Source organism: Amblyraja radiata, chromosome 1 (assembly GCF_010909765.2).
Source record: "Amblyraja radiata isolate CabotCenter1 chromosome 1, sAmbRad1.1.pri, whole genome shotgun sequence".
Classification (NCBI taxonomy): domain Eukaryota; kingdom Metazoa; phylum Chordata; class Chondrichthyes; order Rajiformes; family Rajidae; genus Amblyraja; species Amblyraja radiata.
This window is the reverse complement of record NC_045956.1, coordinates 39,883,426-40,027,604: the sequence shown is the minus strand read 5'-3', so window position 1 is coordinate 40,027,604 and position 144,179 is coordinate 39,883,426. Positions and strand designations below refer to the sequence as shown.

The 144,179-nt window shown below is 42.1% G+C and overlaps 1 protein-coding gene across 4 annotated transcripts; it reads right to left on the bottom strand.

The window, feature by feature from the left end:
* Positions 1 to 44,605: 44,605 nt before the first annotated feature.
* On the bottom strand, positions 44,606 to 114,671 carry pcdh10 (protocadherin 10). Of its 4 annotated transcripts, XM_033020742.1 has the most exons (6): positions 111,573 to 114,670; positions 110,767 to 110,825; positions 110,544 to 110,650; positions 91,027 to 91,326; positions 86,567 to 87,549; positions 44,606 to 47,020 (listed from the first exon to the last, which is right to left on the bottom strand). In XM_033020742.1, exons 1-5 carry the CDS (start codon positions 114,051 to 114,053, stop codon positions 87,473 to 87,475), a joined length of 3,024 nt encoding a protein of 1,007 aa, XP_032876633.1. In that variant the 5' UTR covers positions 114,054 to 114,670; the 3' UTR covers positions 44,606 to 47,020; positions 86,567 to 87,472. The 4 variants fall into 4 exon arrangements, with proteins under 4 accessions (XP_032876633.1, XP_032876643.1, XP_032876661.1 ...); XM_033020752.1 differs by lacking the exon at positions 86,567 to 87,549 and having other exon boundaries at positions 111,573 to 114,669; XM_033020770.1 differs by lacking the exons at positions 86,567 to 87,549; positions 91,027 to 91,326 and having other exon boundaries at positions 111,573 to 114,671.
* Between the last annotated feature and the right edge of the window lie 29,508 nt (positions 114,672 to 144,179).

Sequence of the window (144,179 nt, the reverse complement as noted above, 5' to 3'; positions counted from 1 at the left end):
TGTGTGTGTGAGTGTATGTGTGTGCACTCTGCTTGAAATGCTGTGAAATTGGATTTGCTGCCCTGCACTCCGCTTGGAGTGCTGTGAGGTTGGACTTGCTGCTTGCACTCTGCTTGGAGTGCTGTGAGGTTGGACTTGTGGCCTGCACTCCATTTCAAGTGCTGTGAGATTGGATTTACAGGCCTGCACTGAATTTTGACTTTTGAGGTAAATTCTCAGATTTTCTTTGTTAAAATTTGACCGTTCAATCTCTCTATATTAAAATTGTCTTTTTTTTAAAAATATCGACAGCAAAGAGACATAAAGAGGCAGTGAGCAGCAGAACACAACAATGGACACAACAAGAAAGAACTCAATAAATCTCATCTTTAACATTTAAATTGTTGCTGTATTTTAAGAGTAATTCACATTTTCAACTTTAATAAATCCTTTTTACACTTGCCGTGCCTGCGTGTTCTTCATCACAATGAGAACCTAATAGGCACGAATGGCTGTGCTGTCGGAGAGCCACTAACAGCGCATAAGGCCGAGGTTGAGGGGAGATGGACTGAATGCGTGGGGGAGCGGGGAATGTCAAGGAGCAGAGTGCGGGGGTGAAGGGAGGAGGGGTGACTGAGTGAACTGCCACCACACCAGCCATGAGTAACTGGACTGCCAGCCCACCAGCCATGTGTAAGTGAACTGCCAGCCCACCAGCTGTAAGTGATAGAAGTGCCAGCCCACCAGCCATGACTTAGTGAACTGCCAGCCCAACAGCCATGACTCACTGAACTGCAAGTCCAAGAATCCATTCAGTCCACAATGTCAATACTAGCCCTCTGGAAACCAGTCCCTTCAGCGCACAACACCCATACTAGCGTTCCAGGGATCCACGCAAGGATAGACTTTCCTCCTTCATTGCTGTGATCTGTAAAAAAATATGAAAATGTCTAAAATTGATTGTCCACCCTCTCTCCCTTCTCTATCACACAGTCTGTCACTGGTTTTCGGCAGAATTTCAGGCAGGTTCTGAGTTGCCAGCCCACCAGGCCTGAGTTACTGAGCTGCCAGCCTGCCATGCCTGAATGACTGAGCTGCCTGGCCTGAGTGACTGAGGTGCCTGGCCGGAGTGACTGGGCTGCCAGGCCTGAGTGACTGAGCTGCCAGGCCTGAATGACTGAGCCGCCAGGCCTGAGTGACTGAGCCGCCTGTCCTGAGTGACTGAGCCTCCTGGCCTGAGTGACTGAGCCGCCTGGCCTGAGTGACTGAGCTGCCAGGCCTGAGTGACTGAGCTGCCTGGCCTGAGTGACTGAGCCGCCTGGCCTGAGTGACTGAGCCGCCTGGCCCCAGTGACTGAGCCGCCTGGCCTGAGTGACTGAGCCTCCTGGCCTGAGTGACTGAGCCGCCTGTCCTGAGTGACTGAGCCTCCTAGCTTGAGTGACTGAACCGCCTGGCCCCAGTGACTGAGCCGCCTGGCCTGAGTGACTGAGCTGCCTGGCCTGAGTGACTGAGCTGCCAACCCTCCCGTGTGAAGCTGGGACCCAACGGGTCCCACTTAGTCTAGTTTCATGTTAGAATCCATTGGAGTTCAACTGCACAACCTGGGGATAGCTGAGGAAATTGCTCTTTGACATAGGACTAATTATCAACACTTTACCAGACAAAGTCAATTTCACACAGATTATCAGCATTTTTACCATCATATCAATGGCTGAATGAAGGTGATCCTCTTGGAATTGGTGCTTTGCAGCATTCTTCTTTGAATTGATTCTCTGCACTATAACCCCAACTAAGAAAAATGGCAGAAATCTTTGGGAAGAGCTGGAATTACGTTTTCCTGATATTTGCGAAAATGAAAGTAGGTATGGAGGTTACCAACCGCAACAAATTATAAGAGTGTCTGCCAAAGATGTTATATCGTATGCAATGTTCTTTGCAGAATTTTCACATCTTACATTGTTCCCTGAAAACTGCAGCCAGTTCCATCTCACAGACACATTGGCCTAAGTCGAAAATATCTGAACACAAGGACACCAGCTGGGAAATTTAACTCATTTCATTATCATTGTAGTTCTAGGCCTGTGACTACCAACAGAAGAATGAGAGTACTTAAAGAAATGGATACAATCTGTCACTGGAAATCACAAGTAAATGCATGCTGCCTTATAGTCAAGTGTAACCCTGCACGCAGTAGAATGTGATATATTTCTCAATCAGAATGGATGACAGTTTGGGGCTGTTCCCTCTCGATCACCACACTCAAAATTCTTTTCCCAGCAAAGTAAGAGAACAATTTAGAACATCTTGTATTATAAGGATTTCACTTCACTTAATTGAACCAAAAAATAATACACGCAGTAATAACTAGCTTTCACGTGTAAGCAGTATTAACAGCCTACAGTACTGTTTTTGTCAATGTAAATATACAGTATGCTTGGGTTAAAGTCAATCTAAGTATTCTACTTTGCTCATCATCAGTAATTGGAAGACAGAGAGTAGGTAACGTATCCAGGAAGCATATTCTTCACTCTGTTCTCCCAGCTCATCTCTTGCAAGACATTCTTGCCATAGTGGGAGTACAGAGAAGGTTCACCAGACTGATTCCTGGGATATCAGGACTTTCATATGAAGAAAGACTGGATAGACTTGGCTTGTACTCGCTAGAATTTAGAAGATTGAGGGGGGATCTTATAGAAACTTACAAAATTCTTAAGGGGTTGGACAGGCTAGATGCAGGAAGATTATTCCCGATGTTGGGAAGTCCAGAACAAGGGGGTCACAGTTTAAGGATAAGGGGGAAGTCTTTTAACATTTTTCACACAGAGAGTGGTGAGTCTCTGGAATTCTCTGCCACAGAAAGTAGTTGAGGCCAGTTCATTGGCTATATTTAAGAGGGAGTTAGATGTGGCCCTTGTGGCTAAGGGGATCAGGGGGTATGGAGAGAAGGCAGGTACGGGATACTGAGTTGGATGACCAGCCATGATCATATTGAATGGCGGTGCAGGCTCGAAGGGCCGAATGGCCTACTCCTGCACCTATTTTCTATGTTTCTATGTTATTCATCACAAAAGAGGCTTAGCTGATGATAATGACACTGAGAAATGATGTGTTTTGCATTGACTCACTGATTGCCTATTTCTGAGAATCTTACAATTGATATATTACGGGGCGTGGGGGAGAGAACAAAGGAGGACCCAATGCGGGATACTTTGTAACTTTGTCAGCGCCGTTTCTGTGGTGACGATTGCATACATTGGCTATGCAAGCAAAGAATTTCACTGTAACTTGTCACATGTGACAATAAACTATTCCATTCCATTCCTTACTTGTTGGAATTGATAACAGCTTTGTTGATTAAATCCAATTGATTTTTATAGAAAAAATGCATTCAAATATAAAAACCGCAATACTCCTGTAGGATATCTATCTATTTATTATATATTAAAACTGTGTGTGTGTGTGTGTGTGTGTGTGTGTGTGTGTGTGTGTGTGTGTGTGTGTGTGTGTGTGTGTGTGTGTGTGTGTGTGTGTGTGTTTCTGGCTGGGGTGTATTTGTTGGGTGCCAGATTCGGCCTTTGATTCCATGCTACTCCCAGCACTCCGTCATGAAACTCTGTCATTGTTTTCCATGTCGCTAGCTCATTCACTTTTACATCCGAGTTTGCTCTCCTCAAAACATTTTTTCTTTTATGTACCCATTTTTTAATAAAATCCTACACCCCCCCCCCCCACTCACTCATTTTGTCGCCTCCTGCTGGCCACGACCATAACGGCTGCTGACGCCCGCCTTGCTCCAAAAACGGCGACATTTTGTTGAGGGCGCTGATGGTCGTTTGGTTGACGCGTGCTCCGCTGCCCGATCGCTTGCTCCTCTCCTCCCCTCCTCCCTAATCTACACTCCCCTTCTTCCTCTCCCCCCCCCCCCCCCCCCCACTCGAGGCCTGAAATCCTGCAGGCTGGAGCCTCCCCCGTCCCTCCTGCTGCCAGTAGCGTCGCTCGCAAGGCCTTTGAAAATAACACGCTCTCACTAGAGAGCGACTGATTATTGCGCTCAAAACCAGCCCTCACCTCTGACGACGCGCAACCCCACTCCTCAAATTCTCCCCACTCCCTCTCGCCCATGCCGCTCCCTCTCTGCCCCTCATGCTCCCTCTCCCCCTTCTCTCCCCCTCCTTCCCACCATTCATCTCCCCCTCACCCCCCCTCCTCTCCCATGTCTCTCCCCCCCTCTCTCTCTCCCCATCCACCCTCCCCTCCGCTCCCTCCTCATGGACTTCTCTCCACCACCGACCACTTCCTCTCCTACCTCCTCCCCCTCCCCATTCTGCCCCCCTGTCTCCCCTTTCTCCCCCCTTTCTCCCTTCTCCCCCCCCCCCCCCTTCTCTCGATCGGCTAGCACCATCCTCGCTCGGCTCCGGGAGCAGAGCCTGGGCCTGGAGCAGAGCCTGGAGCTGTATTGAGGCGCCCAAACCCGGGGTTTGGGATAGGGCCATGACCGGGCCAAAAGAAGCCTCCCACGCCTGCCAGCAGTCTCTCTGTCTCTGCACTCTCTCTGTCTCTGCCCTCTCTGTCTCTCTCTCTGTCTCTCTCTCCATCTTTCTGTCTCTCTGTCTCACTCTCTCTGTGTGTCTCTCTCTCTCCCCCTCTCTGCCCCTCTCTCTGCTGCCCCCCTCCCCCCCCAATAAAACAGACCTGGAATTGGAAATGGCTGAGGCTGAGGCTCACTCTGAGGCCGACGCTGCTGGGCGGCCGTACCCCTCTCCTCCCTCGCTTCTCTCCCCTCCCCCCCACCCACCCCTTCGCTCTTCCCATCCATACCCCCCTCTCACCCCATACCCTCCTCCCCCTCCCTTTCCCCAACTCTCACCCTCCTGTCCCCCCCACCTCTCCCCCTCCCTTCCCCCACCTCTTCCCCTCTCTGTCCTCCCCTCCCCCCTCCCTCTCCCCCTCACCCCCTCCCTCTCCCTCTCCGACCCTCTCCCTCCCTCTCCCCCTCCCTCTCTCCCCTTCCCTCTCCCTCCCCCCCCCCTCCCCCCCCCCCTCCCTCCCTCCCCCCCTCCCTCCTCCATCCCCCTCCCTCCATCTCCCTCTCCCCTCCCTCTCTCCCCCCTCCCTCTCTCTCCCCCCTCCCTTCCTCTCTCTCCCACCTCCCTCCCTCTCTCCCCCCCTCCCTCCCCTCTCCGCCCCCCCTCTACCGCACATTCCAGGAACAGACCCAATGGCTCTGCACTTGGTCTAGTATACTTTTAAAACTGTGTGTGTGTGTGTGTGTGTGTGTGTGTGTGTGTGTGTGTGTGTGTGTGTGTGTGTGTGTGTTTGTGTGTGTGGATGTGTGTGTGTCATTATGCATGTGAAACGAATTTCCTTGAAAACCAGACGCAAAAACGCGGGGATTTTCGGTAGGGATTTAACTTAAAATTTCATAAATGCACTCCTCTCTACATTTGGTCAATTATTTCCCCAGATTTTGAATAAAATTGTTCACAAAACATAAAAAAAAATTAAAATCAAACCGCTGCATGAGTCAGTGCCACCTCACAGATGTCCAATCACAATGGATCTAATTTACATATATGACATCACAATGGGACAGGTGTGGGAGATCTCTCCTCCTCCCTCCCTCCCTTTCACAATGCCTTTGCTCTTGGCCAACTGGCCCCGCCCAGTCCTGCCCCCACCCCCAGCATGCCTGGTGGCCCCACCCACTGACCTCACAATGACTTTGCACCAGGCTCAACTGGCCACGCCCGGCCCTGCCCCCACAGCCTGCCTGGTGGCCCCGCCCCGCCCCGCCCCCCCAGCCTGTCTGGTGGCCCCAACCCCCGAGCTGCCAGGTTGTAGATTCCATTGGTTTTCATTGAATTTAATTTAATTATTTTTCACTTAACATCACTAATACTTAACATTAACTTTTAATTTCATAGTTAAAAAGCTTAGATCGGACCCGCTGTGTGTGTGTGGAGGGGGAGAGGGGAGGTGGGGGTTGGTTAGAGGGGGGGAGGGGGGAATTGGTTAAAGGGAGGGGGGAGGTGGTTAGAGGGGGGGTGGTTAGTGTGTGTGTGTGATGTGGCAGGCTCCTCCCCTGAATTCCATAGAGCTGCCGACAGCTTTCGTGCATGAGACGCGCACGCTTCATTTCCAGAACATTCTGAACGCGTGACGCACTGTTGCATTTCCCTCTCTCTGTCTGTCCCCCTCTCTCTCCCCCATCGCTCTCTCCCCCCCCCCTCTCTCTCCCCCCTCTCTCTCTCCTCTCCCCAACCTCCCTGTCCTCCCCCACCCTCCCTGCCCTAAACCCCCTTCCCCCTCCCCTCCACCCCTCCCCTAGCCCCTTCGCTCCATCCCATCCCCCCCCTCCCTCTCCCCTCCCTCCTCCCCCTCCCTTCCCCCCCACCTCTCCCCCTCCCTTCCCCTCCCTCTCCCCCTTACCCTTCCCCCCTCAGCCCCCCTCGCTCCCTCTCTCTCCTCCCCTCTCCCTGTTCTCCCATCTCTCTCACCCCTCCTCCCCCCCTCACCCAACCTCCCTCTCCTCCTCCCCTCAACCCCCCTCTCCCTCTGTCTCTTGCCCTTCTGTCTCTGCCCCTTTCTCTCTGTCTCTCCCCATTCTCTCTCTGCCCTCACGCTCTACCCCCCCCCCCCTCCCTCTCTAGATGTGCCTGCGAGTTGGGGGCTATGCATCACTGGATAGGGCGGTTATGGGGTAAAAGGAGCAAATTAATAATATTAATATAATATCAAGGGGGGTAGTTATCCTGTGTGTGGGGGGGTAGTTAGTGTGTGTGACGCCGCATGCCACCCCCCCCCCCACCCCACCTCCTCCCCCGCAACCACACTTTGGGGGAACAGACCCAACGGGTTTGCACTTGGTCTAGTATTTAATGAAGCCATCATCTACCTAAAGGCTCTCTTTATTTATTTTGTCTTTGTTACATTGGTCTGGATCATTTAAGAAGGAACTGCAGATGCTGGAAAAATCGAAGGTAGACAAAAATGCTGGAGAAACTCAGCAGGTGAGGCAGCATCTATGGAGAGAAGGAATAGGCGATGATTCAGGCCGAAACCCTTTGTCATAATATCCCATTACTGCACATACTTTTTTGTAGCAGTATGGCTTCCAGTGCCTTGGAGGTTTCACTGTTACAGCCATTTCTGACAAGGAGCAAGCTATGATGGGTGATCTAACCTCAGGCAGTGAACCCTTCCCTTGGACCACCCTGACAGCCTGTTACATTATATATTACATTGTCTGCATTGACTTTTCAATTGTCTAAATAAGTGTACATTAATCAGAGATATATAGAGACAATTGGAATACATACAAATACAAATATAAGTAAAATTATTTTTAAAGAATTAAAAATATATATAAATTCAATGAGAAATACCTACAATGTATGCAAAACATTTGTAAAATTAAATTAAATAAGGTATAATCATGTAAAATTGAATTTTAAAAGAATACCTCAATGGAGACACAAGTAAGTGCAGATGTTGGAATTTTGCATAAAACACAAAGTGCTGGAGTATCTCAACAGGTCAGGCAGCATCATTAGAGGACAAGGAAAGGTGACATTATGGGTTCGAAGAAGGGTCCTGATCCAAAACTTCGGCTATCCATGTCCTCCTGAGATGCTGCCTGACCCGCTGATTTACTCCAGCACCTTATGTCTGACTTTATTGACCATTTTAAAGACTGATCCCATTCAAATGAATAGGATTGCATTAGAAACACAAGCAGTGCTGAGGGGTCGGATACATAATATGCCCAGGCTCTCAATACAGTACCTTGTGAGACTATTCCTTGACCTAGTGCTGACAGAAAAATAATGAAAATGCTGTAACGAGCACTGAGTTTCTATAACGCACAATCCAGCCCAATGCTTCTATTACTACTTTCATTATATTAAACAAATCAAAATAAATACTTCTTTGACCTAAATAAAATAATTCAAAAATAAATATTCAACTGATAGCTTAGCTTCATAGTGAGGATTATGTATTAGATATTTTCCAAATTTATTTACGTAATCTTAAATTGTTATTAACTAACATTTGTTCAACTCAACAAAAGTATCTTCTCCAACATTGAACTGAATCAGTTTTCCTGATGTTACATATACTGTAATACAATTACTTAGCTCTAACACCTTTGACATGTATCTATTTTATAAATAACACAGGGCTATTCCAACGCCACTACTTATTTATCTGCATTTTAACAACATCTAATCACACCACATAAGATTTAGTATTACCTATGACCACAAAACAGAAAGTAACATTCCTCACTGCCATTAATCCATTTCATTAGATAAAAGGTTTCAGTTTGTAGCTTAATGGTAATAGTGGATAATGCATCAAATCAGAGACATTATTTCACTTAACAAATGGAAAACAAACCATTGGACCTTTTAACTTCAGTTTCTGTTAATATTTATATTCTTCCTTCAGAGGTAAAACCTTCACCTTCAAAGTTTCCTCCTTGCTGCTCTTTGTTCAATACTAGATAAACACGCTGGGTGCAATTTTGTTTTGATGAGACATTAAAAATTAAGAGACAGCAAATTTGTCACTATTTTTTCACAGTCAATGGTTAAAAGAAAGAAATACAATTGAGTAAACCTGAAGCCATACTTGAGAGCATACATAACCTTAAATAAGCAAAGCAAAGAGCCTGTCACCTACCAAATTATCCACTTCCCTTTGGGGATTCCGCTGTGGTGGATGTTTATGTTAATTTTTATTTTATGTGGCTGTGTGTCTTGTTGCTTATTACGTAGTATGGCTGTATGGTACGCAAATTCCACCTTAATTGGTAAATGTGCCAATTAAATTGAATCTTGAACCTGGAATCTTCAGACACCTCCTGCCGATCAGTAGAGGAGTATGTGATTCTAATATTAACTGTTTCAGAAACCAAAAAGCAGTAGTGGAAGCAAAATTCTTTGATCTGAAGAAACTAAGAAGATTTTTAATTTTGCTAAGACTTACAATTGATCTTCATCTCAACTGATGTAAAGTTATCGCACAGTCCCTTTTCTACACAATCGATGAATAGCAGTGAGGAGCATAGTTGCTATACTTAGACTAATGTTGATGGTAAATCCGAATGATAAGAATCAAATCATTTGTTCTCTCCAGATAACAAATCAGAGATCAACTTGGAGCCTTCTCAGTCTTGGGCAATGCATTTAAACGGCATACTCTTAGAGATGTTGTTTACTTTAATTTTCTTTATTTTTGGTGATATTTTTACATCTTGAGAGAAGACAAGGGCATTATTTACTGCTGATCTATAATTACACAACAAAGTATTGGGGAACCACCTATGTACAAAAAGGATGGGTTGCACCTGTAAAAAAAGGATGGGTTGCACTTGAACCCGAGGGATTTGAGTATAGGAGCAGGGAGGTTCTACTGCAGTTGTACAGGGTCTTGGTGAGACCACACCTGGAGTATTGCGTACAGTTTTGGTCTCCAAATCTGAGGAAGGACATTATTGCCATAGAGGGAGTGCAGAGAAGGTTCACCAGACTGATTCCTGGGATGTCAGGACTGTCTTATGAAGAAAGACTGGATAGACTTGGTTTATACTCTCTAGAATTTAGGAGATTGAGAGGGGATCTTATAGAAACTTACAAAATTCTTAAGGGGTTGGACAGGCTAGATGCAGGAAGATTGCTCCCGATGTTGGGGAAGTCCAGGACAAGGGGTCACAGCTTAAGGATAAGGGGGAAATCCTTTAAAACCGAGATGAGAAGAACTTTTTTCACACAGAGAGTGGTGAATCTCTGGAACTCTCTGCCACAGAGGGTAGTCGAGGCCAGTTCATTGGCTATATTTAAGAGGGAGTTAGATGTGGCCCTTGTGGCTAAGGGGATCAGAGGGTATGGAGAGAAGGCAGGTACGGGATACTGAGTTGGATGATCAGCCATGATCATATTGAATGGCGGTGCAGGCTCGAAGGGCCGAATGGCCTACCCTTGCACCTAATTTCTATGTTTCTATTTTTCTATATCCTGGCGGGGAGATTTGCAAAGGCTACTGGGGAGACTTTAAACTAGAACGGTTGGGGGGAGGGACTCAAATAGAGAAAGCTAGTAGACAGTGTGTGAGGCAGGAGGCAGAGAAGGGAAGCACTCAGACCCAACATGTAGGGGGGAAAGATGAAAACAATGATAAACAGAGAATAAGAGGTGGTGGGGTTCTTAAATGTGTGAGCAGAGAGACAGAGGGGTGTAAAATGGGGCTAGAAGCAATAGGTAGCAAGGTGAAAAGTAAAAGTGGCAGGCAGACAAATCCAGGGAAAAAATCAAAAACGGCCACTTTTCAACATAATTGTATAAGGGGTAAGAGCGTTGTAAAAACAAGCCTGAAGGCTTTGTGTCTCAAGGCAAGGAGCATTCATAATAAGGTGGATGAGTTGAATGTGCAGATAGCTATTAATGATTATGATATAGTTGGGATCACGGAGACATGGCTCCAGGGTGACCAAGGCTGGGAGCTGAACATCCAGGGATATTCAATATTCAGGAGGGATAGACAGAAAGGAAAAGGAGGTGGGGTAGCATTGCTGGTTAGAGAGGAGATTAACGCAATGGAAAGGAAGGACATTAGCTTGGAGGATGTGGAATCGATATGGGTAGAGCTGCGAAACACTAAGGGGCAGAAAACGCGAGTGGGTGTTGTGTACAGGCCACCTAATAGTAGTAGTGAAGTTGGGGATGGCATCAAACAGGAAATTAGAAATGTGTGCAACAAAGGTAAAACAGTTATAATGGGTGACTTCAATCTACATATAGATTGGGTGAATCAAATTGGCAGGGGTGCTGAGGAAGAGGATTTCTTGGAATGTATGCGGGATTGTTTGTAAACCAACAAGAGGAAACAACGAGAGAGCAGGCTATTCTAGACTGGGTATTGAGTAATGAGGAAGGGTTAGTTAGCAGTCTTGTTGTGCGTGCCCCCTTGGGCAAGAGTGACCATAATATGGTTGAGTTATTCATTAGGATGGAGAGTGACATTGTTAATTCAGAAACAATGGTTCTGAACTTAAAGAAAGGTTATTTTGAGGGTATGAGACGTGAATTGGCCAAGATTGACAGGCAATTAATTCTTAAAGGGTTGACGGTGGATATACAATGGAACCATATAACCATATAACCATATAACAATTACAGCACGGAAACAGGCCATCTCGACCCTTCTAGTCCGTGCCGAACACATAATCTCCTCTAGTCCCATATACCTGCGCTCAGACCATAACCCTCCATTCCTTTCCCATCCATATAACTATCCAATTTATTTTTAAATGATAAAAACGAACCTGCCTCCACCACCTTCCCTGGAAGCTCATTCCACACAGCTACCACTCTCTGAGTAAAGAAGTTCCCCCTCATGTTACCCCTAAACTTCAGTCCCTTAATTCTCAAGTCATGTCCCCTTGTTTGAATCTTCCCTATTCTCAGTGGGAAAAGCTTTTCCACGTCAACTCTGTCTATCCCTCTCATCATTTTAAAAACCTCTATCAAGTCCCCCCTTAACCTTCTGCGCTCCAAAGAATAAAGCCCTAACTTGTTCAACCTTTCTCTGTAACTTAGTTGCTGAAACCCAGGCAACATTCTAGTAAATCTCCTCTGTACTCTCTCTATTTTGTGACATCCTTCCTATAATTAGGCGACCAAAATTGTACACCATACTCCAGAATTGGCCTCACCAATGCCTTGTACAATTTTAACATTACATCCCAACTTCTATACTCAATGCTCTGATTTATAAAGGCCAGCACACCAAAAGCTTTCTTTACCACCCTATCTACATGAGATTCCACTTTCAGGGAATTGTGCACAGTTATTCCCAGATCCATCTGTTCACCTACATTCTTCAATTCCCTACCATTTACCATGTAAGTCCTATTTTGATTTGTCCTGCCAAGATGTAGCACCTCACACTTATCAGCATTAAACTCCATCTGCCATCTTTCAGCCCACTCTTCCAACTGGCATAAATCTCTCTGTAGACTTTGAAACTCTACTTCATTACCCGCAACCCCACCTATCTTAGTATCATCTGCATACTTACTAATCCAATTTACCACGCCATCGTCCAGATCATTGATGTACATGACAAACAACAGTGGACCCAACACAGATCCCTGTGGCACCCCACTCGTCACTGGCCTCCAACCTGACAAACAACCATCCACCATTACTCTCTGGCATCTCCCATTCAGCCACTGTTGAATCCATCTTGCTACTCCACCATTAATACCCAACCATTGGACCTTCTTAACCAACCTTCCATGAGGAACCTTGTCAAACTGAATTCCATATACACAACATCTACTGCTTTACCCTCATCAATTTCCCGAGTAACATCTTCAAAAAATTCAAATTGATCAGTTAAACATGACCTTCCAGGCACAAATCCATGTTGACTGTTCCTAATCAGACCCTGTTTATCCAGATGCTTATATATATTATCTCTAAGTATTCTTTCCATAAATTTGCCCACCACTGACGTCAAACTAACAGGTCTATAATTGCTAGGTTTACTCTTAGAAGGCATTTAAAGACTGCATGGATGAACTACAACAATTGTTCATCCCAGTTTGGCAAAGGAATAAATCAGGGAAGGTAGTGCATCCGTGGATAACAAGGGAAATCAGGGATAGTATCAAAGCAAAAGATGAAGCGAACAAATTAGCCAGAAAAAGCAGCCTACCAGAGGACTGGGAGAAATTCAGAGACCAGCAGAGGAGGACAAAGGGCTTAATTAGGAAAGGGAAAATAGATTATGAAAGAAAACTGGCAGGGAACATAAAAACTGACTGCAAAAGTTTTATAGATATGTGAAGAGAAAGAGATTAGTTAAAACAAATGTAGGTCCCTTGCAGTCAGAAACAGGTGAATTGTCATGGGGAACAAGGATATGGCGGACCAATTGAATAACTACTTTGGTTCCGTCTTCACTAAGGAAGACATAAATAATCTGCCGGAAACGGCAGTGGTCAAAGCAGATGGAGGAACTGAGTGAAATCCAGGTTAGCCGGGAAGTGGTGTTAGGTAAATTGAATGGATTAGAGGCTGATAAATCCCCAGGGCCAGATAGGCTGCATCCCAGAGTACTTAAGGAAGTAGCTCCAGAAATAGGGGATGCATTAGTGATAATTTTTCAAAACTCTTTAGATTCTGGAGTAGTTCCTGAGGATTGGAGGGTAGCTAATGTAACCTCACTTTTTAAAAAGGGAGGGAGAGAGAAAACGGGGAATTACAGACCAGTTAGTCTAACATCGGTAGTGGGGAAACTGCTAGAGTCAGTTATTAAAGATGGGATAGCAGCACATCTGGAAAGTGGTGAAATAATTGGACAAAGTCAGCATGGATTTACAAAAGGTAAATCATGTCTGACGAATCTTATAGAATTTTTCGAGGATGTAACTAGTAGAGTGGATAGGGGAGAACCAGTGGATATGTTATATCTGGACTTTCAGAAGGCTTTCGACAAGGTCCCACATAAGAGATTAGTATACAAACTTAAAGCACACGGTATTGGGGGTTCAGTATTGATGTGGATAGAGAACTGGCTGGCAAACAGGAAGCAAAGAGTAGGAGTAAACGGGTCATTTTCACAATGGCAGGCAGTGACTAGTGGGGTGCCGCAAGGCTCAGTGCTGGGACCCCAGCTATTTACAATATATATTAATGATTTGGACGAGGGAATTGAATGCAACATCTTCAAGTTTGCGGATGACACTAAGCTGGGGGGCAGTGTTAGCTGTGAGGAGGATGCTAGGAGGCTGCAAGGTGACTTGGATAGGTTGGGTGAGTGGGCAAATGTATGGCAGATGCAGTATAATGTGGATAAATGTGAGGTTATCCACTTTGGTGGCAAAAACAGGAAAGCAGAGTATTATCTAAATGGTGGCCGATTAGGAAAAGGGGAGATGCAACGAGACCTGGGTGTCATGGTACACCAATCATTGAAAGTAGGCATGCAGGTGCAGCAGGCAGTGAAGTTAGCAAATGGGATGTTAGCATTCATAGCAAAAGGATTTGAGTATAGGAGCAGGGAGGCTCTACTGCAGTGCGACCACACCTGGAGTATTGCATACAGTTTTGGTCTCCAAATCTGTGGAAGGACATTATTGCCATAGAGGGAGTGCAAAGAAGGTTCACCAGACTGATTCCTGGGATGTAAGGACATATGAAGAAAGACTGGATAGATCGGCTTGTACTCGCTAGAATTTAGGAGATTGAGGGGGGATCTTATAGAAACTTACAAAATTCTTAAGGGGTTGGACAGGCTAGATGCAGGAAGGTTGTTCCCGATGTTGGGGAAGTCCAGGACAAGGGGTCACAGCTTCAGGATAGAGGGGAAATCCTTTAAGACGGAGATGAGAAAAACATTTTTCACACAGAGAGTGGTGAATCTCTGGAACTCTCTGCCACAGAAGGTAGTTGAGGCCAGTTCATTGGCTATATTTATCGGGAGTTAGATGTGGCCATTGTGAATAAAGGGATCAGGGGGTATGGAGAGAAGGCAGGTACGGGACACTGTGTTGGATGATCAGCCATGATCATCCACATGTTTGAATGGTGCACTGACTGGCTGACATTTTACAATTTCGGTGTACATGGTTCATGTTACAATGACAATAAAGAAACTATTCTATTCTATTCTATTCTATTCTATTCTATATCATATTGAATGGCGGTGCAGGCTCAAAGGGCCGAATGGCCTACTCCTGCACCTATTTTCTATGTTTCTATGTGAAGCACTGCAATCCCATGCATTTAAAATAATCATACAATTTTGTTAGGTAGGAAGGGATAGCACTTTGAACCAACAAAATGAGGAACTGGTGATAAAATTCCAAGTCAAGACAGCGTGTAATTTGGAAAGGAACTTAATGATGTGTCTGCTGCCTACAATATATCTTTCTAGATGACCGAGGTCATACGCTTGTACCATCATTAAGAGATGAGTGAAAGGATCATGTTGCAATGTGATAACATGTCACGATTCCTAAATTTGTGGGCTGGACTAATGTGCATTAAGTTGATCAGGTCGGGTGAAGAACAGTGGTAGGAAGCTTGGGTGAAGCGTAAACACTAACATGTATCTTTTGGATTGAGTGACTTGCTTCTGAGCTATAAATATTTCATCACTGTAATGCATTCCCAAAAGAGAGAAACACTGATCCTCCAGATGACTTTAAAACCATGGTGGGAATAGACACAACACTGCAACAAGGTGTGATCAGCAAGGAAGGAGCTGAGAAGGTTAAATCTACCAGGATCCACCTCTTGGCAAAAGGCTTGGAGAATTGCCAAATCATAACAAACATCCTCCTTTGTCAGTCTGACAAACACAAAGTCCACAGCTTACCGACACAGCCCTGCCCACCATCACGAAGTGACTCTTAAGGGCCTGTCCCACTTACGTGTCCTTGGCACGCAAATTACGCGACCTCATGGTCGCGTTGAGGCGCACGGGCATCGTAAGACCGCGCGGGGCCGGTCCCACTGAGAATCGCGGAGGGGTATGTAGTTGTGCGCGACATCGCGCGGGGCTCCGAAATTTTTGTGGCAAACAAAATCTTTGTGCGCCAACAGCCTGTCGCGTAACTGACAACCAAAGTGGGACAGGCCCAAGACCCTGGCACGATGCAACGTCTCACCTTCAACAGCAGCAGAAGCAGGCAAACGATCGCCGAGCTCGGCCTGGGGCTCACGGCCGATGCGGTCCGGATCTGCCCCCACTTCTACTCCCAGAGCGGGGCCAGGAGAGGAGCTGTTCTGCTGGCGGGGAGGATTTGAAGAACTTTTCGGAAGGATTTGTTTAGCGGGGAGAAACAAAAGCAGTCAGACTTTGCAGTTCAGAGCTTTGTCGATCTGCAGAGACTTTCTTTGTTCAAAGATTCCTCTAATTAGTGAGGATTTGTCCGTGTATCTGGAAAGTCGTAGGAGCGCCCTGTGGTTGGCGGGAGGCCAAGTTACACTTGTACAAGTCAGAGCTGAGTCTGGGTTTGTGTCAGTAACATCGGAAAGCTCCCTCCTACACCGACTTGCCCGGTCCAGGTGTGCTGGGTAAGAACGGCAACAGTGCCTTGGATTTCGTTGAAGCCGGGGAGGCGCTGGAGACCTGGGGAAGAAGCCTCCGGAAGCTCCATTTTTAACGAAGGGGAGGATTGACACGGACATTCCTATCTTATCAGAAGGAGACTGCTTCTGTTGCTTGCCAAGAAAGCCTTCACAGGACTATTTAACTGCTGCAAAAGAGTGGAGGTGCAGCAACAGCAGAAAGACTGCTTGGATTATAAAGTACTGATACTTTGTGTGTTGTGCCACGCCCTAAAGATGGCGGCCCCTCAGAGTTATGCAGCTGTCGCACGGTCGACAGTCTCGGAGACTGAGGGTCCACGAGTTGATGGGGCGCACAAATGGTGTAAAAATGTACATGCAGAGCAACCTGCCCTTCAAGGCCTTTCTATATGCGCTGGGTGAGACTGTTAGCAAGAAAGCCATAGTCTCGGGCGCGGTGGTCAGTGGGAAGGTTGTTGTTCTACTAAAGACTGAACAGGCGGTGGCTCCGGCTCTGGAAAGGGGGGTAACAGCAGGCGGGAATTTCGCCGTGGTGGACCCATGGGGGGGGTCCCGTTTTGCCGGTCATTCTGTCCAACGTTCCCACTTTTGTTCCGGATGCGCTCCTGATCCCACATGTAAGGAAGCTGGGGGAGGTGCGGTCAGGGCTCACCAAACTGTTGTACAGGTTTGACGATCCTGAGATGCAACATATATATACGTTCAAGCGTCGCGTGTATATACAGTTGGCACAGGGGACGGACACGGAGGGGAGTTTTGAGGTGGAGATGGATGATTTCTCCTATCGCGTGTTCTGGATCGCGGGCCAAGTGCGTTGTCACGCTTGCAAAAAGGTGGGGCATTTTTGCAGAATTGTCCCAGGACCCGGGCTGCCAGTTCCACCACGATGGCACGGGAAAGCACTACTCGTCCATCTGGGGCTGCTGGTTTTACCACGGTGGCCCGTGAAGGCTTTACTCCCCTACCCCCAACCCCTATCCCCCCACCACCCCCATGTCCCGTACCTGTGGCGGTGGATGTCGGAGAAGTGGGTGGGGTGGATGGGAAGGTTTGGGAGCATCAGAGGGGGAGGAAAGTCAAGAAAAAGAAGAAACATCTCCAGGCGGGTCCCCTAGAAGATGATCACCTCCAAGCGGGACCCCTGGCAGCAGATAATTTTGTGCTCGCCTCTGAGATAGATGGTAGTGCGGAGGTAGAGGCTTCTGAAATGGAGCTCACCGTACCACCGCACGCCAGTGGTTGGAAGAGGAGGAAGCATGGGTCCTCCGATACAGAGAAGGGCCCTGAAGGTCAGGGGCAACCTGAAGGGGAGCCTTCCCCCTCTGTTAAGGTGGAGAACCCAGGGCACGCTTCCTCTGAGGGGGAGGATGCCTCTGTAGGTCAGGGACCACCTGAGAGTGTCGATATATTACTCTTGGGGGCTGTTCCCCCAGAGAACGCGTCTGCTAGCTTACTCGATGACCAGGGGTAGCCTGAAGGGGAGGACTTGGGTGAGGGGGTGGGTCCCCAACATGAGCTCCCTGTTGAGGCTACAAGCCCAGTTGAGGGGTGTGATGCCCCACTGGTTGAGGGAGCAGGGGAGACTCCAGTAACATCGGCCCCTGAGGGCTACACTGGGGCGATTCACCTGGTGGAGGGGGACGGGGACTCTCTGGGTGACGGTGCAGGGGCGGGTACCCTGGGTGAGGAGGAGGGTAAGATTGTTTCGGATCGTGTCCTTCGGTCGGACTCCAGACAGGCCCGCTTACAGCAAGGCCGGAGACTTGGTCCGACTTCACTTAGCAATGTTATAAAATTTTGAGATTTTAAAAATCAAGTCTGTAATTTATCCCATCAGATAAAGCATAAAAATAAGTTTAATTTGACATCTAATTCACTTTCATATCTCAAGTATTTAAAAAGTTATGGCCATTTTCATACTCGGAAATGAGCATCTTGTTCCCTATTGATTTTCTATGGACATAACAAAAAAGTTGTGATCGTGAACAGTCAAAAGCCCATAACTTTCTTAAAAATTAAGAGAACTGAATGAAATTTTCAGTTATCATAGATTGAAGCATTCTGAAACAAATATAAAATAATCTTACTTGGATGACCTGAAATTAAAGCATATAATTAGTTAGTTACCTAATTGTAGCTAATTTCAGACTTCAATTACTAGATCTAAACATCTATCCATTTCTTAATAAATGATTAACATTTTTAAATAGCCTAAATGTCCAAATAATATTCACAAATAATTCACAATAAAACATGATTTTAAAATCTCATTTACATTAATTTATAGGCCAAATGGAAGGAATTTAGTGTTCAATTGCTGTAAATAAATGCCCATTTAAATCAGCTTTCTAGTGGGTCCCTGTGGAACGCGCTGGTTTAGAACGTTCACATTGCGGTAGATTTGTGCCTCAAATGCCGAGAAAAATACTGCGCGATATAATGGGGCCAAATTGAGCTACTCGCAATATTAAACTTTGTATAAAGGGATCTTTAGAAGCCCTTTTTAATGTAAAAATATACAACCTAACTTCTGCTATTTTCTTTATGAGACTCTGCGGTTGCTGGCGGTCGCGGGTTTAAAGATTGATTTTTAAACTACTATAACTATTATTCAAGGCCTTTAAACCTAATAATAGCTTTTGCGACGGGGTCTATCAGCGATTTTTCGTTAATAATTAACTAGGCTGAACATTTTCGATTGGAACAGCTTAGAGAAAATCGCGTTTTAAACCCGCCCCCTCTAAACGGCGCCAAAATCGCGCACAATCTCAGCAGCAGATCTTCAACGACGCTTCAGGTAGGCTTTGCAACATACCTACTTCACTGTTCCCAATCCGGTTACAGAGGGCGGTGGGAGTGTGCAGGAGACTGGCCAATTGTCAGATAGCTTGCCGCAGTCAGAGGCACTGGTACCTGCCCCTGTCACTGATCCTGGGGGTGGGATGGTGACAGAGGAGGGACTGTGTGATGTGGCTGAAATGCCCACCTCACAGGGAGGGGTGAGCGAGGCGGCTGAGAGTAGTAACCTTCCAGACTCGGACTCGGACATTGAGTGCGAGGAGGAGGGGTACGCGGAGTCCATCGACAGTGAGTTGACGGACTGCTCCACCCGCGGCCCCGTGTCTCGACTTGTCGAAGTCTGGGAACTTTGGAAGTTCTTAAAGGACACTAGAGGGCGTAGCAACAAGGTGGATTTGGCTGTCGACCGCTGGTCGGACCTGAGTGCGCCCATGCAGTCCATTTATGCCATCCTTCAGAAGAAGCGGAATGAGACGGGGCTAATAAGAAATGAGAGCCGCCAGTTCCAAGAGCTTTTTAAGGCCCTAAAGAGAGGGCAGAAGGTTAGGGGCGGCTCCAATCCTTCACCGGGGGCGGGTAAAAGATCTAGTGTACTTTCAAAATGAAGCTCACTATAGCCAGCCTGAATATCAATGGGGGCAGGGGGTCTCTCCGTAGGTTTCACCATCTCTCAGTGCTCAGGGATGGGAGGTATGCAGTGAGCTTCCTGCAGGAAACACACACTGTGGCTAGTGATGAACCCACCTGGCTCCTGGAGTGGGAAGGGGGGTCTACATGTGTCATCTCAGCTCTAATTCGAGTGGAGTGGCCTTCCTGTTGGCCCCGTCTTTCCAGCCAGAGATCTTCAAAGTGCAGGACATTGTACCAGGCCGTTTGCTGTATCTGGCCGTGCACTTGGATGGCGTGCCATGACACTTCATTAATGTGTACGCCCCCAAGATCGGCATAATGCAGACGCGCTTAACAAGGGAAGTGACCACATTGTTGAATGCTATCGACCGTGGGGAGTGTGTTTTCCTTGGGGGAGATTTTAATTGTGCCCACGAGGCAAGAGATCGCTCTGGCGTTCAGCGTGACCCGGGTGCAGTAAAGACTTTAAGGGAGATGGTGGACTCTTTTGAGCTGGTAGATGCTTGGCGGAATTTCTATCCTGACTCTATCACCTTCTCGTACAGGTTTGAGGGTGGTGGTTCCCGTATTGATCATTTATACGTGTCCAAGGCCTATGTCTCCTGTGTTTCGGTGGCCTCCATGCAGCCGGCACCATGCTCGGGCCATTGCCTGGTGCGAGTGGATTTTATCCCGATGCGCACACGGGCTGGGTCCGCGTACTTGCATTTTAATAGCCAGCTGTTGGAGGATCGCCGATTCCAGGATTCATTCAGGCAGTTCTGGGCGAAGTGGAGAGAAAGGCAGGGGTGTTTCCTTTCCCTAAGGCAGTGGTGGGACGTGGGGAAGGCCTACGTCCGTCTGTTTTGCCAGGACTATGCGAGGGGGTCGACCAAGGGGCGGGACTCCGAGATCGGACGGCTTGAGAGAGAGTTGCTCGACTCGGAGGCACGTCTGGATCAGACTGGTGGGGCTTCGTGTGAGTGGGAGGAATACCAGGAGAAGAAGGGAGCACTGAGGCACTTGCAGCTTAGGAGGTCCTGGGGTGCGTATGTGAGGTCGCGAGTCCAGATCTTGCATGATCTGGACCGCGACTCCCCCTTTTCCTTTTCTCTGGAGAAGGGGCGAGGAGCCCGCAGGCAGCTTGTTGAGTTGCTTGCAGATGATGGCTCCTCTGTCACAGATCCAGAGAGCATTGGTGCCTCGGTTCGGTCTTTCTACAGGACTCTGTTCTTGGCTGGCATATCGAGTGAGGAGGCGCAAGAGGTCCTGTGGGAGGGCTTACCCGCTGTGTGCAATGATGTGGCTGAACACCTGGATGATCCCCTAACTCTGGAGGAGTTGACTGGTGCCCTGCACCAGCTCAGGAGGGGCAAGTCCCCAGGGCTGGATGGGCTGACTGTGGAGTACCTCAGAGCCTTCTGGGATGTCCTGGGGGGTGACTATATGAAGGTCCTGGGGGGGGAGCCTGGCGACCGGGGAGATGCCTTTCTCGTGGCGCAGGTCAGTCGTTGTCCTGCTGCCCAAGAAGGGCGATCTCCGCCTTTTGAAGAACTGGTGCCCGGTCTCTCTCCTCAGCAAGGACTATAAAGTTTTTGCACGGGCATTGGCGAATCGCCTGGGTCCCGTGCTGTCCCAGGTGATCCACCCTGACCAATCGTACACAGTCCCGGGCCGGTCCATCCAGGACAATATCCATCTGGTCCGGGACCTGATCCATCTGTCCCAGGGGGCCGGTCAGTCGGTCGCCTTTCTCTCCCTCGACCAGGAGAAGGCGTTCGACAGGGTGGAGCATGATTACCTTCTGGGGACTCTGCAGGCGTTCGGATTTGGACTGCACTTTGTGGCCTGGGTCCGACTTTTATACACTGCTGCAGAATGCCTTGTAAGGTCAACGGCTCTTTGTTGGCCCCCATTCCCTTTGGGAGGGGGGTTCGGCAGGGATGTTGTAAAATGGCGGCGCACCTGAATGCAGCGGCTTTGCTCTCCCCCGTGTGGATGTTTTTGTTTTTGTCTGTTTTGTCCGTTTGTCTGTGGACCTGCGACTCGACATACAACCGGCAGGACCTTCTAAGGATTGGGACGTTGTGTAGCGAACTAGAGTTCGTAAGAAGCTCCCACAACGACTATATCCCACCAGAAATCACCCGCCCAGCGGAGTCCGAGTGGATCACCATACCGAACGGACGGTGCAGGAGGCGGCGCAGACAGAGGCGGCAGAAGCGCGGTTGTCGAGCCGGCATTCACACTAGGCTAAAGGAAGCTCCTTACAGACCAGCGCTACCCAGCGCTACCCCGCTCAGCAACAAGATGGACGAGCTGGAGCTGATCAATGAGGAAAACACAACTGTGCAAACCTGCTCGATTATGGTGGTAACTGAGACCTGGCTTTACGCTGGGATCCCGGACGAGGCCATCAGTCTGGTAGGTCGCACAGCACACCGGGCCGACAGGAGCAGTGACTCCGGTAAGAGCAGAGGAGGGGGGCTATGTATTTACTCCTATGACAAATGGTGCACAAATGTAAACGTTGTGGAGAGACATTGTTCACCAGACATGGAGTTTATTACATTGAAATGTCGACCCTTCTACCTGCCGCAGGAGTTCACAGCTGTCGTTATTCTGGCTGTTTATATTCCACCAAGCGCCAACGTCAAGCTAGCACTGAACACCCTGCTAGCATCAATCAACAAATTACAGACTGCGCACCCTGATGGGATTTTCATCGTGGCTGGAGACTTCAATCAGGCTAATCTAAAAACTGTCCTCCCTAAATTCCACCAGCATGTCACGTGTCCGACGAGAGGTCAAAATACACTGGATCACGTGTACAGCAACATTAAGGATGGATACAAAGCCTCCTCTCTCCCTCACCTCGGCCAGTCTGACCATCTATCACTCTTTCTCACCCCGGCATACAGACCTCTCATTATGAGAACCAAGCCCAGTATGTGAAACATAAAGACTTGGCCCGAGGGTGCTGCCGCCCAAATTCAGGACTGTTTTGAGCGCACCGAGTGGGATCTGTTTGCAAACCAGAACATACAAGAATACACATCCACAGTCATGTTCTATATACAGAACTGTATCAACAACGTCACTGTCGACAGGGAGGTCAGGTGCTATCCAAACAACAAACCATGGATGACCAGGGAGGTCAGGTGCTATCCAAACAACAAACCATGGATGACCAGGGATGTCAGGTGCTATCCAAATAACAAACCATGGATGACCAGGGATGTCAGGAAACTGCTGAGGGAACGCAACTCAGCCTTTAGATCTGGCAGTGATGAACTGTACAGCTCTGCCAGATCTAAACTAAAGAGAGCCATTAAAGAGGCAAAGACAGCCTATGGAAGAAGGTTAGAGGGGTATTTTAACGAGAGGGACCCTCGACGTGTCTGGCAGGGCATTCAGCAACTCACAAACTACAAGGGCAAGGGGGGGGCGATCATCAGCAGCAGTAACAACTCGTTAGCTGAGGAGCTCAACCACTTTTTCGCCCGTTTTGAGCTGAATGAGGCGGAGCCTGCACCTGCAGCCGCACCCAGGACCTCAAATGGCAAATGAACTATGTCACTCTCGTGAAGAAGTCACATCAGCGGCTGTATTTCCTGAGGTCTCTGCGGAGAGCAAACGTCTCACAGCCGCTGCTGCTGTCCTTCTACCGATGCGCCGTGGAAAGTATCCTCTCCTATGGAATCCTGGTGTGGTTTGCTAGCTGCATTGTGGCTGAGAGGAGGGCGCTGCAGAAAGTTATAAAAACTGCACAGAGATTACAAACGCTCAACTGCCCTCCTTGGATGATATATATAGGGCCCGACGCTTGCGCCGGGCCACAAACATCAAGCAGGACACATCCCACCCTGCCAACCACCTTTTCACTCTGCTACCCTCTGGGAGGCGATTCAGGTCTCTGAAGGCTCGCACCGGTAGACTAAAAAATAGTTTCTACCCATGTGCGATAAAAGAGCTTCATTCCAACAGAGAATATGGGGGAAGGAAAAGGTAATTCCAAGAAATGCAACATTCTTTTAAAATTATTTTTAAATACTTATTTATTATTTTTACTAATAAGTGTACATATGTGTCAATGGTTGTCGTGTTTGTATTTTTTAACCGGAGGAGATGAATTGGAATTTCGTTGCACAGTATTGTGCAATGACAATAAACGTATTCAGCATGTCCCATGTCCGGCCAGCTGTATTCCATCTGTGTCGAGCCTTCTCCGGAGGCGGCTTTACCGGGGCCGGGGCTGGAGGTGGTTCTCTCGGCCTATGCCGATTATGTCATTTTGATGTTCACCGACCCTGTTGACCTGCGGAGGATGCGTGAGTGCCAGCAGGTTTTCTCAGCTGCTTCCTCCGCCAAGATCAACTGGGGTAAGTGTTCTGGTCTCTTGGTGGGTGGGTGGCAGGTGGACTCCCTGCCGGAGGAGATGGCAGGTTTTGCATGGAGTACCACGCACCTCCTCTATCTGGGGGTCTACCTGAGTCCCGCTGAGGGGGGTTGGCCGGCGAACTGGCAGGAGCTGGAGGCGAAAGTGGTCGCCCGGCTGGGACGTTGGTCAGGCCTACTTGGTGTGCTCTCTTACCAGGGCAGGGCTGTAGTTATAAACCAGCTGGTGGCCTCTCTGCTATGGTACCGGTTGGCCACTATGGTCCCGTCCTCTTATTTTATAACCATGTTACAGAGGAGATTGGTCAACTTCTTCTGGGGTGAGGGGAACCACTGGGTCTCTGCTGGGGTTCTGAGTCCCCTGTTGGAGGAGGGCGGTCAGGCGCTGGTCTGTATTCGTACCCAGGTGGCGGCTCTCCGACTCAGGACCCTGCGGAGGTACGTCTACTCGGACTACCCTCCTAAATGGCACGTGCTGGCGACGTACTTTTTCCGTCAGGGGCGCTGCCTTCAGGAGGGCTCACGGCTCCCGGTAGCGGGCATGAGTCGACGCGCTAGGCGGGAGTTGCCTGGCTTTTACCGTGACCTCCTGAAGGCCAGGAATTTGGTCACCTTCAGCCAGGGCCCTGCTCCTCAGGGGGAGGGGGGTGTCGTGGCTGTGATGGTGGGTGTCGAGGAGAGGCGTGTGCATGGAGCGATTCCGGACGAGCTTACCCCCGCTCAGTCGGAATTGTTCGTAGGGCCCATGGCCTGGGTCTCTCCCTGCGAGCCGGCCCCATGCAACATGAGCCGCCTTTCCGAGATGCCCGGCGGAGTTCTGTGACGCGGAGAGGCACGTACTGTGCAGGCTGCTCTTGCACACTCTCCACTTCCTCGCCCTCGTCTTCCATCCAGACACACCCTGGCGGTCCGTGTTACCACCTGACGAGGGGTGCGGTCCCCAGTGGAGGTCTCTCTACAAGGGAGTCCTCCCCCTTTACATCGGGGACCTGGGGTGGAGAGTTTTGCACAAAGCCGTGGCCTGTAATAGGTACTTGAGCCGGTTCACGTACTCTTTCCCTGCTTGTCATTTCTGCGGTGAGGAAGAGACCATGTTCCATGTGTACATAGAGTGTGAGAGGTTGCAGCCCCTGTTCGAGTATCTGAAAGGGCTGCTCCTCAAGTTTTGGCTACATTTTAGTCCAACGCTATTAATTTATGGGCACCCGGTACAGAGGGGGGAGGGTCGGGAGGGAGGAGGGGGTCTCCCTGTCGGTCTGCTCCTGGGCCTGGCCAAGATGGCCATTCGCGGGTCCAGGCAGCGGGCAGTTGATGGCCGCACAGCGGTCGGCTGCCTGCCCCTTTTCCGGGGTTACGTCCGTGCCCGCATGTCCCTAGAGAGGGAACATGCGGTGTCCACGGGGACTGTGGAGGCCTTCTGTGAACGCTGGTCACCGCTGGAGGTTGAATATATTGTAGATAAAAATGTTAATATTTTAATTTGCTAATTAAGTGTTTTTTAAATTGTTTGAGCGTTCTACCTTCCCTTGTAAATTGTACATTTGTTTAAAAATCTAATAAAAAAAACATTTACGGGGAAAAAAAAAAAAAAAAAAGAGCGGGGCCAAGAAAATTGAAGATAGACACAAAATGCAGGAGTAATTCAGCAGGACCGACAGCATCTCTGGAGAGAAGCAATGGGTGACGTTTCGGGTCAAGACCCTTCTTTTCAGACTGAAGAAGATTCTCGACACGAAACATCAGCCATTCCTTCTCTCCAGAGATGCTGCCGGTCCCGCTGAGTTACTCCTGCATTTAGTGTCCATCTTCAAATGATGTCACGTGTGTGCGTACGCATGAAATCACTCTTCTCAGTGGGACCGGCCCCCCGCAGCCATAGGATGCCCGAGCGCCTCAACGCGACCACGAGGTTGCGTAATTTGTGTGCAAAGGACACGTAAGTGGGACAGGCCCTTTAGGTTCTCTGCCATGACGAACCAGAACCTGTTTGCTGAGAGCCATAGATCACAGAAACAGACCCTTCCCACCAACATGCCCATGCTGACCAAGATTCTCCATCTATGCTAGTCCCACCTACCCGTTTGACCCATATCCCACAAATCCTTTTTTTATTCTTGTAACGGTTTAAATGTCTTTTAAATGTTGTTATAATACTTGCCTCAACTACCTCCTCTGGCAGCTCATTCCTTGCACCCACTACCATCTACGTGAAAACGTTTCATACATTCAGATTCCTGTTAAATCTTTCCCCTCACCTTAAACCTATGTCCTCTGGCTCTTGATTCCCCTACTCAGCTATTATATTATTTAACAGGATCAACATAAAATTGGGGTTGAAAATTATTGACATACTCCAATTGCTTAACTCATCCACAGTCAATGGTTAAAAAAAAAGGGAGACAGTAGATCTAGAGTTTAAAATATGCACCAAATGTGACCAAGGTTCCCTACCATCTTTATGTATGCATGAAGTTAACCACATGAGTCAAATAGAAAGCTGTAGGCTTTGGCCTTATCAAGTGATTTATATTTACTAATAATAAACAAACAGACACAGTGCCTATTCTCATTTTCTATGTTGTGTTTTGTTTTGTGTGTGTGTGTGTGCCAGGACCTGCTGCATGGAGCAAAATGGTTATTTGCATATTATGGCTCCTTCTGGACACATTACTAATTGGCCTAGAATAAAACCCAAGGAGGGAAGCCACGCACAGTAGGCAGGGATTCAATTAAATGCCGTTTTACTACCTCACCTGTACCAAAAGCATAAACCAGGAAATCACTGTGAGGAAAGGACTCCTGTGAAATTACTGCCTTTGTTATTTTTAAAAGCAATTGGTTAATTAATAATTTCTGTTAAATAAGCAAACAAGAATATGATGCGAACAGATTAAGCATTTATAAAATAACCTTGTAATTTTGAGCATCTGGCTGTTCTGTGCCAACAAGCGAATTTTCCATTTGTTGTGCCTAATTTGGCTATGTATAAAAAGAACAACTCTCACTATTGCAGTGAAAAGTGGTTTATCCGCTAAATATAGAATGAAACAAATCGAAACAATTGAACCCGTTGATTGAAATGTGATATCTTGAGAAGCTTAGTTATTTTCAGCAAGATTAAATGTTGTTTTCCAGTCCACCTTTTTGGCCACAGGTGATCAAATATTGAAACTGGTGTGAAATATATTGTTTTCATATTTCTTTATGACATAGGTAGAGACCATTCAGCCTATTTAGTTTATGTAAGTCTTCAGAACAATCCCATCAATCGAAGATAAACATAAAATACTGGAGTAACTTAGCGGGGACAGGCAGCATCTCTGGATAGAAGGAATGGGTGAGACCTTTCTTCAGACTGAGTCTGGGGAGGGGGAGATACTGAGATAACGAAGTGTAAGGTGTGAAGGGACATCGTGGATGGTGATCAAGGAAAATGTAGAATAGATAATTGTTAGCTAGGAGAAGGTAACAACAAAGCAAACAGATAAAATTTAAACGAGGACAGTCAGACTAGTCAGAGAATTGGGAAGAGGGGAGGGATTGGGAGAGAGGGGTGGGGAGAGAGGGAAGGCAAGGGTTATTTCATCCCACCAATCCCTTTCCTCCACTTATTTTCCTGCAACTTATTTTCTCCCATATGTCCATCAGCACGTTTTCCACAAATTCACCCTCACTAGCAGCAACTTAAAGTAGTTAATAAAACTTGCCATGAAGAAAAACATTTCAGAGATGCCTGTGCAGAATGTCTCATCATCAGCCCAAATATAATGGAGATGGAGGAATAGAAAATATCATCATGGCTGTTCTACCCCAAGGCCTCAACTCCTCTTCTGTGCCAATTCTGTATAGCCCTAATTTATCTGATCTTTCAAAATATTATTGATCTCTTTAAATACCTGCAATGCACTTGCCTCCAGAGTAAAAACATTCAGAGATTCATACCCTCAGCGAAAATGAATGACCTCCATTTTGATTTAAGTATAAGAGCAGAGAGGTTTTACTGCAGTTGTACAGGGTCTTGGTGAGACCACACCTGGAGTATTGCGTACAGTTTTGATCTCCTAATCTGAGGAAAGAAATTCTTTCCATAGAGGGAGTACAGAGAAGGTTCACCAGACTGATTTCTGGGATGGCAGGACTTTCATATGAAGAAAGACTGGATAGACTTGGCTTGTACACGCTAGAATTTAGAAGATTATAGAAGATTATAGAAACTTACAAAATTCTTAAGGGGTTGGACAGGCTAGATGCAGGAAGATTATTCCCGATGTTGGGGAAGTCCAGAACTAGAGGTCACAGTTTAAGGATAAGAGGGAAGTCTTTTAGGACCGAGATGAGAAAATCATTTTTTACACAGAGTGGTGAATCTGTGGAATTTTCTGCCACAGAAGGTAGTTGAGGCCAGTTCTTTGGCTATATTTATAGGGAGTTAGATGTGGCCATTGTGGCTAAAGGGATCAGGGGGTATGGAGAGAAGGCAGGTATGGGACACTGAGTTGGATGATCAGCCATGATCATATTGAATGGCGGTGCAGGCTCAAAGGGCCGAATGGCCTACTCCTGCACCTATTTTCTATGTTTCTATGTTTCTATGTGAAGCACTGCAGTCCCATGCATTTAAGATAATCATACAATTTTGTTAGGTAGGAAGGGATAGCACTTTGAATCAACAAAATGAAGAACTGGTGATAAAATTCCAAGTCAAGACAGCGTGTAATTTGGAGAGGAACTTAATGATGTGCCTGCTGCCTACAGTATATCTTTCTAGATGACCGAGGTCATACGCTTATACCATCATTAGGAGATGAGTGAAAGGATCATGTTGCAATGTGATAACATGTGACGATTCCTAAATTTGTGGGCTGGACTAATGTGCATTATGTTGATTAGGTGGACACCATAGACCAAACGGTCATGGACTAGGTTATCACATATATCCCTGAAATCACATCGATTGGCAATGTGCTTCAACGCACTGACGTACATCTCCACTGCTATATTTAAGAGGGAGTTAGATGTGGCCCTTGTGGCTAAAGGGATCAGGGGGTATGGAGAGAAGGCAGGGATGGGATACTGAGTTGGATGATCAGCCATGATCATATCGAATGGCGGTGCAGGCTCGAAGGGCCGAATGGCCTACTCCTGCACCTATTTTCTATGTTTCTATGTTTAAATGACAGTCCACTTATCTTACAGACATGTCCCTTTGTGCAAGACTCTCCAACCAGTGAAAACATCTCAACATCTATCCTGTCATATATGTAGAAATGTGAGGTTATCCACTTTGATGGCAAGAACAGGAAGGCAGATTATTCTCTGAATTATGTCAGATTAGGAAAAGGGGAGGTGCAATGAGACCTGGGTGTGCTTGTGCATCAGTCACTGAAAGTAAGCATTCAAGAAGGAACTGCAGATGCTGGAAAATCGAAGATACACAAAAATGCTGGAGAAACTCAGCGGGTGCAGCAGCATTTATGGAGCGAAGGAAATAAGCAACGTTTCGGGCCGAAACCCTTCTTCAGAAAGTAAGCATGCAGGTACAGCAGGCAGTGAAGAAAGCTAGGCCTTTATTGTGAGAGGATTTGAGTTTATGAGCAAGGAGGTCCTACTGCAGTTGTACAGGGCCCTGGTGAGACCACACCTGGAGTATTGTGTGCAATTTTGGTCTCCTAATTTGAGGAAGGACATTAGTGCTATTGTGGGAGTGCAGAGTAGATTCACCAGGTTAATTCCGGGATGGCGGGACTGACAAGATGAAAGAATGGGTCGCCTGTGCTTGTATTCACTGGAATTTAGGATGAGAGGGGATCTTATAGAAACATATACAATTCTGAAAGGATTAGACAGCCTAGATGCAGGAAAAATGTTCCCGATGTTACGGGAATCCAGAATCAGGGGTCACAGATTAAGAATAAGGGGTAGGCCATTTAGGGCTGAGATGAGCAAAAGCATTTTCACCCAGAGAGTTGTGAATCTGTGGAATTCTCTGCCACAGAAGACAGTGAAGGCCAATTCAATGGATCACTAGATTTAGCTCTAAGGGCTAAAGGAATCAAGGGTTATAGTGAAAAAGCAGGACTGGGGTACTGAATTTAGATGATTAGTCATGATCATATTGAATGGCGGTGCCGGCTCGAAGGGCCAAATGGCCTACTACTGCACCTCTATTTCTATGTTTCTATCCCCCTTCAGGATATAACATGTTTCAATAAGGTCACTCCTCATTAATATAGATCAACCTCTTTAGCTGCGTGTGATAGGACAACATTCACATCTCGGGAATGGATCTGGTAAATTATTGGCAAAGATCCTAACTGATATGAACTGTTATTTGCTGTATTTGTTATACTAACTGGTTCAACTTTGTGGTGGAAGATGGTTGGGTTGAGCCCAGACTTGAAGGGAGAGTACTAGGATTTTGAATTTCATAAAACACCACTCAATACACAAGTCCAGAAGCAAACAACATTAAGGAAATTGAACAATTGAAGACACTTCTGAAAACTTAGTGTGTTATTTGCAAGTACATTGTATATCAGCCTGAGATTTCTCAGAATGATTCCCTACCAACGAATTAGTGTTGAAATATACCACTGCAATCGAAGAAGTGCAGCAATCAATTCACAGCAATTAATTTTCACATAATAAGTTCTCACAAACAGCAATTGGTAATGATGTGATAATGGGGTAGAACGTTGGCCCAGATGCTTGCATTTAATTACAATATAGAAGTAGCTGTGAATTGTAGTCATTTTCTAAAACTCAGTTGCATTGATGTGAAGGTAGCACCAATGTTTGTACACACACATCTAGTTCCATTCAAATCAGTTCAACTGAATTTCTCAGAAGTGAGTATCACCAATGGTCAATTGTCTGTATACTTTCAGCACTGCGAAGTGAAACAAATAGATCTTTGTATCTTATATCAGAGAAATAATGTTGCAAATTCAGATTAGAGAGTTATTGAAGTGTTTTGCTCTGTTGGTAATGATAAACTATTATAGTTACTATAGTATATGGTAGTTGCAAATCCAATGGACAATCATAGCTATGATGCAGAAACAAGGAACTGCAACAAAAAAAACACGTGCCGGAGTAACTCAGCAGGTCAAGTGGCATCTCTGGAAAGCATGGATTGGTAACATTTCAGGTCAGTACCCTTCTTCAGATTTGCTAAATTTTAATGAAGTGCGACATAAATGTTTCAACAGGAAATCAAGCATTGCAAATGGTATGCAAGTGTGGATGGGATTTTTTTAATTTCTATTAGTCACATACATATTTCCCAACAAAATTGAAAGAGCCCATTTTGCTCAAATCTCAACTGTCTCACAGCAATCCCACCAATTTCCTTCCCCCAACCCCCACCCCCCTCTCTATTTCTCTGTAACCTATTGTCTTATGGCCATTTACATACAATAGCCCCTCACCCAACATCACCTACACATGGAGTAATTTAAGGGCCTGTCCCACTTGGACGACCTAATCCACGAGTTTAGAAGACCCTAGACGAGTTGAAAGAATGTCAAGGTCGTGTTGACTCGCCAAAGTAAAAGACCTCCTATGACCTCCTACGACTATGTCTACGACCTCCTACGACCATGTCTACGACCTCCTACGACCCCCCTCGACCTCAGTCTTCCACACCTAGGACCAACTACAACTAGCTACGAGTGGAACATGATCACATGATAAAATGATGTCATGTTTCCATTTTTATTTTCGGACCAGTTACTGACCTATGACTACCTACGACTATCTACGACTACCTACGACTACCTACGACTACCATGACGACCTACCTACGACCTACCTATGAGTAAAAAGTATCAATTTTTCCATGACAATCTTTTTTTTACTTGTGAACATTTTTTATCAGGCTGGAAAAAATGCCAAAACCTACGAGGCCACGAGTACATGGAGACCACTCACAAGCATGAGGAGGAGTTACGAATACCTCCTATGAACTCCTACGACCTCATGGCGACCATGCTGCGAGTATGAGTCAAGTGCAAACTCGGCAGAGGTCGCCAATTAGGTTGTGAAAGTGGGACAGGGGCTTTATTAAACAACTATTCATCATATCTTTGTGAGAGAAAACCCAGACCATCCATCAAAAATACACACAGCCACAGGGAAAATATACAAATCACACATGGGTAGCGCCAGAGATCAGGACTGACCCCAGATCACTGAAGAGATTAAATAACTAAAAGATCTGTATTACCACTGTGCAGCACATAATGAACCAGGCATATTCCTGCTGAGATTTTCCACCTGAACTTTGAGTTGCTAACCTTACTAACAGCTTATGTCTGTGCCAATATAGGCAAACGTTTTTCAGGATAAACATTTTTCCCAGTTTTCTGAAGGGTCTCGGCCCAAAACGTCACCCATTCCTTCTCTCCAGAGATGCTGCCTGTCTCACTGAGTTACTCCAGCTTTTTGTGTCTATCTTCCGTTTAAACCAGCATCTGCAGTTCCTACGGGGCATCATTGTGGATGTACAAGATAAAATAATCAGTGAGAGATTAGCTCCCTTTGCTGGAGTTATAAATCCCTTCCTGCATCCACATTTCTGTCATAAACCTGTTGTGGGTGGAAAGTAAACATGATTCTAAATTACTACTGGAGTTTACCTTTGATTTGCACCAATCCCCAAACAACAGGAGATGCCAGTGTGAAAACATGACATCACTGCCATCTGTCTTTCACAGCTGGTTTCTAGACAATTGGAACAACATTTACATTAAACCTATAGAATTACTCAGTGTTTCCCAAGGGTGACAACCGAATGGAATCTATCTGGAAAGAAACACAAATAGAGCTTGCATCCAGGTTGTTATTTGCAGTGTAGAGAAATGGAACAGACTCCACAAAATAAGAGAAGGGATTTCATGCCAGTGGGTCATATGAGTGGCAAAGGTGTGGGGTAAAATTGTGATTTGGGTAAACAATATTGCCTGTTTGTCTAGCCTCCGAGTATGTCGGGTGAATTTTCTTGCACGGTTCCTGTATTGTATATATTTATTTACTTGAATAAAGTCTGTTTTGAAATTTAAAAAAAAGATTGTTAATCCCCTTCTAAATTACTGTTTGTTGAACCACTGAAAGTCCATTACCGTTGAAGATCATTGCTTTGCACATTTGTAATAAGTCACTTTGCCCTGCTGGTCAATATATTTGGTACATTATGAACACAAAGATGGAGGGATAAGAGTCACAAAGGGAAGTTTTCCAGAAAACGATTTCAATGTCATCTAATGCTTAAATCTTCAGAAAAATATAATATTCCTTGCAAAAATCTATAGTATATACATAAATCTTGGATATCAGAATAATTCTTGATAATGAATTGAGGTGCATTGCAATATGGAATGGGTCACTGTTGGAGAAGCAATTATGGGATGAGTGATGGAAGATACTGAACAAGGTGCAAGGGAAATTACCATCAATAAGTTGTGTTCAGAAATACATTTGGCACCGACATGTTGCAAAGAACAAAATGATGGGAATGCCATTGACCTCGAAGATACTTTCAAAGATCTACAAATCTGTGTCACAAAATCTCCTGATATCAGGACACCGGGCACCCTGTTTTGGAAGGATGTTGTCAAGCTGGAAAGGGTACAGAGAAGATTTACAAGGATATTGCCTGGGCTAGAGGGTCTAAGCTATAGGGAGAGGTTGAGCAGGCTGAGACTCTATTCCTTGGAGTACAGGAGTGTAAATGACTAAATAATACAATCTGAAATCCAAAATCATCTTTAATCAGTATTCAAACTATAGCAGTGCAGCAGGTTGTTAGTTGCTAGAACATCATGACCGCTTACAAGACTGACCAAAGCAGGAAATGGGTGTTAATATAAATAATACAGTAGGGTGGGGTGAGTGATGCTATTCTACTATGATTGGTTCTCATGCATAAACCAATCTACAAGGAGGATGAGGGGTGATCTTATTGAGGTGTATAAAATCATGAAAGGAATAGACGCACAGAGTCTCTTGCACAGAGTAGATGCATTGAGGACCATAGGACATAGGTTTGAGGTGAAAGGGAAAATATTTAATAGGAATAAAAGAGACAAAGGGTAAAGGGTGCATGGAACAAGCTGCCAGGGGAGGTAGTTGAGGCAGGGACTATCCCAACATTTAAGAAACAGTTGAACAGGTACATGGATAGGACTGGTTTAGAGGGATATGAACTAAGCACAGGCAGGTGGGACTCGTATAGCCGGGACATATTGGCCGGTGTGGGCAAGTTAAACCAAAGGGCCTGTTTCCACATTGTCTCATTCTATGACTGTCAGACATCGATAAAAGGCGTCCATCAACAATTATATCATCAAGTAGAATGGGCAAATAAATACTATTCTCACAAATAGCAAATTCAGGAGTTAAAAGCAAAATGTACAACAAGAGTTTAACAGTAATATTTTAAACTAGACTAATTGGAACCCATTGGGTCCCAGCTTCACACGGGAGGGCTGGTCCCCCAATGCAATATTCCACCTCTCCACCAATTCCAATATTGCTGGCCAGTGGGGGGGGGGGGGGGGGGGGGGGGGGGGGGGGGGGCTTTCTGGAGCGCCAACATGGTGTTGTGGGCCGAAGGGACTGGTTTCCGGAGGGACAGTATGGACATTGTGGGCTGAATGGATTCTTGGGCTGGCAGCTCAGTCACTGAGACCACACACGGCAGTAAACTTTCTTGAATACTCACACGGCTGAGCGCGGCCTCTCCACTTTGGACCTTCTGTAGTCAGCGGCACTTCCTCAGTCAGCGTGACCTTTGCACTTACTGGAAATTAGCAATCAGCATGACCTCTGCACTCACGAGAAATTACGCAATTAGCGCGACCTGTCCACTTAGCGGAAGTCACGAAATGAACGGGGGGACTTTTGAACCAAACACAGTCGGACCTAATAAAGCATTTATTCCTTCCAAACACAGTCGGTCCTAATAAAGCATTGCAGTTTCAAGCACAGGCAGGGCAGCAGGCCAAACAACTCATGGCATTGTCATTAAGGGCTAACAAATGATTTATTGCAAGTACATTGCAGACTCACAGCTTAGAATGAGAGTCGTGGCTTCTCCCTCGCGATCTTGCAGAGTGACTGAGTCACATCCAGGCATCCAGGGTTTTTATAGTCCTGCCCCCCCCCCCCACCCCCCCACCCCCCGAAGGGGCATTACCTTCATCGCAGTGATTGACAGGCGAGAGGATCTGAAGGTTTTTTAAACACTCATTACTTTTACATTTTTCAACGATGGGAAAAATCCTCGAGGCCTGCTCAGCGGAGGAGGACTGTGAGTAAGATGGCCAAAAATCATAGCGATATATGGTAGCGTTTTTTTCTAAAATCAAAATACAGCGCAGACAGGAAGTGGTCAAGATTAGACTTTTAATTATATGGATGCTGCAAAATAAAAGATGGGAGAATATACACTAGACTAAGGCAGAATTTGGGATATCATAAATACATTTCTAAAATAATGTTTATAGAAACATTAGAAATAATGTTTTTTTTTAATTCCATTACATATTTTGAAATATTAGGGTGAATTACAATTTCTATCAATATATTTAGGATAAAACACAAAGTGCTACAGGAACTCAACAGGTCAGCAACATCTGTAGAGGAAATGGACACATGATATCTCTGATTCGGAGCCTTCTTCATTACACAGAGGAAAGCTGAAAAAACAGTACAAGTTCTGGTGGCTAAAATAATCATGAAAATAACCTTCTGAACCTTAGTGGCGAAAAAAAAAAACTTGAAAGCCAATACGAAGGCTGAAAAGGCACTGACATCATTTAATTGCCTTTCATAATAATGCCTGTAATCAGCAAATTCACTCGTTGATGTCATTCCAACATTTATATGATGTCACATTGAACAGGTACATTTCAGGATGCATTTGGAAAATCATCCAGGATAACGTTTAAACACGGAATCGCAATTATATATCTGTAATCATAACATTTGCAAACATTGTGATGAGATGTCACCATTTACATTTATCTTTGAAAAAACGCAAAGTGCAGAGTAACCTGGTGGTCATGCAGCAACTCTGAAATACATGGATAGGTGATATTTCAGGTTGGGCTCCTTCTTCATTCATGAATGGATTCTCTTTCACACCTCACTGTAAAATTCAGGGCAGATTCATCCGGTGTTGGTTGTGGTGATGCAAAGAAAAGTCAGTCATAAAGCCCTGCCTTCGACCTAACTTGCCCACATGAACTAACATGTCTCATCTTCACTAGTCTCACCTGCCTGCATTTGGCCCAAATCCCTCTAAACCTGTCCTATTCATGTACATTTTTATGATAAAACACAAAGTGCTGGAAAAACTCGACAAGTCATGCAACATCCATGGAAGAAATGGAGAAATTACATCTCTGGTTGGGACCCTCCTTCATTACGCTGCGGAAATCTGAAAAACAGTACCAGTTCTGTTGGATAAAATGTAAATAAAATGGATAATGTACGTAAGTGTAATACATTTTAAGAAGTTTGTGAAAAAAGTGGAACAAAGATTACTTTGATCATCGAAAACTGGTATACAGTATTTGTGAATCCAAAGCAAAATATTGCAGATGCAATAAAATATTGCAGGTACAATGAAAACCATAACAAACAAAATATACTAGAATTACTTAGCAGTTGGGCAACGTCGTGGAGTGCGAAACCAAGATAACTTTTCAGATTGATGACATTTCAGAAATGAAACAAGTAAAAAATTGAGAAAGAATGTAGGAGGGTGTAGAGAGCAAACAGAAAGGTATGTGATAGAGGAGAAATCAGAAGAAATTGAATGACACAAGTATTGGTAGATGTGGCTGAAAAAAACTGGTAAGACTGAAGCTATTTCTGGAGGAGGTGGAAATAGGAGAGGAATGAAATCTGAATGATCAGAAAAGGAGAACATATTCAGTGTAAATGATATCCTCTACCTTGGTGCAGATAGGGTGACCACTTTGAAGGATAATATATTCAGACTACAAGGATGACCCTGAGCTTCCAGGTGCCTGACACTGTAACTCTCCGTCCCTTGTCTACATTGACGTTTCTGGGTTTTGGTCCCTTACACTGTTCCAATGAACCTCAGCATCAGCTTTAGAAACAGCACTGAGACAGTTTTACATCATCAGGACTCAACAATTTCTCAAGCTTTAATTTTCATCTCATATTTACAGCATCATTTTTTTTTTAATCTTCTTTCCTCTTCAGGCATTACAGATTTCATTCAATTCTCCCAATTTCTGTCTATTTTGTTGTCTATCCCATTTTGTTTTCTCTGTTCCCCTCATTACTGCAAATTTTAACTTTTCATGTTTAACATTGTCCAGATATGATGTGATGTCCATGCCCTGAAAGTGTAACTCTTTTAATATCTCTCCACAAATGCTGTTTGGACTGATGAGTATTCCTTGCATTTTCCACTTTCATTTGTTTATACATTCTGCGTATTTCTTGGTAACCTTGAATTTATGTTTACGGTGCATATTATGTTTTACTGCCATCAAAAATATGAAATGTATATAAAAATATATATAAAAGTCCTAACAACGATCATGTCATATAATTTAATATTGTAACAACCCCCCCCCCCCCCCCCCCCAATCTGCTCCAAATGAAAGCTTTCAATGTGTCCCACTCTCTGAATAGGCACAACTGGGACAAGTATCCAAGGACAGGCATCAATTTATTTAAACTCATTTCTTTATAGGACTTGTTGTGGAACCTTACAGACCTGACATTAGTCAGGCAATGGTATTAGGTAAGCTGTTGGGACTGAAGTGCAGATAAATCCCCAGGGCCTGATGTTCAGCATCCCAGAATACTCAAGGAGGTAGCCCCAGAAATCATGGATGCATTGGTGATCATTTTCCAATGTTCTATAGATTCTGGATCAATTCCTGTGGACTAGACGGTATCTAACGTAACTCTACTTTTTAAGAAAGGAGGGAGAGAGAAAATGGGGAATTAATGACCAGTTAGCATTTGGAAAGCAGTGACAGGATTGGTCAAAGTCAGCATTGATTTATGAAGGGGAAATTATGCTTCTGGAATTTTTTGAGGATGTAACAAGTAGAAAGGATAAGGCAGAGCCAGTGGATGTGGTGTATCCGGACTTTCAAAAAGCCTTTGACAAGGTCCCACACAAGAGATTAGTGTGCAAAATTAAAGCACATGGTATTGGGGGTAGGATATTGACATTGATAGAGAACTGGTTGGCAGACAGGAAGCAAAGAGTAGGATTTAACGGGTCCTTTTATGAATGGCAGACAGTGACTAGTGGTGATGGGACCCCAGTTATTTACAATATATATAAACGATTTAGACGAGGGAATCAAATGTAACATCTCCAAGTTTGCGGAAGACACATGTTAGGTGGCAGCGTGAGCTGCGAGGAGGATTAAGAAATGAGGAGGTGCAACGAGACCTGGGTGTGCTTGTACATCAGTCACTGAAAGTAAGCATACAGGTACAGCAAGCAGTGAGCAGTGAAAAAAGCTAATGGCATGTAGGCCTTCATTGCGAGAGGATATGAGTTTAGGAGCAAGGAGGTCCTACTACAGTTGTACAGGGCCCTGGTGAGACCGCACCTGAAACATTGTGTGCAATTTTGGTCTCCTTATTTGAGGAAGGACATGATTGCTATTGAGGGAGTGCAGCATAGGTTAAATCGCAGGATGGTGGGACTGACATATGATGAAAGAATGGGTCGGCTGGGCTTGTATTCCCTGGAATTTAGAAGGATGAGAGGGATTCTTATAGAAACATATCAAATTATTAAAGGATTGGACAAGCTAGATGCAGGAAAAAATGTTTCCGACGTTGGGGGAGTCCAGAACAAGGTGTCACAATCTAAGAATAAAAGAAAAACTTTTTCACCTAGAGAGTTGTGAATCTGTGGAATTCTCTGCCACAGAAGGCAATGGAGGCCAATTCACTGGATGTTTTCAAGAGGGAGTTAGATTTAACTCTTTGGGCTAAAGGAATCAAGGGATATGGGGAAAAAGCAGGAACAGGGTACTGATTTCATATGATCAGCCATGATCATATTGAATGGTGGTGCTGGCTCAAAGGGCCGAATGGCCTACTCCTGCACCTATTTTTCTATGTTCGATGTTTCTATGTTTCTTTCCAGCAAGAATAAAATTATCGCAGAATGGCAATCAAAAGTTGCAGAACCTTTTTGTTTCAGAATAATGTTACAACAACAAAAAAATCAATAGCTGCCGACAATAATGACAAAAATCCATCTTCGTCTTGCTTAACACTCTGCAACAACCTAAAAAGCCAGTCCAAGCCTTGATTCGGAGCTCTGGTGCTTTGAAGTCCGATTATCATTGAAAAATAGTCCATAATTCTTATGTGAGGCATCCATACATGTTTGATACACATCAATTTTATGATCATAAAATACATCTAGATTTATTTTTGAGCAAAGCTGCTAGATTCATGAATGAAGGAAAAGTCAAAAGAATGAACAATTTTTTTCAAAAATATTCCCATTAGGATTTTGAAATTGAAAAATGCACATTGCTTCAGAGCAGAAATTCGATGTTGAGATAAATAATATTTCTTATAAATCAAACGTATGCACATTAGAAAAAAGGCTAAACTGCTATTGACCTTGCTGGAAGCAAATCTAAATTGAATTATTATATCGTACACACATACGGAAGAATTACATTCCAGTGCAAAATAAAATGTTTCAGGAAAACAAGCTTTCAGTCAGCTGATTCTGTTCTGGAATCTAACTTTTGCCATAATACTACTCACCAAACCTTTTCTGCCATTGAATCCAACTCACAACATGTTGTGGAGTCTGTGATAGTAAGCAAAAAATAGCAGAAATTGCTTATGTATTTATCAATGAATGTCTGCATTTTTACAAGACTAACACAATTTCAGTTTAAATAATGTATGCAAGTAATCTTAGCCTGTTGATTGTGTAACTGGTTCGCACTCACCCAATGTTTGCTGTTAAATAAAGATGAAGGGGTCCAAGTACAGAGATAGATTTGGCATTGCACCGATGGGGAATACACGAGGAATAGAAGAAACATTAGACATTTGATCTTCTGTGTATACTCTGCGTTTCAAGAAGTCCATCGTTTATTTCAGTGCCACTTTCCTGTGCTAACTACATACCACTTGATTCTTTTAATATCTAAAAATTAGTGTAGCTGAAGCTAACCATTCAAGCTTCAAGACCAATTCAAGCAATCACCAAAGCATGTCCAGACAACAGTTCAAAATTTAGAGGATGTTGAAAGACTATGTTTATATGAGTAGGATACGGAAAGGGGAAATGAACCACTTTGCACGACTAAAATGCTGTGTGAATCGCTATGCCACTTTTGGTTCAATTCTCTGCTAATAAAAGTGAACTCACTCTCAAGCTAGTTGCAATATTCCGTTCTAGGTATTTAATGTTATTCTTGATACAATCTAAAATAATTTAAATTGCTGAATAAATTTCTTAACATGCAATGCTATTCCAATTCAAGTGATCAATTCTTGTCAGCAATAAAGTAAATGGAAAACATAATATAAAATATGAAGGTAGACACAAAAATCTGGAGTTACAGCGGGACAGGCAGCATCACTGGAGAGAAGGAATGGGCGACGTTTCAGGTCAAGATCCTTCTTCAGAAATATGAAGGGTCTGGTTTTGCGGGAGTACGGCATGGATTTTGAGTAAAACTTATTTTAATGTTTTCAGTAAAACTGCTTGAACAGTGATATCAAAATCACAAATGGCATCTGAGAAACATAGAAACATAGAAAATAGGTGCAGGAGGAGGCCATTCGGCCCTTTGAGCCAGCACCACCATTCATTGGGATCATGGCTGATCGTCCCCTATCAATAACCCGTGCCTGCCTTCTCCCCATATCCCTTGACTCCACTAGCCCCTAGAGCTCTGTCTAACTCTCTCTTAAATCCATCCGGTGATTTGGCCTCCACTGCCCTCTGTGGCAGGGAATTCCATAAATTCACATCTCTCTGGGTGAAAAAGTTTTTTCTCACCTCAGTCTTAAATGACCTCGCCTTTATTCTAAGACTGTGACCCCTGGTTCTGGACTCGCCCAACATTGGGAACATTTTTCCTGCATCTAGCCTGTCCAGTCCTTTTATAATTTTATATGTTTCTATAAAATCCCCCTTCATACTTCTAAACTCCAGTGAATACAAGCCTAGTCTTTTCAATCTTTCCTCATATGATAGTCCCGCCATCCCAGGGATCAATCTCGTGAATCTACGCTGCACTGTCTCAATCACAAGGATGTCCTTCCTCAAATTAGGAGACCAAAACTGTACACAATACTCCAGATGTGGTCTCACCAGAGCCCTATACAACTGCAGAAGAATCTCTTTACTCCTATACTGAAATCCTCTTGTTATGAAGCCAACATTCCGTTAGCTTTCTTCACTGCCTGCTGTACCTGCACGCCAACTTTCAGTGATGTACAAGGCCACCCAGGTCTCGCTGTACCTCCCCCTTACCTAACCTAACCCCATTGAGATAATAATCTGCCCCCTTGTTTTTGCCTCCAAAGTGGATAACCTCATATTTATCTATATTATACTGCATCTGCCATGCATCAGCCCACTCACTCAACCTGTCCAGGTCACCCTGCAACCTCCTAACATCCACTTCACAGTTCACGCTGCCAGTGAACGCAGTGAACAAACATTGCATCCCATTAATTAGTAAGATTACAGACTTGATAACTGGACATGGTGGGTGAATTCAGTGAGGTAAATTCAATATCGAATCATGTGGAGGTAGTTACGTACAAAGGGAAATAAATAACGAATTTTTAAAGAGTCTAAAAATCAAAGTTATAAGTCAGAAAATAATTTAGATGTGAAAGTTGTGAAAGTTACCAAAATAACACACAAGCAAAATAATTCACAATTCATATACTTTCTTACATCTGCACATATTTACTTTCTGAACAATAGATTTTAATGTAATAATAAACAATTGTCATGTTGGGACGAGGTGTACTAGACTTCTAGAGTTTAATAGGCAATTACTGATGTCTTCATCTCTCGGATGTTTTCTAGGGGATGAGGATAATTTGCTTCACTCCAGATCAGTGGCTTCTGAATGGCTAATGAAGCCATCGTGGGACCCATAGAATATTACAAGAGAAGTTTGACAGAACGGATGTAAGCTGGTGTGCTTCTTCTGCCATTTACAGTGATCTTCAGTGTGCCACATACAAATGGACCCAAGGTAGAGGGAAAGTTATACTTTTCCCAAGGAAGCTTTGAGAAAATTCTTGAATTATTTCTTGCGTCCTCCTGATAATCTCTTGCTGTGTAGGATTTAGAGTCAATTCTCTGTTTTGGGAGTTTGGTTGGCCTATCAAAGTCAATTGAATAGAACTGTGTCTCTGTACTGACCTAACGGATTTGGGGGAGGATACTGAAGGTTTATTTTAGTGAATTTGGAGGATTTTGCAGAGACAGCTTCTGTTGTATATCTCCAGTGCTTCGAGGTGGCTCCTAATGGTAGTTTAAGTTGCCATACATTACAGGACACCAGGGAGTACTGTGGCCCAGTAGACCAATTCCTTTGTAATGGATTGACCTTTTGATGATCCTTAACCAACAGAAGCTATATTGTTTGCAAGATTTGCAGAGTCGTGAATTTCACCATAATCAAATCTAATGCTTCCAGTTGAGGGATTAATATTAGTCAATATAAAAGTGTGGAATTGCCCTTATGTTGAATAGTAAAGGGACTGTCCCACTTGGGTAACCTAATCTGCGAGTTCAGTCTTCGACTTTCAAACTCGCAGCAAGGTCGACACGTGGTCCTAGGAGGTCATATGAGGTCGCTGGAACTCTCCTTCATTATCGAGGGAAGTTCCCGAATACTCATGGCCTCAGATAGGTTGCGGAAAATCTTTCAGCATGGTTGAAATTTTTTTACAAAGCCAATTAGCCTACAAACCTGTACGTCTTTGGAGTGTGGGAGGAAACCGGAGATTCCGGGGAAAACCCACACAGGTCACGAGTAAAACATACAAACATCGTATAGACAGGACCCGTAGTCAAGATCAAACCCGGGTCTCAGACGCTGTAAGGCAGCAAATCTATCGCTGTTGCACCGAGAATGACCAAGATACCTAGAAGCTACTTAACTGGAACTAGCAGGCATTCGTAGATTGAAAGCTCAATGAAGGTAGGCATGATGGTGAAATCCAGCATTACCTTCAATGTACCTCTGCCTTTAGCCATCTGAAGGTAAATACTGTGCAAACACAACATGTAAAAAAACAAAATTTGCAAAGGCAAATACAGTATGAATTGGACTGCAACTCATGCAAATTACAATTGCTTTATCACTTTTTTATCACTTGCATCCTGATACATTTGAGAAATAAAGACTTCGATTTTGTTCCACCTTTCATGATCTCAGGACTCAACTTGCAGGTGACAATTATGCAGTGATCAGGCTTTATGTATATTTACAACTGCTCTGGATCTGTGCGTGGATCCAGATTCCTGCAGTATTTCACCAATTAGCAGAGAAAATTGTGCAACCTGAATTTAGATACATATCTTTCTTATATTATTTAAACTTTTGCACTTGTTTAGCCAATGTTGGGTAAACTACACTGGAAGCACTACTCAACCACATGAAAATTCCATCCTCTTATATTTAACTGGTCAATATTAATCCCTCAAAGAGGCAAATTTGATCTAACAGGACAGTTTTGGAGATGTAAATCTGACAAATAATGCTGACAATTTTCAGCAGATGATGCAGCATCTATGGATGGAACATACCAGTTTAGTCTGCAACCTTTCACGAGAATGAGAAAAAAATGAAAAAGGCAATTATAAAAGTGTAGGGGAAGGATAGGAGAAAACGGACAGTCTGTAATTAGGTGAGAGACCAGGAGATTGAATGTGAGATGTTTTTTTTGCACAGAGGTTTGTGGGTGCCTTGAAAAAGCTGCTAGGGGCTATGGTGGATGCAGATATGAAACTAATGTTAATGGGCTTTTGGATAAGCCCAGGGATATTTACGGAATGGAGGGGTATGGACCATATGCAGACAGATAAGATTAGTTTATCTTGGCATCATGTTCAACATAACCATTGTGAGCTGAAGGGCCTGCACCTGCACTGTACCTTTCTTTGTCTATGATCTAAGTGAAGGTGGGTGGCCAATGACTAATATAATATATAATTGAGGGTTGTCTAAATAGAAGGAGGAGATTGAACTCTGCGAATACTTTAAGAGGGAAAAAAGTTATCTGAAATTGTTAAATTAATGGATATATTCTGCAACCAGAGCCCAATCTGCATTTGGTTTTCTTAAAGGTCAGGCAGTGCCACCAATTGGAAAGAGTGTTTGAATGTCTAGATGGTGGGAAGGAAGGAGGTAAAATGTCAGGTGTTGAATCTGATTTAAATTAATTTTTATCGTCAAACTTCAGAAACTGTCACACCAAAATTTTCAACTCAAATAATTATTCTCCATGTAGGAAAATTTTAAATGGTAATGCAAGTGCAAATACTCTCAGAGCACATGCTGGTGTTAAGCTAAATTTATCAAAGAAGGGATAAAATGGGAAAGAAAGGGGACAAAATACACACTTCTTTTAGTGATCTGCACTGTTACATAATCCTTAACTACCATTCTAACTCCACGCACTCCTAAACAAGGTTAACACAATTTAATTCAATCCACAATGCAGGTAATCTTACATTTTATAACCCTCATCACAATTACACTGATCAATAAATTAAAAACAAAAATTGCAACCTTTTACATTTTTATCATCCCAATTTTGTATTTTCTTTAAAAGTGCTACTCACAAATTCACAAATTTAACACTAACATCAAAGAATATTGAAAAAAGTCACAAAAATATCTTAGTCCTTCCTTGCTGCTGTCACGCCAACTTCAACCATAGTGTTCACTCAAAATCCAGTCTAGGTGACATCATAGATTGCTCAATAATCAGGTTAATGTCACATGTGCTGAATTCAGTCAATCACAGAACTAAGGCTGCTTTTGTTTTATTTAATGAGCTAATCTCTCTGCTTTCTCTCACCTTTTTCATATTGAATTGGGAAACAGTTTTTTTTTGTTCCCCTTAAGGTGTGCCCATTGTATGTTCAGAAAGTGAGAGTTCAAATATCCTTGCTAAAAATCCTGTTGATTCTTAATTGGCTAGTTTAACCCACAGCCAAATCATAGATTGCATTTTTCATCTCATCATTTCCTGGAACATTAACTTGTTTACGTTGTGAACTACGGCCTACAGGCAGAGCATTGTGTGTCTGCTGTTATCAACATAACTGAGGAGCACAAGCTCCAACAGACTTTTCCATGTCTCACTGCAAATAACAAAATTATTCCAGCATCCGACTGACATTATTACAGAGACAAAATTGGCATTCACTGAACTTTTAATGAATAGCACTTTAAATCCATGATTGTAAACAATTGCACCATTATTCTGTACTGCCTGTTGAATTAACCCAGATGATTGCCATGTTGCATTATATTTATTTCTGGTTGTAAAGTTCTGCTGACTATTTAAGCACGTATAAACTACTACAGTGTGGATAGAATAATAATGTATTACAGTTTTTTTTATTGACAATAAACTGTTTCAACAATGTGAGAAAAATACAACATCCATTTGTTCATAATATTTTATTGTTTTTAAAAAGTCAATTTTCCCAATTTTCACCTCGACCTGTTTTCTTTTTTTTATTCTAAAAAAGTTAAATTTGGTAGCTTAAAATAGGGGTTTGTTTAAATAATTTATCTGACCAAAAATCAAAAAGCAGTGACCCTTGTATAATATAAAAGAGCTGGCTAACGGTAGATTACTCCACTCAAAGGCATGATCTTAGGGTTAAAATGTGGTGATTAACCCTGGAACTATAGACGATGGGGCTCAGTGGACTATCACATGTCCAAGGAACATATCAAATATGTTATGGCAATCAAATGCACTCCCACTTACGGTTGGTTTTATTCCAATCTTACCAGGAGTTACTCGAAACATACATAATTTCCTTAAGTACCCTTTATGGGGTAACTTTATTTCTAAAACCTGTCTCTTCACCTGAATAATAGTGAAGAAGACATCACAAAGGAGGGATCTATAGATTACACGTACAAGATAAGGGCTCTGCCAGAATTTTTGGTCCCTCCTTGGGAGTGAGATCAATTACTCATGATGAAAAAATACCTGGTATGTCTCAAAATGGTTTATCTGGCAGGAGGGAACGAAAATAAAAAAATTAAGTATTTTATTTAACTGATGGCTTCAAGAGTTATCATGTAACCGTTTTTTAATTCCTCTTTGCGTGTGGTTTTAATCATTCTTGGAAAGTAAAGAAGCTACGGATAAATAGATACTAGGAATTACTGATCTTCCAGATTGTTAAACCATCCCCTTACTGATACCACCACTTCCAGGAAGGAAGGTAAATAAAGGAGTACATTTCATTTTATTTAGCAGTTTCAAAAGAGTACAGTAAACACATTTGCAAGTAACACTGTGTATAAACTACAGAATGTTGCTGAACTGAGGAGCTCTGATTATTGTAGGTCTGTGACTTGTCACTGGAAAGACCTCATGGTGGGCGCAAAGAACACAGTCACAGTCTTGAAAAGTTGGCGCAATCTGGGGAACACTCCATCACAAAAAATAGAAAAAACAGTCACATCTAAAACAGTGATAATGCATCTGTAATGCACATTTGTTTGATTCTGTACAATTGGCTTCTTTTGGTGCCGATCTGTGTGGTCGGTGATTAAAGAAAGAGCTGCGAGCTCAGTAAGAGTTATTGAGTGCTGTAAACAGGCACACACAGGTCATGGTTGTCAACAGACCAGTCATTTCCAAAAAGTCTCCAAATCGCATCGGTCTCAGACCTGCTGAGAGCTTCGATTCCATCATTAGCAAGATTGTCTCCAATATTATAGGAACCGATGACATTATGCACATCTTGATGGCCAGGATGACGGACTAAGAAGTTGGGGGTTTTTTTAAGTCGTTGGCTTGTGCAAAATCATGCTGCAACAACAGAAGGGATTAGCAAATTCTCTTCCGTGCTGTGGAAAAAAAACAGACAGAAGTAAAAAATTAGCCTTGGTGCTGACAATTGCCAACATCATTTCTGTGACTGCCAAAATAAATGCCATTATTTTAAATTCATAACATGGAAGTTTATTTAATATTTCGATGTCAAATCGCTTTCTTCTCATTTACTCATGCAATTCTCAGGATCAACCCACCTTTGTCAACTACCCCACCTCAACCTTCCTGGAATTTCACCTACATTAGAACTCTTTAATCTAAGTCAACTCTGCCAGAGGTTCCATGTATCTGTCACTCCTGTTAATGCCAGATTGTATGGACTAAAGCGAATCACCCAAGAAAAAAATATTTGTCATCCAATTTCTTAATGTTTTTCTGCATCTTATCTAGACATGTTGTAGCTTAAATTGTACTCCTGTTTTACCCAATAACTGCAAATACTCCATTTCATCCATTCTATTTTTAGTGGCCTACATTTAAGTCACATATTCATTACTGTGACTGTGGCCCTTCCCAACATTAAAAGGCTTCAAAAACTTAGACTTAGTTAAGCACTCAGAAGAAGACCAACATAAATATATCCCTTCGTTCTTGAAGTTTCATAATTTCTCCACCTTGCCTCAAATATCTTTGGCTAAAATGATCTCCAAAGTATATGAGGCCTAGATAGGTAGACAGTTCCCCTGAGTTCCACAAAGACTAGTCGGCATAGCCATAAGTGAGAGGGGCAAAACTTAGAGACGTGTGACGCACGTTGTTTTTACACCAAGGGTGCCTGCAATGTGCTGCCAGGGGTGGTGGGGGAGGCAGATTATGTTAGTAGCAGTTAAGCTTTTAAATAAGCACATGGATATGCAGAGAATGGAAGAGTGTGGATCATGTGCAGGCAGTGGATGTCAGTTTAACCTGACATCATGCTTGGCATGGACATTGTGGGTCGAGGGACTGTTTCTATGGTGTACTGTTCTACATTCCAATCTGTCCGTTGCCTATAGCTCACAATTCTCTTGAATTAACCAGTCAGTAATATAGAAAGGAAATGTGTGTTATGTTGTCCTACAAATGTATTTTCCTGCAGGAAAGCACCTCTGAAGAGGTCTTATCCTGAAATAGCACATTTGGATTTAGGAATGTGGGATTCTTTGTTGTAATCTGTTCCATGTGGTTCTGAGCCAGCAAGCTACTGTGTTATCCTTTCTCTATTTAGCAATGTCAATAAAGCAGAACCATGTGTGGTATTGGTTAGCAGGAATCAAAACAAGGGCACATTCTGAAACTGTCTAATTAATCCTTGAATAGTATGCAGTCCTCCCCCACACTCGCCTCTCTCCACCCCCTCCCCAACATCAATACGCAGAGACATTTTTAAATAAGTAGTGAACTGATCAGCATTTTGTTGGAATTATATTAGTTGGATTATAATATACTTCTCAGAAATAATTTAAGCATGTTGGTATTCTATTATGAACAATGTTGAGGAAAGAAAATGCTCTTTAAAGTACATAATAAAGTATCACATATCATGGTATTTTACTCTCATTACATTTAGATTTGTATCAGAGCTGCAACAGGAAAAGCAGACACATGAAATTCTGCAACCACACACATGGTTGGAGAGTCAGGACATGAATGATATATGTGGAATATTTTATCATTTAATGAATGTATGCATGCCATAAGCTGTGAATAGGCACACACATTTACACTAAGTGCCAGTGAAGCAATTCACAATGGAATCCAAAGCACTAAACTATTTTCATTCTCTTACACAAAGCCGGCATATGACAAACTATTTCCATTCATGCTCATTTAAAAGAATTTCAATGTCCAAATCATTTCCTATTCATTCCTATTTAACACATTTCTACTGGGTCACATTAAGTGAAATGATGCTGCTTGCCAATTTTTCTTTGCTATCTTTATCTCTCCTTTTTTTTGGTTGAACAAATTTACCTTGTTGAAAACTGGCTTTGCAATTTGACCAGCCTTTTTCATTGCAATATTTTCATGCTTGACTGTCCTACTGCATTTGGATGCAAACTCAGGATTTTCTATCTCCTGAATCCTTTTTACATTGAATCCTCCAGTTCATCAGCTGATTTGTTTTTATTTATATTTGTCTAGATCACGCATACTAGGTTTTCATAGTCAAACCCAACCCTTCATTTCACAAAAGCCATGCATATGTATTTTCAACAAAAATGAACAGAAAGTGATTAGTAGTAGACTTGCTGGTTGATCTTCCTCTCCCAATATGTAAACTATGCTGTTGTGAGAAAATATACTATCCCTAAACTACTTCTCCAGTTAGTCAGTCAAAATTTAAACTATTAACATCCAACACACTTTTCTTTAATTAAAGACAGATTAGCAATGATCTTTTCTTAAGTCATCAGTATATTTTATAAATGCAACAAGAATGGAAGTTGTTCTATTAATAACTTGTGGATAATGGAAGGAAAAAAAATAGAGAATGAGGAAGGTAAAATTTTGGTAAGAATATGTTGTGATAAATGTTGAATAAATTGGAAAATAAAAAATGGTAATAGAGAATAACTGAATACCACACTAATTTGTTTCCTATTTTCTTACTTGTCACAACATAGAAGTTTTATGCCAACTCCCAACAGCGGACATCCATCAGTCCCTTGAGCACTTTGAGTGGAGGTCAGACAGGAAGCCAGCAGAGCCTGGTTGGAAACAATGGGGAAATCTAATGTGATATCACAAGCTTGGTAAGATGGGTGGAGGAGGTGGCTGCATTTGGAGATCGGAGCCAGTGAAAGATTGGGAGTGGAGACCATAACTGGGACGAATGAACAAAAAGATGTAGATCTGAGCCTTGAGAACAGGAGGAAGTAGTTTGAAATTGGAGGCTGTCGCAGCTAAGAGCCCGTTTAGATAAAGGGGTGGCATCAGGTAGTTTGGGGAAAGTAGCCCAACGAGAGCAGGTACGATGGAAAAATCATGGATCTGGATCCTGATCGGGTTCCTCAAAGAGCACGACAAAGCATAGTTCTGAGATCATGTGAAATGTGTCTTGAAGGCAAAGTGATGTAATTGTCCAGGCCCCAAATTGCAAGCAAAAAGTAACTTCAGGCCTTTAAAGGTAAATCACAATCAGAAATGCCAGATTGAATTTCCAGAGAGGTATAACTCAATCCAGAGATGGCCTTTATTGCATTCCACTTCAGAAATAAACAACTTTCAGAAAGTTAGCATTGAAAAAGGAACGTGGGAATTTGTGGGCTCTTGTGTCATGAAATGTATTTGTTGATTTTTGTGGGGAGTCAGCTGTGTACACAATGGGTGTAGTTTCTTGGATGAAAACTGCAGCCCCGATGTTGGATTAATCAGTGGAATGGGATTCAATATGGACTGTTAAAACAAAAAGATTCAGCTGCAATGTTTTGTCGTATTCAATGCTGTGCCGCAAATTCTGCCAATATGAAGCCAAGTACCTCATATTGTGTTTCACTCTTGACATAATCATATCAAACTTCATTGTTGTCATTTTGAAAGCAATGTTGGAACAATGCAAGGAATTAAATCGTGCTGTTCTGGGAAGCAACAATTTATTTTCTAGTCAATGTAAACTCATAGAACATGTTTTTTAAAATCTGCACTGCTCTGCATGTCTGCCTAGTTTTCTTTGCATCCAGGTTTAATCTCAATTCTTAGTCACCAATTTAACTGATAATCATGTGCACTTTTTCAGAGTGAAGGGCAAAGCAGGTGGGTGTAAGGAAGCTTGGATGACAAGAGAAATTGAGAGGCTCTGGTCACAGTTAAGGATATGGCATGGGGCAGGTATCAGCAGCTGGTATCAAGTGTAGCCCTGGAGGAGTTGAGTACTGAAGAGTCAGCTAAAAAAGGAAATCAGGAGGGCAAAAAGGGACAGGAGATGGCTCTGGCAAATACCATTAGGATAATCCCAAGAGATGTTATAAGTACATGATGGAAAAAGTGTAAACTGGGAGAGAATGAGATCCCTCAGGAATCAAATCGATCAAATCTGTGTGGAGCCACAGGAGATGGGTAAGGTGCTCAATGAATATTTTTTCGCTATTTTTACCATGGAGAAAGACATGAGGATCGGAAAACTTGGGGCATTGAATGGTAGCATCTTGAGAGCAATCAGTATTACGGTCGAGGAGGTGCTGAAGGCCCTAACGCGTATGAGGATAGATCAAATCTCCTGGGCTTGATCAGATTTATCCATGGACACTATGGGAAGATAGAGAGCCCTGGCTGACATTTTGGAGTCAGCATTAAATATGGGTGAAGTGCCGGAAGACTGCAGGTGGCAAATGTTATGCCTTTATTTAAGAAGGGCTGTAGGTTAAAGTCTAAGAACTACTGGCCAGTGAGCCTAACATCTGTGGTCAGAGATCTACGAGCAAGTATTCTGAGGGATATGATGTACATGTATTTAGATGGACACGGGCTGATTGTCAGCGTGGTTTTGTACATGGCAGTTGTCTCACGAATCCGATTGGGGTTTTTGAAGATGTGACCCAAATGGTTGATGAGGGCTGAGCTGTAAACATTGTATACTGTATATGGATATCAGCATGACATTTGACAACGTTCGGCATGGTAGGCTGCTCTGGAAGGTCAGATCACATTGGAACCAAGGAGAGATAGCTGAATGGATAGAAAATTGGCTTCATGAAAAAAAAGAGCATAATGATGGAAGGTTGTTTATCGGACTGGAAGGCTATGACTAGTGGTGTGCCTCAGGGCTCGGTGCTGGGCCCATTGCTGTTTGTCATCTATATCAATGATTTGGATGAGAACTACAAGGCATGATTAGCAAGTTTGCAGATGACACTAAAATGGGTGGTCTTGTGGTTAGTGAAGATGGTTGCCAAAAATTGCAGCGGGATTTTAATCAGTTGGGCAGGTAGGCTGAGGAATAGTTAATGGTATTTAATACAGAGAAATGTGAGGTGTTGTCTTTTGGTAAATCAAACAAAGGCAGGAACTACATGGTGAATGGTCGGGCTCTGAGGAGTGTTGTAGAGCAGAGGGATATAGGAGTGCAGGTACAGTCCCTTGAAAGTGGCATCACAGAATTATAGGGTGATCAAATAGGATTTTGGGACATTGCCCTTCATCAGTCAGACTACTGAGTATGGAAACTGAGTATAAGACATTGGTGAGGGCACATTTAGAGTATTGTGTTCTGTTTTGGTCACCATGTTATAGGAAAGAAGTCAAGCTGGAAAGGGTGCAGAGAAGATTTACGAGGATGTTGTCAGGACTCAGAGGCTTGAGTTATAGGGAGAGGTTGAGTAGGCAGCAACTTTATTCCTTGGAGCACAGTAGATGAGGGGTGATCTTATAGAGGTGTACAAAATCATGAGAGAAATAGATCAGGTAAATGCACTGAGTCTTTTGCCCAGAATATCAATAACTGGAAGACATAAAACTGGAGGACATCAGGGCCCTAGTGAGACCACACCTGGAGTATTGTGTGCAGTTTTGGTCTCCAAATTTGAGGAAGGACATTCTTGCTATTGAGGGAGTGCAGCATAGGTTCACAAGGTTAATTCCCGGGATGGCGGGACTGTCATATATTGATAGATTGGAGCGGCCGGGCTTGTACACTCTGGAATTTAAAAGGATGAGAGGTGATCTTATTGAAACATATAAGATTATTAAGGGTTTGGACACGCTAGAGGCAGGAATCATATTCCCAATGTTGGGGGAGTCCAGAACCAGGGACCATAGTTTAAGAATAAGTGGTAAACCATTTAGAACGGAGATGAGGAAATACTTTTTCACACAGAGAGTTGTAAGTGTGTGGAATTCTCTGCCTCAGAGGCTGGTTCTCTGGATGCTTTCAAGAGAGAGTTAGATAGAGCTCTTAGGGATGGTGGAGTTAAGGGATATGGAGTGAAGGCAGGAACGAGGTACTGATTGTGGATGATCAGCCATGATCACATTGAATGGTGGTGCTGCTCGAAGGGCCGAATGGCCTACTCCTGCACCTACTGTCTATTGTCTATTGTTTAAGGTGAGGGGGGGGGGGGGGGGAATTTATTGGGAACCTGAGGGGTAACTTTTATTTACAAAAAGGGTGGTGGGTGTATGGAACAAGCTGCCAGTAGAGGAAGCTGATGCAGGTACTATCGCAACATTTAAGATACATTTAGACAGGTACATGGATAAGGCAGAGCCAAATGCAGGCAGGTGGGACTAGTGTAGATGGAGCATGTTGGTCGGCATGGGAAAATTGGGCCAAAGGGCCTGTTTCCATGCTGTGTAACTTTATGATTCCATCTCTTGATCAACCAGGACTTCTGGTAATTTGCTCTGACTCCAGTCATAAACTCTTGACTTCTAATCATCACCCAACCCCCAAGACTCAATCACAAAACTGCTGATGGTTGATCAACTCCCAGCCATCCAGAGTTCCAAACATTACATTTACACAACTCATGATTATACATCCGACCCCAATCACAACACTGTCCCTGTCACTGAGGTCTGGCCCACACCCAAGGCTCTGATCCCAATTCTGAACCATATTCAATTATCTCCTCTCTGGCCCCACGCTATAGAAACAAAGAAAATAGGTGCAGGAGTAGGCCATTCGGCCCTTCGAGTCCCTATGGACTCTGAGACCCTAACCATTCAGATTAATCTGCCATCTCGTCCTCTTAATAACTTGCATTTACCACAAAATTCCTGTTTCACCCTTCTAGAGGTCATCCTGTGTCTTTGATCACAGTCATTGAATCATAGTCATTCTGCACAAAAACATGCCCTTTGGCACCACCATCAATATTAAACCCATTCACACACATTTGGTTCATATGCCTTAGGAAGCCAGTTACAATTTAGTTTATTGTCATGTGTACCGAGGTACAGTGAAAAGCTTTTGTTGCATGCTGTCCAGTCAGCGGAAAGACAATACATGATTACAATCGAGCCATTTACAGCATATAGAAACATGATAAGGGAATAACGTTGGGAATAACGTCATGCTTGTCTTGATGTTTCCTAAGTGTTGTGAGAATATCTGTCTCCAACACACATTTCAAGTTTGAACTACTCTGTATTTATAAAATTCCATCAGATCCTCTCTAAACCTCCTATTTCTCACCTGAATAGTTATACCACATTTTAGACACTCACACCATGGAAAACAAAGATTCTTACTATCTACCCCACCTCCTCCACACACCCACTCAAAAGTTGGCATACCTCAGCTTCCTTCGCTCCAGAAAAATAAATCCAGACTATCCAATCTCTCCTGCGAACTGAAATGCTCCAGTCCAGGCAATGTTCAATGGTGTTTTTATTGTCACATGTGCGAAGTGCAAACGTACGGTGAAATTATTTTCTTACAAACAGTCCAGCAGAGTATTGCCATACTCAAGCACATCCCTGATTAGCTGATTGTACAGAAATAGCCTACTGAGCCCGCATTTTCTAAGTCCAGTCCACGCTCTAGGTATTCTGAGTGGTGCCCATTCCAGGCAAGTCCCAAGCTGCTGGGGGCCTCCAGCCGTCGATTTCCTTGGGCATGCGGGTTGACCTGCCCACTATCCCGGTGAATCTCCCTTGCACCCGATTACCGCTGCTATCTCCCACTCCCTAACTGTTGCTATTATCAATAACCATAAAGCTGACACTTCTAGGTCCCAAATGGTCCTGGGAGCATTGGTATTCTCCAACTGTCACAGAACATGGTACATTTGCCACTTATCAAAAACACACAATGTCTTTGTGTCACACTGCCAATCCAAGGTCTTCAACATGACCAAATATTATTTTTATATTATTCTGTTTCTACCTGACAACAGCTTTCTTCAATACTTAGATTTACCCTTGATGTGCTGTATTGTGCCAGGGCATATTCTGAAAGGATCATAAAAAGTGCCAGATAATGTGTTTTTTTTGTCATGAGAGGTCTTTGAACATTTCAGGAGTTAAAGAAGAGGGGAAGAATTTTTTATTTTGTTGAGAACACTTGCAAGCTATGAAAGCCTTCTGCGTGGTTACGTCATTGCCTGGCTTCTGTCACACCAGTGGGAAAAGGTTTTCCTTTTTTGTTTCTGCAGCTGATGCCTCTCTTAAATGTGTAAGAGAGAAGGAGCAAAACAAAGTATGAGATCAATCACTCAGGATGGCATTAATCTATTTTTGTTGCTGAGTGCACCAACTTAATTTATTTTTGCAATGGGAGATTGGAATGCAAAATTAGGTGCTGGGCACTGGAGAAAAGAATAGAAAGAGCAAGTACTGACAAAATAGAGATGGGATGTAAGAAACCGTAAAGAGATAAAGCAAACCCATATAATAAAAAGGTGAAGAAGGAAAACAATATACCACAGATTGTGCAACTGTAGACAGAACCGTTTGCATAAGATCATAAATACAGATTTCGATATAGACCATCAAATTAGTAGAAGAAACAGGAAACCAAGGACTGAGCCATTGGCCAAACAAGTCACATTTATCTGTGTGTTCTTGTATAATTTCAAGGTTAATTTGTGATCTCCAAGTTTGGCCATATACACTATATCAATGTCCGTTTTCTGATGATACAAACATTATTCTTAATTTTTCTGAGTCCCGCTGTACAATTCAGCCGGAAAGTCCATTCAGATCAATTCACCAGCATACCTCCTAGCCCTATAGCATTAGGTCTATTTTCAAATTCTCTTTTCCTGCCTCTTGTTATTCCTTCATAATTTTCCTATTAATGTACATAATATTAATTATCTTTTAAATCATGTATCCCCAACCATTGACCTCACAACTTTGAATGAATGACCTTTTCAACTCCTGCATCAGAACATATTATTTGTATACTCCATTGTTCTTTACAAAGACTTATAAGGTCCCATCTGATGTATCCTTGATGTTAGATAGACAAAATAATAAGATTAGCAGGGCTAATTTCAAAACATTTTTTCTTCTGTACAGAGGTCTCAGCATCTGGCTGGTCCTATTAAGTGACATCAACAAGAACTATTTCATATTGAGCTTCGGACTTTATCAATGCAACGCACAACCCAGCAGGAATTATGTAGATTTGATCGTGAATCCCACTATTCTGCTCTCCTTGTTAATAACTGTTTTACTGTGATTGGAACATTAAGGACATCGAATCCAATGTATTTTTCTGGTCAAGCAGAAGTCCATCTTCCCAATATGCATTATTTATTTGCACTAGTTTCTTTGCTACTGATCAGCATGGTTTCTAATTTTAAAATAAATTTACTGTCAGCTCAGAAACTTGGTTGTTGATGGTGTAGACTGGGAATTCAGGTGAATGTTGCACCTGACTCTCCAACCATTAAACAGCTGAATCTGTAATGATTAGAAATTCGAAAGCACCACCTGCTAAGTTCAAATTTTCAGATTTTCAACAAACTTTGTCATTTGGAAATTCTCTGCGATGGAATCATATAATCAAAGGCCCAACCTGTCCATGCTAAGCAACATGCCCCAAGCTTGTCCCATTTGCCTGTGTTTGGCCCATATGCCTCTAAACCTAGAGAAACAAGGAACTGCAGATGCTTGTTTACAACAAAAAGATGCAAAGTGCTGGAGTAACTCAGAGGGTCAGGCAGCATCTCCGGAGAGCATAGAAGGGACCCGACACAAACACGTCACCTATCTATGTTCTCCAGATATGCTGCCTGACTGGCTGGGTTACTCCAGCACTTTGTCTTTTCCCCCCCATTAACCCTATGATATCCATGTACCTGTCCAATTCTTTATCAAATGTTATTATTGTAACTGCCTCAATTTTCTCCAACAGCTCAATCTATATCCATGTAATAACATAGGCCGACATTGACCAAAGTTGGAAAAACAGTGCCTGATGCAGCACTTCACTTAAATGATTTGGAAACCTGGATGCACAGTTTCTTCATCAATGTAAATATTTTGTTACTTCTTCACAATATCAAGAAAGTGGCTGCCTATTGGGCACCATAGTCGTCTGCTTTTATAAGTTTATTTTGAGTTTGCTTCTATTTGAGCCTGATTATTTATTCTATTTGCTTTCTTATTATGGAGACCATGCTGAATGGTGATACGCAATTCACCAGTATGACTTTTCCTTTCTTCCTACATGCCTTTTCCTGGCATGTTAAATATTCCCCAGCATCCCATGAGATAATTGTCACACTTGGTTATTCCATCACAAAGTTAAATTATCTACTCCTCTGATCCACAAGTATTTGAACATTTTGGACACTAAACCTTTGGTAGTAATATAAAATGTGTGCTATCTTGCTCAGAGACCCAGATTTGCTTTTGTACGACGGTGCTGCCTATGTGTGGAGTTTACATGTTCTCCCTGTGACCACCTGGGTATTCTCCAGGTGCTCATATTTCCAAAGATGTGTGGGTTTGTAGGTCAAGTGGCTTCGGTAAATTGTCCCAAGTGGCAGTGTAAAATTGGTGTATAGGTGATCACTGGTCAGCTTGGACACGGTGGGCTGAAGGAAGTGTTAATACACTTACAATTTTTTATTTTAATTGAGTGAATAAACAAAATTGTTTTTGATACCATCTGGGAATTCTGTTTTATTTCACTTTCAGTTCTAATGCAAATATGGGACATAACATGTGTTTAATGTTGGCCATAAAACTATTTATTGTCATTCCTTTTAAATAGTACACCATCACTTCTCTCATAGTTTCTTACAATATAGGAAGAAGGCATTCAGTTAAGTCAATCTCTTAAAACATTCCCATCGACCCCATATCCCATACGTTCCCTGTGACCTATTCTCCACCACAAGCCTATGAACCCCACTGAATCTTTTCTGACCCACCAAAACTGGGGGTAATCTTCAGTGACCAATTAAACCTACCAAACATCACATCTTTGGAATATGGGAGGAAACTGGAGCAACCAGGGAATCCCATGCAATCACAAGGAGAATGTCTAAACTCCACTTGGACAACAAATAAAATCAGGATTGAACTGGATCTGGATCTGTCGCTGGATCTGTGACATAATGTAAAAGAGATGTTGCATGGCAGTGTAATTTAAGACTTTATCTTGTTAGTTTATTCCTACATTCTGTAACAAATAAATTCAAAAGCTTGCAGAATTCCATTTATTATGCTTATTATCTTTGAATTATTTTCATGAACTGTGACTTTAGCCTTGAACTTGTATTCTCTCTTTTGCATTGTCCTCTTAGCTGTCATGGGATCAAAAGAGCATTTCACACCTTCTGCTCTACAGTCATAGTCATAGAGTGTGGAAACAGGCTCTTCAGCCCAACATGTCCCACCTGCCTGCATTTGGCCCATATCCCTCCAAACCTGTTCTATCCATACTGCTATTTTTTTGTGGCTAAACTTACTCATTTTAAATTTGCTTTAGCCTAGCCCAAGGTTACAAATTCTGTCATCCACAAACTTTCCCATTTTTTAAATATGTATATCTGCATCATTTTTAAATTTCACACACAAACTTGATGAACAGTGGACTAATTTATTGGCTATAAGCAGCAGTCAATTTAGACTTAGACATAATAATAATAATAATAATAATAATAATAATAATAATAATAATAATAATAATAATAATAATAATAATAATAATAATAATAATAATAATAATAATAATAATAATAATAATATATTTTATTGTCATTGCACATCAGTGCAACGAGATTTAGTATGCAGCTTCCAACCGATGTAAAAGAAAAATAAAATAAATAAATAAACTGTGCGACGTGACCATCCGAGGGAGACAGTCCAGGGGGGGATGGGGGGCACTCAGCATGGCCGGTTCAGAGCCGCTATAGCTCTGGGAATAAAGCTGTTTCTGAGTCTGGAGGTTCGGGTGTAGAAGGCCTTGTAACGTCTGCCGAAGGGAAGTAGTTCGAACAGTCCGTTACAAGGGTGTGAGGAGTCTTTATGGATGCTGACGGCCTTCCTGAGGCACCGTGTGTGGTAGATGCCCTCCAAGGCTGATAGCTGTGTCCCAATAATCCTCTGCGCTCTGTGGACGACGTGCTGAAGAGCTCTCCTCCTTGCCTCCGTGCAGCTGAGATACCACACAGAGATGCCATACGTTAATATGCTCTCTGTGGTGCAGCGGTAGAAGGTTGTCAGCAGCTGTTAGGGCAGACCAGTCTTTTTTAATGTCCTCAGGAAGAACAGTCGTTGCTGTGCCTTCTTGACCAGCGCAGCGGTGTTGGTGGACCATGTGAGGTCCCCTGAAATGGACCATGTGAGGTCCTCTCCACACTTTCCCCGTAAATGGAGATTGGGGCCTATTCTCCATTATGGGACCTCCTGAAGTCAATAATCAGCTCCTTGGTCTTGGAGGTGTTTAGTGACAAGTTGTTACGTGCGCACCAGTCCGCCAGGTTCTGCACCTCCACTCTGTATTTTGTTTCATCACCATTGGTGATCAGCCCAATCACTGTTGTGTCGTCTGCAAACTTCACGATGGTGTTGGTGTCTAATGCAGGAACAAAGTCATGAGTGAAGAGGGAGTAGAGCATGGGGCTTAGTACACAGCCCTGTGGTGTGCCGGTACTCAGGGTGATAGTGGAGGACAGGTGATGAATCTAAATTCCAATGGACGATGGCTGGCAGCAAGATAAAATATATCTGAATTTTCAGAAAGTGAAAATAATAATGTCCATTAGGCTATGCTCTTACTGCAGCTGAAGGAAAGGTGATCCAACAAACTGGCATTAACTTAATTATTTGCATAAGTTCACATTAAACTTACAGCACAGAAAATTCACTGAAAAGTTCATATAGATTTGTTTTCTTCTCGCATGTTTACACTGCTTCCTACACTTCTTCTTATGCCTCCTTGGGCTGGGGGTTGTCTTGTTTGTGCTCTAGCTCTAACCTGGCTGATGAGGCCAATGTTATGCCTCACAGGTGAAGCGAAAGTTGCTTGGCAAGACAGGTAAACAAGTAGATTGGGAGGTGATGAGCTCCCTTACTTTGATGAAACACCGAAGCATCAGCTTTGGTATTGTGAAGTTGGGAATCTGATGAACGCAAGCTACCATTAATGTTGACTGAGTCCAATTAGAGCACATGCTGGAGGTGTTAGCTTGGAAGTGGATGCAGACAACATTTCGCTTATCCAGTTAGTGGATTTGGAAATTTTGAGGAGACAGCCTTATTAGTATTACTTCAGTGCCTGGAGGTGTGTACCCATCTCAGCAATGTAGAGGAAGGCAGGGATCACTGTAGCCTGGTAGTCTGTGAGACGTTTGCGGGGTTGTAGTTTTGATTTTATTTGAATTGCCTCTTTCAGTGCTACAACTTTAATGAAATTCGGTACAGTAAAGGTCAAACCCAAAAGCTTGCAAGCCCTTACTTTCGTTGGTTTTTAAAAAAAATACCCTGTTGCATTTTTATTGCTTTTGAAAAATCCTCGTTAATTATATTTGGCATGTACACTTGGAACGTGGTAGGAAGTTGGCTGGCTTTAATTCTTGACTACAACTCCCTCATCTGGGAGGAGCAGAGAACGCCAGGGAATCTCTGGAACACCTTAATCACGAGCAACGTCAGGGTAGGAGATTTCTGATAGTGGTTATTAGTGCGGAACCTCGCTGAAGTTTGACGATAGGAAACTCTAAGCAAGAATCACATACATTCGGTTTCCATCACTGGCAAAGAGCTTGACCTGGTACAGCATTGTAGGCAAATCCAAACAGAGAGCAGGGAGCAGCTCCAAATACACTACATGACTTTTTTAACCTTGGAGAAATCACTACTGTATGAACTCTGCAGTCTACACTCCAACAGTGTTGAAAACATATGGAGCATCCTTCTCATATTTGCATGGTCCCCTGTGTGAAACTCTTCCTAAATCTCAGGATGAGCATTAAAGGTCAAACATTTGACAGCACTGGGCCTGTACTCGCTGGAGTTTAGAAGAATGACGGGGGACCTCAATGAAATGTACAGAATAGTGAAAGGCTTGGATAGACTGGATGTGGAGAGGATGCTTCCACTAGTGGGAGAGTCTAGGACTTGAGATCATAGCCTCTGAATTAAAGGTTGTTCATTTAAGAAGGAAATGAGGAGGAATTTCGTTAATCAGAGAGTGGTGAATTCTTTAGTCAGAGGGTGGCAAATCTATGGAATTCTTTGCCACAGAAGGCTATCATGAGTCGTTGATTTTCATTTACTATTTTCCCGATAAATTGGATCACAAAGTGCCCACAAATGTGGAAATCTATGAATATGTTCAGTCTGATTAACCTGTATGCTGCAACTTGAGCTTTCGAATAAAGTTACGTTGAAAACTCCAGTAGTCGTTTCTCAGACCACTAAAACATCACATTAAATTAAATATGCGGGTACCTAACTGACCAGGAATAGCCTGGGCTCCCCCAATACACCATGTTACTGAAAGGACATCAGTGAGTCCGTCAATGGAAAAGTTTATTACTGTCTTCACAACTTTGATCTTCAGGCCTACATCCTGAAATTATGCCAAAGACCACTGGTACTGAACACTAGTCTACCTTTCCAAGGAAAATGTGTATATGAACATGAGTAATTATACATTCTTCCCCAGTGCAGATATTAAGTTCTCATTTTTCAACTGAGTGAATACTAGGAATTCACTTGTTAAAGAGTAGGTCCATTGATTCACTATCCCTAGATTCAGATATTGTGATAGTTCAGCATCTGGTTCACCAGCGCTCCATTTCCCACAATCCCTTTAAACTCACGGGGGCCCTGTTCACTAATTTGCCATTGTCTATGTCTAAAATAAGTGAATTAAAAATGTACTATACGAATAATAGCCAATTGTGCAGAAAATCTGCTCTTCCACCCAAGTCCTGAGGGCCCCGGATTAACAGAATGTTACTGTCACTGTAGTTCACAAGTTCACAAGATATAGTAGAATTAGACCATTCGGCCTGCCGTTCAATCATGGCTGATCTCTGCCGCCTCATCCCATTTTCCTGCCTTCTCCCCATAACCCTTGATACCTGTTCTAATCACGAGCGTATCTATCTCTGAACATAATGAATATTACATATCACATAATGAGCTCAGTCCCTCTGACTTTCTTTACCTTGCTGACAAGATTTATCAAGACAAAGTTCATATATCGCAATGTCAGCTTGTTTAGCTGAAGTTGGGAACATTTATGCAGAGATCCATAAGCAGAAAACAATGAATTACATTCCATACAATTACCTTTTCTCATTTTGAAAACTGAGTTTTACCCTGCGATATAAATGCATAACGATTCATGATATATGAGTAGCAAAAAATGGTGTTTGTCAAAACATTAAGTAAACTGCAAAGCCAAATGTAATAACTGATTGCTCATTACAGAGAAGGAATTGGATCTTTAGAGAGGTAGAGCTGAGCCAATCCTGCATAATCCTGAGCCAATCGGATCCAATCCTGCATAACCACAGTTGTACGTACCAATAATGAAACCATTGACCCATATTTTAGGCAGAGATAGATAGATTCTTGATTAGCACAGGTGCCAGAGGTTATGGGGAGAAGGCAGGGGAATTGAGTTCAGAGGGAGAAATTTATAGATGGTCCAAATGGCCTAATTCTGATCCTATCACTAATGATCTTATGAGTCTCCTCTCATTATACCAGACATCAATACCAATATCCATTACAGTATTTCACTGACTGTAAAGATGACTGTGTGGAGCCCAAGACACCAAATTTTGCACCAATCTCACGGTTTACCACCCACCTTATGGGCCAGCAATTCCGATGTATAAATAGACTGTGGGCATCAGACACTTCAAAGCACTTTATTACCAGGATATATCGTAATCCACTGGTAAAATAGACAAACTGCTCAGTCTGCATCCTTTCCCAGAGCAACACTCCAGCATGGAGGTGGCGATCATATTCAACAAGCACCAATGGGCAGGACACATATTCTACACACGTGATGCCACATTCCTGAAGTGAGCACACTGTTCTGAACACCATGACAACAGATCATTGCCACGAGGAGAGAGAAAATGCAAGGAAGTTTCAAAGTCTTGTTACAGAGATATCACTGCCTCATTGAAGCATATTAATCCATGAATGAAGACTCTCAAGCTGGTCCAGAAGATTTAAGGAACTTTCAAGTCACTTCACAGGCGCACATGGATGGCCAATGCTTCAAACACTTCCTAAACTTTTCATGTAGTGCAATGGAGCTCATAGTTTTGGTCTATCAGGTGCAGGCAGACTTTAAATGATCCAAACCAGTCGATTATTCCACTATACTAAAACTGGTACATTTGACATAACCCCTGATTCAGTCATTAACTTTGGTCGTATATTCTATAGTCTCAAAACTTTGTATGAAAGGTTTCTCCTCTTTTCATTTTCATTCCTTAGATTTTATCTCCTTTCCATATACAATATGATCATTCCCGGGTATACCAAATTGCCTGTGTTCTGGTGTCCTCTTGAATACACCAAAATTAGTCTTGCCTAGAAATTAGATTTCCACATTTGTGGGCACTTTGTGATCCAATTTATCGGGAAAATAGTAAATGAAAATCAACGACTCATGGTGTGATTCACAACATGATACACATTGCCCTCCAGGTGTAAATAACTCGTTCTAAGCTTCCCCCCCCCCAGTCAAGTTTCAGTCAATAAAATACTGAGTCAAGCACTTGCGCATCTATACTTTATTTTGGAAAAACACAATAACAGTTCCCCTCTACTATACCGAACCACCGCGGGTTCGATCCTTGTATCTGCTTGGCCAAGCCCTTTTAGCCTCGAGCAAGCAGATACACTACAAACGGTCACGCTGTCCTAAGCTTTCTCCCAGAAGATCAACACAGGACCTCATGGGAGCGGCCTTTTATAGGTCCCTGAACCTTGTGGGGTCGAACCATATGGGGGTGGTCTCTTTACAGTCCAATAACAGATATTGATTAACACAGTACATGATAGACAGTTCCCTAAGCCAATAATACAGTAACTAATACAATGTATCTGACGAAGTTTCTAGCAATGATCCTATAGCGAGCAAGATAGTCCACGCCTGCTAAATGCAATGGGCTGACGTGTAGTACGCAACAGAGCTGAACGTGGGCCATTTCTTTGTCCATTTTAGTAACCCGACCCGACTTTGTATATCCCTCTCGCAGTGTAATCAGCATTGCGGGGTAACAGTTTGCGTGTGATTATAGGGTTAGATTCATAATTCTGTTCAATCATAATTCTGTTAAATTTTGTTAAAGATTAATATGTTAACAAATTATGATTCTGTTAATTGTCTTTTTTTTTAATGTTTTTAAGCCATTTTCTTTTTAAATGGCTCATGTGCTGTGTTTGAGTTTGAGTTGATTTTGTATTACTCTTGCACTCTGTAATTCATCTAATCACACTGTTCACAACTGCGGTATTTGGAAAATAATAGCAATATGTAGATTCCAGTTGCTCTGCTCTTGGAATCTTGGAATGTTCCTTAATATTCCATACTGTAATGGGTCTGGTCTTCCCAATTGCCAGAGAGTGGAATGAGATCTGTCTGTAATGGTGGGGTTATCTAAATGAAGTACTTAACAAAATAAAATTTGTTTTGAGCTAGATTAAAAATTGATGTATAACTTAATGATGGTTTTATTCGGTGACCATACAACTGATTAGATTAGGAGTAGGAAAGAACACACACACACACACATATGTTTAAGAAGGAACTGCAGATGCTGGAAAATCGAATCCGCACCCGCTGAGTTTCTCCAGCACTTTTGTCTACACACATATATTTAATGTGATATAGATGTATATAATCATATAACGCACACATATATATTTCTCCAGATTTGTATATATAATGATAAACATTTTGCCAGCCTTTTTGAGGCAGCGACTGTGATAAATCCCCTCGATGGAAGGAAGGTCAGAGCCGATGATGGACTGGGCAGTGTCTACTACTTTTTGTAGTCTTTTCCTCTCCAGGGCGCTCAAATTGCTGAACCAAGCCATGATGCAACCGGTCAGCATGCTCTCTACTGGGCATCTGTAGAAGTTAGAGAGAGTCCTCCTTGACAAACCGACTCTCCGTAATCTTCTCAGGAAGTAGTGGCGCTGATGAGCTTTCTTGATAATTGCATTAGTGTTCTCGGACCAGGAAAGATCTTCAGAGATGTGCACGCACAGGAATTTGAAGTTCTTGACCCTTTCAACCATCGACCCATTGATATAAATGGGGCTGTGGGTCCCCCTCCTACTACTTCCAAAGTCCACAATCAGTTCCTTGGTTTTGCTGGTGTTGCTGGTGTTGAGGGCCAGGTTATTGCACTGGCACCATATGGACAGTTGCTCGATCTCTCTTCTATACTCTGACTCATCCCCATCAGTGGTACGTCCCACAACAGTGGTGTCGTCAGTGAACTTGATGATGGAGTCCGCACTGTGACTGGCTACGCAGTCATGAGTATAGAGTGAGTACAGCAGGGGGCTGAGCACGCAGCCTTGAGGTGCTCCCGAGCTGATTGTTATCGAGGCTGACACATTTCCACCAATACGAACAGACTGTGGTCTGTGTATTTACAATGTGTATGTCTAGTTTGCATTCACCCAATCCGTTTCATGCAATTTACACCTAATTGTAAGAATCTGCAGATGTTCCATTCTTTTCCTGCAACTCTTATCTAGACTCCAGACATGCTGGCACCATTTTGCAGCTTGTCCCATTTCTGCAGAAGGCACACTTAAATTGACCAAATGGCCAAATAGCACAGAAGCCTTTACTCAATTTTAGTGCCCTGGCATCTCCAATTTGACCAGAATTAACATTGGGATAAATAAAGTTCTATCGTAAATATATCGTATCAATATACAGTAAAAATTTGGACTTCGCTTCTGGGATTTTTTATTTGGAATAAACTATGCAATCCACAATTCATTCCTGTAGATGTTTTTCCCACAATGCTTGTAAAGACTGCTCCTGCAGAATTTAGAGAGATCTCTGTGCAGGACCTTACCTCGCTGGGGCCTCAATTTATGCATATTCTCTATTTATCCTTTACTTAATCTTCTACAACCCCATCCCCCTTCCCCCAACAAACGTCTCCACAATACCAATCCCTAACCACATCTTACGTTCCTTGAATGTAGTAAAGGCATTTTTAAAAGTTCCTTTCCAACAACATTAAAAAAAATGATTAAAACTGAAGGACCAAGTTTAGAAGATGGTATGCATCTTTCAGCAAAGGGAAACTAAAAACAGTTAGCAAATAAACATGTCAAGTAACATCAATAAGAAAAAAATTACTGGGTGGATAGGAATTGCACTTTATTGTGATTCACTGGATATTTATTCTGTGTAATATTGCTGCCAATTAGTACTGGATACATCTGGAAGATATTTAAGTTCAAGTAAAATATATAGAGTTTGGAAACAGACCCTTCGGCCAACATGTCCCAGCTGCACTAGTCCCACTTGCCTGTGCTAGGTCCATATCTCTCCAAACCTGTCCTATCCATGTACCTGTCTAACTGTTTCTTAAACATTGAGATAGTTCCAGCCTCAACTACCTCATCTGGCAGCTTGTTCCATACACCCATCACCCTTTGAGTGACCATCTAAATGTGTATCTGACCATCTAAAACCAAGATCTATAATGTCTGGGCAATATAACTTCAAAAGAACACAGCATCATTTGAGAATTAATGACCAGCAAGGACATGTGAAAATGCTTTCATTGGGGAAAATTACATTAAGTGAATAATGTTATTGAAAATTACATTTAAATTAATTTGGGCCGATTACGTTGATGATATTCACACTAATAGAGGATATTTTTACAATGTTGCCAAGCTTTAAAGAAGACCTGAAGTTTGAAGGTACTTATCACTAAAAGATATCTGGAATAGAAGCTTGTCAAATGCCATTAATACGGCAATTTATTAACCCTTCGAGAAAGGTGACTGGGGCCTGGTGAACAATGGAATCAAAGATTAAAGAAATGCATAAAAGAATACATGAATAAATACTTTGTAGAACACAATTGTGCTGTGGCTGAGTCATCTATGAAAAGCAATTGCTCAGTGTAGTACAGAGCAAATTGTAAGAATGGATTAATATCTTGGTGTTTGATTTGATTTATCATTTAGAACTGAGAGAAATGTCAAACCTTGATTGTCTTCCCCAGGAGACAGAGTGGGTGTGCAAATTTCAATCAGAGCAAATCCTACTCATTCTGTGGAGTGACAGGATTAAGGTGGTGAATGCATATTTCACATTCCATTTATTTCTTGTATGTTTCAGGAGGAATTTTACATTTTGAAATTGATGATGTCAATTCAGCTACCTGTTGTTACATTCCTCGACTAATTTCAATTTACATTGTAAATCAAAACTACAGTCCCACTTTAACATTGGGATGTCAGCAACAGCCATAATTATAATGCAAAGGAATATCAAGCTACACCGAGCCATTTTGTGCTTAATTCTGCCCTCTATTCCTGATAACCCATTTGCTTTTCTTTCAGCCACACTTATTTTTGAGTGTTCCGTGGTTCCAAGTGGAACCATATAACCATATAACAATTACAGCACGTCAACAGGCCATCTCGGCCCTTCTAGTCCATGCCGAACTCTTACTCTCACCTAGTCCCATCTACTTGCACTCAGACCATAACCCTCCATTCCTTTCCCGTCCATATACCTATCCAATTTATTTTTAAATTATAAAATCGAACCTGCCTCCACCACTTCCACTGGAAGCTCATTCCACACAGCTACCACTCTCTGAGTAAAGAAGTTCCCCCTCATGTTACCCCTAAACATCTGTCCCTTAATTCTCAAATCATGTCCTCTTGTTTGAATCTTCCCTATTCTCAATGGAAAAAGCTTATCCACGTCAACTCTGTCTATCCCTCTCATCATTTTAAAGACCTCTATCGTCCCCCCTTGACCTTCTGCGTTCCAAAGAATAAAGACCTAACTTGCTCAATCTTTCTCTGTAACTTAGATGCTGAAACCCAGGCAACATTCTAGTAAATCTCCTCTGTACTCTCTCTATTTTGTTGACATATTTCCTATAATTTGGCGACCAAACATTGTACACCATACTCCAGAATTGGCCTCACCAATGCCTTGTACAATTTTAACATTACATCCCAACTTCTATATTCAATGCTCTGATTTATAAAGGCCAGCACACCAAACGCTTTCTTTACCACCCTATCTACATGAGATTCCACCTTCAGGGAACTATGCACAGTTATTCCTAGATCCCTCTGTTCAACTGCATTCCTCAATTCGCTACCATTTACCATGTACATCCTATTTTGATTTGACCTGCCAAGATGTAGCACCTCACACTTATCAGCATTAAACTCCATCTGCCATCTTTCAGCCCATTCTTCCAAATGGCCTAAATCTCTCTGTAGTCATTGAAAATCTACTTCATTATCCACAACACCACCTATCTTAGTATCATCTGCATACTTATCAATCCAATTTACCACACATCATCCAGATCATTGATGTATATGACAAACAACAGTGGACCCGACACAGATCCCTGAGGCACCCCACTAGTCACCGGCCTCCAACCCAACAGCCATCCACCATTACTCTCTGACATCTCCCATTCAGCCACTGTTGAATCCATCTTGCTACTCCTGCATTTATACCCAACAATTGAACCTTCTTAACCAACCTTCCATGAGGAACCTTGTCAATGGCCTTACTGAAGTCCATATAGACAACATCCACCACTTTACCCTCATCAATTTCCCTAGTAACCTCTTCACAAAATTCAAGAAGATTAGTCAAACATGACCTTCCAGGCACAAATCCATGTTGACTGTTCCTAATCAGACCCTGTTTATCCAGATGCTTATATATATTATCTCTGAGTATCCTTTCCATTAATTTGCCCACCACTGACGTCAAACTAACAGGTCTATAAAGGTTTACTCTTAGAACGCTTTTTAAACAATGGAACAACATGCACAGTACATCAATCCTCCGGCACCATTCCCGTTTCTAATGACATTTGAAATATTTCTGTTATAGCCCCTGCTATTTCTACACTAACTTCCCTCAATGTCCTAGGGAATATCCTGTCAGGACCTGGAGACTTATCCACTTTTATATTTTTCAAAAGTGTCAGTACTTCCTCTTCTTTGAATCTACTTGTTTCCCTTACCTCACATAAATCAATATCCTTCTCCTTGGTGAATACCGAAGAAAAGAAATTGTTCAATATCTCCCCCATCTCTTTTGGCTCTGCAGATACCTGTCCACTCTGACTCTCCAATTTTATCCCTCGTTATCCTTTTGCTATTAATATAGCTGTAGAAACCCTTTGGATTTACTTTTACCTTACTTGCCAAAGCAACCTCATATCTTCTTTTAGCTTTTCTAATTTCTTTCTTAAGATTCTTTTTACATTCTTTATACTCATCAAGCACCTCATTTACTCCATGCTGCCTAAAATTATTGTAGATCTCTCTCTTTTTCCGAACCAAGTGTCCAATTTCCCTTGAAAACCATGGCTCTTTCCAATTATTACTCTTTCCTTTCAACCGAACAGGGACATAAAGATTCTGTACTCTTAAAATTTCCCCTTTAAATGTCCTCCATTTCTCTTCTACATTCTTCCCATAAAACAAAATGTCCCAATTCACTCCTTTTAAATCCTTTCGCATCTCCTCAAAGTTAGCCTTTCTCCAATCAAAAATCTCAACCCTTGGTTCAGTTCTGACCCTCTCCATAATTATATTGAAACTAATGGTATTGTGATCACTGGGCCCGAAGTGCTCCCCAACACATACCTCCGCCACCTGACCTGTCTCATTTCCTAACAGGAGGTCCAGCACTGCCCCTTCTCTAGTAGGTACCTCTATGTATTGCTGCAAAAAACTATCCTGCACACATTTTACAAACTCCAAACCATCCAGCCCTTTTACAGAATGTGTTTCCCAGTCTATGTGTGGACAATTGAACCATCTCACAAACAGCAGCATTCCATATACAGAGAGACGACCTCAAGTGGTGGAACCAGTGGCCCTGCCCTTCAAATACTGTGATATCATTTTTGACAGTTTGCTGCTGGTAAAGCCAGACTTTTGAGATACAGCATGGAAACAGGACCTTTGGACCACCGAGTCCATGCTAACCAGTGATCACTCTGTGCACTAACACTATCCTACAGACTAGAGACAATTTTAAACTTTCCATAGCCAATTAACCTACAAACCAGGGTGTCTCTGGAATGTTGGAGAAGGTCAGAGCACCCAGAAGAAACTCATGGTGTCACCGGGAAAACTTACAAACTATATTCAAAGGATAGAGAAGGAGATTGAGCACAGAACTACATTGATAGGCATATGGATGAGAAGGGAATGGAAGGTTATGGTATGAGTGCAGGCAGGTGGGACTAAGGGAAAAAAATTGTTCGGCGCGGACTTGTAGGTGCGAGATGGCCTGTTTCCGTGCTGTAATTGTTATATGGTTAACTATAGGCCAGTTAGATAAGCATTTGTCATTACAAATATCAAAAGCTATTATCAATGACTTTAAATAGGTCACTTTTAAAATTTCAAAAATAGCAGGCTCAGTCAATATGGTTTGGTGAAAAGCAAATAATTTAATGAACAATTTAATGGTGTTCTTTGAAGTAAGGTGCTGTAGATAAAGAAGAATTATTTCATGTTCAAAGATTTCTAGATGACATATGTTACAGTGACACAGAGGCTATAGTGAAAATAAACATTTATCACACAAAGGGGTAACAAATGTCTGTGAAAAAAAAGACTGGGTGGCTATCAGAAACCATAAGCATAAATTAGTTTTCTTGTTGGCAAGATGTAACAAGAGATTTGCACTGCGATTGATACTGGGCACCAGCTCGTTAAAATTGGCATATATGTGTGGATGAAGACATTGAAGTTATGGTTGAGAAATTTGCTAATGACAAAAAATAGCTCAGAAAAGTAGGTTGTGACACTAATGTAAGAAGACCTCTAAGGAGTATAGGTTGGTTAAGTGAATGCGCAAGGAACTGGCAAATGGTGTATGATGTGGAAAAAACTCAAATTATCCATTTTGACAAGAGGAACAAGAGTCAGCAAAACAACAAATTGATGACAGTAAGCAAAGCTCAGAGATGCAGGGGGATCTAGGTGTTCCAGTGTATGATTCACAAAGTTCTATTATTCAGAGGGTACGGGTAATCAGCTGTGCTAACAAAATGGTATTCTTTATTGTAAGGGGAATTAAATGCAGAGTTTGGGATATTATGCTTCAGATGTATAAGACCACATCTGGAGTTTTGAGCATAGTATTGGTTTTCTTATTTACAGAACATAGAACAGTATAGCACAGAAACAGGTCCTTCGGCCAATAATGTTTTCGCCAAACATGATGCCTAATTAAACTGATCTCATCTGCCGGTACATGATCCAAATCTCTCCATTCTGTGTGTTTCTATGTGCATATCTAAATGGCACTATCATATCTGCCTCCCAAACCACACCTGACAATGCATTCCAGGTCCCCACCACTGTCTATGAAAAAAACTTGCTCCGCACATCTCATGCCTCTCATAATTTTATATACTTCTATCGTCTCCCCTCAACCTCCAGAAATTCCAGAGAAAAGAAAACAAGTCTATCAAACCTCTCCCTGTAGCTGAAACACTAATCTAGGCAGCATTCTGGTAGATCTCCTCTACACCCTCTCAAAAGCCACACCTTTCTTGTAATAGGGCATCTAGAACTGCATGCAATACTCCAAATACAGTTTAATCAAAGTCCTATAGAGCTGCATCATGATTGCCTGACTCTTATATTCAATGCCTCCATCAATGAAGGCAAGCATACCATACACCTTATTTACCATCCAGTCTACTTGTGCTGTCACCACAAGGAGCTATTTACAGAAGGGTGTTAATGTATTGCAATTTTGTTTATTAGATATGATCTATGTATATTGTGTTTACAGGCCTGGTATGCTACTACAAGTAAAAATTTCATTATTTTGTTATTAGTACATATGATGATTAAATACTTATATTAGATGCTTGTATTGGAAGCATTTGTATTGGAAGCATGTTGAAAGGCTAAGTAGGATAACACCTAGAATGAAGAATGAGGGGGCACCTCATTGAAACATACAGAATAGTTAAGGCTTGGATAGAGTGGATGTGGAGAGGATGTTTCCACTAGTGGGAGTGTCTAGGACTAGAGGTCAGCCTCAGAATTAAAGTACCTTCCTTTTGGAAGGAGATGAGGAGAAATGTCTTTAGTCAGAGGGAGGTGATCTGTGGAATTATTTGCCACAGAAGGCTGCGGAGGCCAAGTCAGTGGATATTTTTAAGGCAGAGATAGATAGATTCTTGATTAGGTTCTTACGGGTGTCAGAGGTTATGGGAGAAGGCAGAAGAATGGGGTTAGGAGGGAGAGATAGATCAGCCATGATTGAATGGCAGAGTAGACTTGGGCCGAATGGCCTAATACTACTCTTATTCCATATGTCCTTATGAATGAGGTCTCTTAAGAGGAAAGGACAGGAATTTAACGAAGTGAAATGAGACTCCATTGAAAGGAAGGAACACAAGGGAGTTTTTACAGTGTGAATGTGGAGAAGATGTTTTCTTTTGCGAAAGAATCTAGAGTTAGAACTGTTTAAAAATAAGAGATCAAACTACCGAAGAAAGAAGTGAGTTTCTTTTCTTTGAGAAAGTAGTGAGTCGTTGGAACTCCTTTTCTCACAGGAGAGTATAGGAAATCTTTAAACACTTTTATAGAGATAAATAAATTCTTGATAAACATGTGGGTGAAATGTTACCAGAGGAAGATAGGCATGCAAAGTTAAGATTACAATGACCAATCACAATATTATTAGAGTGGATATTGTGATCTACTCCTACTGATAATTTGTATGGCTATTCTTTTGTAAGCATTAATGCTCCTTGGTGTTTTCTTTAAAGTTGAATTTTAGGAAAGTATTTGATTACCATTAAGGAAAGATCTTTACTCAACCTATGACATGGTGGTGCAGTGGTAGATATGCTGCCTTACAATCAGTTCAGTTTATTGTCACATGTACCAAGGCGCAGTGAAAAGCTTCCTGACTACAGGTGCTGTCTGTAAGGAGTTTGTACGTTCTCCCCATGACCGCGTGGGTTTTCTCTATGTGCTTTGATTTAAACATAGAAACATAGAAAATAGGTGCAGGATGAGGGCATTCGCCCCTTCGAGCCAGCTCCGCCATTACTCATCCACAATCAGTAACCCGTGCCTGCCTTTTCCCCATAACCCTTGATTCCGCTAACCCCAAGAGCTCTGTCTAACTCTCTTTTAAATTCATCCAGTGAATTGGCCTCCACTGCATTCTGTGGCACAGAATTCCACAAATTCACATTCGCTGGGTGAATTTTTTCGTTCTCATCTCAGTTTTAAATGGCCTCCCTATTCTTCTTAGACTGTGGCCCCCTGGTTCTGGGCTCCCCCAACATTGGGAAAACATTTCCTGCATCTAGCTTGTCCAGTCCTTTTATAATTTTAAATGTTTCTATAAGATACCCTCTCATCCTTCTAAACTCCAGTGGATACAAGCCCAGTCTTTCCAATCTTTCCTCATATGACAGTCCTGCCATCTCGGGGATTAACCTTGTGAACCTACGCTGCACTCCGTCAATAGCAAGGATGTCCTTCCTCAAATGCGGACACCAAAACTGCACACAATACTCCAGATGTGGTCTCACCAGGGCCCCGTACAACTGCAGAAGGACCTCTTTACTCCTATACTCACATCCTCTTGTTATGAAGGCCAACATGCCATTAGCTGCCACACTCTAAAAGATGTACACGTTTATAATTAATTGGTTTTATTAAAAATTGTAAATTGTTCCTAGTGTGTAGGATAGTCCTAGTGTATGAGGATCGCTGGTCGGTCCGGTGGTCCAAAGGACCTGTTTCCATTCTGTATCTCTAAACTAAACTTTACTCAACCTGTGCCATTTTCATCAAAAAAACATAGAAACATAGAAAATAGGTGCAGGAGTAGGCCATTCGGCCCATCGAGGAAGAAGAGGATGCTTACATTTATCCCAAAAAGAGGGGGGGGAAAAGATGGGTATACAGGAAATAGTCAGGATATTTGTTTTATCACAATTACTGCTGATCTTAGATAAGTTTGAATTCTTGTGGGTTAATACTTGATTGTACAGCACTACTAGTCATCCAACTTGCAACTGAATACAGCATCCCTTCCAATCATGTACATTTCTCTATAAGAACAGAGGTTGATTAGAAGAAGGCAAGTTTACGTGGAAAATGTGGAAGATAGACACAAAATGCTGGAGTAACTCAGCAAGGTAGGCAGCATCAGCTATGTGTAAGTTATGCCATTCAACTGGATTGTAGCTAACTATGTTACCTGCCTTTGTTAGGTGATCCTTTTAAAAGTCTACTTAACAAAAATGTAGCAAACTCAGAAATGAAAACTTTAGTTGACCCAGCATTCATAGCCATTTTCAGTTCAACATTCCAGATTTCCCTACACTTAGTGTGAAAATGCAGTCCTTTACACTAGTAAGTAAGTAAGTAAGTAAGTTTTATTTATATAGCACGTTTTAAGTCAACTCGCATTGACACCAAAGTGCTTTACATAAATTAAATAATAAGTTCCATTACAAACCATAGAAAAAGGTTTAAAAAAAATGAATAAAATGGACACAACACATTATAGAGTTCAACACAAACGTCCCCCCACAGCAGAATCAAAACATTTCCACTGTGGGGAAAGCACCAGAAAGTTAAGTCCTCTTCCTCTGTGAAACACCCGAGGTCGGGGCCCATTTGTGGCCGTGCAGCCAGTCCGACACTAATACATGATGGCCCAGTATATTTTAAGATTAGGCTCACTGGATTTGCCAGGAGAGAAAATAAGATATTTTTATCCGTCCTCTGAAATCCTTATATTATTTTAAGAAACTTAATTTTTGCTATTGGCATAGGTTTATTATTGTCACATACACTGACAGTGAAAAGCTATTTTTTGTGTGATCCTGGCAAATCATATCATAAATGAGTACATCAGTTAATGCAAGGGAGAACATAATCAAGAGTGTATATATAGTGTTACAGTTACAGAGAGTCCAAATAAAAGAAAGTGAGTAGGTACAAAGTTAGATTGGAAGATAGGGCAATTCATCCCCGGCATATAAAATGTTTGTTCCAGAGTCTGATAACAGTAGGGAAGAAGCTGTTCCTGTATTTGATGGTATGTGCTTTCACACGTTTGTACCTTCTGCCTATCGGGAAAGGGAAGAGAGAATGGTGAGGGTATGAGTATTCCTTGATTGTGTTGGCTGCTTTCCTGAGGCAGCATGAAGGATTGATGTTGTCAGTGAGGTACATTTGTGTGATGGATTGGGCTACATTCACAACTCTCCACAATTTCTTGCAGTCTTGGGCACCCTTGACCACTTGCAACTCTAGAGAATATGAAATAGGTTCACACAATATGTCCTCAAATTTGATTATTTCAACCTCAGTGAAATTGAATAAATCTGTATGGAACCTCTTCCAATGCCAATATACAATTGATGATTCATGACAGCTGAAATTAAATGCAGTGCACTGGATGATAATTGACCAAAGATCTATACAAATGAAGCAATGCTTCTTTCAACTCTGTATTCTAATCGCTGGGGCCAAGGTGCACATTAATTATGTGTAGGAAAGAACTGCAGATGCTGGTTTAAATCAAGGTAGACACAAAATACTGGAGTAACTCTGCAACATCTCTGGAGAGAAGGAATGGGTGACATTTCGGGTCATTCAGGGGATTGGGCAGGACAGAGCTAGAATGTAGTCGGAGACAGTAACACTGCTGGGAAAACTGGGAAGGGGAGGGGATGGAGAGAGGGAAAAGCAAGAGCTATTTGGAGAAGTCAATGTTCATACCGCTGGGGTGTAAGCTACCCATGCGAAATATGAGGTGTTCTTCCTCCAATTTGCACTGGGCCTCACTCTGACAATGGAGGAGGCCCAGGACATAAATGTCAGATTGGGAATGTGAGGGAGAGTTAAAGTGCTGAGCAACCGGGAGATCAGGTTGGTCAAGGCGGACTGTGCGGAGGTGTTCAGCGAAATGATCGCCGAGCCTGTGCTTGGTCTCGCCGACGTACAGAAGTTGACACCTGGAACAGAAGATGAAGTTGGAGGAGGTGCAAGTGAAACTACCTCACCTAAAAAGATTGTTGGGGTCCTTGGAAGGAGTCGAGGATGGAGGTAAAGGGACAGGTGTTGCATCCCCTGCGGTTGAAGAAGAAAGTACCTGGGGCGGGGTTGGTTTGGGTGGGAAGGGACAAGATGACCAGTGAGTTGCGGTCTCTGCGGAAAGGAGAAAGGGGTGGAGATGGGAAGGTATGGCCAGTAGTGGGATCCCGTTGGAGGAGGCAAAAGTGTTGGAGGATTATATGCTGTATGCGACGACTGATGGGGTGGAAGGTGAGGACAAGGTGGACTCTGTCCTTGTTGTGAATGAGGGGGCGGGGGAGCAAAAGCGGAGTTGCGGGATATTGAGGAGACCCTAGTGAGAGCCTCATCTATAATGGAATTGGGGAACCCCCGTTTCCTAAAGAATGAGGACATCTCCGATGATCTAGTATGGAAAACCTCATACTGGGCGCAGATGCGGCGTAGACGGAGGAATTGGGAGTAGGGGATAGAGTCTTCACAGGAAGCAGGGTGGGAAGAAGTATAATCCAGATAGCTATGGGAGTCAGTAGGTTTGTAGTAGATGTCAGTTAATAGTCTGTCACCTGTGATGGAGACGGTGAAATCCAGAAACGGTAGGGAGATGCCGGAGATGGTGCGTGAAATTGAGTGCAGGATGGAAATTAGTCGTGAAGTTGGTGAAGTCGGAGAGTTTTGCATGGTTGCAGGAGGCAGCACCGATGCAGTTGTCAATGTAGCGGAGGTAGAGTTCGGGGATAGGGCCAGTGTACACCTGGAACAGTGATTGTTCGACGTACCCAACAAAGAGGCAGGCATAGCTGGGGCCCATGCGAGTGCCCTTAGCTACGCCTTGGATTTAGAGGAAGTGGGAGAAGTCGAAGGAGAAGTTGTTGAGAGTATGGACTAGGTCTGCTAGGCAGAGGAAAGTATTAGTAGACAAAAATTGGTTGGTTCTGCGGTCGAGGAAGAAACGGAGGGCCTTAAGACCTTCTTGGTGGGGATGGAGGTGTAGAGTGACTGGACATCCATGGTAAAGGTGAGGGAGTGGGTGCCTGGAAAACGGGAGTTGTTGAAGAAACAAAGAGGTGTGAGGTGTCTTAGACATAGTTAAGGAGGGATTGGACCAGGGAGGATAGAATGGAGTCGAGGTATGTGGAAATTAATTTGGTGAGACATAATCAAGCGGAAACAATGGGTCTGCCAGGACAGTTCTGTTTGTGGATTTTGGGGAGAAGATAAAATTGGGCCGTGCAGGGCTGGGAAACAATAATGGTGGAGGCTTTAGAGGGCAGTGAGCCAGAAGTAATAAAATCAGAAATGGTGTGTGATATGTCAGGTCTGGTGCTCGTCTGTCGGGTCATGGTCCAAGTATAAGTTGGAGGTGTCTGAGAGTTGTTGCCTGGCCTCAGCTCGGTAGAGGTCAGCGCGCCAGACTACCACGGCACCTCTCTTGTCAGCGGGTTTGATTATCAAGTTGCAGCAGAGTGAGCAGAGGGATGTATGTTCAGGCAGGAAGAGGTTAGAGTAAGTAAGGGGAGTGGAAAGGTTTAGGCGGTTTTGCTGTCCCGCCGACAGTTGGAAATGATAAGGTCTAAAGAAAGTAGAAGGTCAGCCGAGAGGAGGGGGTGAGGTGGAGACGGGAGAAGGGGTCATCACTGGGTGGTGAGGACTCCTTCCCATAGAAAAAGGCATGGAGGCGGAGGAAGAATAGCTCTACATCGTGGCTGACCCAGAACTAGTTGAAGCGGGGGCGGAGGGGAACAAAGATGAGACCTCCGCAGAGGACAGACTTCATTAGTTACACATTAATTAGCACTTTTTACAAGTGAGCATTATATTTTAGTAATTTGTGTTTTTGATAGGCAAATCCCTTTGCTTCTCCGCAGTGCCTCAGCAGCTAAACTGGAAGGACCCCAAAAACAGGAACATAGATTCGAATGAGCAGTTCGCTCACACAAAGGAAAACAAAGGGATCTTGGTTGCCTTGCATAGAAAGTAATTGAAGTTAATGTGTGGATTCAGCAAACATTTGGGGAGACAAATGGTATGATGGCCTTTATTGAAAAGTATTTAGTACAGGGGCAGAGACATCTTGTTCAAATTATGTAGAGGCCCAGTGAGAATGCATCTGAAAATGTTGGACCGGTTAGGTGATCCTCCCAATGGAAGATTGTATTTGTGACATAGAGAGTGCAGCAAAGGTTCACCAGATTGAATCTTGGGAGAGCAGGTTTGTCACACAAAGAAAAGTTAACCAAACCCGGCCTATCATTTTGAGTTCAGAGGAATGAGAGTTAACTGCATTGAAATGTACAAAATTCTTAAGAAGCTTTTCAGGGCAAATGTGGAGTCGATATTTTCCTAGGGTAAGGTGCCTAGAACCAGATATCACAGTCCCAAACTAGGGATTGGCCATTCAGTGGCAGAGAAGAAATGTCATTATCCCAAGGAATGAAATCTGTAGAATTCTCTTCAGGTAATGACTTCAAGGGTTCAGTAATGGTGTTTGGTTCCCTTAATCGCAGAAAAGCATTAGGTTCCCTTAATCGCAGAAATCTAAGGAGATGAGATTAGCCCAGGAAAATTGAAATTTAGGTGGCATTCTGGCAAAGGGCAATAGCCTGAGCCTGAAGCCAGTGGCACCCCATTTGTTACAGCCTTACGGACAAAAACATGCATTAGACTTTACTCCTTGCTTTCTGCCACTAAGTTAATTTTGGATCAAATTTGCTAGTCTCCCTTGGATCCCATGCACTTTTAATTTTTGACCAGCCTGCCATGTAACATTTTGTCAAAAGCCTCGCTAAAATCCATGAAATCTACAACTAATGCACTGCTCTCATTGACCCTCCTTGTTACCTCCTCAAAAAAAATTCAATTAGGTTAGTTAGACACGACTTTCCCTCAACAAATCCATGCTTCCCCTGATTAATTTGAGCCTTCCTAAACAAAGGCTTATACCTTCAAAATGGATTCCAATAATTTGTTCACCACTGAAGTTAATTTAAGTCGTCAGTAATTACTTGGTTTATCCCTTCTTCCCTTTTAAATAGTAATATATCAGTAGTCGTCCACGTTTCTGGCACCACACCTGTAGACAGGAAGAATTTAAACGTTACAGACAGGTTGCAAACTCGGCAATTTCCTTGCTAGGTTTAAAAAAAAAATTTGGGTTGATTTAACATTCTTGCCATCAGCTCAAATATCGAAACTTCAAACAATTCATGGATTTTCAATATGGATGAATAAGGTGAGACGCTGGAGACAGGTGGACTGCAGCTGGACAGTGGGAAGGAAAAGTGCACGTGCCAGTTCACCACGGGGTGAGTTCTGCTATGGGTTATGCTGCAGAGGACTCAAGCGAAGTTTTTTGACGGGAAATCACAATAGGTTGCTCATGTATAAGAACAATGAAATATCGGCATGCCATCCAGAAAACATGCGTGCAATGTGAAAGAACACGAATGTCCAGCACGATCCTTTCCTAGGGTCTTGCAGATAGTTTGTTGCTCATCTTTTCAAACTAGGATATGGTGAGCAATTCCATTAGCACATCGTAGAAAAAAGGAAATGCAGATGTGGTTTACAAAAAAAAGGCACAAAGTGTGGCAGTAACTCACAATATGTATAGGTGATGTTTTGGGATGGGGAACCCTTCTTCGGGTTGGATAGCTGATGTTTTAGGTCAGGACTGAGTGAAGAAGGGTTCTGATCCAAAATGTCACATTTTCTTTGTCTCCAGGGATGCTGCCTGACCCCCTGAATTACTCCAGCACTTTATTTCCATTGGCAGATTCCTGGATCAAACCAACATACAACAACTAATGCCATTGTATTTTAGAGCACAGGCAGAAATCACCCAAACTCTGGGTGCTGCTATGGAAATGTGGAATTATGTCCAAAAAATACAGCTTCCAAACTGTGGAAGCTCAACTTCCTACCATATTATTGGGGCTGCAGCATCAGTATTCAAATAGTGTCATGAAATTCAGCATTATATCTTCTAACTCAGATTGGCAAGGCTTTGCCCCATGAAGTGGCATTGGCTCCATGGAGAACACAACTGTTCTATTGCATTTCATGAATCACCATTCCTTTCACTGTATGTACAATTGTAATGCACAAATGTATTACACAGCATAAAATGATGTTTCATCCACCTATAACGTTTTACCTCGTTTGCCAACCGTTGCTTTCCCATGTAGCTGTGATTGATGCAGGTAGCACAATAGACTGATGCAAAACACAAGTATCTTGACCAGTGCAAGGATGTAGCCAGTGGTCTCTGCATGCCGTCACTACAGTTAAGATATTAAAAGAATGGAATCACTTTATGATTACTGCACGTTTAGATTAACAGGTAGCATCCACAAACTAGTAATCAAAACCATCCTGCACAATGGAGAATGAAGCTATGGGTCTAAATCGCATATATCATCTTTATTTCTATTGTCCTGATACACTTAGTTCACTTGGGAAATAATCTGTTCGTGATTGGTAAATCAATGATGGTAAATTGCAAAATACTGTAGATATATCCAGGTACATTGGAAGAAAATTCATCTTATAAAAACTTGAGACAAAGTCATTTTGAAAGATGTTGCCAAATCATCTCTCATGCTACACAGTGCCTGGGGTTGTGAATGGTTCAGGTGGCAATTTTAAGTGAGAATATGTCTTCTCAAGTAATAATGGCTTGTCGCATGGTACTTTAACATCTGCTCTGGATGCTTGTGAGTCATTTTCACAGATGCTATATAATATCTCATTAGCTCTGTAACTTAGCTATTTTTTTTACTTCCTTCTGTTCCACGATGACCACATCTGCAGAATTGTGCAGGCGCGGCACAATGGCGCAGAGGTAGAGTTGCTGCCATACAGCGCCAGAGACCCGGGATTGATCCTGACTACCTGTGCTGTCTGTGTGGAGTGTGCACATTCTCCCCGTGACTGCGTGGGTTTTCTTCCATATTACAAAGACATACTAGTCTGTAGGTTAATTGGCTTCAGTAAAAATTGTTCCCAGTGTGTAGGATAGTGCCAGTGTACAATGTGATCACTGGTCTGTGTGGCCTCGATGGGCACTGCATCTCTAAAGACTAAAAGTAAAGTCTAATTGTGCTTCAGTTCATCATCAGTTCAATCTTAGGTACACAAAAATGCTGGAGAAACTCAGCGGGTGCAGCAGCTGCACCCGCTGAGTTTCTCCAGCATTTATGTGTACCTTCGATTTTCCAGCCTCTGCAGTTCCTTCTTAAACATCAGTTCAATCTTCTCTGGCAATAGCAAATGGCCAGAATGAACTTTTCTGCATCTGACATTGACTCATGTGACATAATTCTGAGCAGCAGGAACTTCTGTCATGGGTCCACTTTTGGTGCAAATCATACACATTATTTCTCCAAGAGTCATAGAGTCATATGGCGTGGAAACAGGCCCTTCGGTCCAACTTGCCCACATCCCATCTACACTAGTCACACCTGCTTGCGTTTGGCCCATATCCCTCTAAACCTGTCTTATTCACTTACTTGTCTATTTGTTTCTTAAACATTGCAATAGTCACTGGCTCAACTACCTCTTCTGGCAGCTCGTTCCATATACCCACCAACCTTTGTAAAAAGTTATCCCTCAGATTCCTATTAAATCATTCCCCCTTCATCTTAGGGGGAATCTTCAGTGATCCCCAAGCGTTTGTGGTTTCCGCTGGTCAATAATGGTTGTCTATATAGTTCAGGTCTCTCTGAGTAACCTGCTGCTGTATCAATGCTCATCTCCAATTCATGATCATTGAGCACAACAGTAGTCTCAAGATCACTGTGCTAAAACTGAATTGATTCCATTGAGCATACAAGCTTCATGGTCCTGGTTCATCGCAAGCATATTAAGAGTATCATCGTTGTCATGGCTATCCATCGAGATCGAGGATGATGGTCTACGTTCCATTTTTTTATGGACTCTTAGGTGGCTTATGAGTCCAATCCTAGCTTTGAAAGTTCTCGGCATTCAGGACAGACAATTCCAGATGGCAGATCGAGCTTTGGTTGTTGCTGCCTCTTTTTCCGTTTTCTTCTCTTTTCTTCTAATTCTGCGCATCTGTTGGCTTCGAAGGTCACTGTTCCTTCTTGGATGATGGTTTGACAGAGCTTCCTGTCCTTGGCATTGGTTTCCCAATTGTCGATGTCAATTTCACATTTCTTCATGCTGGCTTTTAAAGCATCTTTGAATCTCTTCTTTTGTCCGTCTCTTTTATGTTTGCCTTCTTTAAGCTGGGAGAAGAAGATTTGCTTTGGTAGACACTCGTCTTCCATCCGAACAACATGGACTGACCCACCTTAGTTGGTTCTTGATGACAAAGGCTTCAATGCTAGATGTTTTTGCTTCATTGCTTCTGTCTTCCCAGCTGATATTTAAGCTTCTTCGAAGATATCGTTGATGGAACTTTTCAAGTGTTTTCAGATGGCATCGGTATGTTGTCCAGGTTTCTGATGCATAGAGAAGCGTTGGAATCACCACTGCCTTGTACACTAACATTTTGGTGTCTGTTCGGATGTCACGATTTTAAAAGACTCTCGTTCGAAGACATCTAAAAGCTGTTCCAGCACACTTAAGATGATGTTGGATCTCGTCGTCAAGGTTGACATTGGAGGAGAGGCGACTTCCAAAGTACGGAAAGTGATCCACATTTTCCAGGGCTGTATCACCAAGTTGAATTGATGGTTCTTTCTGATTTGTCTCAGTTGGCGACGATTGGTAGATAGGTCATCTTGGAGTTGATGGCAAGTCTCTGCATAATTGGAGCACAAGTTTACCTTCCTGCCTTAGGAATATTCCTGGTATGTATCCATATTTTGAAAACCCCTGCCTGCTCTTCTTGAACAGCACAATGTGTTCCAGTTTTGACAGAGCACATTATTCTGGAGGTAACTGCTAAGAACAAGGCATTCAGACTTGGATTGTTTTCTCTGGAATGCCGGAGGTTGTAGGGAAACTTGATAGAAGTATATAAAGTTATGAGAGGCATTGGTTGTGCAGACAGTTGCAACCTATTTCCCAGGAAGAAAAAAATAAAATACTACAGGACATAGCTTTAAGGTGAGATAGACATTTTTTTTTTTACACAGACGGTGATGAGTGCCTGGAACATGCTGCCAGAGTTGGTGGTTGGGACAAATACGATAGTGGCATTCAAAAAGTTTTTGTGTAGGAATAAGAATATGCAAGGAATGGAACAATATGAATTATGCGCACGTAGATAAGTGATGGTTTTGGCATTACATTTGGCAAGTACATTGTGGGCCAAATAGCCCGTTCTTTGCTGTATTATTCTCGTTCAGTTCAGTTTATTGTCAGGTGTACCGAGGTACAGTGAAAGGCTTTTTGTTGCGTGTTAACCAGTCAGCAGAAAGACAATACATGATTTCAATTAATCCATTTACAGTGTACAGAGTTAAGAGTGTGGAGCGATTGTAATGTGAGTTTGCAGATCTGTATCTGTGGCTGGCACACAAATAGTCGCCTGTGTTGGGCGCCATCTTGGCTGTTCCCAGTTCATGTCTTCTTTGTTCGAAGCTCATGACCGTGGGATTTCCCACCAAATATTTATTGTACTTTCTGCCATACACATACACACTGTGAGGACCAGAGCCCCTTAACTCCAAATTCACTGCGATCTTTTCTGCAACTATTTTCAAAATCACTCACAAATGAAGGCACCCTGTCTGAATATCTTTGCCTGTGAGGATCATTGCAAAGGAATCGTGCAGAGCATGCTGTGGAAATGTCCCAAACTGATCATGGTAGAAAGAGCTCTGAATATCAGTCATAGAGTTACATAGCATGGAGACAGGCCCAACGCCTAACTCATCCATGCCGACCAAGGTGCCTTCCAAGCAGATCCTATTTACTTGCAATGGACCCATGTAAGGAGAGGTAGAACTCCCTCGCCCTGATGCTCAGTCTGATGAAGGGTTTCGACCCAAAACATCACACATTTCTTCTATCCAGACATGCTGCCTGAGCTACTCCAGCATTTTGTGTCTATCTTAGAGGTTCGACAAACTTGGATTGATTTCTCTTGAGCGTTGAAGCTGAGGGGAGACCTGCTAAAATTATATAAAATTATGAGAGGCAATGATAGAGTAGACAGACAGTCTCTCCCTGCCTTCCCCAGTCCAGTCTTCCTACTAGTTTCACTATTCATATCCCTTCATTATCACCTCCTCCACAGCCAACAATGGACCACTGTGGGCTCCACCTTTACTTGGTCATCGATGCCAGCTCTGATTTGTTCTGTACTTTAATTTCCTTCTCCCCTGACTCAGTCTGAAGAAGAGTCTCAACCCAAAATGTCACCTATTCTTTTTCTCCAGAGATGCTGTCTGACCCCCTGAATTACTCCAGCATTTTGAGTCTATCTTCGGTGTAAATCAGTATCTGCAGTTCTTTCCTACACTATACTGCTCTATATTCTATGCTTTCTTCTCCTGAGTCACATGGCACTGAGAGAATAGCAACTATTGGCCCTCATGACTAGACACAATGTATTTTTGCAAAGGCTTGGAGAAAAACACCAAATCCTTTAACAAAAGACAAAGTGCTGGCAATCAGAGGGTCAGACCGATCTGTGGAGGGAATGGACAGATGACTTTTCGGGCTGAGATCCTTCTTTGGAATGACTGATCAGAAACATTGTCTGTCCATTCCCTCCACAAATGCAGCCTGACCACCAACATTTTGTTTTTACTCAAGATTCCAGCATCTGCAGATTATTGTGTCTTCAAATGCATTAACAACTGGATATCACACCCTGTAGACTTACTTATTTTTAAAATCTCTGTAATATCCATGCTCTTGCATAGATATACAACAGGTTGTATAACTTAATCTATTTGATAATTGATGATCATTTAAATAGTGCTGTGTTAATGGGATGAGGGGCAGTGAGCTAAAGGTCTGATGAATCTAATCATGTTGATGAACATACGTTCAAGTTAAGCGACACTCAAAATCAGGCACTAGTTTTTATCACTAGAATTTTAACATAAAGGTAACAGTAATGCAAAACTCAATACAGTGTATTTGTCATGTGCTTTCCTTCAATCACTGATTGTTGTCACAACATGCCTGCCCTGCACAGTCCTGGATAGTATTGCCTCCTCATCTGCTAACCATAATCAATATGGTACATGGCATTAATCAGTGTAAAGGGGCAAATTGAGCTCCCTGGCCTTGATCTCAGGACTTCAACAAATATTCTGATATTTCTGGATATTGGCTTCAGCAACATTAGATACAGTGCTTGAAAATGGCCAGATTCCTTGTAAAAAATCAAACTGTACTGTTTTGAAAGGCATAAAAGCCTTGGACAATTTGGGGTTTGGGATTGTGGAGTAACCCAAAGAATTCCTGTAATCTATTTAACAATCCAGTCACTTTAATGTAGACAACAATATTTAAATTTTCTTTCACACAAGATGTTTTCAGGCAAAAACATTGGGGCAGTTATTCATAGGTGGTTTAAACATATTTAGTCAAACATTGCTTCTAACTGCGAGGGAAGATTGCTTGTAATGGAGTGAATGTTAAGATGTAACTGCTGTCTGCCTGACGTCAATTTGGATCTCAGGGTTAAGCACATGTGAATTTGTGATCATAAATATGACTGACAACCTGTCTATATTTTAGAACATTAAAGAGTTGTTTCTTTCGTAAGCAATGTTTTCTTTAGTAACAGATTTCTCATTCACTGGAATTTAATGCCTTCAAAACGATACAAGAATTAGAACAAATGCTTTACACAATGACAAAAAGACTTTAATATTACATTACTACCTCAGAATAACAATTTAACCAGTGAAGCACTGGTTCTATCCACTGGGAAAACCATGGCGACCAATATCCAGATTGCTTGATAATTCTTAGACTATAACAAGCTCAACAACTTCCACTCTCCCTTTATAATTTAGACTTAATTACTCCCAGTGCAGATGCTTATCATCAAAGGAAGAACAAGTGGTAATATCCAGAGGATGTCATTTTTAATAGTTCCTTTCATTCCAAGTTCTCTGCACTGAAACAGGGATTCCATTTGTCTGTTTTTGTCAGCTTTTCTCCCAATAATTGCTCAATCTGTTCTTGTTTTCAGACAATAAATTAATGACCCTGTGAATCGACAAATAGCTTGTCACTTTTTATGCCATACAGCAGGTAATTGAATAGAAGGAATAGAATTGGATGATTCCCCAAGCTTCGTGCTTAAGTGTATCAATAAGTAAAACATTTGCATAAATAGTTTACAGTCACCGAATATGTCAGATTCTACTCTTCTGTGCTTACACATAACCACCAAAAATTGCAATCCAAACAGCAATACTCACTTCGGGTGCACGTACACAATTTCAAGCTCCGTGCGTTTTTCTGTTCATTACAAGTTTTCATTTGTCAACGTCTTCAAATTTTTCTCATATCTGCTTCTCCAGATGTGTATTTTGACACATTTCCTTGTGTTTTTTTAATGCATTTCGATTCTCTGCTTCCCCACAGCTGTTTTTTTTTTTGTACTCATTAGTGGATTTTATCTGATAATGTCTAAACTGTCCTGATCAAAACTGATATTTTATTGTGGGTAAATAGCTTCCTAAAATCTACATTAAACATCTCTATATCCACTCTGCCCCATTTATTCATCTATTCCAGGTTCACTCTCAAAAGAGCATTAGCTTTGTGCCATTTTAATTTCACATAACGACCATTTTGAGAAATGATTCTTTGCCAAATAAAGCAGTGTTTCATGTTGGTGATACAATACACAATCATATGGAATCCTTATAGACAGAATACATTGGACCAATTGAAAATTGATAATCTAATCTGGATTTTACTTCGGATCCATAAAATAAAAGTGTTTCACAATGTTTTCTCCAATTTCATGTTATATTAATAACAATCAATGTAAACTGGTGTACTTACAACAGTACTAGGTTTGTCTGATATATTAAACTTTCATTTTAAATGTTTAATTTCAAATATGTATTCTTCTTCAGTTTCCTCATGAAATATATTCAATGACTGCTTCCATAGATTTCGGAGGTAGAACAAGGAATTCCAAATATTCATGTCTCAGAAGAAATTCCTCATCATCACCACCTGAAACTATGTCTCCTTCTTGATAGTCCCTCCAGAGGAAACGTCTTCTCAGAATCCATTTTGCCATTTCTCCACAGTATTTATCTTGCAATAAGATCACCTATAATTCTTCAACCGAGATCCGGCTCAACCTTTCTTCATACGTTGGCCTCTTCGTCCCGGGAATCAATCTGGTGAAGCTTCTCTGCATGCCTCCAACGCAAGCACATTCTTCCTTAAATACGGAGACAAAAATACATGCAGAATTCTTGGTGCAACATCACCAGCACCCTGCTCTAGCCTTGCAATAATGGCCAATATTCCACTCGGCTTCTCAATAACATGTTTCATCCATTAGGATCCCGATATTCCTTTGTGAAGCAAGATTTTATAGTTTTGCTCACATTCATTCAACCTATTTTTACCTTTTCAGTCTCTATGTTCTCCTCACACTCGATTTTTATATTACTGACAAATGTTTCAGCAGTAAACTTGATTCCCTTATCCAAGTTATCAAAATTGATGGTAAATATTAAGGCCCCAGCAATGATCCCAAGCAATCCACTAATTAATGATTTCAAATCCAAAAGATTGATTTATCATGACTGCTTTCTGGTAGCTACAGAGCCATGGCCGTGCAAAATATTACTACCACTAACATGGAGCATTATTTGCTAAATGGATTAAAGAAGTGGCCACCAAAATCAAAAACACATAATACAAAAGATTAATCCATCTGATTGAAATATGTACTATTGCCATTTGAGTACACAATTTAAAATTAACTCAACAAACGTAAATTACAAAGCATTTTATAATATCTGTAAACAGGAAAATATTAATTTTAATATAATTAACTTCAAAGAAACCATTTGCAAGATTATGGGATCCACAATTCAACAGGAATACAAAGCTCATTAGTGAAGAAGGCACTGAATCCACAGGGAGGTCACCATGTACTGAGCATCCTCAATAATGCAAAATGCAAACTGCAGGTTTCACAAATTGAACGGCACATCAACTTTCAAACTGCTAAACACCATATGCAACATTTCAAGAAACTGCTGTCTGCTGATGTTTTCAACCAATAGTGCAAACACGTAGCCTTGAACACCAAATAACAAACATATAAATGGGCTCTAATTGCATGAATATAGAAATCTCTTAGATGTCTGTGTAAATCCTGGCCAAAATAATCAGAATAGAGCCAAAATAAAGCAGAGGATTCATGCATTACAAGATTCTGTATTTTTGTATAAGAAGCCACAGGCTGGTGCCGGGAAGTCTAGGTCCCAGATCAGTGGTTCAGGCAAGAAAGGTATAAGTATCTCTTCAATTGTCAGTATGTATGAGAATCTTGCAGAGGTCCTCCAAGGTTTTGTAAATGCACGAGTTTGAATGGATTGCTGCAAAAGATTTGTAAATAATGTAAATAGTCTTGCAAGATAGTTACCCTGCTGTTTGTTGATTGGCCAAAGAGTTATGCCTTGGCAGAATTGTTTTGAGTTCCAGTGTAAATGTTGCATTATTCAGTGAACTAGCTTCCTTCCAGAAGCTTCTGTAAAAAACATTGTTTTAGACTCTCTGTAATTGGATTGGGGAACTGTCAATAATGTATTGATGTAATTGATATGTTTGATTGGATTATATGGGGACCACCCCTATGTAGTTCGGCCCCTCAATGTTCGTGGACCTATAAAAGGTAGCCCCATTTTGGATTGGTATCGATCTTCTGGAAGGGCGCTTGGGACTGCATGACCTTTTGGGCAGTGTCTGCTTGCACGAGGCTGAAGGGCTTGGCCAGGCAGAGACAAGGATCAAACCCACTGTGGTTTAGGTATCGTAGAGGGGAATTTGCTGTTTGTTCTAAAAATAAAGTTTAGTTGTTCCAGTGCTTGAGTCAGTGTTTTTTTTACTGTACTAGACTAAGGGGGGGGGGGGGGGAGCTTTAGGTGCATATTTACATCTGCACCTTATTGACCATACACTACAAAATGGCAATGCAATCTTTATCCAAACATCCCAGTGCTTCACTTGCATGTGATGATTCCTGGTGAAAATTGCATAACTTTGACTGTTCATACCTGCCATATCAACAAAAGGATAAATTGGTGTCACTGGTTGTTTTTTAATTTTCTTCTTCATTCCTTGCTTTGTGCTCATGTCACACAAAGCCAATACCAATGAAGATGAAAAGTGTTCTATTAGTGGGGGATTATCGTGATGGTGTGCATTTTTAATAGAGTAGTTTGGACTTAAAACTTTGCCACACCATGTACTGTAGGCTTAACCATCAAACCATCTACAAAATATAAATTCACACCACTTCAGCTTCACCCAAGTTGCAGTATTAAGTAGACTTCACCCAAGTTGAAGCTATTAAGTAGACTTTCCAGATTTTCATAGTTACATTAAAATAATTCCCCACTAATCCACTAACCAATTTTTAACCTATTTCTAAAACTTCATACATCATGTTCCTCTTGGTGGCATTAATTCCTATCTCAGTCTGGCTTCACAGACTCCAGGTGATATCTTGCCTTGGGAGGCATTCTTCCTGAATGAGCCTTGATAAGTAATATCACCCGGCATTAGGCCATAAAGCATAGCAACCATGCACAATTCTTTACTCAGATATCTGCAAGCACACATCTTTCAGGAATTGCTGGGAAGAGTATGGGGGTGAAAATCCAGACATTCTCCTTAGGGGCATAATAGTGATTATAGCTTCTCAATTTAGGTCAGTAATATCTGCACAATCCAGAAACTCAATCTTGGGCATGCCTCAGTGTGGCCAAAAGCATAAAATTCAGCTACCTCCGTCTTTGCAGGCAGACTCATTCCCAACGCCCAGTTTTAATGCTGATAAAGACTCAGGAGCACAGTCAGCTCATAACAAACATCAGCAATGGTACTTGTACATCAATAATTGCTATTAAAAATGCACGTCTAATTCAGGGTTCAACTTGATTTCAGATCAATAAAATGGCGATCAGTTTTCACATCTGCAGAAATTCTACAGGGAATCACAACACAATGACATTGTTGATTTATGCCTGCAAAATTCACAATGAATCTCAGGGACTTGCATATGTTAAGTTCAAAATTGAGCTTCTCATTCTGATAATACCTGTTTTATTTTGGAACTGTATACAAAGCTCATTCTAATCAGCACAAACAAAAACCAATTGTGAAGCAAACCACTACAGCTGCAGTACAACTCCAGAGAGAGGCTCTTTATGACTCTAAGGCACAGAATCAGGAGAACACTACAAGGAAGAAATCACAATCTGTTTAACTGATAACACATTTTCATTGGCAAGTCACATCATATTTGCAACTTCCAATGTCCTTTGCAGCAATTGAGTAATTTTAAATGTAGTCAGAATTAACACAAATGTTTTGAACAGCTAACTACACCTGCTCCATTTGCTAGTTTGACTTAACCCGAACCAATTTAAATATAGGTGATTTTACTTTCTGTACATTTTAGTCTCGATGATCAACAATACTATTAGGCTCAATTAAAACTATTAATCTACATCCTATTTAAAGAAATACAAATAATTTGCAGGAAGAAATATATAAGTTCTAAGACATTATTTCCCATATTTATATACACTAAACCTGTCAAATTCACAAAAGATTTTTTACTTTCACCTAACAAGCAGGATAAATGGATTTGTCAGCAATAATTTTATAGGAAACTCACTTAAATATGGTGGCTTGTAAGGCGCACGTGTGTTGGGCAGAAGTGCATCATATTCTTTCTTTTCCAAATTTGCTGGATGCATTTTATCTTTTCCAAATGTAGAGAAGGACTTCTCTCCAGGCTGTTCTGGAGCTTCATAGACCTCAGTGTCAGGCACTGAGTCCATGCCTGGGACATGCAAATTACTACGATAATCCGGACCTTGGCGGTTATCTGTGGGTACAAAGCTGGGCATCCAGCAGCGGTCCGAGTGTCCCAGTGCTTTACACTCTTCTGTGCAATTGGAAAAGAGGTCAGCTCCTACAGAAATAAATCAGAATAAAATGCATTATATTATGTTATAAAAAACATTACCTTTCAGCTTGGATTGTAGGAAATCATTTATGTATTGTTTGGGTTTATGACAGGTCCTAGGATGCCTGTCAATATTTCACTGGAATTTCTACATATCTGCACACACCTCAATTCACTCCTTCAGACCTTGGGGCAAACATCCACAACTTGTCTTGAATTCAGTATGGCGACACAGAAACACTGAATGGGAAGGGTCCACAAAGTGATTTTTCCTCCAGCTTAATCTTTCTCCCCATGGTACAATGAACAAAAGTCTCCCAAACGCAGCACTCCACTCCGAAGTGATGGGCCCGGGGCATTTTAACATTCTAATGAATCCTTCCTCTCAATAACACCACTCAGACTTTGCTATTGTGAATCTTTGCAAAACTTAAACATGCATTTTTAAAGGGTATGTCTATTATGCTTCTTGAGGTAAATTGACAGAAAGGTCACATCTGTATCCAGTTCATTGGCAATACTTTTGGAATAAGTGTTTCACTACATTTCTCGTGTGTGCGCAATTATGGTTTTGCAGTTTTTGTGATACAGATATTGCAGGCAAACATTGTAAAGCACAGATGCAGGATCATTTCTAATTACCGGAATGGCTGCTTACAGCTTTAAGTTATATAACGCTCATGAGATGACATCAAGCAGTAGTGAAACTGTCTTGTTAGCTTATCTGTTTGAAGACAAGCTGAAAGAAACCATGAAAGACAGATTCCAAAGTCACTTTGGACACAGATTTGCCCTCCTTCAAATGCAACCACACATGTACATAACACTTAACCTTTAATTAATTATTTTTAGTTTGAAAATAATTATTATTCTCACCGTGGTGACTGATGTCAATAGCAGAAATGTTTTCTACTCTAACTGTGTAGTACCGCATCAATTCTATAACATGTTTCTGAACTATTTTTACTGTAAAGCGTCAGACTGATATTTGTTCTTATGCACGTTATGTCAACATTTTTTAATGAAATACAGTTACCATACACCAATAGTCAAACATATTATGGCTTTATGGAGCTGAAATTCAACCTTCAGTGTGATTACATTGCAACAGATCAGTTCAATAGTGTGCATGCTGTTCAATTTCATCTTCTATTGTAGTGTATAATAACCAGACAATTTGTTTTCACCCATTTCTGTTGTCTGTCATATATGAATATTACTCCAGGTGGCTTTGTAATTTCCAACAAAGTTTAAGATGCTATAGAGACTACTGTTGTGTTCAGGGACCAATGTTGAATGGACCTGTGGTTGACTTGCCATTTTCTGCTGAACTGCAGAACACATGGATTGCTTCATAATCTAGGATGTTACTAATTTGCTACTACATTTTGTATCCATACTTCGTTTCATGTATAGCCTACTTCAAAGTACAACTCCACCAAAAATAGCTGAGCAGATTGCATTGAGATAAACTGCATTAAGAATATCCAAATTAGTTTCAGCTTTTAATATTTAAAATGGCCAAAGAATTAAGAAGCAAAATAAGTAACTCATTATAGTAATTGGTTGAGCAGAATTTATGCATCGCTTTGAACCTGAAAGGTTTTACTACAACAGTAGCAAGATAACTATGAGTATGTGCAATTTAAAATGACTGGGTTGAAATTGTTTTATGTTACTTCCCAAAGAAGACTAAATTATATTAGCAATCGTTGGGGAAAACATTATTTACATGAGGAACAAGTTGACAATAGACTCAAAGGCAATGCCACAATTTAGGTTGTCTGTTCCAATAGAGAAATAAAACAATAATGCAGTGTAATCTGCTGCAACTTTGATAAATTGTGCAGTGATAGTTCTTCCCTCTATAACCACTAAACCTCCTCCTTCAAAAATGTACCAAGGATTTACAGGGCTCTAAGGATAAACAAGAGGAGTGAGAATGGCTAGATTGCTCTTATTTTGAACTAACATTATTTCTAAAGAACAAATGGCTCCCTTCTTTCCATTTTGTGACTAATATTTGAACACTTTTTCTCCAACAGAATATAAAAACACTAAAAGCACTAAAAAAATGTGCAGTATAATTGAAATGAAAATTCAAGCCCTTTTTTGACCACTGTTGGTGACATCAAATCTGACTACTTGCATTAGTAAGTTATGATCAATATCTACCACAAGATCACAAATGGTTTAAATATAAAACATCGAAGGCCCGAATGGCCTACTCCTGCACCTATTTTCTATGTTTCTATTACACTTAAATCTTCAGGTAGTTTGAACTGAATTGGATAATGAACATGTTATATGATCATTTTGTTGACCTTAACAATTTACATTTATATATGTTACACATATAAAACCACACATCACTATATCTCACAGATGTGTGAAGAAAAGATAAATAGTAAAATACCTGGAGAAATTCAGCGGGTCAGGCAGCATCTCTGGAGAAAAAGGATGGTTGACGTTTTGGGTCGAGACCCTTCTTGGGACAGAAACATCACCCATCCTTTTGCTCAAGAGATGCTGTCTGACCCGCTGAGTTTCTCCAGCACTTTGTGTCTATCTTTGATATAAACTAGCAACTGCAGTTCTTTGTTTCTATATATATTCCTACCTTTGTAGCTAATTCATTCATTCAACCTGGTACTGGATACTACAAGGCCTTGGACTACAAAGAGTAAAGATCAGCCAGAATGCCAGTTTTAGTTACTATCCAGTTATGCTTACAGTTTTTTTGCATGTTTACATTAGATAAAGTGACGTCTTAACTGGATAATTCTGTTCTTTAAATGTGAACCAAAACATTTAGTTAGCCGATACATCACAACGTCAATCTAGAATAAACCAATACTTTTTCCAGTGTCCAATAGGAATTGTAACCACATTTCAGTGTTCCCCTACATCCTCTTCAGTTTTATCCATCTAGCAAAAAAGTTGGCAATTCACAGAAGAGTATTATCTCAGGTACAGACAGTTCTCCACAAATTAGCTCAATGAGTCAAGTCCAGCCTATATTTGGCCCTCCTTACTCAAACATGTTGAAATGTATGTAAATTGGAATCAAAGATCACCCCTTATTTATTTGAGCACTCCTTCTCTATGCGTTAAAAAACAAAAAAACACACATCTTATGATTATGGAGTTATCCATCGCTAAAGTCTGCATGTGTGTACACAGTAGTCAGTGATCAAAATTGAAAATCTTTGCCTGACTTTTCACCTCTTTGCAGGAATTTACTGTACACAGAATGGGTGCTGTGAGTCCTAGACCTATAAAATTTAAAAGTGCGTCTTTGCAATGAAGCATTTTTGAATATTCTAATGAGAAGGTAAAAAGTGTTACTTAAATTAAAGCTTTATCTTTAGCCCAGAAGCACTGAGACTATAGAAATTGAAGAACTATTTCAAACACACCAGCTGAGATCAGCTAATCCATGCTCGAAAATTTGATGTTCTCTATTATTTTGGTTTTGATGGTTGGTGTGTTCAGGCGGTTCACAGCTCTGTACCAAATGGGATGCATAATCATCATCATGTGTGGCCTTAAACAGGAAAGTGAGCTGCAGAATCCAAACTCCTGCTTAGGCTGAGATCTCGACCCAGCTCAGCACACACACCATTAGACTTGGGATGAATTAGATTTTTATAAATTAATTCTGAATCACATGATGCATCTACATTGTGATTCGAATTATGACTTCTAACCTGTATTACATCTATTATGCATTCTGTCTTCGATTTAAGACATCGATGTCCTGAAAATTTGGGAACCTCCTTTCTTTAAATACATCTCTCAGAACACAGCACAGTAAGCTTTAAAAGTACAAAGTAACTTTATTAGCTTAACAGCTTTGACTTGACAAAAAAGCATAGAAACAGTGCAAGATTAGTCTCAATTATTGGTGTGGATTTCCACTAAACACACAATATAAGGAACAACGTGGTAAAGGGAGGAAGTAAATGTGTGGATACATGAAAGGTTATGTATTTCTATTTTTATCTCAAATGTCATTTTTTTTCATTAGGTTCACCTGCACCATACAACATGTTTCAAGGACAAGGGACCATAAAAGCTCCCAATTGAATGCTTGATCCAGTCACTGGGAGGCAAACAATAGTAACCAGTGATTTAGATTTGGATATTAGCTCCTTGCAGGTTAATTGTGGAGCATTTGGGATTTTACCAGGTTCCTACCTCATTTCTTAGTCACTATTTTCAATGGCATAAATTATTTCTCTTGAGGTTATATGTTCTCCAGTTCAATGAAAAAAAATAAAGGTATGCTTTTAGAACAGCATCAGGCAGCAAGTGGTGATCTTTGAAGGCATGTAAACTATCCAGTGCAAACCAGAATATAATTGATCTTGCTGAATATGTGAAAGCATTTTTAATGCAGTCCATAGTATTGCTTTGTTGCTAAGGACCGTGTGAACGTGAAGGATAATATGAAGAGTGTTGATTTGGTTGTAAACAAACCAGCTACATTAAAATTATTGGCAGCTTGTGGACATGGTCAATAGTGAGATTACTGCCTTCATCCTTTTTACTGAAATGTCATCCGTCCAAGCTCCAAAGAGGACTCTTTGTCAAAGGATTTCAGTAGAAGAAAGGGAATTACATTTTTAAAATAAAGCGTCAGAATACAAATCTCAAGCCATTGAGATCACATTACAGGTTTTTACATGAAAGTATGCACACCTATAATTACCGTTTGCATTAATTCTCACATGTAATCCTACAGTTACTTCCTCCTTTGCTGCCTTGGTCTATATAGTAACTTATACAGGCTATTTAACTCAACATTTACCATATCCTTTGGTTATATTACAGTAATAACATTTAACTCTATTTACTATTCCCTTTAGGTACTTTACAATGAAAGTCCTGTCATTTTGTACACGGAAAATCAAGAACAGTTGCATTTTCTCAATGAAGCAGGGTTAGACATGTCTGGTAATTGGACCAGGGTGGAGAGACAACATCCTGCTCCAATTTTCCAATTGCACATTTGGTCCTTATCACATATATATTTTCAGTAAATACTGACCGAAAACTCATCACTCTTTAATTACACCCACAAGGGAAGCGGTACAACTACAAGAATTATTTTGAAACGAAGAAGTTGATAATATTATAGGAAAACTCTTCTCAAAAACCGAGTGAAGATCCACTGGAGGTTTAAGAATAAGAAGGGGTTTTTATAAAGAAGAATTGCAAAGGGTGTTCCTACTCGCCAGCAAGTCCAGAAAATTAGTTAATTTACAGTATATCCAATTGGGAATGTAGAAGAAATCTCTTGACTCTGGGATTTAGTAGAACACAGTTATCACCACCATAGGATATAATGGAAAACAAGTAGGATACATACATTCAAGAGAAGACAACGTAAACATGTGAAGGGGAAAATAAGGAAATCTCAATGGGTGTGATATAAAGTAGGTTTGTGTGGACTGTGAGCACATTCACAGACCTTTTAGCTTAAATAACCAGTTTCAATGTTATAATTACTTCATAATACTCTGTAGTTTAACATTTTATGTTCTAAGAGCCATTTCCAATATAAATGTGGTATACAGCAATCTAAAAGAATTCTGCACAGACATCAAATCTTTAATATATTATTGATTCAGCCTAATGTTCCAGTACTTTACATTGACAGTCCTGAACTTAACAAATCTTTATGCTTTGTCAAAAATTTAGACCAACAGAAGTGAAGAAAATGCAGCGGAAAAAACCTGGTTTGCTCTAACATGGAGCTTTCTCTCAAATGACACTGCTCGCTATCAAAAACATTTTGACCCAAATTTTACAAATGTACACTCATTTTATACATAAAGGTGGAAAATGCATAAATTTGCTATTTAAACAAAATGACTATAGATGGAAAACTTTACCCATATAATTCATAAAAATATGAATAATAACTTATAACTGTTCCAGAGAAGGATTTATTTCAATACATATGGAAATGTATGCAGTAGCTTTTGTTTTAGTTGCTCCAGATTCTTGAAGATTAAAACTGTTGCCTTTTTCTAAAATCTACACATCCTTCAGAGGTTTGGAGTTGGATTCTGACTTTGACCTTCAGTACATTCATAGTTTGATAGCAACTTTAACTGATACTCGGTATCTGTAGCACCCTTAAAAACCATTGTATATCACTGTAATTCCTAAAGGAACTAACAGCATCTATTGACAGATTGTAACACTGCAACAAAATGTCATAATAATTAATAATACTATAATAATACAATTCTAAAAATTGTCAATACTTTTCTAGTTTGTGTTCAAATATCTTATTAATTAAATAAGACTAATACTAATTATCAATAGTGATTTCCCTTGACTTTTCTCATCTTTTTAATTTAATATTGACAAATCAACATTTAAAAAAATCATTGGGAGTTTCACATAATAGATCATATTCATATTTTGGAACAACTCACTCAAAAAATCCGACCACAATAGTATATCTTCATGAGATGAAATGATCTGATCTGATACCATTAATACTACATTTTTCCCCTTGGTTTGTTGTTGCAACATAGAACTGGGTGAGGCATAAAATATAGGCACTTCACCCCAGACACCTGGGTTCAATCCAACCCAGATTAAGAGAGAAAAACTACTCTGGCTGCAAGAATCCACACAATTATTGTATGCAATTTCTAACAATCCACAGTGAGCAACAACCCACAGAAGAAAACTGTACTAATTTGGCAATCATATTCAGAGAAATGCAAAAGATAAAAAAGCTTTGATTTGATGATGAGTGATTGCTTTTCAAAGTTGAAGTTAATGCATGCCGTTGATGACTGGAAGGTGATCACTTGCCTTTCATTATGGTGAACTTGATCTGTGATAACACAATAGAGTGCCCAAAAGCAAACTGTTCCATTCCCAAGTATAAGCTGTGCTTGCTTTGTAGCAAAAGTCACACATGGGTTGACTTCCTCCTTCCTAAATTGGTAACGCTGTTGCCCAGTGTCTTACAAAGAAAATGCCAGCCTTGACTCTTGGTGAGTGGTAAATGCTGAATGAGATTATCTCAATCAGAAGACCAAAGTGAGCATTCCAACTGGCATAAGCAAAGCTGAGCTTTAAAGGTTAACTAAATCAGATAGCATTCCTCAATTGATTGTTATCCCATAACAGTAATAAGGTATGTTGTGGGAACTTTAGGAAAGGACATTATCGGTCTCAGGTCTGATATCCTCCCATGCTCAAACAGTCTCTCTCCTGTTATTTGCAGTCAAGGCTCACACACAGAGTAACCAGCATGGTGAGACACCAGTAGCAGTTAATTCCACTTCAGCATCTGAGAGTAGTTCAATTCATAGGCAGGAATTGGAGATTTTGAAGAGGACAAGCAAAAAATATAAAAAGGATGAACAAAAGATCCAGTAGTTGGCAAATTGTATCACTGTCTCACTAATAATACTGTGTGTACAACCTGAATTGTAAGTCCCCAATGTTTCATTTTATATGCTAGAAATATGATCGTCTTGTGAGAGCTTCTTCTGCATCTCTTGGTTGGGGTAATCACTCCTTTGATAATATTCGTTCCATTGGACGATATAAATAACCTTAAGAGGACTCCATTGTAAAACCGTAAGGAACCTTTCAGTTTAAATAGGGTGATGCTGTCCTTTATAGATACCAATGACAGCTCAAGCAGCTTTCACGCTTCATCCCCAACCAAAGTTTCACTTGTTCCAAGTCCCAGGACAGCCTGTCACTCGAAATCAGTTGCCTCAGTTGGTTAAGCTTCCTCAGTTCTTGACCAGACCCCTAGAGGAAGCGCAATGTGGAAGTGAGGGTTTCCATTCTCTGGGAGGGTGTGTGGAGGGAGGGGAATGAGGGAGAAGTGTCATTGTCCAACGCACCCTTCTCAAATCGCACCTCCTGCCAGCCGCTCACAGAGCTGCATTGATGGCAGTCGTGGAGAAGTCTGCATCCTGGACCGTCCTGCTCTCCCCCAGATGGAGGAGGATGCATCTCGGTGAACGGCCTACAAGGGGAGAAAGACAGGAAAAAGATGGAAAGAACATTTTAAATAACTGGGGGCACCTTATTATTGGGATCAATTTTTTTTTTTTAAATCACAGTGGAATTCACTAATCAATGCTCATTAAAGTTAAGTCTTCAGAGGCACAACCAAAGAAGACGGATATGCTCACTGGTAGATCGGAATTGACGATTGTTTACTTTTAAGGCATTTCGAGAAAACGATGGAAGTAGTCAATTTGAGACAATGTAAGTGTTTCTGTGGCTTTATTGGTGCATTTTGATTTGTTTTTGTTTATTAAGATTTTAAAAATTGGTGGTGACTGTATCATTGACAGACTTCACAGGAGGGACTGATGTTTCCTGACAACGTAAGGAAATTGCAATGACATGCATGCAGTTGCTGTGACAGAATGTTCTAACATGCTGATGTTATTCAGCTGTAATTCACTGTGTGAAATTTACTCCAAGAGGAGTACAAAGACATAATAAATATGTTTTGTGCACTTTCCAAGTGCTAGAATCTAGCTTAGTTCATTTTTAATAATAGACAATCCATTTACAAAGTGACAGCAAATGAATATAGTGATATAAAATATACATCCATACAGGTATTCCGCCATTTTGTGTATCCCGCTGTGTATTTCCATTGTCATGGCAGATCTTTGTCAAATAGATCTCCAGCAGTTTGGAGCTACAAGAAACAGAACTTGATATAATTATCAAGTCAGGTCTTCATAAGAACTACTATGAAGCAATTTAACCATTTAATGACTTTAACCATTAAAGTTTAACCACTAACCATTAAACCACTTTAATCACAATGACACCTCTCCCTCTTTCACTGCCCTCCACTTACCCTCCCAAAGACTGGAATCCCTCACTTCCACATTAAATTTAACTCATTTGCCAAATGAGTAAAAAATGTATCATAACAAAAACTATATTTTAAAATATGAAAAATCTTGTCAAAAAGCACTTCTGATTACCGACATGGTCAGGCAATTGCCATTCAGAAATATTTTAAAATAATAACAAAACACAATTTGACTGTATCAGGCATCTCCTGACAATGAGAAATGAAAATTATGATTAAGATTCAATACCTACAGAAAGGTTTGCCGTCAAACAAAAGTGATCACACCTAGGGTGATCATAACATTGATCCATTTTTCCTGCCAAATTATGAGTTTAATACAAGTATAGGAAATGAACAGATGTATGTAATATAATTTCACACCAACTAAAGTGGTTCTGTCACCAAACCACCAGTGCTCATGCAACTGAAGCGCCTAGAGCCATGTAATTAAGCCGAGCTCTCTATTTACAACCTGCCTCTTCTCTCCTTGGGGACATCTGCTGAAGAGATTTATCAAGCACAATAAAAAATAAACTCCATGCCTACAGAAGCAGGTGAAGCACTTACTCCGCTTACAACCACGTTTCAGATATCACAGATGTGTTACCAAAAACAAGGACAGTGGCACCAGGAAAAAGGCTTGATGAAGAAATGAAGCCATGAAAACTGAGCCATGCTACCATATGGCTTACGGGTGCAAGGAAAATAGATGACAGCAGGCAACTCTGCAGATCGAAGAGTTTTGTTACTGGAATGCATCCTTTCAATTATAAAATTTACACTTTCTTAGTGCCTAATAAGTTGTTCATCATATGGAGGCATAGAGGTCAAATATCTGTATTATACAAAGGGAAGTTGTCTGGGAAAATAGCTGAAGTATAATCTGAAAGGCAAGTAGTAAAAGTGATACTACATAGCTTGTAAGTTACCAAATTTCATAGAATATAATTGTGGAGTTAAATATTGTAGACAAAATTCATTACCTGGAGCAGATTTTTTTTTTTTGGAGAGATCTGCAAGTGAAACTAACCCACACGAATCAAATTAAAAAAACAAAAAAAATCACCAAGGATAATGCTAAAAGTCACTGATTAAAGAATAGGTATACCTGAAATTCCTGTGGGAAAACAATTATGGAGGGCCAAATACAAACCAAATAAAAAAATGAATAGAATTTGAGTGTCATTTTTGGAAATATACCATTGCCAATGGGGGGGGGGGGGGGGGGGGTTATTGGGGGGGGGGGGGGGGGGGGGGGGGGGGGGGGGGGGGGGGGATTATTCTCTTTACTCATTTTTCATTTCAAACAATTTGCATATTCAACAGGTGGACAGCAAGTCTATGACTGCTGTTTGCCCGTGGCAAAAATATATGTAAAGTAATCTAATGGTAGATGTATGAATGTGGCCTAAAGTCTGTGAAATTAATGAGCGAGCAGTAGACTTTGTCTTGGAGAGAGCTATGCTATTTAGTTTCTGATAGTGGTTAGTATAGACAGTTCTGTTTTATCCAATTAATGCAGCTCAAAATAACAATGAACACTGGGTCTGCATCATTCCACAATACCATCTGAACCAGAAACATTCAATACCCAAATCAACATGAACTTTTAAGAACATGCATTCCCAATAGAAATATAGTGATTATGTTATCTGTGTGACATTCTGTCTGTAATGTATTGATCAGTATATAATGCTGTACACAATTCTTCCATCTACTCTTCTTGGTTTACATAATATTACATTTACAGACTGACAACTTTATGCTCAAAATTCAACAAAAATTATCACTATTTCTTTATCACTCCTTCCTTTCTCATTCAAGGAAAGTACATTTATACCATTGACAAAGAAGCTGTTTGGATTCAGTCAGCACAGCAATCAAAGAAAATTCAAAGAAAATCCAGAATAGCATCATTAGCTCAACAAAATGGACTGGCCGATTAGAACATTTATTTGGCTACATGGAATGGACTGGTGTGATTTTTATCACTTTAGCAATACTGGATGAGATTGTCCCACAATTTGTACCAGCAAGTGGACATTATTCCACACTTCAACATGGATGGCATGTTTATATTCAAAGTGTAGTTGTTCACAATGTTCACCGTATATAACATAGTACCTCCTCTGCAGAAGAAAATTAAATACATCAGGAGAAAAAGGAAAATAATAATAAAGAAGAAAGGGAGAATGAAAGCACCCGTGTGGGATAAAAAAGCAAAACCAGCTCTGCTATTTGTTTTCATTGTTGCTAAGCTCCCCCTGGCTATTAATATCAGTGAAGCCCTGTTAGACCTAAGGATGTAATAAGGGACATTTGCTTTAATGAAAAAAGCATATAAATCTGCAGCCCAGTAACAAAGCGTTGAGGTTTTAAAATTAATATATAAAATCTTTAAAGTAAAATTAAGTGTACTTTTCCAATTATAAAATACCACATTTAAGAACAGTTTAGAAAGAAATTCTTGAAATTCTTATCATTCTTAAAAATAAATATTTTTAGCTAACTTTTTCAAACTGTATTACTTTATATTGCATGTTAATTAGTGATAATTATTTTGCAGAATTCAATCCAGAAGCCCAGAATGTATGGTGTGTCAAAAAAGGCACAAACTATGATTTTATGCAGCAATGTCCTTAAATTGATTTACTGTTGAATATTTTCATAAGATCCATTTCTTTCAAATTATCATTACGTCTTCATACTGCAATCTATTTTTAACTGCTGCCATATTAAAGTCAATGTTTGAATGCAACTCATTACCATTGTCTTCTAGGACAGGGAACTGCCCTCTGTAGGGGTGTAAGAAGGAACTGCAGATGCTGGTTTAAACCAAAGATAGACACAAATAGCTGGAGTAGCTCAGCGGAACAGGCAGCATCTCAGAGAGTAGGAATGTGTGACATTTTGGATCGAGACCTTTCTTCTAGGTGATCTCCACAGAATAAAGTATTTTGTGCATTTTAAAAAGACAAATAAACTCTAAGAATCACCCAACATGCTATGTTTAAGCCACAGATAGAGACTGGAGAATTTATGGAAAAATAAATCATAATTCATTAGAGTATTCCCCATCCCTTTGGGTTTATGCACATATCTGATATCACTGGGTGATGTTGTTTTCTTTTAAGGTACTCTGTCTATTGTACCACTGTGTATTTATAAACATCACTACATACTGTATAGCATTTTTAATGAGAAACTTAAATCTGACTGACCGACTCAATACCACAAGCTGTTATCATCATTAATAATTACAATTATTTTCAGCAAAACATATTTAAGTATAAATTCTCTACATTTCTGTTTGATACAGAGACAGGTGCCATTGAGACACAGGGAAATGCAGACACTAGAATTATCAGCAAAATACATAATGCTGGAGTAACCACATGGGTCAGGGAGCGGTCTGTGTAGGGAATGGGTGGGCAATGTTTCAGATTGGAACCCTTCGTCAGACTGATTGTGGTAATATGAACAAAGCTGGAAGAGAGTGGTGGGGGCAGGACAAAGCCTGGCAAGTGAGAGGTTGATACAGGTGAGGATGGTTTGATTGACAGATGGACGGTTCGTGACAAAGGGTAGAAGAAGCAAAAGCATGTCAGATAAAGAGAGAAGAGTGCAATCTAATAGCAGAGAGGGGGGTATAGGTGGATGGGGGAAGAGGGAAAGGGGGAGAGGGGAAAGGGGGAGAGGGGAAATGGGAGGGGGAGGGAGAAAAGGAGGGAGGAAAGGAGGAAGGAAGGGGGAGGGGGGAGCGGGAAGGGGGAAGGGGGAATGGGGGGGGGGGGGGGATAGTGGGACCGATGTGCACTTGCTACTGCATGCTCTATTTGGTTGTCTATGAATATACATATGGTTTCTTAAAGCGAGTTGTAATCCAAGAGGTCTTCCATAAAGAGAGCGATTGGCAGTGATATTTTGATTCGTTCATTTTTCATGATGTATGTGTCAATGATAAGATGAGCATTTATTGCCCTCCCCTTCCCTCCATTGACCTTGTGGAGATCTCCCTCCAAACTGCTGCAATCATTCTGCTGGAAGTTCCAGGACATAGACCCAATAACAAAGTAGCAGTAACATATATTACGAATACTCATACCACTGGGCTGTAATCTGCCCAAGCGAAATATAAGATACTGTTCCTCCAATTTGCATTTAATCTCACTCTGACAATAGAGAAGACCAAGGACAGAATGGTCTGTGCAGAAATGGGAAGGAGAATTAAAATGCCCAGCAACTGGGAGATCAGGTTGGTTCACAGCTTATATAGGAGCCCAGTGGTATAAATATTGATTTATCTCACTTCAGGATGCCCCAGCATTCCCTCTCTCTATATCCCTCCCCACCTAAGTCGCACTAGCATCTCCTTTTCAATGGTCTGTTTCCTTTATCATCGGTACTTATTTGCATATCTTTCATTCATTGTTCTTTATCTCTCTACATCATCTTCTATATCTCTTGTTTCCTTTATCCCTAACCAGTCTGAAGAAGGGTCTCAACCCGAAAAGTCACCCATTCCTTCTCTCAAGAGATGCAGCCTGTCCTGCTGAGTTACTCCAGCTTTTTGTGTCTATCTTCGGTTTAAACACGCATCTGCAGTTCCTTTTTACACATATATTACCAAGTCAGGAAAGAGTGTGACTTAGAGGTGAACCCAGAGTTGGTGATTTTCCTGTGCAGCTGCTTCCTTTATTGGTGGTAGAAGTCCTAGTTTTGGAGCTGTTTCAAAGTAACCTACACTGGTCCCAATTTGTACATAGTACACATGATAGTCTTGATGAAAGCGGCAGAGGGACTTAATGCGTATTGCGGTAGATGGAGTCGCAATCATGTGCTTGAATGTTACTAAGCTACTTTTTTTTCCGAAGTGCATGTTTTCTTGGAGTAAATGAAGGGCATTCTGTCACGCTCCTGCTATCCCTGTGTTTTGGGCGAGTAACCAAATCATCCAGGTTCTGACTTGCTCTTGAAGGCCGTCTTTGTGCGTCTGGTTTTGGTGGCCAACCCAGAGACAATGGCTTGCCAATATTTGCAGAGCCTAATCCATTTGGATAAAGTGAAAGCTGAAAGAGCATTCACGCCTTTTCACTTTAGTATGTCACACATGTACATGCATAAGTGGATTAAACCCACACTGGTACACATGGCATCGTTTAACTTGAAATGGGGATATGTACAAGATGCCAATCAATTTCATGGTGTAGCAGAAAACAACAAGACAGCAAAGGTCAGAAAGCACATCATTTATACCAAATTGACATACAAAGCCTTCAAATGCCTGCGTGGCCAAATGCCTTTGCACTGATGCAGTTGTTTAGTGGAGTACGAACCAGATCAGTGGCAATACTGGGACTCAGAAGTTCTGAAGGAAGAAACCGAGTATAGAAGAATATAGGAGAATTCACACACTATTTGCAATGCACCGGCAGTGTTTGTTAAACCAGCAGAGAACATCACGAGACCCGATTATTTCATCTTTGCCGGCGTAGCGCCAGTTAACTAACTAGTGTGAGGTCGTAACGCGCCGAGGAAAGGAAACGTTGGGGCTCTTATCGTAGATTAATCTTGCTTCAAAATGACTTTTTATATATGTTAAATTAAAGAAGCTCGTGCGATGCAAATGCAGCGCTTCGATCACAGCCCCACATCAGTAATTGCTATGCAGAGGTCTGAAAGCAAATTACTGATCAGTGGACTGTTGCAGACTGCGGACGTGAACTGGAAACCGGATCGCCAGGCGCGAATCCTTTAATGGGAAATGAAAAGACTGTCGACGTACACGGTTTTGGCGGGGACTGGGGAATCTCCGGTCATTTGGTTTTGAATTTTATTTAGGAGCTCGTCAAACAATGTAAAGCAAGTCGACGTCGGGCTGCTATTTAAAATGCAACGCTCAGGCACGGTGACATTTACTAAAACTGTTCCAAGTTGACATATGTGTTCAAGAAGGAACTGCAGATGCTGGAAGATCGAAGGTACACAAAAATGCTGGAGAAACTCAGCGGGTGCAGCAGCATCTATGGAGCGAAGGAAATAGGCGACGTTTCGGGCCAAGTTGACTTATGTTTACCCTACAAAAGCCGACTGCTAGTCAATCGCTGCGACGCGGTCTTTTTGCAATCCTGGCCTCTTTTCGCTGCAATTTGTAAAGTTGACAAATGGCCACTGACTTCTAAAATAAATAAACGCAATTTTCTGCTCTGAAAGGCAATTGCAGTCGGCGGGGTGGCGTTGGGGGTTGGGTGCACTCTCTAGTCTGCTCAGCACTGTCTGTACTATATGTGAGTGTGCCTCTGAATAGCTTTGAAAGGAGTGCATTCTGTTCTGTTGCCTGGTTCCTCAAACCTTTTTTTTTGTTCACTGTTGTCCAGTGGGCTTTGTATTTTTTCGTGTTTTGCCTTCCAGATTTTTGTTTAACCAGCTCAGAACATTCACATAAATTAACCAGTAGATCAAGTCTTGTCACTTCCGGGTTGGTTAACCATAATTTTATGCCCCATTTGATATAGGTTCTTGCTTTCGGACCCAATTACATTTAGGGCTCGTTTATATCATCTTTATTTCAAAGTTGACATGCGATATATATCCTGATATCTTTATATATTTAAATTAATAATACATTTAATGATCTCGATATATTAGGATTTGCCCTTCACAGGTCAATAATCCAGCAATGATAGTTTATGAAACCTTTGAATGTTGACAGACATCAAAGCAAAGACGTGCGTAAAGATTTAACGCACCTTTCTTTCAGGGATCAGGAATTCAGTAAGCTTTCTCATCCATTTTACCCAAATGTCACCGTCGTCGACGTGACGTCCCCCCCCCCCTCCCCCCCTCTTCCTCCCTTGCATTTAGGCAGTATACAATAGAAACATAATTACGAGTCGTGCGATGCTTCCTAACTTTTTCTGATATCAAATTCTCCAATGAGTGGTAATAATGTTTCTTGTTTACTCTGCCATTTTGGTGAACTTCAATACTGAAGACTAATCTCGAGGAATCCCACAGTAGACGATTTGTGAGTAGACACAAAATGCTGGAGTAACTCGGCGGGAAAGACAGCATCTCTGGAGCGAAGGAATGGGTGACGTTTCGGGTCGAGACCCTTCTGTTCAGGCACCATAGTCTGAAGAAGGGTCTCGTCCTGAAACGTCGCCCATTCATTCTCTCCAGAGATGCTTCCTGTCCCGCCGAGTTACACCAGCATTCTGTGTCGTCTTTCCTAAACAATTGTAAGTGTTCTTTATGGACACATGTAGCAAATACCTATTTTTTCCCCCTTGTATTACTTGTTTGTGAGAACATAAAAGCTATTATAGATGAGGAGTACGAGTTATTTATTGTATCTCCAGCTGCCACCTAGATCAAGCACAAATGCCCGGTCTTGAGAAAAAACTGATTCTTTGCTTGGACTTTTCCCATTTATCCCTATCTATGTGTATCCCTATTTAATCGCACTGTGTTCTAGATCTAAGGGTTATCGCTTTAAATGCATAAATCGCGACTGTAGTGTGCTAAACCAGGAGATTCCGAGCTTTTATCGGCCACGACATTAACAAAAAATGAATTAAATAATGACGAGACGAGGGCTTGTAACGTTGCTGTGTATAATTTACGGAATATTATGAACGGAGGGTGGGCATTTTCAATTTGTCACCCAGCTTCCTTACCTCTGCCTCGGGTGGCAATGATCCCCAGCACTTCTAGAACAGAAAAATATAGCACGACCTTCGGCCCACGAGGTCAGTGCTGAATATGATGCAGGTTAAATTAATCTCCTCTGTCGGCACATGACTCACCCCCCCCCCCCCTCATATCCATGTACACATCTAAAAGTATTTTAAACGCCACTGCCTTATTTGCCTTCGCTATCTCCATCGCCACCCCCTGAACAAACTCACACCGCACATCTTCTTTAAACGTTGTCACTCTCACTTGGTGTAATAAACATTTCCACCCCGAGAAGAGGTTCTCACTGTCTACGCCTTCCATAATCACTTCTATTAGCAATGATACATTTCCTTTGTTTGGCAACAAAAATTCAAAAGTTACTATGAGTAAGTAATCAAATGCATGAGAATTAGTTCAAACGGTAATTGGGAATTTGGCTTCTGTGAACTTGGCAAATAAAACTATTTTCATTCCACTGCAAAAGTTGTATTTTTAAATTCGTATTAACTACGCTGGGTATGTTCTATATCTTGGTGTGCTGTAGTTGACCCACTTCTGTTGCACGTAATGTCGTAACCAATACCCATTGCGTTTCTTGGCTCCTGCATCCACCCATCCCCACCCTGTATTTTGCCTCATCTTTGGCGATGGGTTATTCGAAGTTCCAACACACTAGATTTCTAACCTCAAATACTTTACCGACACTCAATAACACTGTCAAAAATGTAGACGCTGGAAATCTAAAAAAAAAAAAAATAATTCTGCAATGGATCTTTCCAGTTTTTTTTCACTTTGTATCAAAGTAAAGTTCATATATTTAACAAATCTATTGATCAACTAGTCTAATCTTCCCATTTTGCCTGATGGTGGCTTGCATAGGTCTTTCTCAAATGCAAATGCACAACGTTGCATTTCAGTGGATGGTTTGGCACCAACATTTAAATATCCAAGGTCACTTGATAGAATGTGTTTCAGTAAATTCTTATAGCAGTACTAAGGATCAATATAATGGAGAAATGGGGACTATGAAAGAAACTTAAGAAAGAAATACCATTATTCGCATCAGATAATCGCAATAACGCCAAGAATATATACACTTTTCCCAAATATTTGCATTGCATTAGATGGAAATTTTTGTCCCTAAGCACTTCGTCATTGGAAGATACTGGGACAAAGATTGGGACGTGTAAAGCAGAAGATCCCATGTTTTCAAGCAAGCTAGTTATAGACATCCCAGTGCCATTAAGGTCGTCTATCCATCTGAAGGGGCGATGGTGTAAATCTGTTCCAGATATTCAACGTTTCGACATTTACACAATAAGACATTGAAATACGCAGATTTGAAATTGTTGCGAAATAAACGTATATGATCCAAACTGTCTCCTGCTAAATAAAACAGTTTTCAACTCCCTTAATCCGGTTGCAGTTAACGTTGATCTGATTTCCAGAAACACTTGCCAATCTAATGAAGGTCACTTAAGTATTTCAAAGTTTTGTCATTTTTATTACTGCTGGGTTTAAATTTTGGTCGCTGATGGACATTGGCATCTGACTCACTCACCGGGTCACATTGTTTGTACCTCATTTTCTTCTGCAACCGTTTTTATTCCTAATTCTAGATGATACTCTGTATAGTTGAGAGTTATGTTAACCTTTGAATTGTAATTTCCTTACTACAAAGAGCATGAATGCTGTAAAGCTTTGCATTACTGCCATCTTCTGTGGTGTCGGTGTATTTAATAACCCTCCATTTTGAAAGAGAAATAGGATGATGTACAAAAGAAAAACACATTCACCAACAACACGATCACAACTATTCAGACCACAAAGTTTGTCAGTCTTTCAATCAGGAGGTTGAGAACTATATGAAGTGGAACAAGGGTTATTTAATCCCTTCGGCAATAACAGATGCTCAAATATCTGACAAGGCCTTCTGCTTTGTTCACTTATAAATTCCCTGACACTTCTATCATTTCTTTCCAAATTCCAACACATCCAACAATGATGGACATAAATGCCAGTGCTAGGTCTCGTTTATGAAGGCATATTCATCAACAACAGGATAAATAAAGGAGTCATTGAGCGACTGCTAGTGTCAAACGTGTTTTCCATAATGAACAGTAGCGCATGGGTCGGATGAAACCAATCCATGACCAGAAAGAAGAGGGGGAATTAAACTTTGTTCAAGGGCAGCTTGTACACGGGATACATTACAAAGAAACAGGATTCACCGTAACACTTTGAGCGCTTAATAATGTCACGCCCCTTGTACCATCTAACTCAACAGCACATCACACAATTCGTTCAAAGCCCATGACTCAACAATAATTTGCATGAAACACCACACCATGAGGTGAAATTCGAGCCTCCGAGTTAACTGCACAGTATTCTTAATTGAATCCTACCACATGTGCATTCTGCGCTGACAAGCCCATTTGTTCACGTATTTGAACAGTTTGGTGAATTACTGAGACACCCAACATAGACAAAAGGAAGCGTGAATGAAACACTATAGCTCGCAACTTAAATAAAACAGTAAACCGAAGGCGTCCGTATCGTATTACATTTTCTATTCAGTGTGCAAAAGGTATGCATTTCTTTCGCTTTCCCCCACTCTCTCAAACACGGTAAGGGAAAAAAACAAATTGGAACATTATTTTAGCAGGCTTACCAGTGTTGTGAGCTCGGTTGGTAGCATCGTGGTCACTGTCGCCTTGTTCGCTGTCACCGTGACCACTGTCCTTTGAACTCACGATATCCGCTTCCTGGAAAGCAGAACTGAAAAAAAGCAAAAAGCATGCCAGTATTATCACCTGACGCCGAACATCAATAGAACTGTGCTGTCTTGGCAATAATGAAAACTGGCGAGCGTTTTAGATTAGTGAGTTTCTTACCTGTTAACTCGGCGGGGTCTGTCCACAAGAAAATTGAGTTCGGTCCGCTGGTGTTTTGTCTGAAGGTGGGATAAAACATTGAGTCAACATTCGTGACAGAACATGCAGATAAATGTACCATTCTGTGGGCAAATATTAGGAAGGAATCGGACCAGAGTTTTAGTTGCAGATGTCTCAGAGATTCAAAACGTTAATTACCATTGCTCATATAACATTGGAGCTCATAATGACCATGCAATTTCAGAGCTGAAAATAGTTCTCAGCTCCAAGTAGCGAAGGAACGAGGCTGAATGAATCAAGTTCAAACCACATGGTAATTTAAATAAACTGAACATTAAAACAGTATTTTAGACCTGTGGCCCCTGAAAATGCTTAGTGATTTCTTGTGCCTCTGTCGTTTCATCTGGTACAGTACGTCTGAAAGTATTAAGGACTTGATATCCAGAGGTGTTAAGAATGGACAAGAATGTAAAAAAAAAACCGTTTCAATTCTCCGACAGTTAATAACTAGATAATGTTTCTAGTTTACTGGTCGACATATTACATAAAAAACAGTCATTCCTTTTTTACTCTCTAATCTGGTGCCGGAAGTCACGGATTATTTAATCAAATCACAGTAGACAATTGGTGCCGTTTGGCTGCATTTACAACATTTCACATTATGACGCCCGTCCTTGCTCTAAAGACAGCGCAGCATCCGAAAATAACCGCACACGGCTTTCAGCTGAGAAAAACTAAGTTAGCAGATCTAGATTTATGAGCTTGGGGGAGCTAGCGATGTAGAGTAGATGCGGTAGACGCCTTACCTCGTTTGATAATATACTCCCATTGGAAATGATGTCAGGCTGCTGGTCGGTGTACCCTGTAATAATGGCCCCGCAGGGGTTGTGTTCAGCGTCTGTACTCCTGACCGGGCTACACGGTTTCAAGAACATGAGATCTGTTTTGGCCGATTCTGGAGTCAGGCAAACTTGGTAACAGTAATTCTGACTATGGTGTCCAAAGCCCCCTTCCTCCACCGACACTTGAGCCGCGTTGGTGTTGGTGGTCTGCACCAGCATGATGTCCGACTTGCTGAGCTTCTTCTTCCTGTTCCTCGCCTGGCGGCAGCAGGCGCAACACTCGCTGGCCAGGCAGCTGTAGATGTTCACCTTTTTGTCCTTCTGGCAGCGGATGGCCAACACGATCATGGCTAGCAGGAATACGAAGGACACCGAGCCCAGGGCAATAATCAAGATCAGGGTCAAATCCAGCGAGTTTTCTTTCGGGCTACCAGCTCGGTTGCCCCGTTCACCCTGTCGGTCCACGGGACTGTTCACTACAGCCACAAGGATGGTGGCCGTAGCTGACAGGGGCGGTTGTCCATGGTCCCTGACCTCGATCAGGAGCTCGTACGGGGCGCTGGGGGCCTTCTTGTTGGCGGGTAACCTCCTGACGGTCTTGAGCTCTCCACTTCTCCAATCCATCCTGAAGAGACCCAGCTCGTTACCCTTGGCAATGTAATAGGTAAGCCGAGCGTTGTCACCATCGTCCGCGTCCACTGCCACCAGTCTGGCTACCAGGTAGCCCGGCTCAGCCGAGCGGGGCACCATCTCTTTGGCGCTGCCGTTCCTCGACACGGGCGATACGATAGACGGCGCGTTGTCGTTCTGGTCCACTATGATGATGTTAATGGTGGTGTTACTGATTAGAGGAGGGTTTCCTGCGTCTCTGGCCTGCACCGTGAAACTGAACTCCTTCAGCTGCTCGTAGTCGAAAGAGCGCAAGGCGTACAGATAGCCATTCTCGGAGTTTATGGAAACGTAAGTAAAGACCGACATACCCTGTATATCGCACTCTAATATGGAGTAAGAGATGTACGCATTCTGCCCCAAGTCGGGGTCTACGGCAGTCACTGCGTAAATATAAGCCCCTGGAACATTATTCTCTGAAACGTGCACGTCGTAGGAAGATCGGGAGAAGCGGGGTGCATTATCGTTCTCGTCCGCCACTTGCACCTTGATGGACTTGCTGGACGCCAGAGGGGGCGACCCCCGGTCCTTCGCCATGATGGTCACAGTGTATGAGTCGGTGATCTCTCGGTCCAGCGGCCCGTCGGTCACGATGGTGTAGTAATTCTTGAAGGAGGGCTTCAATTTGAAAGGCACCTGTCCCAAGATCTCGCACTGGAGCTGCCCGTTGTCACCCGAGTCGCGGTCGGTGACACTCAGCAAGGCGACCACGGTGCCCAAGGTTGCGCTCTCGTTCACAGAGTCGGAAACGGTGCTGAAACTGATCTCAGGCGCGTTGTCGTTCACGTCGGTAACTTTCACCAGCACTTTGCAGTGAGCCGGCACCGCGTTGGGTCCCAGGTCCTTCGCTTGGACGAACAGCTGGTACAGGCTGCTCTCCTCGTAATCGATGGTCCCCTTCACCTCGATCCAGCCAGTCCTGGGCTCGATGCTGAACAGCTCCTTCACCCTGGGCGAGACGTGGTTGCTGAACGAGTACACCACCTCGCCGTTTTTGCCTTCGTCGCGGTCGGTGGCGTTGAGCTGAATGACTAGGGTGCCGACGGGCGCGTTTTCGGACAGGCTCACCGTGTAGACGGACTGTTCGAAGACGGGCACGTTGTCATTGGAGTCCAGTACCTTGATGCTGAGCAGTGCGGTGCCGGTGCGCTGGGGCATACCCCCGTCCACTGCCGTCAGCACATAGCGGTGGAGAGCCTGCTGCTCCCGGTCCAGGTTCTTCTCCAACACCAGCTCGGCGAACTTGTTGCCGTCTCCTTGGGTCTGCACGTCGAGGTAAAAGTAGCTATTGGGGGTGATCTCGTAGGTGCTAAGCGAGTTGGTGCCCACGTCCGGGTCGAACGCGCTCTCCAGCGGCAGCCGAGTGCCAGCACCGGCGCTCTCCGATATCTCCACCGTGATGTCCGCCTCCGGGAAACTCGGCGGGTTGTCGTTAATATCCACGATCTCGATCTCCACACGGAAAAGTTCCAGCGGGTTCTCCAGGAAGACCTCGATGTGCAGCATGCAGATGGGGCTCTGCTTACAGATCTGCTCGCGGTCGATCTTCTCGTTGACGAAGAGCACCCCGTTCTCCAGGTTCACCTCCAGGTGCGGGGTCCGGGAGCTCGGCACCGTCTGGAACCTGCGGGCCGCCAGCTTGGTCACGTCCAAGCCCAAATCCTCGGCGATATTCCCCACGAACGTGCCATGTTCCTGCTCCTCGGGAACGGAATAACGGATCTGACAGGCAACGCGATCGATCAGGATGCAAAGCAAAAAGAATAGGAAGGTCATGTCCAAAGCCCAAACCGATCGGCGTCCCTTATTAGGTTGAATAACGATGTTTCCTTTTGTTCGGGAGGAGAAAAAAACAACAAATATTACTAATTACTCTCCACTTCGCGCTCCGTCTTGATTTTCTTCTCCATCACATTTCTCCGCAAACGCCAGCTACGTGAAGCCGACTCGTCGCATCCGAAGCGTGAACTTCTTTTGCCTTTTTAATGAGTGAAATAGTCGTTTGATCTCCCACTGCTCAGTAGTGGCCTGGAAGAAGCGAATCCCGCGGGCATTGGTTTAACAGCGAACCCTTTGACACAGCGGCCGGTCATATCCTCGGTGCAAAACGCGAACAACTGGGTCTGGAGTTTATCGTCTAACACTTTCTAGAGTTCTGCTCGCTAATCCGAACTTCACGAGTGTTTTATATATATATATATATATACATATATAGATAGACATATATATATATTCCTTTTCGTCCTTTTGTTTGTGCGTGTGTTCCTGCCTGCTGCCGTTAGCTTTCCCTGCTCCCCGCGGCTGCAGTCCCTGGTTCCTGTGCTCTTGCCTCTACTGACAGATTGCAGCTCTCTGGGCTCAGCGCTCTGCTTTTGCGTAGCGCCTACATTGGGCCAACCAATGGTCACAGTGGCCAGCCGGAGCTGCGCTGTAACTGGCTGGCAACGGGGCACCTAGCTGTCGTGCGTCAGGCAGCGCGGAGCCAGTAAACGGCAGAGCGGGCGTGTCGGATCGGCTCGGTTTCACTCTCCGAGCCGCGCAAATAACGTTACAATCCCCGGACTTGCTCTGAGTTAGTGCAATGCACTCGCACAGGTGCTTGTTATAATCAGATCACACCAAACCCACAAAGGGATAGTCCAGCCACTGTGAATTTAAGGCTTTCTGAACTCATCTCACATTCTCCCTCCTCTCCATAACAATATTGCTTTATTCTAATTGCATCTTTCAGCAGAGTTTCCGCAGACACGCAAGCCATTGCCATATATGTAATCATAACAAATCATAGCAGCAGTGTATTTAGTTACCGATTTGCTTCATCGTGAAGGAAATGTGAAAGCCAAATCCAACAGCGCCAGTGCCGACAGTTAGTCAGTGCAAGCTACTAGACGCTGTTCATTACAACGCCGTGCCGATCATTTCCGCAAAACGATGCACTTTTTAGCTTGAATATGCGGCACACCGCTAACCGAAGCGGCATGTTGTGGAGTATCTAGTTGTATGTCAGGGTCCCGTGACACGTGCCGCATGTTGTGGGGGCGTCGCTGACGGGCGGCCGCTGTGGAAACTGACTGATTGTCTTGGTGCGAGCAGGGTGTTCGTGATGTTACCGCAGGGATCGTATAAACCGAGTTAAGGCTTTGGGCGTTGCTGGCGGTTTACTTATTGGGGGTGTATGTGAGCGTGGAGACGATTGTGGTGGAGGAAGGGGGTTTGCTGGCGGGCTGTGGTGGATCCTATCCATTTCCCCCAATCTTATGTAGCTCGTCACCTCTGTAACCATGCGCTGCATGTTAGACGAAGAAGCTGCTTTAACAGTGACATCGAAAATCCATTAAGTAAAAATCAAAGGTGGGATAGTCCTGTGATATGTTCCATCGTGTAACCAGAACTGCCGTTTGCATCAGATTTGTACGTCTGACAGGACACATATGCGCGTGCTTGTTTTAGTGCGAACAAATATAAATTCCTCTAAAGGCAATACGGTTTATAATAAGCATTCCAAAATTGCACGCGGTGTTGGGACGCGTATCGCCGCAGTCAGAAAAAAAATGCTTCAAGTCGATCCCGATGTCAGCAGAATAAACATTACCCATCTCTGGGAGGTGACCCGAGGGGTAAATACCAGCAAGGGAGAGCGTGGGTTCCTCGCTGAGAGGACCCGGGTAGCGCCCTGCACGCAATAAATGATGCTGTCGACGGGCAGATGATAGATATGGATAGATTGAAAGAAAATTAGGTAGAAAAATATCCTCCGGGTTTTTCACAGACGATGCATTTGCGTTATTTCTGTAGAAGATAAAAACCTATTTTTGCGGGGGTGGGGGGGGGGGGGTTGTTCAATCTCACGGGCAACGGTAGTGATTGCGAGGGGAAGGAGGAATGGACTCGAAAAGCTAATTTCATTTCAGTTGCACGTACGAGATGCAGGGTGCCGGGACAGTTTATAAAATAATGGGCTGATCAATAAAAAGTAGATTATGGTCTATCGGAATATTAATGCGCCCGTCTAATCAATACGTGCTTCATGGTTCCTTTTACATTCACAGTCGGAAATAGAGTCTGGACATCTTGATCCAGGAATGAATCTTCCATTATTCGTGTGTGTATAAAGGCGGCTAGAACAGCTCTTTAGCTGGAATTCTTTCTGAATGAATATGCACTAATTGACCTTTATTCTCGGAGTCACATCAAAGCCCCTCGTTTAATGAGGTCGTATCAACTGCCTTTTGTAGAATGAGCTGAAACCGCACATTGGTAAAGATAGTGCAGGAATCAGTATGTCCTCAGTGTCGGCTAAATTTCTGCATGTGGCGAGATCTGCTGGGTATACATGCCTCCTATCTGCCGTTTCCATAATAGCATTTTCTCAATCGTGCAAGCATGTAATAGGAGACCACGGAGGAACACGCTGCACAGATACAATGGACTAACCTTTCCTAATAGTCGGTAAACAGGCATAGTCATTCAAAGTACTGCCGGTGCCGAAATATTACATTCGATGCCGCTATCAAGTTGGCGATATGCGATGCTGCCGACTACAAATTCAGAAGGTTCAGAAGGTATTACCGATTTAGTTTTAGTTTAAAGATTCAACGGGGAAACCAGCCCTTTGGTCCACAGAGACAAGAGATCACACGTTGGCATTTGTTCTGTATTAATCCCACGTTCCCTTCCACTCCATACACGCTAGGGATAATTTTACAGAGGCCAATTAACCCAACAACCCGCAAGTTTTTAGGATGTGGGACGAAATCCAAGAAAACCCACTCGGTCGCAGGGAGAACATGCAAACTCCACGCAGGCAGCACCCGAGATCAGGATCGAACCCGGGTCCCTGGCGCCATGATGGAGCAGCTCTACAAGCTGCGCCACTGTGCTGCCCTCTTGTTGGCGAAGTCGATACCTTTTATTTTTTTATTTCGAGAGGACTAGAATATAAAAACAAGGATGTCATGCTAAGGCTTTGTATGACACTGGTCAGGCGGCATTTGAAGCATTGTGTGCAGTTTGGGCCCCATATCTGAGGAAGGATGCGTTGGTGTTGGAGAGGTTCCGGGGAGGTTTATGAAAATGATCCCAGGATTTTGGGTTATCATATGATGAGCGTTTGAAGGCACCGGGCCTGTACTCCCCACGTCATTGAAACTTACCGAATAGTGAAAGGCCTGGATAGAGTGGATGTGGAGAGGATGTCTCCCTAGTGGGAGAGTCTAGGACCAGAGCCCATAGCCTCCGAATAAAGGACGTGCCTTTAGAAGGGATTTGTGGAAGAATTTCTTTAGTCAGAGGGTGGTGAATCTGTCGAATTCATGGCCACAGATGGATGAGTAAGTGAATATCTTTAAGGCAGAGATTTGCATATTTCTTCATTTAAGGGTGTAAGGGGTTATAGGGATATAGCAGGAAATTTTACTGCAACATATTGGCCGGATGTGCAGCTAGTTTTGGGATGCAGTGGGAATCTTGTCCAATCCCATAGACTTTGCTGTATTCAGCATTCCTACCCATTTCTTGATATCATGTGGAATGGTTCAAATTGGCTGGAGACTAACTACACTTATGATGGAGATCTCATGAGGAAGCCAAGGTACATCATTTACTTGGCTCTACTTGCTGAACATCATTGTGAATACATCAGGCTTTTCTCTTACACTCACATGGTGGTACAGGTTTTGATCAAATTCAATTATTTTGCAGATGGGAATTCCTTATCTTGCAACATTAGTCTGATATCAGGAAGTTATGGCCATCACATTTATCAGGTAGGAACTGGCAACCTTTTTGGACTGGAATTGATTTTCACGTGGAAATGTAGTGTTCACATGCTGGCACATTTCCTTGGATTCTGTAAAAAAAAAAAAAAACTTCAAATTTAGAGTTCCTTTGCTAATATTTCATAAAAATGTAGTGAAGACACGTACATATGTTGAAATTGATTTATGTGCAGTTTTCTGGTGCAGATCCATATGATTTCTTACTACACAATGTGAAGGAATCTCTCACCATCAACAAGGTTAGATTCTGTTTTAGACTTGAAAAACATCTTCAAGTCTATTACAAATAAGTTGAATGAAAGCTTTCTTCTTTTTCTCAGTTTATAACGTAATCTGAATAATTAAAATTTTGATTCAAACGCATAATTCTGGAAATGTGAACTAGAAAGAAAACAATGGAAATATTTAGCAGGTCAGGCAGCATCTAAAGGGAGGTAAACATTTGGTCAGATGATCTGCTATTGATGAAAGATCGCCGGCTTGAAACAATTAACATTTGAACAGCTTAAAGTGTTTCTGAATGGGCATTGTCTATCACACAAAATTAACCCTAGCCCTAACTTTACATTTTTAAATTAAGATAAGCTCGCAAGGAAGACTGCTGTGAAAAACAGAACCACGCACTCCACACTGGTGATTTAATGTGTTTTATTTTATCACACTATCCATCTTTAATGAGTAAACCAATTGGGTTTTTGGTTGTAGGACGATAAGTTAAATGTGAAGGGAATTGATGAGTATGCAAAAATGTTCTCTATAATTCTGAAAAGTTGTAGAATATAGTAAGTAGCAAAGAGCATGACAAGATTCAAAGGGTTAGGAAACAAATGCACAGTTTTTATGTTTGCACCATTTACAAAAAAAAAGTCTAAAGTTCAAATCTGGTCCACATGTTGGCATAGAAACATAGAAACATAGAAAATAGGTGCAGGAGGAGGCCATTCGGTCCTTCGAGCCAGCACCATTCACTGTGATCATGGCTGATCGTCCCCTATCAATAACCCGTATTCTCCCCATATCCCTTGACTCCACTAGCCTCTAGAGCTCTATCTAACTCTCTCTTAAATCTGGAACATCTCCGATACAGGTAAGACCAGGCCGCTGCAGGCCCATGACCCAACGTCCCACTCCTTGCCCGACCACCTGTGTGTCCTGGGGGGACACCTCCTGCAGCCAACACTTGAAGGCACTGGAGGTCCCTCTCCTACCAGCTACAAGAAATAACAAAATAGTAATTTTAGGCAATAAGGAACAACAATAAATAGTTTTAATGACAGTGCTAAGAAGATGAGATGGAATAAATTTAACTGTGAAAATGGCGTGTTAATAGTAAGATTAAACGAGAACTTACCAGTATGAAGTTTGATCTTGATTTTATGAGGAGTTACGATGAGCGATTACGTGAAGAAGGGCCGTCCGTCTGCGTGCGCATCAATCTTCAAAGCAGCGGTGTTAAATCACAGATAAAAAAGAAGACCTGAGAATAGTAAGATTGTGAAAAACTTGAACTTCCATATGACCTTGATAATATGAGGGTGGGAGCGGTGGGCACGTAATCGCTCATCGTAACTCCTCATAAAATCAAGATCAAACTTCAAACTGGTAAGTTCTCGTTTAATCTTACTATTTTACTTCGGAGTCACGTGAGTGATCACGTGAAGATTTCAAAGCTCTGTGATTTTACGCCAGTTACGAATCCAAGCATCACACACTGAATGGATTGACCATGGATGCGTGTAATCATTAAAGCATTCAGACATTACGTAGTTAAGTAAAGAAACTGATGCTTTAAATGAAAGAAAAGTTTTTTAAAAAGTTACCCCTCCCAACCTTGGGGGGAAACTAAGGGACAGAACTTAAAATGGTACGTGCAAACACCCCCAGTCCGGTTATGGGTTTGTTATAAAAACCGGTGGACCGTTATTTCATTCGTCCATCCTGCAGCCACTAGGATGTCGTTAAGGGGCATGTCCATAGCTCTTGCTGCCGACGTAGATGCAGCCCTGGTGGAGTGAGATTTAACGATATAAATGTTCACTCCTGCTACCGCCATTACCTCCTTTGACCATCTGGAGATGATTTGAGTTGATACCTTCTGGTGTGGTTTTTTATGGCTGATGAGGACCGATTGTTCTGAGCCTCTGAGGTTCTCCGTAACTCTCAGATAGTGGTGTTAGTACGTTACCACACACACAACCGTTGGTTCTCTGGATATGCCAAGAACTGGATCTCCATCCCTGGCATTCCTGGCCTGCTCTGTTTTATCAGGTTCCTGATTAGGAATGTTATGTTGTTCATATTGGTGGTCATGTAGTCCAACTGTAACTTTTGCAGTGTCTGGACTCTTTGTCAGCATACCACCTTCTGGGTTAGTTATAGGCAGTCCCCACTGTCAAAGTAGGGTTAGTACCATGCTCACATCCCATGTGTCCGTGTAGCTTGGCCTTGGAGGTATTAAGTTGTAAATTTCCTTCATGAATTTTGTTGTAAAGGGGTGCGTTCCTATCGACCCGTGCCCTGCTTCCAGCATCAGATAGGAGGAGAGTGCACCTCTGGCACTATAGATTGCACTATAACTTTGTTTATAGTTATGGTACAGAGTTGATAGGAACTCCAAGACATCCGTTATCCGAACTGTGTTGTATTTGTTCGGACAGTCCTATGCCTTGACATGGCCTCCTCAGAATCTGCAGACCAACAAGTTAATACGTTCACATAGTGGATGATTGCTCCCTGTAACTGGGTTCACTAGGAGGTCCCTGCTCTTGGGTACAGCCATAACTGGCTGGACTATAATTCCCAAATTTTTTGGGAACCAGTCTTGAGTAGGCCAATCTGGCACCACCAATATGCCTGTGGCAAGACTGCTTGATTTTGGTCAAGCATTGGTTTGTGAGACAAATTGGCGGAAAGCATACATAAACATTCCTCCCCAATTGAGGGAGAAAGCATCCACTGCCTTAGCTCCTGGATCCAGCTCGCAGGACACATATCTGGGTAACTGATGGTTTGGTCTAGATGCAAACAGATCAATATCTGGTATGCCAAATCGTGTAGTTATTTCGTTAAATACTGCCCGATTCAACATCCATTCTGTGTTGTTATTAAACATTCGTGATCCAGCATCTGTCACCGTGTTATATCTACCTCGTAGATAGACCGCTGTAACCCAAATATTCCTCTCGATACACCAGTGCCAAATGAGGTTTGACAATCTGTCGCAAGATACAGATTTTACACCACCCTTGTGATTGATATATGCCACCGCAGTGGTGTTATCAATCTGAATTTGAACAAGCACAGGTTGCATATCGCTACAGAAAACCTTGAGTCCATATTGTGCCCCCAACAATTCTGGGTAATTGATTCCCTGTGTTGGGGAATTACAGACTCCTGCTCATTCCATCTGCCCCCACAGCTCTAGACTGTGTTTGTGGCTCCCCATCCTTAGCCGCTAGCATTGGTCTGAACCACCGATGGCTTTCGAGCAAAATTTCCCTTGAGCTGTCTCTCGTTCGTTATCCACCATAGTTTATCAACAATGGCCTCTGCTGGTAATCCATAGTTTTGCCAATTTGGCCGGCATGTAGTCTGAGTGTTCGTTCCTTTGCTCGCTGTAAATTCTGGTAATGCAAAGGCCCGTGACGTACTGCTGGAAATGCAGGTACTATTTGCCAATTACACTCGCTGTTTGCCTGATAGATGGCTAGTATTTGACTATCAGGTCATAGCAGGCTTACTTAATCTTGTTGTTTGCCCCTAGGCAAAGTCACCAACATATTTACTGTTTTTAATAGTAAATCCTAGGTAATCAATTACCCTTGTAGGTGTCAATTGGGACGACAGATGGCACAATGGGCTAAGTGTTCGGCTGGCGACCGGAAGGTAGCCGGTTCGAATCCCGCTTGGAGTGCATACTGTCGTTGTGTCCTTGGGCAAAACACTTCACCCACCTTTGCCTGTGTGTGAATGTGTGTGAATGTGTGTGAGTGATTGGTGGTGGTCGGAGGGGCCGTAGGCGCAGAATGGCAGCCACGCTTCCGTCAGTCTGCCCCAGGGCAGCTGTGGTTACAGAAGTAGCTTACCACCACTGAGTGTGACTGAGGAGTGAATGAATAATGCGATGTAAAGCGCCTTGAGTATTAGAAAGGCGCTATATAAATCCCATCCATTATTATTATTATTATTAATTTTGATTTAACTGGATGGATGAGGTAACCAATTCTTTCAAACAGGGTTTTGGTTTGCTTTGACTGATGCTTCTGCCAATTCTTGGTGACTCCAAATTGAAAATGTCCTCCAAATATGCCATTACTATGTGGTTTTGAGACCTTTGTAGACCCAGAATTGGTTTCCGTAGTTTAGTCAATAGTCTAGGAGCTGCTGTCAACCCATTTGGCAGAGCCATGCCATCCAGTTAAACTTCAAATATCTCCTGTTCTTAGTGAATAGACACCGAATAGTATGCATCTTTGAGGTTGATGCATGCCATGTGACCATTTTATAGGAAGCTCCTATAAAACAGTTGTTAGACCATAACAAAATTTTACTGTTCTGAAAGTCTATACTGCACAAATAAGTTAAACCTGGATGAAGTGACATCCTCCATCTGTCACCTGTCCTGGAAGGCAATCCTGCCCATAATACTGGGCCTGCCTCGAAGACAACTCCGGTCCGAGTTCCAAGTCTGCTTGGAACCTATGTATGTTGTGCAGTAAAATAATCATATGTTGTTATCTGTTTTTTAAAACCAGATCTGAAATTCATGTTATTGTCATTTTGAACAAAAACACAAGAGTAAAATTACCAACATGTAACTGGTCCACAATCCCTTGTTTCGGTAAACCCAGACCCACCTACCTCCATGGCTACCGGTGGTCTTGTGGTAAGCCCAAAGGCCCCTGATGCGGGTTCCTTTTCTCTCCTTGATTGGGAGCAGGACTGGTAGGGAGTGTGGATTCCATGTTTCTCCTGACCTCTGCTTGGGTCTTGGTCTGAAAACCTTACCATACTGAGCTTGCCTTGTAAGACAATTCTGGCCATAATTCTAAGTCTGCCTTGAAAGACGACTCTGATCATATTTCCGTGCCCAGCTTTCAAGCTACCACCGGCTTCAGTGAACTGCTTATCCCCTATGGAGGTGTGGGGTGTGTTTGTCGCCTACTGATGAAGTTTGCTTGTCATTGTACCTTGATTGGTCCGACAGCTTTTGCTTCCTTCTTCTGGTCTTATCTGAAGAGAGGATTCGGCGGCTAGTTTCTCCAATGTCACCCTGGTAGCGCTGTTCCCTTGCCGGCATTTGTGCGAATATTCTGCCAACTGCTGGCTCTTGAGGCCATATGCATGTGCTTCAGTATGTTCATACTTTAAATTCGAGATCAGTTACCTACTGATCACTCACACTCCCCTCCACTGAGAGTGAGATTTGTAGGCAGCCCTGAAAACAGGTGCTGCCGCAGGCCCCTGAGGATACCTGCGCTGACATGGCCCCTCCAGCGGACCTAAATGAGGTTCTTGCTTTGGGTCAGACTGAAACTGACCGTGGATGCTCCTCTCCTCAGAGCAGGAGACATTTGTGCAGCCCTGAAACAGGTGCCGCTGCCTGCGGATTCTCCATAATTCCCGGGCTGATAACTCCCTCCTTTGGAGTATATCATTGTGGAGCACCTCTCCATCAGGTGCTCCATGTGGGTTTTGAATGTTTAAACACGTTACCCAATGAAGGAGGTTATCCTCTCCATCCGGGATCCTCCTGGCCTACCCTCCAATTGGGTTTGCCTAGGTACTCCTGGCCCGTTTTGTTTTCCCCATGTGTGAGGCTGCTGGCTGTAGAGGCCCCATGTAGAGGCCCGTGCTGATACTGCTCCCTCCTTCGGAGCAGATCATTGTTGGAGCAACTTCTCCATAAGTTGCTCCATGTGGGAGAGTCGTCCTCAGACGCTCTCCGTTGAGGGAGGGTATCCCTCTTCCCCGGACTCATCTGAGTCAACGGGTGTCAGATTTGCGGGTGGTTTTTACGTCCCGCAGGACCACCACGGAGCTCCTCCTCCTGCACCAAGTCTTTCCTGCCGGTTCTGCCGGCGGTAATGTCGGGAACAAGACCGTCGCCCGCTACTGGGAATGCTGCGGTCTTCGGCAGCCGACTTCCCCGCGGACCGTCTCCTCGACATCTGGGCTCTGAAACTACAAAAAGCTTCAAGTCCGAGAGAACGCAGGTAAGTAGTTCAACTTCCCTTACCTGCCGATCCTGACGGCTGGGAGGACACAGTGCCTCTCCAGTCCGTCATGCGCGTTGCGTTCAGACGTAATGACGCGCACGCAGACGGACGGCCCTTCTTCACGTAGTCACTCACGTGACTCCGAAGTAAAATCTCTGACAGTCTAGTGGTATGAGAAATAAATTATCACCAAAGACAGAAAGGAAACTCATGAAAAATGCCCCGGCCAGTGGTAAACTTGCGTATGTATAACCACACTGAGTTTTCAAATAAAAGCAAACATTTCGAATTCTATGCAGCAATCTGGAGTTATTTGGTGTGAATATTATTGTGCAGCATTTACATGGAACAGGAGAGTAGATGCTGACAGCATCGACGATAAAAGTCTGAAATGTAAAACTGAGAAAAGATAATAGCACCCCACAAAATGAACATCATGTACATTTTAAGTAACTAAGCGCAGCAGAAATTTCAATACTGTTAACTAGTCAAGAGTCCAGTTGACAAAAACTCCATGATTAATGTATGGCACTATGGTTATTCCCCCCTGTCCATTATTTACCATATTTCCACGTGGTGTAGAGATTTATGAGCTCGTGCCATTGGGCAGGCTACAATGTCAGGTGTCACTATCTCCACTCATTCTGTAGATCCTACATCATTTTGCAACAAGGAGAAAAATATCAAAACAATTGGAGATCTGATGCTGCATCAATACGACTATTGTGCATGACCATTACCACACTGATGCATACATGAAACTATTCTGTATCAACATAAAAAGCAGTATAAATGGATTCAGAATCAGCACAAGTAACTAACTTTACTGAAAACCATAATGAATCAGCAGACCACCAGCTGGGAAAATATCTCAAAGTTAAAGAGAATCTTTTTAAAACTACTATCCTTTTAAGTACTTTGACATTTCAGATTTATAATGACTACAGTAACGTCAACTCTGAAAAATAATCATTTTCATTTCAAATACAGAATAACAAATTCTTGGAGACAATTTAAATCCAATATGCTAATCCAGGGATCAATACAATCATGGGTGATCTTATTTTTTTACTCCTTGAGAGTCTTTGCTCCTTACTTTTGAAATTCATGTACCACTCCAAACTTACAAACCACATTACCTCCTCAGTCACACTTCTTTCAATTTGAGGCCAGTTAAAACTCATCTTAGAAAAACTATTCTTGGTGACAGCTAGCAGAGCTGCTGCTTGACAATACTGGAGATTTATGTTCAATCCTGACCTTAGATGCTACCTATATGGAGTTTGCATTTTCCCCTACGATTCTGATGCTTCCTCTGAGTACTTGGTTTCAACCCAGACAAAACCAAAGGTATTCAATTTATGGGTTAATTGGCCACCATAAAACTGCCTCCCATATATTGATGAGTTTTGAATCTGGGGGGGGGGGGGGGGGGGGGTAGATGAGAATGTCAGGAGAATTAAAAATGGGGTTAATGCAAAACGATTGTAAATGGGCAGGCAACGGTTGGCACACACTCAATGGGCCATAGGGCCTGTTTCCCTGCTGTATCTTTATAGCAGTATGACTCTATTTTTCAACATATGCTTTTGTCCCAGGGCTTTGGCTAAACTTGTGAGAAGGTATTGTGGACTATCATTATTCCTCACAAACATCATCAGTAAAAAATATATATCTGTCCATTATCACATTTCTGTTTGTGAATGTTTGCTGCGTGCAAATTAATAGCTGTGCTTCCTATGTTACGTGAGCTGCAAAGAGATTTCAGTCATCTTGATAGGAATGGGAAATAAGCAATGTCAATACATTTTTCTCTTCTCTTATTTATGTTTGCATTTCATACTATAATCCATGATGCCATTCACCCATTCAATTAAAGTCACAGTATTGCAAGCTTTCTAGCCAGATATATTACAGATATGTATTACCTTTTCCCATCATCATTTTGGATATCTTGAGCCTTTAGTCTTTTGTGAATGGTACATGGTTTAATTTAAGTTTGCAGTCACATCACTGAAGAATGTCATGTTTCTTCACAAACTTCTCAAGAAAGTTGAAAATCATTTTTGAATGCTGTTTAAATAATAAGAAAGTTAAATAATTAAGGCCCATTTATCTGTTTCACCAAATGCAAATATGATAGAGGAAATTAAAAAGAATTATAACACCTCATGTATTTTACAGGTTTGATGTAATCTGTTTAAATCAATCTTATAATTGATAATGTCGTCTGAATGCGGATGCCCTTAAATTCACTTCCAAAATTATCCAGCACACTATTTATTTAACCATTCACATTACCATACATAACTGAGTCAAGTAATAATCTAACTCAGGAGTTATGGTATCATATAACCCCAAAAGTTCATTGGTTATAAGGATGGAAACAGGCCCTTCTCCACACTGACCATCGATCAACACTGCCCAGTCCATCATCGGCTCTGACCTCCCTACCATCGAGGGATGGTATTACACAGTCGCTGCCTCAAAAAGGCTGGCAGCATCATTAAGGACCCACACCATCCTGGCCACACACTCATCTCTCCGCTGCCTTCAGGTAGAAGGTACAGGAGCCTGAAATCTGCAACATCCAGGTTCAGGAACAGCTACTTCCCCTCAGCCATCAGACTACTAAACTTCAACTCAAACAAAAAATTGAACTTTAATAGCCTATTGCACTTTATATGCTTATTTATGTGTGTATATGTATATTCAATGGTATATGGACATACTGATCTGTTCTGTATTTATTTATGCCTACAATATTCTGTTGTGCTGAAGCAAAGGAAGAATTTCATTGTCCTATATGGGACACATGACAATAAACTTTCTTGAACATGATCTCTTGAACTTGAAATTGATCGCCCCTTCAGAGTAGTTTTATGTTATCCAGCTTTTTAATTCACTCCCTACATATTAGGTGGAATATTACAGAGACCCACTGGCATACTAACCTGCAAGTTTTGGGGATGTGAGAGGAAACTGGAGAACCCGAAGGAAACCTACATGGTCACAGGGAGAATGTGCAAACTCCACAGACCCACACTGCCTGAGATCAGGATTGAACCCAGGCCTCTGTCGCTGTGAGGCAGCAGCTCTATCAGCTGCACCACTCTGTTGCAACTTTAATTACAGAACCATTTAAAAAAAATGTTTTAAATATATTTATCGCCAATGTAATTAAAAATTGGTACTTTTTGGATATTTTTAAGGCAAATTGCAGAAATTATTTTAATTTAATTGAAATTAATTTATGAATGCATTTAAACATGCCATCAAAATAAGATGAAAAGAGCGTCAATGCTGAGTTTGAAACAAACTAAGAGTATAACTAAGCTGGATGCTTAACATGATCTGGTTCCTGATTCAGCTGCACAAACTCACTTTATGTACAATTTAGGAAAGTCTTTGCTTGAGGTAAGTCTATCTTACTATAATTTCAAAACGGTGGAGGATTATTTCTGAATTATATGTCTTCAATGGATGATCCGATGCAGTATCAATTTCACTGGGCCTTTTACAGGACTGTAGAGTAAAATAGTGAGAATAGCCCAGACAAAGCAACCTGTGAATCGTTTATTTTTCAACCTCTCTGTTAAATTGTATGAACTAATCAAACAAAACACATTCTTGTTAATACTTATACTGCATAATCCACATTCACAGACAGAGTGTTATACAATAGTTAGTACCCTATAAATCAGCATTCCCATCCTCTGTTTTTATTAACCTTTATAAAATATGAGCAACAATGATCTCATGCAAATATCTACCTCACACTCTCTTTTACACACACATGCAAACATACATATAGTTCGTATTTTAGTATTCATGCATAGATGGCATTTTGAAGTTCGTTTGACACAAACACGGAGTATAGAAAGTGAAAACGGTATTACCATTAGCAATAAAAATAAGTTTCCTTTATATAACACTTTTAACATAATGATATGTTTGACGGCCTTCACAGGAGCTTATCAAACAATATTTGGCATTCAGTCCAAAGAGATATTGTGACAGGTGACTAAAAGCCCGACTAAGGAGCTTTCTGAAGGAGGAATGAAAACATTAGAGAGGAAACACCAAAGCCTGTTGCCCAGGCGGCTGAAAGGTTGGAGCTTACAGCAATGCACAAGAGGTCAAAATTGGATATCTGAAGATTTGGAAAGGATGAGAATGCTGATCAGAGGGAAGAGGCAATATCTTGAAGAGAATAGGAAATGTGGTTGAGAATTTTAAACGGAGCCATTGCTGGGCTGGCACTGTTTAAAACAGAGTGGTCAGTAATTTGGGGAAGATCATTCACAAACATAAATGCATTTCTCCAAAATGCTATGGTAATCTTAATCCCCAAATGATGAACAAATGTGTAGCATGCAGTCCAGATTCAATAGTTTTAAATATGCTGAAGCGAATGATATCAAACTCCTTTTCACATTATTCTAACCTCAAAGATGCTGTTGCAGTGATTATTTTACTAAGGAATCATGAATCTGCAAAGAATGATGTACAGTTAAATGTCACCCACTGGATTTCTGGATATCTCTAATGCACAAATGCATGAATGTAGGAAAACTCTGGTGATTTATTGCTTTGTTTTTAATTGAAGTCCTGTACGTGATAAGACATGGTTTGTATAACTTTTCATAAGTGGCATTTTATTCTGTCACAAGAAATCAATCAATTCTCATTAAGCAGAATTGCCCACATGTCACCCAATTAAGTCAGTGGGAACTCCTCTGCTAATGGAGGCACTTTATGGCCAAACAGGTCAGTTAGAAATTGCTTCAACAGTGCAATAATTTCACTCAATATTGAGAAAACCTAGAATAACTATAGCTGAAAGGTTTAAAATAACTTGACAATGTTAATCAATGCAATGCGTGAAGACAGTTTAAGTAAACTGCTATTGCTCTTTCAATGCCAGTGTTGCAGAGCAAAATTATTATCTTTAAGATCTGATGGCTGTCAAGCCTAGGGGGTTTGAACCTTTACCTGGTGAACCATCATAATCTACTTTTGTTTTGCTCAGTGTGAAGTACAGTCCAATTCAGCATCAAATCCGCTGGACATCTTGAACATTATGGTGGAGCAGACTCGATGGGCTGAATGGCCGAATTCTGTCCCTATATCTTATCTAACATTAAACAGGGTATTAAAAATGTATTTAGAGGAAACTCACAATCACATTCTGAGATCCTTCATCAAAATAGAACATATATTTTCTCCTTTCCCAATTCTGCTGAAGGATTAAGATCTAATACATTTGCTTTGCACAGATGCTGCCTAACCTGTTGTTTCCAAAATTGTCTGTTTTTATAACATATTGGTAGACTTTACTTTAGACTTTTGAGATACATCGCCCTTCGACCCACTGAATCCGTGCCAACCAGTCCACACGACTTTAGGATGTTGGAGGAAACTGGAGCAACAGGAGGAAAACCAGGAGGTTACAGGGAGGATGAGGAAAGTCCAACCGTGGTTGTTTCTGTCGCTTTGAAGCAGGGACTCTCAAGGTACACCCTGGAATTGGGTTGGAATTAGTTTAAACGCCTATAACTTTTGAGAATCCCAGTTCTCCATCATGGTCTGGTTTGGCTCAGCCACGAAGCGCGACACCTGGAGGCTGCAGCAAATCATCCGATCAGCTGAGAAGGTTATTGGCCACAGCCTTCCCTCCATTGATGAACTGTACACTGCAAGGGCCAGGAAGTGAGCGGGCAAGATCATCTCTGGCCCCTCTCACCCTGGCCACAAACTCTTTGAATCACTTCCCACTGGAAGGTGACTTCGGATTGTCAAAGCTGCCACAGCCAGACATAAAAACAGTTTTTATCCACGAGTAGTTGCTCTACTCAACAGCCAAAAATCTGTAGCCTCCCTTTGATCTGGTATTTTGTTGGTGCACGTGCTTGATCAATGGTGTTTTATCATTAATCTTTTATTATTATTAATGTTTAGTGTTTTCTGAGTCATTCATAACTGTCACTGTATGTCATGTTGTTACTTGTGTGCGGAGCACCAAGGCAAATTTCTTGTATGTAAATACTTGGCCAATAAACTTACTTACTTCCGTATTAAAGCTGTTATTCTACAACACCTGTCCTTGAATGAACATCTGTCATTGGTGCAATGGAAAGAAGATGACTTCATTTACACTTCACACTGCTTCCACAAGGCTGTCAGCATAATCAAAGGTAAGTCTCACCCCTTCTTCTCCCATGTCCCATCAAGCAAAGTTACAGAAATGTGGAAAGGCACACCTCCAGATCCAGGGACAGTTTCTTCCCTGCTGTTATCAGGCAACTGAACCATCGTACCAACAACTAGAGAGCAGTGCTGAGCTACTATCTACCTCGCCGGATACCCTCCAACTCTCTTTAATCGGACTTTACTGAATATTATCTTGCACTAATCGTTATTCCCTTTATTATGTATCTGTACACTGTGGATGGCTCGATTGTAATTATGTATAGTCTTTCCACTGTCTCTTTAGCACGCAACGAAAGCTTTTCACCGTTCCTCAGTACACGTGAGAATAAACTAAACTAAACTAGCATTTCACATGGTGATTCAGTTCCCACCAGCGCCTGTCCCGACACCTCCTGTCTAACGTAGAAACAAAGAACTGCAGATGCTAGTTTGCAAAATAAAAAGACAAATGCTGAAATAAAAACACTGGGGGTCATGCAGCATCACTGGAGAACAAGAAAATGTGATGTTTCGGGTCGGGACTCTTCTTTTGCCTGCCTCTAATCTTCCAGTCTAACACTAGTCTCAGGAAACGGGCGATCTGAACTCACCTCGGGCCCTTTAAGAGCAATTGGGACGCGAACCAGCTGCGCAATGTTCTACACTCGCACGCACTCCGCAGAACAACAACTGGTAATGCACTTGGGATGTGGCAGAATGATTGCAACAGGAATAACAACAAACAAGTGCACCATTCATCACTCACAAGTGTAATGCGCCGTTTAAGTTAATTACCAAAGGAACGCAAGGTCAGAATATACCCAGCAAATGTTCGAACCGTTTATTCGCGCTGCCAGGAGAGAGCACAGCCATTATCATGGAGAATTGCCAGTGCATTAAGAATTTCACCTCTCCCTCCTTACACACAAACACACATATTTAATTCCTGAACTCTGTACATTCATTGCACGTAATAATAGGCTTTGTGTTTATATAGCGCTTGTCCCCTCCCCTCCACTCCACTTCATCCCCGGGAGCACAACCAGGCCATCAAATCAGTTGGGGCTTCCATGCATTCTGTGGGAGTTTTCATTTTGTAAATCTTGTCCCCTTAATTGATTCACTTTCACCACCTTTCCAATTATGTACCTCGAAGCTAAACTGCAGCTTGACTAAAATAATCGCAGCTCCTCAGCTGGGTAGAACTGTTCAATTTATATTTTACCAGTAGTGGATTTGGCGAGATGTTTGAACAATACTTGCGACGACCACTTGGTATCATTCAACGGCAACCGGTTACAGCTCATTTGTTATTCTGTGTGTATATATATATATATATAGCACCATTATTTCCAAGGCACCCGCCACTGCGTTCCATCCGAGTACTATTCCCACGCAAAGTTACAACCAAACGTGGTCTTCCTTACTTCATTTCAATCTACGAGGGAATTGACAATCCCAGGTAGCTGATGAAATTGGTAATATGGCCAACACCTTTTCAGTAGCATGACAAGACGCCAGATCAAAAACCATGAAATCAAAGTTTGCTTGAGTTCATATGAAGGGTGACTTTAATCGGATGCCTCCATGTCAAATTGATCTCCGTCCAGCTTGACAAGGATAATTTATTTTGATGCAGGTTTTAAGATGGATCATGTAAATATCGATGCTGTTGAAGGAAAGCAAAAATAATTCCACCAAGCCTCTGCTTTCACTTGGAACTGCAATCGAATTGGCATAAAACAGGCCAACACCTATAAATGCCCCCAATGTCATATACTATTTTAACCTGGATATATTTCACTGTCCTTGGGTCTAGATACTTGAACTGCCTCACCAACAGTGTCAGGGAAACACATTCACTATGGAAATGACAGTGATTCAAGAATTTAGCTCACCACCCTCTTCTCAATGACAATTGGGGACAGTCAGTAAAGTTTGCTCTTGCTAGCCATCTTCAAACCTTACCAATAAACAGTAAAACAGTATATTTGACACAGTATCAGTTAGGCCATCTAGTTCATGCCTAGATTAATGTCCCTGCAAATCTTCCCATCCTTCATCAACTCATTTTATTTGTGAATCCATCCACTCTCCTCTCCCACATTTGTTTACTATTTAACTTGCCATTACAATGTTTCCCTTTAACTACTCTTATTATGCTAAAATTTATCTCAGTGTCTGAATAAATATATCACCCATATGATTTCTTGTTATCTACGACATAATGTTGGAAAAAAATATAACTCAGCAGGCCAGGCAGTCTGTGGAGGGAAATGGATGGATGAGCTTTCAGATTGGGACTTCTTCAGACTGAAGTTGGCATATAGTTTTGCGCTTTCCCTCAAGTCCACTATGTGAAAAGCTGTCAGAATCTAAAAGACTACAGTCTGATTGTTTCTCTGATTTCCTTTTTCATGGCAAAAGTGACACTTCCAATTCATTCTTTCTTAATGGCTATACCACAGATTTCTGATATTCCGTTGTCCGACCGTGACGCTGAACATTTGATAATATCAGATTTGATAAAGTAAAACATTGCTACATTACCAGGCTATATCATTCTTTGCACCACTCCTGGACTGCAACCTTGACGTGGAGGAGAGGCTTGTGTACTCCAGTGATCCTGAGAGCTATGTCATATCCCTGGCAGGTTCAAGCAAACCAAACAGGTCTCGAGATGAGGAAGCAGAGAAAGCAGTTCCTGGTCCTCCAGGTTGGGGATTGGGCGTGGGGTTAACTACCCCACCCTGGAAAAAAGTGTGAGTTACAGAAACATTGCTGAATGAAAACCAAATTACACACTTGGTTGAAGAAGGTGCCCCAGCGATGGGGAACATGACGCTACCCAGCCAAACCCGCAAGCGCGCTGGGAAGCAGACACACCTACTGACGCCAAAGAAATCCATCCTTGTGGGGACATGGAACATCCAAAACATGTTCCAGGCTGGCAAGGCTGCCACAATTGCCAACAAATTGGTGCGCTACAATCTCTTAGTCCTGGGCTTGGCTGAAACAAGTTGGACACAGTCAGGGGAGATCAAATTGGTCAGCGGGGAGTCCATTATCTACTCCGGACAGGAAGAGGAGGGAGCGAAGCATTCAGAGGGAGTGGCCATCATGATGACGAAGGACACACCCTCAGGAAACCTGCCACAAACATTACCCGGCAAGCCCTGAAATGGAAAAGCCAAGGAAAAAGGAAAAGAGGTCGTCCCAGGAACAGCTGGAGAAGAGGTGTCCAGCCAGAAATGTCTGAGAGTGGGCTTAACTGGGGAGATCTCAAAAGAACTGCCAACATCCGAGTGAGGTGGAGGACATTTGTCAATGGCCTATGCCCCATATGCTAACCTAAGAAACATGAATTCTTAGGTTAGACCCTCATATTCCTTGGTATTTTGGCCAAGATGGGAAAGTGTTTTTTCCTGATGAATCAAAATATCTAAAGTATAGGGTTAAAGAGGGAAAGAAGGGAACTATAGGTTGTCAGCCTATCACTTGCTAATGGGAAAATTATGGAATCCATCTTCAGGAAGTAATAACAAGATGCTTAGAAAACCCTAACACGATTGGACAGTCAACATGGATCTATGAAATGGAAATAATATTTGAAAAATGTATTAGACACTATTTAATTGTAGATGTTATCACTAAGGTGGATAAAAGAAAGCTAATGGATGTAATGTATTTGGATTGCCAAATGACATTTGAAAAGGTGTAATTTGAAAAAAATGCTCCACAACATAAATACCATAGTCTTGATGATAATATAATTCTTGCTTCTTCTAGTTAGCTAATTCTCCATCCATTATGGGTAAAGTATTGGTTATTCAGCAAAAATCATAGAATAGGAATAAAGGGTCCATTTTGAGATTGACAAATTGCAAGCAACGGGATGCCGGGGACCAATGCCAATTTATATTTTATATTGACTCAGATGAACGGACTTGTATTTATGTGTCATTATGAATAAATATAATAATGAATAATGTAATAATGAATATAATGAACAAATATGGATTGTTATTAGAACTCAATGAGTCTTTTGGGAATAAAATCAGATTAAGTGAGTGGATCACCAACTTCCCCTTTGTCAGTGGATCACCAACTTCCTGACCGACAGGAAGCAGCATGTGAGGCTGGGAAAGCACATCTCGGACCCGCAAACACTCAACATAGGAGCACCGCAAGGCTGCGTACTCTCTCCTCTCCTCTCCTCTACTCTCTCTACACCAACGACTGCACCTCCACAGACACCTCTGTCAAGCTTCTCATGTTTGTGGATGACACAACCCTGATTGGACTGATCCAGGATGGGAAGGAATCTGCCTACAGACAGGAAGTGTCACAGCTGGTGTCCTGGTGCCATAGCAACAACCTAGAGCCCAATACTCTTAGGACAGTGGAACTGATTGTAGAGCACCCCCTCCCCTCACCCCACTCACCATCAACAACAGCACAGTCACATCTGTGGAGTCTTTTAAGTTCCTGGGAACCATCTTCTCCAAGGACCTTAAGTGGGGGGCTACCATCGACTCCACAGTCAAAAAGGCACAACAGAGGATGTACCTCCTGTGGCAGCTGAGGAAGCACAATCTGCCACAGGCAATGATGGTCCAATTCTACACGGCCATCATAGTGTCTGTTCTCACCTTTTCCATCATGGTCTGGTTTGGCTCAACCACCAAGCACGACACCTGGAGGCTGCAGCGAATCGTCCGATCAGCAGAGAAGATTATTGGCTGCAACCTTCCCTCCATTGATGAACTGTACACTGCAAGGGCCAGGAAGCGAATGGGCAAGATCATATCTGACCCCTCTCACCCTGGCCACAAACTCTTTGAATCACTTCCCTCTCGAAGGCGACTCCGGATTGTCAAAGCTTCCACAGCCAGACATAAAAACAGTTTTTATCCACGAGTAGTTACTCTACTCAACAGCCAAAAATCTGTAGCCTTCCTTTGATCTGGTATTTTGTTGGTTCAAATGCTTGATCAATGGTGTTTTATCATTAATGTTTTATTATTATTAATGTTTTGTGTTTTCTGAGTCATTCGTAACTGTCATTGTGTGTCATGTTGTTACTTGTGGGCGGAGCACCAAGGCAAATTCCTTGTATGTGAATACTTGGCCAATAAACTTACTTACTTTACTTTACTTTACTTACTTTGGATGAAACAATGGGAAATTGAGTACAATATGGAGTCTTGTGAGGTTATCGATTTTGGTAGGAAGAATATAAAAACACAATTCTTAAATGCAGTGCAGCTATTGAATCTCGATACACTGCGATATTTGGGCACTCTTGTAGGGGAAATAGCATACTGAACAGAAATGTACAGCACAGGGACAGGCCCTTCATCCCACAGTGTCTGTGTCGAACATGATGCCAAAATAAACAAATCTCATCTGCCTGCACATGATCCATTCCACTCCATTCCTTACACATCCATGTGGCCATCTAAAAGCCTCTTAAATGCCACTATCATATCTCGCACCACCACCACACATGAAGTGTATTGCTGACAGCCATCACCATTTGTATAAAAAACTTACAGCACCTATCTTCTCCAAACATTACCCCTTTCATTTTATATGCTTCCATATTCAGCTTTGGCTTCTAAGCTTTGAAACTTCCATCTGTGGGTTAAAAACAAGCTATTCATATGCCTTTCATAATTTTATATATTTTATCAGGTCTCCCCTCGGTCTCCGAAGCTCCACAGAAAACATTCCAAGTTTGTTCAGCCTCTCCCTATAGCTAATATCCTCACATCCAGGCAGCACTTTGTTAAAACTTCACTGCACCCTCTGCAAAGTCTCCACATCCTTCTTGTGATGGGATGGCAAGAAATGTGCACAATAATCCAAATAAGGCCTAACCAAAGGCCTATAAAGCTGCACCGTGACTTCCTGACTTGTATATTCAATGCAGAAAGTTATCCTTTAGCTACAAGTAATGAATCAGGAAAATAAAAAGTGTACTTGATTCTATAGTAGGCAACTCTTGCTAGACATATTAGGCTTCAGTGATACCTCACCATGAATTGTGCACATTTTTGGTCCCTTTATTTAAGGAAAGATACATTAGATAGAATACAGAAAAGATTCATTGGATTAAATAGTGGGTTGCCTTATGAGGAAAAGTTACATTAATTCAACTAATCCTCGGGGGTTTTGAAGAATATAAAGTGATTTTATTTAAATGTGCAAATTCTGAGGGGGTTTGACAGGCTGAATATTGTGAGGATGCTTCCCAGAGTCAGAAATGTAAGACTGGAAGCTGGGGAGAGGGAAGGGGGTTATCTCAGAATAAACCAATGCCGAACATTTGTGCAAGGCTTGCTGGTTCCCCTGGTTGCTAACCATTTTAACTCCCCTTCCCATTCCCATATTGAAGTTTCTGTCCTGGGCCTTTTCCACTGTCAGAATGAGACACAGCCAAACTGGAAGAAAAGCACTTTGTGTTGTACTTGGGTAGTTTACACCCCATTGGTACAATACTACAATGTCAGGTAACTAACCTACATATGCCCCCGCTCATTTTCTCCCTTCCCCCCCCCCCCCCCATCTCTTCCTTGTGCCCCACCAGGATGTGCACACATTTCTTCTTAAGTTTATGCCTTCCACAACCCCCACCTATATTCCCTCTTCTGGATTCACATTTCTCATCTCTTTCATCCTTATGTCACACATTTTGTTTTTTTTTCATCTCTGGCCTTTGTCCAACCATCTGCCAATCACGAATAAAAACCCTCATCTGTATCCACCTATCACTTGCCAGGCATTGTCCCTCCCCTACATAGAAATGTAGAAACATTGAAAAATAGGCGCAGGAGCCAGTACAGCCATTCAATGATTATGGCTGATCATATAAAATCAGTACCCCGTTCCTGCTTTTTCCCCATATCCCTTGATTCCTTTAGCCTTAAGAGCTAAATCTAACTCTCTCTTGAAAACATCCCGTGAATTGGCCTCCACTGCCTTCTGTGGCAGAGAATTCCACAGATTCACAACTCTCTGGGTGAAGACGTCTTTCCTCATCTCAGTCCTAAATGGCATCCCCTTATTCGTAAACTGTGACACTTGGTTCTGGACTCCCCCAATATCGGGAACATTTTTCATGCATCTAGCCTGTCCAAGCCTTTAAGAATTTTATATGTTTCCATAAGATCCCCTCTCATTGCCTCTCATCCTTCTAAATTCCAGTGTATACAAACCCAGTCGACCTATTCTTTCACCATATGTCAGTCCTGCCATCCCGGGAATTAACCTGTTGATACTCTCTCAATACCAATAATGTCCTTCCTCAAATTAGGAGACCAAAATTGCTCACAATACTCCAGGTGCTGTCTCACCAGGGCCCTGTTCAACTGCAGTAGGACATCCTTGCTCTTAAACTCAAATCCTCTTGCAATGAAGGCCAACATGCCATTAGCTTTCTTCACTGCCTGCTGTACCTGCATGCTTACTTTCAGTGACTGATATACAGCCACACCCAGGTCTCGTTGCACCTCCCCTTTTCCTAATGTGAAACTATTCAGACAATAATCTGCCTTCCTGTTCTTGACACCAAAGTGGATAACCTCACATTTTTATCCACATTATAATGCATCCGCCTGTGGATCACAAGCATGTCTGAGACGCTACATCTTGAAGATATGAGATTCGTCCTAGCAGGAAAATCAGAGCAATTCTTAAAGATATGATCTCCTTTCATTGATTTATCACAAGTATAATATGGTGCAACACAACTCTGGAAATTAACCGTTTCTGAACTCGGTGAGGGGTGTGGAAAGATATGAAGTAGGTATATCCCATTTCTGTTTTTCTGTTTTTCCGTTCTTTCTTTTTTCCCTTTTTTAATTTTTTAAATTTTTTTCACAACTCTATGGGGTTTCTTCTCTCTATTCTTCTACAAACTACACATCACTATTTCCTTTCTTTACTCTCCTTTTCTTTCTTCTGTGACTTTTCTATTGTTAAATTTAAAACAAGAAGTTGTACACGAAATGTATTATGTCTTATGCCAAGGTTTATACTACTGTACATTGCTTCTAATAAAAAGACAAAAAAAAAATTTAAAAATGCATTTGACATGCATCTGCTCACTCATCCAACCTATCCAAGTCACCCTGCAGCCTCATAGCATCCTCATCGCAGCTCACAGTGCCACCCAGCTTTGTGTCATCCGCAAACTTGGAGATTCCTCGTCTAAATCATTAATATATTGTAAATAACTGGGGTCCCAGCACCGAGACTTGCGGCACAGCACTAGCCAATGCCTGCCATTCTGAAATACTGCCATACTCTTTGCATCCTGTCTGCCAACCAGTTCTCTATCCATGTAAAAACCCTACCCCCAATACCATGTGCTCTAATTTTGCACACTAATCTCTTGTGTGGGACCTTGTCAAAGGCTTAATGAAAGTCCAGATACACCACATCCATTGGCTCTCTCTTATCCATTCTACTTGTTACATACTCAGAAAATTCCAGAAGATTAGTTAAGCATCATTTCCCATTCATAAATACATGCTGACTTTGACCGATCCTGTCATTGCTTTCCAAATGTAAAGATTGTTAACATCTTTAACAATCGACTCAAGCATCTTCCCCACTCCAGATGTAAGACTGGGGTACATCTGGGGTACACATTTGTGTACCCCAGATGTAAGACTAACTGGTCTATAATTCCCCGTTTTCTCTCTCCCTCCTTTCTTAAAAAGCGGGGTTACATTGGCTACCCTCCAGTCCACAGGAACTGATCCAGATTCGAGACCTCCTCCTTGAGTACGTGGGATGCAGACCATCAGGCCCTGGGGATCTATCTGCCTTCAGTCCCAACAGTTTACCTAACACTATTTCCTGACTGATGTGGATTCCCTTCAGTTCATCCCTCCCACTAGATCCCCAGTTCCTTAGTATTTCCGGGGAATACCTCCCCTCCAGGTTTCTCTCCCCCCCCCCCCCCCCCCCTCCACAATCATTTTGAAAAAAGGTCCCCACCTGGAACGTCGCCTACCCACGTTTTCCACGGCTTTTTGTGTCTATCTTCTGGTGGGTTTTTTCTCTCATCCCGATTGTCTGGGATATTTAGAATTGACTGAACTAAACAGCTCTTCCGTGTTTACGTTTTGGGAGTGCATTGAAGCAGAAATTCTCTTTTTTTTTTAAACTCACTCACAGTGGATTTTGCTCCATGTTGCCTTATTAATGATAGCTCTTATTCAACAACAATAACTTAAATCGGGTTTAGCCTGGATTCAGATACTCGCTTTAAAGGCCCAAGCGAGTCTTTATCCAATGGCTGCATTTCCAGGTTTAATTTGCAATCTGACTTTTCCACAATGCCACATCCAAGTGAAATCTTACACTGCGGAGGTCCATTTTGGCATGTGTTTGGCAACTGGGAAGGGAGACAGTCTAATAGGAAGCTTTTTACTGCCACGTTTATTTATTCATTCCTCCCCCTTCTAAGTTGTATTTAAAGGGAAAGTCAAAAAACTAATTGTTGGAGCAGCCAAACCCCCCCAAAATTGACACGAGGGAACGTGAGGTGAATTGCAAAGACGTTACATTTGTGCAGTTTAGTGTATTGGAGATTGGTTCTACACAGCGCCGGGTGCATACTCTCAAGATGATTTAAAATTAGGACACTTTCAAAATAAATTACTGCAAGGAGCTTGGAACATAGATCTCCGTGAACAATGGTAAATGTTACAAACAACTGAACAGTTAGATCCTGCCTGCACTGATTCCGGTCCAAAGATCCCGGTCAGTTCCGTGCGATGACAGAGACATGATTTCTATTCCATTTTCAAAGACAGGAAATTACTGCGTCTGTGTACGTTTACGATAGACAGTTCATAGATATCTTTTAAATCAGTGAATAAATTCAGCAGTAAACGCGCTGTCGAGGCGGGGGAAGAAACCATCGAACAGAACGCATTGCCAGTAGGAAGTGCCTAATCCGACTCTACTATTCTGATCAGTTTTCGACCTCCAATTTAAATACTGTACACGGAGAGGGAGAGAAGAGAGAGGGAGAGAGGGAGAGGGAGGGAGGGAGAGAGGGAGAGGGGGAGAGAGAGAGAGAGGGAGAGAGAGAGGGGGAGAGGGAGAGGGGGAGAGAGGGTGAGAGAGGGAGAGAGAGAGGGAGAGAGGGGGAGGGAGAGGGGGAGAGGGGGAGAGAGGGAGAGAGAGAGGGAGAGAGGGCGAGGGGGAGAGAGGGAGAGGGAGAGGGAGAGGGAGAGGGAGAGACTATAAAGGCAATAGGACGTGAATGCCCAGACACCACTTAGAGACCAGATAACGACGGAATCTGTCACTACTTCGGAATTTGTGCAGGAAGGAACTGCAGATGTTGGTTTACAATTGCATGTTTTATCGCGTTTGTTTTAAATTGCGATAGAAATTTAGCCATAGATAAGGTCGGCAAGACCACACTAGACGTGCTTATGATAGAATTTACGAGGCCATATCCAATTACTCAAGATATCACCAGCCAGCCGTCAGAGAGAAACAAAATCTATTAATTGCATTTGATTTATATTAACTGTGTCACTGTTATAAAGCAAATGTTTCACAAGGGAAGGCATTGGTTATGTGAAAACTGCACAGGATGGCAATTTAAAGGAGAAAAAAACTAGCGACTACAGCGCGGACGGGTTTAAAGTTACTCCATGCGTCTGATCTAGAGTATGTCCGCCGCCCCCACAAATGCCACAATCACCACCACTGTTGCTGCGGACATAATCTGTGTTTTGGCACCTTTATGAGGAATCACAGCCTGTCAATCTCTCCTGTGCCCTCTTAATGAAGAACGGTGCAAAGGTTGTAAATCAGATCACATCTTCAAGATTTCCACGGCCGCCCTGGAAAGCTTCAATTCTCATAGCAACTGGTGGATTGAAATAATAAAGGGAAAACGATGCAATGGAGGGTGGGGTCCATATGGAACAATGCAGAGGGCGAGAAATCAACTGGCTCGACAAACATCAAATGGGGGGATGTGTTGAATGATACAGCTAAAACTAAATTTGATTACAATGAAACAGGTTGATTGGTAAGATTACTCTCATGTTGCTATCCTTCAATTATTCTCTTTCCCACAATTAAGATTGAAGTCAAGACATTTAGATGTTCTTTCATGTTTGGACAAAAGCATTATTTATTGAGATTTAGAATTGATTTATTTTATTTGATTTTGAAGGAATGTTCAGAATAGTAGCAGGAAAATAAAAATAACTTTATTTTTTTCACAATGTGCTTGATACCTCGAGTGTCAAGAGTGTTTAATTGTTATTTGTACTGGCAACGGAACAATTACATTCTTACTTGCAGCATTAACAGGTCTGGAAACACAATACACGCAGATACTATATAATAAAAAAATCAGTTGGTACTGCAACCACATCTGTTGGTAATGCAACCAAGTCTCCCGACCTGAAACGTTACCAACTCCTTTTTTTCCAGAGATGCTGCCTAACCCGCTGAGTTACTCCAGCACTTTGTGTCTATCTTTGTGCAACCAAAGACACAGTCCATTGAAGTTCATAGTGGCTGATGTTTGTGTCGTGTAGTGTTCAAGTGGTTGTTGAGAAGAAGCCATTCTTGAACCTGGTGATCACAGTTTTCAGACTTTCAGCCTTCTTCCCAGTGATAAGAGTGAGACGAGAGTGTGGCCAGGATGGTGTGGGTCTTTGATGATATTGATTGCCTTTTCAGAGGTATTGCCGCCTATAGATTCCTTCAATGGTGGGGAGGTCAGTGGTGTGCTGGATAGACTGGGCAGTGTCTACCAATCTCTATAATCTCCATCATAGGACTTGAGTTTCCAAAACAGGCTGAAACAGATGACTACTTGGGATGGACCCATGATAAATGCTCAGTTAAAAGCACAAAGCAAGTTATGTATATTTAGTTGAGATAAATGAAGATATGTAATACTATAATATCTTGTGCAGTCACATAAAATCCAATCTCTGAAGTGAATATATTGTCATTCCTTAACATATGGGATTGTAACTTTGAGTGTTGGAATATTGTGGACTCCAGATGCAATGCAGCAACTGTGAACCTAATGTTAATCTTGCACAATAATGATGCACGAGTAGAGATGTCGTCCTTTACTTGTTGTAGAAACTGAGGCCAATTCTAACTTTGTAAGTAGTTGTAAAAGCTTGCTAAACTATCCAAATAAAAGTAAACAATGTATCCACCAGCCAACTCCCTTAAAGAGCAAGTGTTGTCATTATCTCATATCATCGTAGACTTTTGCACATTACCATCAGATTTAATGAGTTTATTATGAAACACTTTGAATTAACCTATAGTTATAAAATGTATTGTTTTTGCAAATACATATCATCTGTTGCAATGGCTACAGTATAGTTTTCAACTAGGTTTTGGCCTGAAATTATTTCTCTGGTTTGCTCGACATGGATGCTGCTTGCCCTGATGAATGTTTGCATTCATCATTTTGTTTTTATGAACTGGTTCCTTTTAGAATCAACCCATCTGTGCAAAAAACAAAGACGTTACAGTTGTTCAGTTATTTTGTCCAGCACACCATTCAGGGTGGCAGGGTGGTGCAGTAGTAGAGTTGCTGCCTTACACGCCAGAGACTTGGGTTTCAACCTGTTTACGGGTGTTGTCTGTACAGAATTTTATGTTCTCCCCTTGACCGCATAGGTTTTCCACATGGGTTTCCTCCCACACTCCAAAGACGTACAGGTTAATTGGCTTCGGTAAAAATTGTAAATTGTCCCTAGTGTGGGAATAGTGCTAGTGTACAGGGATCACTGGTCAGCGCGGGCTAAGGGTCTGTTGCTGCACTATATCACTAAACTAAACACCAGTACCACTGCTTGTTCCAACTCAACAGGACCAATTTGATTTCTTGCCATTTTTCAGCATTCTTTCCTATTACTTACATACTAACATTTATCTAATAAGTAACCCGTAACACTTATCGTTAAGAGTTTCTGCATCAGCTGGTAAATGTTCGGGGAAAAATACAATGCAGTAGTCCATTGAACCAAATCACTCTGTTGGTGATAATCCTGAGTAAATTCCCATATTAATGGTTCAACAATCAATGCTAACAATCTTTAAATATCTTGAAAACCAGTCTTCAAATTATTTTCACTTCCTATGTACCACTTTACCTTATGTACATTCAGAGAGCCTTGCTTCTGGTCACCTAGACCTAACTGTTTATAAAGAATACAGGTGACAATGAATGAGAATGTCAATATACTCAGTACATAATATTGGTAATATCCACATCTGTCTAAGGAATCTAAGGAACACCCTGAATATTTTCTAGGTAAGCGTTAGGACACATTTTGACTTATAACCCAATTTTAGGGCGCGTATATTTCTGCTTTAAGCACTAGGATCCAAAAATATTCCAAAAATCCATCTGATTATTTTACCACCAATTAATATCTGTGATGGCAATTAACTGGATCCATTTGTACACATGCAGTGGGCCAATAAAGTCTGTTTCAATGCTATATAACTATAACCTAAGTGGAAAGAACTATATAATTGCAAGTTTGTTTATCGTTATTGTAGACAAAACTTGGCCTTTTATGTTCTGTAAAAACTTTTAAAGCAGTTTCCAATACGAAGAATAGTACTAAAATCTATATGGAGCATAAAACAATAGTGCATCAAGATTATCGTGGTGCCAATATGGCACTTGT

Bases quoted from the DNA above. Each gene is read 5' to 3' on its own strand.
- pcdh10 (XM_033020742.1), bottom strand. From the start codon at position 114,053: ATGACCTTCCTATTCTTTTTGCTTTGCATCCTGATCGATCGCGTTGCC. The intron at 110,826-111,572 runs GTAAGGCGTCTA...TCCCACCTTCAG, and splicing joins GGAGTATATTATCAAACGAG to ACAAAACACCAGCGGACCGA. The intron at 110,651-110,766 runs GTAAGAAACTCA...GCTTTTTTTCAG, and splicing joins AGACCCCGCCGAGTTAACAG to TTCTGCTTTCCAGGAAGCGG.